Here is a 144,179-nt window from a genome sequence, read left to right as displayed (position 1 = left end):
TCTTTAATTCCGCGCTGTGTCGTCTTCGACCAATATGCTGATAGAAAAGCATTCTGAAACTCTTCTACTGAATAGCATTGTCTCGCGATCGGTCTCATACGAGTTGCCGGTTCCCCTTCCAAAAAACTACAAATAAATTCAAGTTTATGTGTTACGGGCCAAGTCGGTGGAAAGGCAAAGCTAAATTGTTGAATCCAATCCAGTGGGTGAATCTGTGTTCTGTCATTTTTAAACACTTTAAATTTTCTCACTGACAGAAAATGTTTGTAATCAAAATTATCGTCTCTGTATGATGGAACAGGTTCAGGATTGTAAGAGGATCTGTTGAACTGTGGTCGTTCGGAATCTAAGTCGTATACTCTCTGTTGATTACCTAAATTATACGCACTGCGTGAGTCTGACAAATGTTTGCAAAGTGGCGTCTGCTGTGGTGTGTTATTAACTGAAATATTTTTCATCTCTGTTACTTCTTGCTGTAAACTTGACAATTTTCTACGCAATGTGTTATTAGACGAATCGATCTCATTAATTGTCTGCTGTAGATTTTGAAATTCAGGTGTTTGATTAAATGAAACTGGTGAAGTATCGTCTGATTTGCTGTCATTATTACTTTCAATAGCGTCAATACGACTGGCCAATTCATCACATTTTTCAGTCAGTATTTTTACCTGATCATCGCTTTTAATGTCAGAAGTATTAATCTGTTTTTGTCATTTTCGTGTGGTTTCGTTCAATTTTTTAACGTCAGTTTTGATGACATCGCAATCCTGTGTTATTTCTAATTGTTCAAATCTGTCTGTCACTGTCTAAATATCTGCTGTGTGTGTATCTGTTTTTGATTTAAGATCAAAAATTTCATCACGTAATTCCGCGTTCAACTGTTCGATGGTATTAATTTTGTCGGACACTGTAGCAATATTGTTGTCTACATATGTTTTTGCTTTCGCAAACATTTTACGTTTGTCTTCTTGTCTCTGTGCAGTGATTGTTTACATTACTTGACGTTTTACTTTATTTTGGTCCTGAATAAATTTGCGGAAACGCGTATCACTGTTTTGTATGTGGTGATTAAAACGTTCGTCAATCTGAGTGTTCTGTTGGTCGAATTTCGCATCTATCTTTGCATCCATTTTCCGCGAAAGTTCTGCTGTCATTGCTTTAAACTCATCGCGTAATTGTGTAGCTTTTTCAGAGCATTGTTTAGCAGCTCCGCTAATTTCCTCTCTGAGTGTTTCTGTTGCAGCTGTTTGCATTTCCCTTAATTCCTGAGCAACAGACCTAATTTCTTCGCTACTTTTTTTTGAACAAGCCTCGATTTCCTCGCGTAACTGTTCCTTAGTGTCATGACACTGCGCAGCAACGGCTCTAATTTGTTCACTAAGCTGTCTAGAATTGTTGTCTAATTTTTCATTTAACTGTCTGGAATTGTTGTCTAATTTTTCATTTAGCTGTTGTTTGAGATTTTCGTTATTTTCATTAAGCTGTTGTTTGAGATCTTCTTTAAGTTGTTTGGAATTGTTATCTAATTTTTCATTAAATTGTTTAAAAAATCCCATAATTTGATCCAACCCAAAATTAGCATTTCTATTCTCTGTGCTGTTTAATGGTGGATCTGGAATTGTCTCGCTTTCTGTAACCATTTGGTTATTCTGAGATTTACAAAAAGGTTTGCCAGTCGAATGTACACTGTCGGTCACTATTTCGAAACTAAATTAATCCGTCCTACTTTGTGTATCCTGTTCATTTACATTAGACAAATTTGTCTGTTCGTCACGTGAATTTAGTAAACCGGTTGTGTTAAGCTGGGCAGCGCTCATTACAATAGAACGCCCCGCGTCATCAATTGTCGTCATATTAACAGAGGAGACAATTGAGTTCGCTTCTTCATCATTAAGGTGAAAGTCATCCTTAACGGTTGGAACTCACTGATTGTTAGTGAACGCAGGACTGTCATCATTACTCTGCGTGTCACAATTACTATGGGTCACGTTGTTTAAATCGGTAATTTCATTCATAATACTTCGCGATACACTATTCACAGTCTTTCGCGGCATTTTTACTATAGTCACAATTATTCACAAAAGAATTAAGCACAATGCAAAAAGCAACAAACACAAATACAACGGAGCAAAGAATTGCCGATGATCTGAGGAAAGAAATTCACAAAATTAGTAAAAGCGTTGCGCCAAATTCTAATTATATTTAAGCAAATAAGAGCAGATATCTGACTGTTTCTTAGAAGATTCTCAACGAAATACGATCCTGGACCGGATGTAGCCAAGTGTAACCTCCCCAGAGAAATTTGAAAAGAGAATATTTAAATGTTAACGAGAATAGAACCTAGTGTAACCTCCCAGCAAATAAAATAATTTATTGACAGTGACAATTAAATGAGAAATAGCAATCTGAGCCAAATGTAAGCTGCCCACAAAAATGAAAGTCAATTCAATAGAAAATGAAATCTCAGTGACAATGAAAACGCAAATAGACCGAAATGTCGATCTTAGGCCCTGTCAAATAATTAAACTCAAATTCTTACCTCTGTAAAACTGCATCTGCTCTTATTTTCGTCATAGCTTGGAGGAAATGCATCGCAAAAATTCTTTGAACTTAAGTAAATTTTTCTTTAAGGAAATGCATGGGAAATTTTCTTTCAATAAAATGTTTGTTTTGTTAAAATGCTTGGTTTGAAAACAAAATTATTATTGGGGCGATTCTTGAATAAATTAATTACACTTAAGATGCATTACATTATCAGATGAGCGCAATGCTGCTTCATTACCTTATTTAAAAAATATACCTCGTCCTGAATCTTGACCAGAGTCCCATGTCGACGCCCGCCGACTCCTCACACACAACTCCGACTGTCTCTCGCGCGCTACTAGCCCTGACTGAGTGCAACTAGCAACTGCCACTACTGACTCCCTACATGCAACTGAACTCTCGCGCGGTCAAGCGCAGACTAGCAACGATAAATAACTCTCTGGTCAGAGATTCTGTCATGCCTCGCCATCGCTGTACTAAATACATACGCGTTTCAACACTTCGTGACGTTCTTTAAAAGAAAGCTTTAAGATTATGTTGAATGAATGCCAGACTGAGGATTGGCGTGTTGCAAGTGCAAGCGGTGTGCTTACTCTGTGTTATTGTTAGCAAGAACTTTATACGAACTGTTTGGGCAATGCAACTCCCAATGCCAATAAATAAATACAGTCACTGCAAAATACATTCAGCCCCCTAGGAACTGAATCCTCTGGCCCTGTTCAATACTGATAACTTTGGTCCCTGTTCACATAGCAAATAAATGAAATTTCTTACCTCTAAAGCAGCAACGGTGGAAAGACATATATTCTGGTCTCTCAGCGGTGTGCAATGCTGGCCGTAATACATGAAATGCACATGAAATTCTTTTGGATGATAAATGATAACATTTAAGAAGAATCTAACGTCTTTGAAAAACATAAGACCTGAACAGGGAGGCGGTACGGATTGTGGTGAATTACTGACACTGAATTTTTAGTGAAATTATATTCCGAGCTAAGTTTCGCTTTTAAAACATCTGACAATTGCAGTTACAATTACTCAGGAAAATTACATCATATTTACTAACTGATCCACAAACAATGAGATTTATACAGAAAGTATTATCTAACTTCACTAAAAGGGCATTAACACAAATCATCAAATTACATATAGGCCTACCCGTGTTAACAAATCTTAGAAACATTACAGGAGGGAAATATCTAACTATTCTCTTCATCAAACCAGTTACTCAACACTTACAAATTATCAGCCAACTCATCTAGACTAACGTGCTGCAACACGAAAATCATAACTATTTAACATCTTTACTTTGCTTGCGAGAAGACTTTGCATACATGTTCTTGTAATTGCTATATTAATGTAAGACTTGGTGGCTTCACGGAGCACGGCCCAAAAATTGCCTGCTACATCCTCTTTCACTCACAGACGTCTACTCACCGCTGTGCGCCACGCGGTCTCTTACTCCAACACTACAGTCTCAGACCGGAAACAGTATTTTTGGCTCTGCGGTCGTGCACAATCAGCGATCCGCTTTATAAAGCCTATCAGAGATCGTTTATAACATAATAGATTCATTTTAGTTTACATTAATATTATTATCATATTCAGGTGCCACATACAAGCGGTGCCCCAGTAGACTCCTTTCAACTTACCTACAAATTCAGGCACCTACTTTCTTCTTTAACTGCCCTATTATGCTTGCTTCAGCAAAATAGAGCGCTCGAAATGCTTAATAATCGAATTTGAATAGGGAAGTTTGCATCGCGACTATCATTTGTGTTGTTTTTCGAGTGAGACCCGTGTGACGATTGTTAGTTCATGTGTTTGCACCGCTACACTCGTATCTCGCGTTGTCTTCCGCTCCCTGCAGTGTAAACGCTTGTTCTCAGGTGGAGGCAAAATATAGCGAACACTGGCGAATTGTTGGCGAATGCTCGTTCGTCTGTGTTCGCTTGCATTCGCGCTGGTGTAAATGTGGCTGTAGCCGCCGTCCGACTTCCTGAATGCTCCCTGACCCATCGCGAGTAGACTGGCCCGCGGCCCATCCCTGCCGAACGTGTGGCCTAGCGGCAGGAGTTTTCTCCCGCGTCACTTCGACCCTCTGTCGCGTCGGTGTGCGAAGTTTCCGGATGTGGCTTCCCATCCTCATTTTGTTCCTCCAGGCACTCTCGACACCTCTCAAAGTCGGTCAGTATCGTTCTGTTATATCTGCAGTAACCTGACGTGACTCGTGACATACTCTCAGGTCAGAGGTGACACAAGATTTTGGGATCATCCGTTTCGTGATACACGAGCGGCTGTATACACGACTGAAATGGCGACGGGTTCAAGGTGAGATTTTTCTGGTCTCGAGGGGTGGAGACAGTACAGAGAGGCTTGGATGTCAGGGTAAAGGACGTAGATATGGTGATGACAGGGAAATGAGACTCTGGTTTGGCTTACTGGTCTGCTTTTTATTGCTTCTTAACGTTTTACTAATGTAGGTGCAGAACACAGCCGACATTTGTTTATAAGACACAGATGAGGCTTTCCAGATTCTCCAATAACTTATCAGAACAAATAGTCACCCCTACATATAATTTTGTGAAGCCTCGGATATACACAGTAATGTATGGTACTACAGACCACGAACCATGAAAGAGCCGGATTCCATTGTTTTAATGTAGAGAATTTAAACTCCAAAACAAAATCTATACTAAGCAATTTCTTCCAGCTTGTTCAACAAGTTGGATGAAATTGGTTAATGTAGAGAGGCCTTAGAGGGTGGTAATAGGGGCACGAGATGCTCGGCGGAGCCCTGTAAAGTGGGGGACGGAGAGGCATGAGGGGAAGTGAGAAGGCTTTGGTTTTCGGCAGTTTGTGATTGTACATCGTGAAGAACGCCCATTAACTACCACTCCCTCTGCACTTTGCAGTCTTTTAGGATGATGATTTTCCCCCAGTACATGTGCTGCATTACGACATGTTCTTTACGAGAGCTGGTTTTTTCAAGACAATTTCGAAGTTTAATTAGAACTGTGATGTATTTTTTTCCATCAGTTGTGGTAGCGTGTATTGGCTTCGATTACCTGGGCTGCAGGATGGTTTTTGAGCAGGCATCTGTAGCGAACTCTGATGTAAAATAGCGATAGATACTGTACGCTTACAGGTAATACACTTTTTAAATTCCTCTCTGTCCATCACCAGCATCTCGTCAGTTGGTTGTATTTTCCACCAAAAAGAATAAAGTTAGTATCTTATATCCCTGCCTTTTTCCTGCCAGCTTGTAGGTGTAGAGTACATTTTGAGTGTGTCTGTCACTAGTTTCGAGTGGTACTGCGAAATGTTTTCCCAGCAGGATAACACCAGTTGTATGGTATCGTCAGTTTTTGAGCTGTATTGCGCTTTCATGCTGTCCTTGTGTAGCGCTATGCACATTGTGTAATAAGGCCCAATCTTTGTGATTAATTAGACAATTAGAATCGATCTTTGTGTCAGTTTTCCGACCATCTGGACAGTTTCCATGTGTTAGGGGATGCACTTGGGCTTTCCATCCAGTAGAAACAGCGTGCGAGTCCGGACGAGTCCGGGAAAGGGCACAGCCATTTTTAATTTCCCGCCCATTCCAAGCGCCTCTGGGGATTTAATTGTGTTGGTGGTGGTGGTGGGGGGGGGGGGGGTTACACTTGAGCTTTCTGCCCAGAAGGACCAGGGCTGGAGTCCCGGAAAGGGTACTGTCAATTGTAACTTCCCATCAATTCCCAGGCGGGAGGTGGGTTGCGATGCCAGCAGAGCCCTGGGAGAAAGAAATTCCCGCCAATAGGGTAGGTTGGGAGAGGCGTGGTAGTGGAAGCGGTTGGAACACACATGCAGCTAAGAAAACGAGTGACGTCACCTCGGGGTGGGGGTAGGCGTGGTCGGGAACGGGGGTGGGTATGGGTGATTAATTGATCACTTTAATTAATATGCTTATCAATTTGATATAAAAAGTGGAGTGACGACCCGACCTCCCTACTACTCACAGGGCCAATAACACTAACTTGTGGAACACCAGAAATCACTTCTGTTTCACTCGACGCCCTTCTCTCAGTTACTGTGAAATCCCTGACAGGAAATCTGGAATCCAGTAGCGTAACTAAGACAGTATTCCATAGGAACACAGTTTGATTACAAGCTACCTGTGAAATACAGTGTCAAAAGCCTTCCGGAAATCCAGAAATACGTAATCAATCTGAAATCGCTTGTCAATAGCAGTCAACACTTCATGTGAGTAAAGAACTGGTTGTTTTCCACACGAACGACGTTTTCTTAATCCGTGTTGACTGTGTGTGAGTAGAGCGTTCTCTTCGAGGTAATTCATAATGTTCGAACACAATATATGTTCCAAAATCCTGCTGCATATGAACGTTAATGATGTTGTTGTTGTTGTGGTCTTCAGTCCTGAGACTGGTTTGATGCAGCTCTCCATGCTACTCTATCCTGTGCAAGCTTCTTCATCTCCCAGTACCTACTGCAACCTACATCCTTCTGAATCTGCTTAGTGTATTCATCTCTTGGTCTCCCTCTACGATTTTTACCCTCCACGCTGCCCTCCAATACTAAATTGGTGATCCCTTGATGCCTCAGAACATGTCCTACCAACCGATCCCTTCTTCTGGTCAAGTTGCGCCACAAACTTCTCTTCTCCCCAATCCTATTCAATACTTCCTCATTAGTTATGTGATCTACCCATCTAATCTTCAGCATTCTTCTGTAGCACCACATTTCGAAAGCTTCTATTCTCTTCTTGTCCAAACTATTTATCGTCCATGTTTCACTTCCATACATGGCTACACTCCATACGAATACTTTCAGAAATGACTTCCTGACACTTAAATCAATACTGGATGTTAACAAATTTCTCTTCTTCAGAAACGCTTTCCTTGCCATTGCCAGCCTACATTTTATATCCTCTCTACTTCGACCATCATCAGTTATTTTGCTCCCCAAATAGCAAAACTCCTTTACTACTTTAAGTGCTTCATTTCCTAATCTAATTCCCTCAGCACCACCCGACTTAATATGACTACATTCCATTATCTTCGTTTTGCTTTTGTTGATGTTCATCTTATACCCTCCTTTAAAGACACTGTCCATCCCTTTCAACTGCTCTTCCAAGTCCTTTGCTGTCTCTGACAGAATTACAATGTCATCGGCGAACCTCAAAGTTTTTATTTCTTCTCCATGAATTTTAATACCTACTCCGAATTTTTCTTTTGTTTCCTTTACTGCTTGCTCAATACACAGATTGAACAACATCGGGGAGAGGCTACAACCCTGTCTTACTCCCTTCCCAACCACTGCTTCCCTTTCATGTCCCTCGACTCTTATAACTGCCATCTGGTTTCTGTACAAATTGTAAATAGCCTTTCGCTCCCTGTATTTTACCCCTGCCACCTTTAGAATTTGAAAGAGAGTATTCCAGTCAACATTGTCAAAAGCTTTCTCTAAGTCTACAAATGCTAGAAACGTAGGCTTGCCTTTCCTTAATCTTTCTTCTAAGATAAGTCGTAAGGTCAGTATTGCCTCACGTGTTCCAGTGTTTCTGCGGAATCCAAACTGATCTTCCCCGAGGTCGGCTTCTACTAGTTTTTCCATTCGTCTGTAAAGAATTCGTGTTAGTATTTTGCAGCTGTGACTTATTAAGCTGATATTTCGGTAATTTTCACATCTGTCAACACCTGCTTTCTTTGGGATTGGAATTATTATATTCTTCTTGAAGTCTGAGGGTATTTCGCCTGTCTCATACATCTTCCTCACCAGATGGTAGAGTTTTGTCAGGACTGGCTCTCCCACGGCCATCAGTAGTTCCAATGGAATATTGTCTACTCCGGGGGCTTTGTTTCGACTCAGGTCTTTCAGTGCTCTGTCAAACTCTTCACGCAGTATCATATCTCCCATTTCATCTTCATCTACATCCTCTTCCATTTCCACAATATTGTCCCCAAGTACATCGCCCTTGTATAGACCCTCTATATACTCCTTCCACCTTTCTGCTTTCCCTTCTTTGCTTAGAACTGGGTTTCCATCTGAGCTCTTGATATTCATACAAGTCGTTCTCTTATCTCCAAAGGTCTCTTTAATTTTCCTGTAGGCGGTATCTATCTTACCCCTAGTGAGATAGGCCTCTACATCCTTACATTTGTCCTCTAGCCATCCCTCCTTAGCCATTTTGCACTTCCTGTCGATCTCATTTTTGAGACGTTTGTATTCCTTTTTGCCTGTTTCACTTACTGCATTTTTATATTTTCTCCTTTCATCAATTAAATTCAATATTTCTTCTGTTACCCAAGGATTTCTACTAGCCCTCGTCTTTTTACCTACTTGATCCTCTGCTGCCTTCACTACTTCATCCCTCAAAGCTACCCATTCTTCTTCTACTGTATTTATTTCCCCCATTCCTGTCAATTGCTCCCTTATGCTCTCCCTGAATCTCTGTACAACCTCTGGTTCTTTTAGTTTATCCAGGTCCCATCTCCTTAAATTCCCACCTTTTTGCAGTTTCTTCAGTTTTAATCTACAGGTCATAACCAATAGATTGTGGTCAGAGTCCACATCTGCCCATGGAAATGTCTTACAATTTAAAACCTGGTTCCTAAATCTCTGTCTTACCATTATATAATCTATCTGATACCTTTTAGTATCTCCAGGGTTCTTCCATGTATACAACCTTCTTTCATGATTCTTAAACCAAGTGTTAGTTATGATTATGTTGTGCTCTGTGCAAAATTCTACCAGGCGGCTTCCTCTTTCATTTCTGTCCCCCAATCCATATTCACCTACTATGTTTCCTTCTCTCCCTTTTCCTACACTCGAATTCCAGTCACCCATGACTATTAAATTTTCGTCTCCCTTCACAATCTGAATAATTTCTTTTATTTCATCATACATTTCTTCAATTTCTTCGTCATCTGCAGAGTTAGTTGGCATATAAACTTGTACTACTGTAGTAGGTGTGGGCTTCGTATCTATCTTGGCCACAATAATGCGTTCACTATGCTGTTTGTAGTAGCTTACCCGCATTCCTATTTTCCTATTCATTATTAAACCTACTCCTGCATTACCCCTATTTGATTTTGTGTTTATAACCCTGTAGTCACCTGACCAGAAGTCTTGTTCCTCCTGCCACCGAACTTCACCAGTTCCCACTATATCTAACTTCAACCTATCCATTTCCCTTTTTAAATTTTCTAACCTACCTGCCCGATTAAGGGATCTGACATTCCACGCTCCGATCCGTAGAACGCCAGTTTTCTTTCTCCTGATAACGACATCCTCTTGAGTAGTCCCCGCCCGGAGATCCGAATAGGGGACTATTTTACCTCCGGAATATTTTACCCAAGAGGACGCCATCATCATGTAATCATACAGTAAACGTTAATGATATGGGCCTGTAATTTAGTGGATTACTCTTACTGCCTTTCTTGAATACTGGTGTAACCTGTGCAACGGTACGGGGGGTACGGATATTTGGGTACGGATCTTCCGTCGAGCGAGCGGTTGTATGTGATTGTTAAGTACGGGGCTATTGCATCAGCATACTCTGAAAGGAACCTTACTGATATATAGCCTGAACGGGATGACTTGCTTGTGTTAAGTGATTTAAGTTGCTTCACTAATTCGAGGATATCTGCTAAGTTTCTCATGTTAGGAGCTGTTCTTGACTCGAATTCTGGAATATTTATTTCATCTTCTTTGGTGACGGAATTTCGGAAGACTGTGTTTAGTAACTCAACTTTGGCAGCACTGTCTTCGATAGTATTTCCATTGCTGTCGCGCAGAGGAGGCATTGGTGTGTCTTGCCGCTAGCATACTTTACATATGACCAGAATCTCTTTGTATTTTCTGCCAAGTTCCGAGACAAAGTTTCGTTGTGGAAACTATTATAAGCATCTCACATTGAAGTCCGCGCTAAATTTCAAACTTCTGTAAAAGATCGCCATTCTTGGGGATTTTGCGTTCGTTTAAATTCGGCATGCTTTTTTAGTTGATTTACTCTTGTACATGAGGTAAAACATCAGGACTAACTTTAGCGTGCTAAGTTCTGTCGGTGGTTTCTGAGGGAAATGGAATTAGGTCTTTTGAATGCTCAGTTTTTTCATTTCTTCACTCGTGTTCCTGTTCTTAAGATTGGTGTACGGTGCACAGTGCCTTTTCTCCGCGTCGTAAAACGATACCCCCACCGAACTATGAATGCTAAATGATGTGCCCAGAAACTATCTCACAGAACATGAAAGACAGTACAGGTGTTTGCAGAAAGACGGGCGCAGCACACACCACTTTGACAGCCTTGTCACGCTTGCTTGTGCTGTTCGTTGAGGAGAGGACCATCAGCAGAGGTAGTGAAATACCGTGACTTCTTCAATCGCCTGCCTGATCTCTCTATTTTTACGTAAGGATCAAATAGAACGGTCAAGTGTAGTCAAATAACCCTACCACTCTAGGACAGCTACAGCAGAACAACGAAAAGAGCTACTAAGTGCGTCCCCACACTTTGAAAAATCGCCCACAGCGCTGCACTGTTGTCAACGTCGCCCATTTTCATAAACTTCTGTGATGTTCACTAACAAGGATCAGACCCGCGTCAGCGTTATTGTAAATATTTTTCTGCGGAGTTTTACTTTGGCCACGTGTGTGAGATAAACCATCCGTCCTCACAGACGACTCTAAATACTTTGTCACCCACCTTGACTAGTACGTATGCTTCGACATACACATAAGACAGACACTTGAAAAAGTAAGAAAAAGACAGAACCTAATGAGACACTTAAAAGGACATTTACAGCGATCACCCGGAACATTATGATCACCCACCTAATAGCCGGTATGTCCACCTCTGGCACGGATAACAACAGTGACGCGTCGTGACAGGGAATCAGTGAGACCTTGGTAGGTCGCTGGAGGGAGTTGGCACCACATCTGCACATACAAATTACCTAATTCGCATAAATTCCGGGATGAGGGACGAAGAACTCTGACGCCACGTTCAGTTACATCCCAGATGTGTCCGATCAGGTACAGATCTAGCGAGCTGAGGAGCCAGTTCATCGACTGGAATTCGCCACTGTGTTCATCGAACGACTTCATCACATTCCTGGCCTTGTGACATGTCGCATCATCTTGTCAAAAAATGCCGCTGCCGTCGGAAAACGTGATAGCCATAAATGGCGTACGTAGTCTTCAACCAGTGTAGGACACTCCTTGACCATCATGGTGCCTTGCACGAGCTCCACTGGACCCATGGACGCCCGCGTCAATTTTTCCCAGAGCATAATGGAGCCGCCGCCGGCTCGTCTCGGTCCTGCAGTACAGGCGTCAAAGAGCTGTTTCCCTGGAAGAATACGAGTTCGCGTTCTCCCACCGGCGTAATGAAGAAGGTATCAGGATTCATCACGCCATGCAATGGTCTGCCGCTGCACCAACCTCCTGTGCCTATGGTCACGTGCCGATGTCGTGTTATTAACATTGGCACACGCATGGGTCGTCAGATGCGGAGGCCCATTGTTAAGAGTGTTCAGTTTACCGTATGTTCAGGCACATTTGTACTCTACGCAGTATTAAAATCTGCCACAGTTCACCGCCGTCCTGTTTTAGCAGTCTGCCCAGCCTATGATGTCCTACATCTGTAATGAGGGGTAGCCGCCAAACCCCACGGCGTCTGGACGTGGTTTTACCTTGGTTTCGCCACGTGTTGAAGACACTCACCACAGCACTTCTCGAATACCGACAAGTCGTGCAGTTTCCGAAACGCTCGTGCTGAGCCTCTGCGCTATCACAAGCTGCTCTCGGTCAAAGTCAGACAGACCGCGCCTTCCGCGTTCTACACCAGGACAGCGCGCTCACTGATACTATATCGACCGTGCGTGTGTCTGCCTAGCAGTCATTCCTTGCCAGTTGAGGCTGCTATCGCCTGGATTGGTTTGAATCGATAGTAGGTCGGTGGTCGTGATGTTCTAGCAGATCAGTGTATACGGGCACAGTGACGAGCCAGGGATAATTATCTACGAGTCGTTCATCAGACCCCTGCTGGACTAGGCAGCAGCTCCCCTACCAGGTAGGACGGAGGCTATAGCGGAATTACTGTACTGTATAGCAGCATAATCAAACTTCTCTCCATAACATCCGGAGCAGAAGCAGCTCAGGTCACCCCATTTTGGAGAAGATTAGCCAGACTAAGGGCACATTAGGAAGGACGTCTACTAAAAGATGGACCCGACATTAACCAACTTTCGACCACTGCCTCCCAAAGAACGACGAAAGACAAACAGAAATATATTTTTCCATCAAGAACGAAAACACAAAAGATGAAAAAACAGTTCGCCGAAGAAGTCAAGGAAAATGAGCTGACAGGAGAGTTAAGGAACTTAGTGGAAGTAACTCAGGCAACTACTGGCACTTGGCTACAACTACAAGTAGCGTAACTAAACACAACTAGTGGATACTACAAGTAACCACAAGTAGACCAACAATGACAGAGGCAGTACTAAAAAAAGTAAAAACTTGTGAAGTCTAGCTCTACACCGTACTATCCATAAAAATTAACTACCCAAAAGCTGCATACCAAACCAATAGAAATAAATATTAATTAATCCACTATCCAGGTAGCACCAATGTATTGCAGTAACTCTGCTCTCTGTAACTGTGATGGATTCTTGTATACTCAAAAATCATTCTATGAAAATCTGAAACAATGTATTATTTTAAAGAAGTAAATTAGTAAATTTTAATTGTAAAGAGAGAAAATAAATAAAAAACTTTTGTGTGTGGAGTTCAGGTCCGCACCGTAGACTTTTTGTGAAAACATCAGGATCAAATCACAAGAAGTGTTTCGTGTTAATACGTAATTTCACTATCGATCTCTTAATGCGAACGTTGCACAGAGTAATGGTTACAGAATAGATAAATCACAAGTTTGGACTGTCGCTGCTCGATATATACATAATCCCTTCGGGCCATTTTCTCATTTCATTTTTGACGATGCCATGGATCTCGGATTCTCTTGGCGCTGGGCATTTTACGATTTTTGGATTCCTTATGACGTGAGCTTCCCTCTGACTTGCGCTCTCTATAATTACGAGCATATTTACGAGTCATGTGAAACGCATCTTTCATTATTTTTAACGTTCACTTTAATACCGATTTTCAGTTATATTCCGGCGAATATTTACATTATACATATTTATGCCCTAGAGGTGCTCCAGAAGCTCTTCAAAATGACACGACAACTAGTGTCCTACCTAAACGGGTTTTCACGCTATATTAGTTCATAAATTTCCCGAAAACTACGTGGGGTGTTCAGTAAGTAACGCAACATCTTTTTCTGGAAGCATGTTGGTTTTATTCAGCATTCCAATATACCATAGTACTCCCCATTCTTTTGTCTACAAAATCCTATTTTTCGACATAATCTCCGTTCAATGCGACGGCCTTGCGCCACATTGCTAGGAGGGCATGTATGCCCGCATGGTACTACTCTATTGGTCGAAGTCGAAGTCAACGTCTTGCTGCATCAATGAACGATGGAAAGGGAGGAATGTTGGGTTTAACGTCCCGTCGACATCGAGGTCATTAGAGACGGAGCACAAGTTCGGATGGTATCAAGGATGGGGAAGGAAATCAGTTGTATCCTTTCAAAGGAAGCATCCCAGCATCTGCCTGGAGCAATTTAGGGAAATAACGGAAAAACTAGTAGGGATGGCCGGACGCTGATTTAAACCGTCGTCCTCCCGAATGCGAGTCCTGTCTGCTAACAACTGCACCATCTCTCTCGGTGCTGCCCAATCAACAATCTCCCCACCATCCACGTTCTGCTTCCCGCGGAGTGCATCCGACACTGGGCCAAAGAGATGGGAGGTTTGAGATCCGGGCTGTCAGGTGGATGAGGAAAAACAGTTCAGTGAAGTTTTGTTAGCTCGTCTCGGGTACGCAGACTTGTGTAAGCCGTTGCGTTGTCGTGGAGAACCGGAAGTTCTTTTTCATTTGTGTGGCGACCAACACCTTGAATGAAAGTGTCCTCACGTTCCAACATTGAAGGAGTCAGAGCTGTGTGTGGCTGGCCGGCACATGAGTGGTAGAACAGTTTCACGGAACTTACTGCGATGACGACAGACGCCTCGCCCAGCGGCTCACCGTTCTTTTGTTCACTGCCAGGTCTCCGTAGACGTTCTATGGATACATGCGATGCTCTCGTTTGCCGCCAAAAGAAACTCAGTGACGCTTCCCTCCTTGGAAAGCACCTCCGTTGTAGACGTCATTTTGAGGGCTACATATAGCGAAGCCACCTATCGGAACATCATGAAACTATAGGGTCCGAAGAAGGAATGTTCCACGATGTCTCACAACAAATTCTGTACTTTTTGCAACAGATTTGTAGATCACGTAACTAATGAGGAGGTGCTGTATGCAGTTGGCGAGAAGAGGAATTTGTGGCACATTCTGACTTGAAGAAAGGATCGGTTGGTAGCACACATTCTGAGACATCAATGGTTCACCCATTTAGTAGAGGACGGAAGTGTGGAGGGTAAAAATCGTAGAGGCAGACCAAAAGATTAGTACAGTAAGCAGAATCAGAAGAACATAGGCTGCAGTAGCTACTCGAAGATGAAGAGGCTCGCACAGGATAGAGTAGCATGGAGAGCTGCATCAAACCAGTCTCTGCACTGAAGATCACAACGAACAAATTTACGTCACATCTAACGACCTCTATCCCACTCGTATAATTTGTTCGTAGACATATTTTTGTCTTACAGTTAATTTATTGGGAACGTTTTAATCTCTATCTATGTTTACAGTTTTTGTCTCATAGCTCTCCCTAGTTGCATGGAAGATAATTCTCTGACGTCTTAACTAGTCTTCGTCTGGTGATTGTTTTTCACAAGTTCGTTTCCTCGCCGATTCTGTGAAGAACCTCCTTATTTTTTATCTTATTATCAATTTTCAGCATTTTTCTGTCACACTGCATCTCAGAAGCTAAGATTCACTTTTTTCCTGTTTTTACATATCTTATGATTCACATCCACACAATGCCGGGCTGCGGAAGTATATATCAGAGCGCGCCGAAAAGTAATGCGCCTGAATTTTTTATATGTAAGCTATTAAAGCTTATTAAATAAAACGTACGTTATAAGCATTCTACATCTTTATTCTTAATGTTTACATATTCATTTCTCAACATACGCACCCTGGGAAACACATTCCTTCCAACGAGAGACCTGTTGGTTCATACCGTCACCGTAGAATGTTTGACATTGTTGATGGAGCCACAGCCTCACCTGTGCTAGTGCCGCTTCATCACTATCAAAGAGAAGTTCTCGAAGGTGCTCTTTGAGTTCTGGAAACAGATGAAAATCGGATGGCGCCAAGTCGGGAGTATATGGAGGATAATCGATGACAGTGAACTCAATGTGTCTGATTGTTGCAGATGTCGCAGCGCTCGTGTGTGGTCTGGCACTGTTATGCTGAAACGGACGGTACTCCATGTCGGCACGAACTCGATTACAGCAGGCTGTTTCTCAAAGACCGACATAGCTACGTTACAGTCTGCCATGTTACACGCTTCAATTCGGAGCCCTCTAGCGGCAGAGGGCTCCAAATATGTAGACATGATGAACAAAGATGTAAAATGTTAATAACGTTTGTTTATTTAAAAATATTTAAGAGTATTCACATAAAAATTTTGAAGGCGTTACTGTTCAGCACGCCCTCATACACTCTCAGAAATGTCTTCCTCAAATTAAAACTTATGTCTGATTCTAGTGCATTTGTTTTGGCAAGGAATGTAGGCTTTGCTATGCTACTCTGCTCCTTTTCTTTGTTTCGTCCATAATGCGTTATTTTAGTAGCAGAACCCTTTAACTCCATGTATTTTGTGCTTCCCATTTCTGCTGTTAAGTATATCGCTAATCGAATTCCTGGTACACATAACCCCTTCCGTCCCTTTTCAGCTAATCCTCAGTCCATAATCTGACTCCCTTCCACTGAGGGAACCAATATCATCAGCGAATCTTATCACTGCTATCCTTTGACCCTGACATTAATCTCACTCCTTAACCTTCATTTTATTTTCATCGTTGTTTCTTGGATTTACAGGTCGAACAGTATGAGAAAAATATGACACTCATTTAAGTGTTGGTCTTCCTTTTTTTTGTTTTTTTCTTGTTTCCATGCTGTTCTTGTACATATTAACCTCTTTCCGTAGACCTTTACACGTTTTCTTTTTTTAATTTTGCTTTAAATTTTTTGTTTTAAAAAATCTTGCACCTTACTACGTTGCCGAACGCCTTTCCTAAGTTTAAGGATCCTACGAATGTGTCATGATTTTTCTGAAATCTTCCTTCCATTGTCAACCGGAAGGTCAGAAAGGTCAGAACCTCCTCTCTGGTGCCTCCGTCTCTCCTATAACCAACTGATCGTCCTATAACAGATCCACAATTTTCTTTTCCAGTCTTCTCTCTTCCATTCTTGACGGCAACTTCGGTGCATGAGCTCTTAAGCTGACTGAGCGATAATTCTCGGTCCGCAGCTCGTGGTCGTGTGGTAGTGTTCTCGCTTCCCGCGCCCGGGTTCGATTCCCGGCGAGGTCAGGGATTTTCTCTGCCTCGTGATGACTGGGTGTTGTGTGATGTCCTTAGGTTAGTTAGGTTTAAGTAGTTCTAAGTTCTAGGGGACTGATGACCGTAGATGTTAAGTCCCATAGTGCTCAGAGCCATTTGAACCATTTGATAATTCTCGCTTTTATCTGTCTTTGGTAACTTCAGTATTGTATGGATGATATTTTTCCGAGAGTCTGGTGGTATGCCTCTACTCTCATAGATTGTACACACTATCTTGAATAATAGTTTGGTTGCCACTGCCACCACCGATTTTAGGAGAACTCCCAAGGGATGCTATCTATCTCTTCTGCACTATTTGATCACAAGCCTCACTAAGATAGGTAAGAGCACGTGTAAATACGAAGGGACGCATTTCAGTCGCGTGTAAGGAGTACTAACAGTCCGCGGTTAGCACGCTCGTGAGCTGTCGCCTTTGGAATGCAGACACCTGTCTGTTGTGAGTTTGCTAATCAGCAGGCAAACCGTTGCGACAGCTAGTTTTCGCAGTATGAATGGAGCAATTGTACAGCAGCGTGACCCGTCGCTGAGAAAGAGGTATTGAGCGAAGCTCCAGCAAAGGCTGTGCAGAGAAAGTGTGCATCTCTGTTTCCAGAGAAATGTGGCTCTGGAGTACTGGACCAGTCTATGGGACAACTTCGACTATTATGGACTTCGCATAGGAGATGTCGTCCGAGAAAGAATTTAAAAACAGAAGAGATTCGTTCTACAGTTTCCAGTACATACATCTATAAAATTCAACAGAAATCATTCCATCCCAAAGCTATAATAATTAAAAAAGAAAATGTAACAACCATCAGAAGGACAAAACTAACCTAGATCAATGAGCAAAATATTGTCAAAGACTGTCCGATATCGTTTATACCGTAAGACAGTTCTACCCATGTATCTTGTTATTGCGGTTCTCTGTTCCTGCCGCTTCGTAATTAACATCCTCATTTCAACTAATAGCTGCATTCAACTTTTTTTTTTTCGTTCCGTCCCTGATAGGGATGGATGGGCCTCATAGATTGTCTAGCTTTATTGGGTCTGAGGCCAATATATTTTCTTTTCCTTTAGCTGATCACAATTTATCAGTTATAATCAGATTATTATAATATTTCGTAATAACTTTTATTTTCTAACAGTTGTAAACTTATATCAAATGCCTAACGTGATTAGAGCTATTTTTTTGACGTGAATACGTCTATTCGCTCGTCGGTTAGGCTTCTTTGTGTGACAAAATAGAGTCAGAATTTAATCGCTAATAACAACGAGACTAATAGCGCATAAACAATGGTTGAGTCCACAGCTGATAGATCACGTCTATACGTGTTTGTCGCGCAGTTTGACTGTGACGTCTTCGTACCAGCGTATGCGCATGCGTGTGTTTGTTACGAATTACGAGAGGCGTTCGATAAGTGACGCAACACTTTTTCTTTTCTTTTTAGTGCCGGTTTATTTTGCCCAAATACCGAAACTCAATTACTACTTTAAGTGTCTCATTTCCTAATCTAATTCCCTCAGCATCACCAGATTTAATTAGACTGCATTCCATTATCCTCGTTTTGCTTTTCTTGATGTTCATCCTATATCCTCCTTTCAAGACCTTGTCCATTCCGTTCAACTGTTCTTCCATGTCCTTTGCTGCCTCTGACAGAATTACAATGTCGTCGGCAAACCTCAAGGTTTTTATTACTTCTCTCTGGATTCCTACTCCAAATTTTTCTTTTCTTTCCTTTACTGCTTTCTCAGTATACATATTGAGTAACATTGTTGATAGCCTACAACCCTGTCTCACTGCATTCTCAACCACTGATTCCCTTTTCCCTTTCGTGCCTCTCGACTCTAATAACTGTCATCTGCTTTCTGCACAAATTGTAACTAGCCTTTCGCTCCCTGTATTTGACCCCTGCCACCTTCAGAATTTGAAAGAGAGTATTCCAATCAACATTGTCAAAAGCTTTCTCTAAGTCTACAAAAGCTATAAACGTAGGTTTGCCTTTCCTCAACTTACTTTCTAAGATAAGTCATCGTGTCAGTACTTCTTCGCGTGTTCCTACATTTATCCAGAATCCAAACTGATCTTCCCTGAGGTAGGCTTCTACCAGCTTTTTCATTCTTCTGTAAAGGATTCGTGTTAGTATCATATCTTGCAGCCGTGACTTCTTAAACTGATAGTTCGGTAATTTTTACGCCTGCCAGCACCTGTTTTCTTTGGAATTGGGATTATTATGTTCTTCTTGAAATCTGGGAGTATTTCACCTGCATCATACATCTTGCTCAGAAGATAGAAGAGTCTTGTCATGGCTGGCTCTCCCAAGGCTATCAGTAGTTCTAATGGAATGTTGTCTACTCCCGGGTCCTTGTTTCGACTTAGGTCTTTCAGTGCTCTGTCAAACTCTTGACGCAGTATCATATCTCCCATTTCATCTTCATCTACGTCCTCTTCCATTTCCATAATATTGTCCTCAAGAAACTCGCCCTTGTATAGACCCTCTATATACTCCTTCCACCCTTCTGCTTTCCCTTCTTGGCTTAGAACTGGGTTTCCAACCGAGCTCTTAATATTCATGCAAGTGGTTCTCTTTTCTGCAAAGGTCTCTTTAATTTTCCTGTAGGAAGTATCTGTCTTACCCCTAGTGATATATGCCTCTACATCCTTACATTTGTCCTCTAGCCATCCCTACTTATCCATTTTGCACTTCTCGTCGATCTCAATTTTGAGACGTTTGTATTCCCTTTCGCCTGCTTCATTTACTTCATTTTTGTATTTTCTCCTTTCATCAGTTAAATTCAGTATCTTTTCTGTTACCCAATGTTTTCTACTAACCCTCGTCTTTTTACCTGGATGATCTTCTGCTACCTTCACTATTTCGTCTCTCAATGCTACCCATTCCTCTTCTACTGTATTCCTTTCCCTTGTGGTAGGCGTGGGCTTCGTGTTTACATTGGCTACAATAATGCTTTCACTATACTTTTCGTAGTAGCTTATCCACGTTCCTATTTTTTATTCATTGTCAAACCTACTCCTGCATTACCCATATCTGATTTTGTATTTATAACCCTGTATTCACCTGACCGGAAGTCTTCTACCTCCTGCCACCGAATTTCACTAAATCGTACTATATCTAATTTTAACCTATCCTTTTCCCTTTTTAAATTTTCTAACCTACTTGCCCGATTAGGGGATTTGACATTCCAGGTTTTTCTCCCGATAACGACGTCCTCCTGAGAAGTCCCAGCCTGGAGATGCGAATGGGGGAATATTTTACCTCTGGAATATTTCACCCAAGAGGACGCCATCATCATTTAACCATGCAGTAAAGCTGCACGCCCTCGCGAAAAATTACGGCTGTAGTTTTCCCTTGCTTTCAGCCGCTCACAGTACCAGAACAGCAAAGCTGTTTTGGTTGATGTTACAATCCAGTTCTGTCAATCATCCAGACTGTTGCCCCTGCAACTACCGAAAAGGCTGCTGCCTCTCTTCTGGAAACACACGTTTGCCTGGGCTCTCAACAGATACCCCTCCGTTGTGGTTGCACCTACGATACAGCTGTCTGTATCGCTGAGGCACGCAAGTACAAATGGTTCAAATGGCTCTGATCACTACGGGACATAACGTCTGTGGTCATCAGTCCCCTAGAACTTAGAACTACTTAAACCTAACTAACCTAAGGACATCACAAACGTCCATGCCCGAAGCAGGATTCGAACCTGCGACGGTAGCGGTCACGCGGTTCCTAGACTGAAGCGCCTTTAACCGCACGGCCACACCGGCCGGCCAGGCACGCAAGTCTCCCCAGCAACGGCAAGGTCCATGGTTCATGGTGGGGGATATCAATTTACATAAATTTACAGACAGGTAAATGATTCCAATTTCAGATAAATTGGATGATTTATTCAAGAGCAAAAGCTTCACAAATTGATCGAGTCAAAAACGCATTGATGCACCTCTGGCAAGCAATTATTCGACTTCGTGTTGATCGATAGGGATACTGTGCAAAAATCTGACAACTGGCGTGTTAGATCGTCAAAATCCCAAGCTGGTTGGAGTTCGTTGTCCATAAAGCTCGTGTGTGGTCGGGCATTATCTTGCTGAAATGTAAGCCCAGGATGTCTTACCATGAAGGACAATAAAACGGTGCATAGAATATCGTCGACGTACCGCTATGCTGTAAGGGTGCATGACAACCAAGGGTTCCTTCTACGAAAAGAAGCGGCACCTCAGACCATCATTCATGGTTGTCAAGCCGTACGGCGGATGACAGTCTGGTCTATCTCACCACTGTCCAGGGCGTCTCCAGACACGTCTTCACTGGTCATCGGGGCTCAGTTTGAAGCGAGGCTCATCGCTGAAGACAATTGTACTCTAAACAATGGGATTCCAGGCCGAAGACGTGTCTTGAGATGCGCCGGACAGTGATGGGATACGAACCTGTCGGCTGTCGTACGGCCTGACAACCAGGAGTGATGGTCTGCCTGCCATTTCATTTTATATCAGGATCCATCTGGTTGTCATCCATGGCACCCCAAGAGCAGAGCGACACGACGACGATATTCTAATCCCCGTTTTGTTGGCCTTCATGGCAAGCCATCCTGGGCTTACACTGCAGCAAGATAATGCCAGCCCCCACATGGTAAGGATTTCTGGTGGTTGTCTTAGTCCTTGCCAAAACCTGTCTTGGCTAGCAAAATCGTCGGATCTCCCCCAAACGCAAACGTTTGGGACATTGTTGCCAGGGCCGTCCAAACAGCTCGGGACTTTGAAGATGCAGTGCGACAGTTGGGCATAATTTTGCACGATATCCCTCAGGAGGAAATTTAACAACTAACGCCAAGACGAATAAGTGCTTGAAAAAGTACCAGAGGCTGACCAATGCGTTACTCACTGTGTAAGCTCTTTCTCTTGAAGAAAACATCCAATTTTTCTGAAACTGTAGTCATTTGTTTGTCTGTACATTTATATCATATCTGCTGATTACGGTTTCATTCGATAGTTCCTTCATGGTGCGTCATTTCTTTATCTTATAGTGTATTTGAGGACGTTGTCACACTGAGATGAAGAGTTGGCAAAGGACATGGACTCGTGGCCAAGCGGGCTGCATCAAACTACCCGTGAAACCAATTAACTCCATCCGTCCCAAAACATATTCTTCATCTACATGTATGCTCCGCCAGCCAACAGACGAAATGTAACAGAGAGAAAACATGGTACAACGCTATCCTTCCTTTTCTGTCTCATTCCGAATGCTGTGTGACAAGGACGACTGCCAGTAAGTCTCAATTGTAATTTCCCTGATTTTATCGACGTGGCCATTCCGCGAGACGTGTGTGGGAGGAAGTGCCGTCTCTTCTTGAAATGTTCCGTTACGGCACTTTAACAGTAAACCTTTCCATCATGCACAACACCTCTCTCGTAGTGTCTGCCACTGGAGTTGAGCGAGCACCTCCGCGACGATCTAGTGCAGATTAAATGAACCTGTGACGAAACGCGCTGCTCTTCTTTGAATCTCCTCTATTTGGCATGTTACTTTTGCCTGGCAAGGGTCCTACAGTGATAGCGGTACACAAGAATCAATCGAACGATTGTCTCGTAAGCTGCCCCTACCAAAGGCCAATTACAGTTCCTTATGGTTCTCCATATGCATCTCAATCTGGCACCTGCTTTTCATGTAGCGAGTGTTATGTTGTTGTTCCACTTCAGGTTGCTCCGTACAGTTACATCTAATTTTAAAAAAGCAGACGACGTGGTGCATGCAGGGCTGCGTCCCTGCGTGTTCGGCCACCACACACTCGGATATGCTTCGCGGGCCAGTTTGGCTTCTGCTTCACCTTGGAGGTTGTCTCCCAATAGAAGAGCCTGCTGCAGCTTCCACAGCGTTTAGAGCGATGGTTCCCAACCTGGTGCTAATTACCCCCCCGAGGGGAAATTAAATTTATCAAGGGGTAAAAGCTAAACGACTCGATTCTCTTTCACGAAAAATACATTGTCCATTGTAGGTTGTATTATGCTTTATTAAAATCGTCGTGTTAGGTAATTTCGGCAGTGAAGCTTTATCAAGCACATTTGTTACGTCATGTATTACACATCGGGCTCATCACACAATGACATAGCAAATGTGCTTGATAATGACTCACGACCGAAATTAGGTATTGGCACGATATTAATAAAGCACAATGCAGCTTACGACCGACAGTGTATTCTTTTAGCAAACACTCAGAGGCTGTAGATCCCCACGGAAGAAATAGATTCTGTTTCACTCAAGACATTAAATTATTTGCCGAAGATCATTACTATTATCACAATTTTGTAAGACTCTGATATTGAATAGAGACGTTATCTGAAACTACTTTTTCTCAGTTAGTAGTATTAATGCAGTGGAGGTAACAGGCTCCTCGCATACACGACCCATTACACAAATATCGTGCTTTGTCCCGCACGTCGCTGATGATAAAAGTGAGACGTATATGTAAAAATGGTAAATATCTCAAGAAAATGTATTCTCTAAGTGGTAGATAGTAACTGCAGCAGTCCAGAAATTGTTTCATTACTCGTTTCGAGGCAGATAAATGAATACATTGACAACACGACACAGCGGTAACTCCGTAAAGGCTACTATAGTGCAGTGCACAGTATAAACAATATTATTATCACTAATACTACGAGTGGATGTGGTCAGACACAAAGCATTAACACCCTGAAGTCTTCCAATTTCTACCAGTTCAGAAGTAAGGAGTGCATGAATCAAGTGATTTACGAACATTAAGTATAGTGCACACATTTCAACTTGGTTGATTTTAATGGGGTTGCAGTGTGCAGGTCAAACAAGTCGTGCAATGGCGAGGAGTAATAATGCATGGGGAGCATATTTTGTAACATCTATCCTCACTGTGGATAGTTAATTGTGAGTAGCACTTGCGATGCACCATGAATCCCTTCGTCATTCATTCTAAGACACACACACACACACACACAAATTAAATATTATTCATCTCTCATCCTTTTAAAGTAAAAGATAGCTTCAGCAACGAGACCTACTGGTGTTGAGCTTGTGTCTGTTCTGAGACTCCATGACCGACCTCATTTAATCTCTTCTGTTAGGAGAGTTAGTTTGGAGGTGGGATGGCTGCTTGGATCAGATATGGGTCCTCATATCAGTGTGGTTCATATTAACTTTATGAGCAGGTGGGGCTATACTAGGCATGGCCGTCACCTCAACAGGAAAGGGAATGGAAAACTGTCTAGGCTAATAGCAAATAACTTAAGGAGGGGCACTGTCACAAGTGGTAAAGTACCAGCGGTTACAAGTGACAGATCAGCCGTTTTTAGGGGCCAGTGCACAAAATCAGTTATCCTTATTGCATCAGAATATCCGAGGACTAAGGGGTAAGCTTAATGAGTTGCTTATTTGTGTTGAAGAATTAGAGTTGAGCAAGCCAGTTGATATTGTCTGCCTCTCTGAACATAATGTGACCACTGGTATAGATATGTCAAATGTTAGCCGGCCGGACTGGCCAAGCGGTTAAAGGCGCTTCAGTCTGGAACCGCGCGACCGCTACGGTCGCAGGTTAGAATCCTGCCTCGGGCATGGATGTGTGTGATGTCCTTAGGTTAGTTAGGTTTAAGTAGTTCTAAGTTCTAGGGGACTTATGACCTTAGAAGTTAAGTCCCATAGTGCTCAGAGCCATTTGATTTTTTTGTTAAATGTTACAGTATTCAAGTTAGCTTTTTAGTTCTTTAGAGAAAATGTGGAGAAAGGAGGAGTTGCCACATTTGTCAAAAACTGTTTTGATTTCAAGAATATTGATATTAATAAATTTTGTTCAGAGCAGCACTTGTGCAACAGAAGCAGTATTTCATAATAAGTACTTTACAATAGTAGCTACCTACAGACCACGTTCAGGAAATATTAGCCTCTTCATAAATCTCTGTCAGTGAACGATTATTGCAGTCATCAGCACTATCATTCAATTTGGTTACTACTGTGAACTTTGCAACTAGGATATACAAATGCTCTGAGACTGCTGTTGATAATATCTTTGTAGACAAATATAGGTAAAAAGTCATATCACCAAACCAATAGTAAATGGGCTATCTAATCATGACATGCAGCATCTTGTGTTAAATGTTGTAACTTGTCAGGATAATAAATCCATTAAATCTGAGTACAGGAGGATAATAAATCAGTCAAAAATTGAGAAATTCAGGAAACTGATCAAAGACATGAACTGGATAGATGTTTACAGTACTCCTGACTCAAATGGAAAATACAAAGCATTTATTAATAAAGTTACCTGCACTTTTGAAAATTGTTTTCCCCTAAAGGTAATTCAAATCACACAAAAGTCACAAAATAAACCGTGGTTTTCACAGGGAATAAACATATCATACAGCACAAAAAGGAGACCGTATCTTATATCTAGGAACAGCTCTGATTTTAAAATTGTAATGTATTACAAATAATACTGCAAAATATTGAAGCAAGTAATCCAGAAATCGAAGAAGAAAAAGATAATTATCTCAGGCAAGAAAATAAAAACTGTGTGGCATACAGTGAAGACAAAGACAAGTGGGGCCAAAAAAGAAGAGGAACAGATAGCTCTAAAAATAAATGAAACTTCAGTAACAAGTCCATGCAGTGTTGCAAACCTCTTAAACAAGTACTTAATTTCTGTTACAGACAGCTTGTGGTTATCAGGTTTGATGTACAGTGCAATGGAGTACATGAGAACAGTCTGTAAAAATAACTTCAGTAAAATGGAAATGACACTCAGGTCTCCCAGGGAAGTAGCATCCATCATGAAATCCTTAAAATCAAAGTATTTCGTTGGGTATGACAACATATCAACAAAGTTAATCAAAGAATTCTCATGAGAGTTGAGTTCCATCTTAAGTTATTTGTGTAACTAATCTCTTATCAGCGAAACATTTCCAAATTGGCTAAAATATGCTGAAGTTAAGCCTATTTATAAGAAGGGCGATGAAGAGATACCATCAAACTATCGACCAATTTCATTTTTGCTGGCTTTCTCAAAAACATTACAGAAGATTGTGTTCAAGCATCTCCTTAAGTATCTGATTACAATATATATGTTGCCCAAATCACAGTTTGGATTTCTTAAAGGTTCTGATATAGAGAAATCTATTTACACTTACAGTGGGAATGTACTTAATTCATTAAATAATGAATTAGAGGCTACTGGCATTTTCTTGACCTGTCAAAAGCCATTGACTGTGTAAAACACAGCATTCTCTTATGTAAATTAGACTATTATGGTGTCACTGACAATGCTGCAAAATTTTTTGAGTCTTATCTATCTAATAGGGTGTCATTGCAAAATACCTGTGCAGTAAGCAGTCAGTCTTCATCTGATTCGGAATTAATTACATGGTCACATGTGGTGTTCCTCAAGGTTCCACCTTGGGTCCACTGCTGTTTCTTGTGTACATGAAGGCACATGTATACGCTCAATAGTGTTGTGGTTATGATTACAGAAAGAAGATTCCACAAACATTTAGTGTTGACTGACTGGCTCTTTCGAAGAGCAACGAAATGTTGTACTGTTGTATGAATTAAATGGGAAATAAATAACATAATGAGTGTGTTTTGATATGAGCATCTCTATAAACCGCTTGCACGGGTCCTTGCTACTTCCATGCATTACTTGTACCACAGCTGCTGTTCGGTACAAGGCGAGCACACCCGTGGGTGGTCATTACTTTACTGGCCAGGAAACAAAAAAATATTCCACGTTTCACGACACATCTCGACGACTAGGCTGTGGAATTCTATCTCCACTACTTGCATTCCCTTGGCAAATCCGCTCTCTTTCCGTAGAAGCATATACAGAAAGAAACTGTGTCGACAGTAGGATCGATGTATTATACCAAAACTTTTCGAGATGTATCGCTCAGGGAAATTGAACCGTCGACAGAACTTAGCATGATTATAATTTATTGTAACAGTGATAAGTGACCATATATACGAGTGAAACAGACGGATGATAAGGGAGTCGGCAGGATTAAAAAAATCTTCAGTAATACGGGAGATTCCGGGAAATGTGGGAAAGCTGGTCACTCTACTAGGGGCAAGAGCCGTGCCGATGCATGGCGTGTAGGTCGTGGTACACACCACTGCAGTCACAGACGCCTATCTCCAATAGAGTTGTCATATATCTACGTGACACTGAACTACCAGTCTTCTGCGGACGGTACATAGGTCGCCAGTGAGATCCTCGAGACCTGCTTAAGTTCCTTGGTGCAGACCGACCATTTGTCACCACGAGTCTCCATTATGGACCCAGTGCCTGCCGCTGCTGCTGCCCACCCCAAACTGTCATATCACCGTCACCACAAGCCCTGTACGATGCCTCTCCCGAAGGCACCCCTTCGCAGGATCTGCATGTGATGCGACTGCCCATGAGCTTCCAGCGTTGTGGGACTCTGTCGTTACTTAACTACCCTGCTCCTCACCACTATGACGTCCATGGACATCTTCACAGTGAACACCTGTTGGGCATCATCAAGGACTGACGTTTCACTTGTAATCATGTTTGTCTTCAGAAGCAGTTAATAACAAACGGTTATTATTGAAAAGCGTGTATTTCAATACTGTCTTCTACACCACTCGCAAAAAAACGACATAACAGACGATACCAGAGCTTTAGTCCTTACCCAGTATAAACGGTTTCTTTTTACAAACAAGAGTGACTGTCCAAATTATGACTCCAGTTTCATTACACTGTTCTCCTTGTATGATTTTACATTGAATGGAAAATGAGAATATTATGAAATCGTTCAAATACAATACCGACAAAGTGAAGCACACAAAAACGGAGGAGGAAAGGAAACTTTCCTGTTTGAGAGAGTATGTTATGTTGTTTCAGTGATTAAGGAGTCAAATTTACAAAGAACTTAGCAGTATGAGACCACCTCTCAATACAATATTGCATCCTCTCTGGCCTTGATCCACCTACTGATTTGGTTGGGAAGTGTGTCATCATAAATCTATTGGACCCTCTCGTGAGGCAAGCTCGACCCCAGCTGATGCAGCTGGTCTTCAGTGTCCTGCAGGCTGATACTGCGGCAGAATTGACGTGAGAGCTAGTCTCACACTTGTTCTACCGGTGGCAAAAGTAGGGATCTTGCTGGCTATGAGAATACAACGAAATCAGGCAGACAGTTCATAGAGCAACATGACAAGTGTGGACGAGCATTGTCCTATTGAAAGACGGCAACATGTTACTGTCGCATGAGTGTTAACACGTGAATATGCACGACGTCCGTGACATACCGTTGTGTCGTAAGACTTTGTTCAATTATTACCAGCCATGATGTGAAGTCATACTTGTTGGATCCTCACACCAAGCCACCATGAGTAATAGCGCCTTGCCTCTCCAAAAAATTGGAAAAATGAGACCTCAAGTCGCCTCTATAATGGCCTGCGTGGTTATGACTAATTCCTGAACGGCAGTATTAAACACCATTAAACTAAGTTGAATTGAAACTAGCTACAGACAAACAAGAGGCGACAATTATATGCTTTTTGGATTTCGGTAAAGCTTTCAAAACTGTCGACTTTGATATTCTACTTGAAAAACTCGAAAGTTAAAACTTCCTCAAGAACTGTACAATGGTTCCACTCATATCTTACAGCGTGCTGCCAGTGAACAATGGTTGGAACAAAAAGTTCACAATGGAGTAATGTAGTTTCAGGGTTCCCACAAGGCTCAGTATTGGGCCTGTTACTTTTCACATTATGTGTTAGTCCTGTGTAGATAATTATCTCTCACTGAAAATATCAGTTACATGCTGACGACCTTCAGTTATACCTATGCGAAAACTCAAGGCCAACAAACCTGTGCACAACAATCCAGCTTGTAGATGCTCTTTTTATCCTTATCAAAATGGATGGAGACCATAGGTTTGGAATGTAACCCATCCAAAATGCATGCAATCTTAGTCGCTCACAAAAGACTTACTATCCCTCAGTTCAGAGAATCTCTTACACCCTTAATCTTAAACAACATAGAAATAATATTTTCTTCTTCTGCAAAGAACTTGGGGATAATTCTCGATTGAACACAAAACTGCAGTCAATAAGTAGGTATCAGCATCACTTTATTCACTACAGAAATATAAAAAAATATTTCGTCTCATACTTAAAAAGAAACTCAGAGGGACTAACACTCCCCATCCTTGATTACGGTGACCCTATTCTCCAAGGACTTTCGTATGATAGCTCACCCCAGCTGGAAATGGCGATAAAGTCTAGCGTGCAATACATTTGTGATATATATTATTTCAACCATATCACTGTTGCCTATGAACAATAATTATCATGGTTAAATGCTGATGAGCATAGAGGCCCTGTATATGCTCCACAGTTTCCTTTATTGTGGGAGTGCCTCTTATTTATCCCTTACACTACTACTTGAACGGCACAACAGAAATACTAGAAATACCCATGTTCAACAAAATAAAAGCCTATCTGCACCACTAAACAACACTGCCATGTTCCCTACATCATTTTCTGTATCAGGAACTCGACTTTAGCACAATCTTCTTTGAATGTTAGAGAAATCGAAATCCTTTCAAACTTTAAAAGACAGCCAATGACCCACTTTCTATCACAATAGTTATCTCTTTCACATGTTTGCTTGCAGTTCAGTCTCATCAAGCCTCCATTGCCTAACATTTTTCCCTCTGTCTTGTCTGAAGAGTTCTCTGTTAAAATTCTCTTCTTTCCTAACAGCCATTGTCACTTTCATTTCAATGCTCTTTCATTATTCCTTCCACTCCTAATATCAAAGAAGACTTCAAATGTGCTAAACTAATCAATATCATTCATCATGTCTCCATTACTTTATTATTATTATTATTATTAGCCATATTAATATTATTATTATTATTACCTTTGACAATTTTTCTGTTTTATTAATAATGCAAGTTATTATTACTGAGAATGTTATGTACTAACTAATCAACATCATTTTAATGTGTCCCTTATTTTATTGTTATTACTAGTGTTATCGTTATTATTTTTTATTTTCGAATTCACCAATTAGGATCAGATAACAACCTCAGTTTCTTTTCTTTCCTTGCTGCTTTAAATTTTTCCAGTATTCCTTCATCTTCTCCCCATGCTGTCTTTTCCTTTCTTCTGTCCATGTTGTTCCCAAGTTCTTATTTCTTCTGTGTTGAAAACCTTCTAAATTTAATATTTTATTCCTAAAAAGAATTCTGTCCAGCTCTTCCGATTCTTTGATGTTGTTTCTTTCTAGATATTTCCTTATTTCGGTAATCATTGCTGTTGTTGATTTCTTCTTCCAGATACAGGGTTCTCATTCATTTGGTAGAGGTGTCCAAAAAAGATTAATTTTCTTTTAGCCATTACTTCTAATATTTTCTGCTTACTTTTGTAGATCTCTTTTTATACTCTTTGATTTCACTATCATTACGTTTTAAGGAACTGTGCTCATCTTTTATTTGCCAACGAGAGCCTGTTTTTACTAAATATGACGTGCTCTTACAATTATTTACTGATCTGGTACAAGATGATGATTTTACATCTGGTATTTCGTGGGGAGCCAATATCTTTCTTTATATGGCCAACTTTGAGCTTGACAACGTGTTAAATGTCATGCAATATATGTTAAAGACATAAAACCAAATACTGGAAATTGGCATAAAAGGACCAAAACCTGGTTTGTACTTAAATAAACAATAAAACAGTCAAATGGCGGTGTGTTCCTACAAAAAATATTGTATGACTGTTGCTCAACAATATCAAAAACTGTTTTGTAGATCTCTTCATTACTTCTCATTTTCCAGCCATCTGTAGTTTGTATTGCACCTGTTGTTTTTCTAACTACCCTTCTTTCATGTACTTCTATTCCATCCAGCTTATAATTCATTGTTACACATTCACATCCATATAAACATTCTGACTGCACCACTGTGGGATGATATTTTAGTTATGTTTTTCTAGATATTGGTAAGCATTTCTTGTTGTAAATATTCTTTGTCAAACAATACGCTCTCTCCATTTTGTTAACTCTTATACCTACTGCAGATTTTTGTTGTCCATTCTGTTTTATAGTCTCTCCAGGATATTTGAATTTACTTACTCGCTCTATTTTACCTATATGTTCTATGAATTTTGGTGCATTTTAATGTTTGTCACGAATTTTGCATTTCAGATGAAACTTTGAGACTAGTCCTATTTGTTGTTTTTCCAGAAGATTTATTTGAATAACTGTGCCTGTCAGGTTTTTTAAAATCATTGCAAAATCGTCTGCAAAAGCCAGGCAGCTTACCTTTATTCCGTTTGTTTTCCTTCCTAGCATTATTAGTTCAATTTTGTGATTCTTTAACTCCAAATTCTGGAACCTTACAATTTTTTCTACAATGCAGTTAAACAGTAAAGGTGATAAACCATCCCCTTCTCTAACACAAATTTTTATTTCAAATGTCTGTGATACTTCTTCCATAAATTTAACTTTAGATATTGTATTTGTAAAAGTTTAACGAATTATGTTCGCTAAATTTGCTTCAACAGTATATTCTATAATGATTTTATCTGTTTCTCTCTGTCTACCGAATCAAATTATTTCTTGAAATCAATGAATTATACAGTTAAACATTTACTACTTAACATCCTGTGGCGAATTATTAATTTTACGTTAAAAATCTGTTCTGTGCAGTATCTTCCCTTTCAAAAACCTTCCCGATATTCTCCCAATTGTTCTGTCCAGCAGAATTTTTGGTAATGTTTTATATACCACTAATAGAAGTAAGACTCCTCTGTAATTGTTGGCTTTTTTGTCTCCCTTTTATGTAGCAGGTGGATTAACGCTATTTTCCGCTCTTCTGGAATCTTTTCAGTTTTCCAGATTTTCTCAAAAAGCAGTCATAGATCACTTATAATATTTGGTTCTGACCATTTCAGCAATTCTGCTGTAAAGGAGTCTTCCCCAATTTCTTTGTTATTCGTGAGTGATTTGATGGCTTCATGAATTTCTCGCTCTGTTGGCGGGAAATCTTCCTCGAGATTTTGTGACATTGCCGGAAATTTCAATTGTTGTAAGTGGACAGTTTAATAGCTTATCAAAATTTTTTGCTAGTATTTCAACATTTTCTTTGTCATTTAATTCTATTTTGTAATTTTTATCTTTGAAACAAATACTTAGCCTTTGTTACCCTTTAAGTACATGTTTAAAAGTTTGCTAAAAATTTCTCTATTATTTTTGGTAATTATTATTATAGTTATTATTGCCAATTATTATTACTAATAATGCAAATTATTATTATTGTAATTGTTATGTAATATTTTTGTGTGTGTTGTTCCTAGGCAGCTGTGAGGGAGCACGTTAAGGCCCTAATCTGGTCTTTCTAACTAAGCAATAAATAAATAAATAATCACCTCTGCCCCAGAGGGCACAAGGTTGGCCATCTAACTTCGCAGAGCCGACCAGCCAACTCCTCGATGTCATGAGCTCCACCACTCCAAAAACCTATTTAACGTTGAGTCTTTTCAGCGAATCAGCCTCAAAGATGGATTTCAGGAATTCCTGTTGGCCATTACTTTCTGGCACTGACAGGAGTTTCTGTTAACTCCTTCTTCCTACTAGGAGTTTCAGAAGCTTCTTTCCAACAGGTGTCGGAAAACCTCAGCCAACACGGGAAATTACGAGCCCTTAACACAGCCCACTCGCCTCCAGTCACAAACCACTTATAAAAGCTGTGGACATACCAGCCCATCATCTACAGGTCGAACAAAATCCCCCGTCTCCTCAGATATTGGTAATAAGTTCTGTCATCCACAATAGCATTCAAGCTGAGAGTCGAGCACACAAGGATGGACTGTGGATGGCAGAATGTATTATCAATATGTAGGGACGTGGGATTTTGTTCGACCTGTAGACGATGCGCTGGTATGTCCACAACCATCTAAGTGGTTTGTGGATGGAGGTGTGTTACAAACAACACATCGTTTCGTATCATTTGATATAATAATAATAATACTCCCAACTCCAAAGAAGAGCTAAAATGTGGATATCTCCCAACCCACAATTAGGAGAATTTCAGTTAGATCGTCTGGTTACTTCGCAAAAAAGTACAATGGAAATTATGAATGTGAAAGTAGTAAGAAATGATGAATTTGATTCTGATCATTACATCTCTAAATTAAAGTCCAACTCTTCCTTAATAAAGAACAAAAAATCACATAGGTTAATAAAATGTAATACAGACAGACTTACTATAACAAAAGAATCAATTAAAAACTCTCAAGACGAAATTAAAGTGGTTAAACATGGAAATTGGCAAGAAATATCTAAAGTAATTACTTATGCTTCTTATAAAACATTTGGATCAATAAAAAAAGGAAATTTGGTGGAATGAAATATGCAAAGAAGCCATTGCACAGAAGGCTAAAAAATGGGGAAAAATGAAAATGCTCAAAGAAAACAATGAGATATTCACTTTGCAGCGGAGTGTGTGCTGATATGAAACTTCCTGGCAGATTAAAACTGTGTGCAGACCAAGATTCAAACTCGGGATCTTTACCTTTCATGGGCAAGTGCTCAACCGAATGAGCTGCCCAAACACGACTGACGACCTCACTCACAGTTTTACTTCCGCCAGTACCTCGTCTCCTACCTTCCAAACTCCACAGAAGCTCTCCTGCGAAACTTGCAGAACTAGCACTCCTGGGAGAAAGGATATTGTGGAGACATGCCTTTGCCTCAGCCTTGCGGATGTTTCCAGAACGATATTTTCACTCTGCAGCGGAGTGTGCGCTGATATGAAACTTCCTGGCAGATTACAACTGCATGCCACACCGAGACTCGAACTCGGGACGTTCGAATCTCGGTCTAGCACGCAGTTTTAATCTGCGAGGAAGTTTCAACAAAGAAAGGAAACAGCCAGGTTAATCAGAAATGCCAAATGACCATTTGAAAAGGAGAAACTTTTGGGAATAGACAAAAACTTTCTAAAAAAGAATACTCATAACTTTGGTCAAACTTGTAAGAACAAATTAAAGGGATTTCAAACTTCAAATGTCTGGTTCAAAAGTGAAAACAGCAAAATTGGGTTAAGCAATACTGAAAATTGTGAAACGCTAGTAATATATTCATCAGCTTCTGAACTGTTCTGAACCAAGTCATAAATTGTATTTCTCAGATATTAATGAAAATTTGGAAGAAGATGTACCACCAACTATGGAAGAAACTAAAGAAGTAACTAAAACCCTCAGAATCAATGAAGCTAGTGCAGAAGATTGTAGTACAACTGAACTTTTGAAATGGTTCTTGCCAAATTAGCAAATGAGCTAAATTTACTGTCAGAAGAAATCTGGAAAACAAAATAAATCCCAGAGTAATGGAAAGTTGCCTTGATATGTCCACTCCACAAACGGGGTTGTAAACAGGATGTATGAAACTACAGATGAACCTCTTTACTTCCAGTAGTGCATAAAGTGTTTTCCAAGATTTTATTAAGCAGAATGGGAATAACACTGTACAGCAATTTAGGTGAATATCAATGTGGTTTTAGAAAGGGGAGGTCATACTCAGAATAACTATTTAAGCTCAAGTCAGTAATTCGCCACAGATTACTTAATTCGAAGGACGTTGTAGTTATGTTTTTGGATTTTAAAGAAAAACGTTTTTTGATTCTGTTGACCGAGAAACTACATGTAAAATAATTCGTGAATTTGGCGTAAAGCCTAAACTGGCAAACCTAATCCATGAAATTTTTAGAGATACAGCTCGTAAAATAAAATTTATGGGAGAAATTTCACAGCTTCTGAAAATAACAAAAGGCATACGACAAGGTGACGGCCTACCCCAAGTGTTTTTAATAGTGTGTTAGAGATAACAGTGAGAATTTGGAACGAAACACTTACTGAACTAAACATCTCTCCTATAAGGTTAGGAAGAGGAAGCAAAAAGATCGAAATCAACTGTCTTGCATTTGCAGATGTTTTTTCTATACTTTCCAAAAATGTTACATTTGCAACAACACCTTTAAGGAAAAGCCCAGCAGAACTGGCTTAAGAATTTCTGCAGAAAAAACAAAATTTGTAATAAACGTTGGCCATGCTCCAAAATTCCTGAAAAGATTTTGGCCAAACAGAGAGGGTAAAAAAATATAAATATCTAGGTAAGATAACCCAAGAAAATGCTTTGGAAAAATCTGCAATAGAGGAAAGGCTGCATAAAAAGGGAGAGTATATGGTATCGCCAAAGACCTCTACAACAAAAAGTGACTATTCAAAAACCCAAAAATAAGGCATTACAGCACAGTAGTAAAGCCAGAATGCCTGGCATTTACTGTAATTTAGATAAATTGGATGTACTAGAAAGGCGGATTATAAGGAAAATATTAGAATCACAAAACACAGTAGAAGGTTGGAAATTATGAAGTAATGCTGAAATATACCAAAATATAGAAAATATTTCAAACGTAAAGAGAAAAAGTAGACTCAAGTTTTTTTGGACATTTATTTCGAATTCAAGACAGTGGGTTAACTAATAAGATTGTAAGAAGTCCACAGCAAGCTGGGTCAACGAAGTAAAAAAAGATTTAGAAAGAAACAATGTAAAAAGAAAAGATATAAACAACAGAGAAGCCTTTCGGGAAGAAGTATTAAAAATGAAAGGAATCCAAGGCAGGGTAACTAAAACGACAGGTCCAAAATGGTCTGAAGCCAGAAAGAAGAAACATAGCGAAGAGATGAATACTGGAAGAAAAGAGAAGTACAAAGAAAAAAACTGAAAGTGGAACGTGGTACTCAGATAGCCTACTCGTAGTAAGAAAAAATAAGAAAAATAGAATCATAGAAACATGTAATCTATCTGATGTAACTGAAAGAGATGGCGCAGTGTTGGTGCACTGGACTCGCATTGAGGCTGCTGGTAGTTAAAACCTCGTCGGCAATGTAGATTTAGGTTTCGAATAATTTCCCCAAAATTACCAGAATGGTTGCTTTAAAAGTAGAAGCCGATTTCCTTCCTTTTCCATCTCCAGGTCGAGCTTGGGCTCTGTCTTTAATGACCAAGTCATCGACAGGATGTTAGAACCTAATCTTCCTACATTATCCCTTACGAAGAGGCATTAATATCATCGATGAATAGTACATAATGTAGCAGAATGGGAACACATATTACGAACACATAGGTACCGCGTCAACCAGAGAATAAGATACTCCATTGTAATCGTTACTAGCAGACGACGGTCAATGTTATTCACATATATCTCTGTTACAGTGTTATCATTAATGTTTGTAATAAGTCATGTTTACGTAAACTGAAAACGAGTAACATGGTTTTTATAAGAACATAAACATTACTGATATTTAATCATATAATTTTTCCACTGTAAGAAGCATCTGTTCCGTTAAAAGTATGTGATATGAATGCTATGAATTACTGTTAGCATCCTCTTACGAATTAGGCACATTGCTAAAACTACCACAAGTCATTATTAGCAAAAGTAACTTCACATAATTCAACTTGTTATGTATGTACTACTGATAAAATTATTAGCACTAGTAATTATTATCACAGTAATTATTAGTTTATATCTGCTTGATGATCATAAAGTTAAAAATCACTAATTGGAAAGTCATAAAAGTTATGTTTCCAGTAATAAATTTTACGTATTGTATTGTTATGGTATTATTTAAGGAGGTAGCTGAAACCACGAGCGAACGAAATTAATGTTAGAACACTTTTTGTGGTTTCAGCTACATGCATATCTTTTTGACTGTTTCAGTGTTGGAATAAATGTAGTAAAGGTAAACTTTAGTGTATCGACTTCATTATTTATTTAGTATGTAGTATGTCACGAAATACATAGATAAATCTCACACATATTGAATTGAAAAGACATTATTTCACTGAGTTACGCATTCTGTATGCCAAACAGCAGAAATTGAGTACTGAAGTGTGCTCGTAGCAAGCACATGCAATTAGTTTTCAGTAGGATGACAACATAGCTTAATACAGGATTATTCCATTGACACGCTTTGGAAACAACGGATCCAAATAGTGGGCCCTTAAATCATCCTCACACAGGAAGTGTTTCTTATTACTAAGCATTCTAGACGTGGTTTTCATCGGTGTTGGCGCGTGTTTAAGCTATCCTAACGTGGAAAATCTATCTGATCGTAAAGCACGCAAGACGTGCATAACATCGTGGTTAGTGGACACTTAGGAACGAGTTGTTGCATCAGGCGGAACGTGCTCCTCATCCTGATTTGCGATTGCAGCGCGCACAAGCGGCAGTTGTCGGCTGTATCTGGCTCGCAAATTACACAGTTTGTTAGAAATGGAAGGGCATAAAATTCCTACGTTAGCTCTAGTAAAACATACATTTCCTTCGTTGTCCATATGCTGGTCACGACATACTGTCTGTAGTGTTCATCAATAAAATTTCAGTATCCATGAAAATGCTACAAGGCAGAAAAGAAGGTTCCATGTCCAGTCAATAAGGATATTAGCTTATAATTGTTCCATTACAAATAGTGCGACACAACTTTACAATAGTCTTTGACATAAGTTAAAAATTATTTCATCATTTTAATTTTTAGTAAAACCGTAAGGTAATTCTTACTAGATCACTTCTTCTGATCAGCAACAAATGGAAACAAGACAACAAGAAACTGAAAATATCCTACTGGAAGTTGTACTAGCTCTGTTGTAGATAATGTGTGTGTGTGTGTGTGTATGTGTGTGTGTGTGTGTGTGTGTGTGTGTGTGTCCCGAAAGTCTAGAACGTTTACTTGGATGAGTAAATATGAGTGAATAAATACTGCACTGCGATCGAATAAGGCAGTGATGAAGAAAACAATCTTGTATTTCGTTGGTCCATGTTCCTTGGCACATTCACAAAATCGAACAATATATATATATAGAGGACGTGCATCAGCAACAATTTACTAAGTAGCTCCTCACTTCTATCCACTACACTACGTAGAATTTTCATGATAATATCTTCTATGCTATGGTCTCTTTAATCATCGATACGTTATTAACGGCATTTAATTATAATGAATCGTGGCAATAACATCATAAATCTTCAGTGGGCCGTTGCCTTGAAACAGCGTACTTTCATAACACGCAAGTTACGGTACGAATGCAACTAAATTTAGCCAGCAATATTTTATTACAACAAATCGTGCCCATAACGAGGCATTTTCGAAAGATCTCCTGTTTGCTGGAAAACCAAAATTGCATATATTAATAGGATTTTATATTATATTACGCGAAGTCTGTTCAAAAAATTCCGGAACATTAGTAATTTGGCGCCAATGGTTTGTTGGAGCTAAATGCGATTGGTATCCCTCCTCACACCTGTGTTTAATGTGTAACTGCCGTAAGTTTCATTGTTTTACGTCTGTTAATTATTATTCAGTGCTGTACTGAGTAGAGCGTTGTGTCGCACGGTTTGCGAATTCCGAGCTGGCAGATTTAATGGAGCGTCGCGTCTGCATTCAATTTTGCGTGAAATTCAAGAAAACCTTTACAGAGACACTCCAAACGCCGCAGGAAGCCTACGGGGCTTACGCAGCACTCGATGTTACGAATGGTTCACACGGTTTAAAAATGACCGGACGGAAGTTAAAGATGACCCTCGTTCAGGACGCCCTTCGCCGTCTACCGACGACGTTCAGGTCAGGAATGTCAACGAAATTACGCGTGCCAATGGAAGACTGATTGTCGGAGAGATTACAGAAGAATGTAACAGTTCATTTCAATCATGTCGTGAAGTCCTGCGAGAAGGAAACAGCTTGAAATGTGGCGAGACAATTCATGGCTCTTGCATCACGATAACGCAACCGCAAATACATCACTGGTGGTGCCTGATCATTGGACAAAAGACGAAATCACTGTGCTTCCTCATCCTCCGTACTCTCCAGATCTGACCCTGAGGACTTCTTTTTTTACTTCCATATTCGAAAACCCCGTTGAAAGGACGAAGATTTGAAACGATAGTCGAGATAAAAGAAAAATTCGTAAACGGCGCTTCGTGCGATCCTGCAAGAAGTGTACCAAGACTGCTTCCTGAAATGGAAACGGCGTTGGGAGCGGCGTATCAATTGTGGAGGAGAGTATTTTGAACGAAACTATACACAATAAGTAAAAGGTAAGCGCAAAAAGAAAATTGTGATCAAAGCTCCGGAATTTTTTGAACAGACCTCGTATTTATAATATAAACTTTGGCAGTTGTGGGCTTTAAGTGAAAAAGACTATAACCTGAACGAGATTTTCACTCTGCAACGGAGTATGCGCTGATATGAAACTTCCTAGCAGATTAAAACTGTGTGCCGGACGGAGACTCGAACTCGGGACCTTTGCCTTTCGCAGGCAAGTGCTCTACCACCTGGGCTACCCAAGCACGACTCACGCACCGTCCTCACAGCTTTACTTCTGCCAGTATCTCGTCTCCTACCTTCCAAACTTTACAGAAGCTCTCCTGCGAACCTTGCAGCCTGGGGGATGTTTCCAGAATGAGATTTTCACCCTGCAGAGGAGTGTGGGCTGATATGAAACTTTCTGGCAGATTAAAACTGTGTGCCGGACCGAGACTAGAATTCGGGAAGTAAAGCTGTGAGGAGGAGTCGTGAGTCGTTCTTGGGTAGCTCAGATGGTAGAGCACTTGCCCGCGAAAGGCTAAGGTCTCGAGTTCGAGTCTCGCTCCGGCACACAGTTTTAATCTGCTAGGAAATTTCAAGACTAAAACTTATATGCGCCTCCAAGTCCTGGTGATGATGTAGAGTGCGAATTCGCCCCAGTTTCTACTGCAGTTTTACAGCAGCGAGTCTCTCTTTAATGGAGAATTGCGGCGTCAACAGTTTCTCACGACGAAGCAAGAATATGACTTAACAGTTTTTGCCGCTACGAAATGCTATGGACCGCGAAGTCACAAAACTCGAATAGTTCTTCGTACTCGAATGCTTTCCCACGCCATATAAGGAGAGATTTACACAGAGCAGAACAAACGTTGTACAAAGGGAGGAATCTAGCCTTACAGGTGCACGATCTGCTATTAATTATCTGTCGTCAGTCTCTGTGCACTCTCTTCCTGCCCAACAATACGACAGTGTCGTCTTCTCAGAATTTTCGCGACGTTCCTATTAAGGCAATCTAGGTCTCTGTCACGCTGCGGTACTTAGCTTATCTCTGACGGGGATTATACCGCATTCCCAGACGCGCAGCTATTCCGCGCTTCGCCCCAGTTTCTGCTGCAGTTTTACGGCCGAGAGTCTCTCTTTAATGGAGAATTTCGGCGTTAACAGCGGAAGCCGAAGGTGTTTCGTTTAGTGGGCCGAGACCTGCAGCTGTCGCGGTAACGGAATCCGCAGGGCCGCTGATAAGCCTTATCGGGAATTGTGCGAGGCAACCGCAGCAGCCATCCGCCTGTCACGCGAGCCACGTGCCTCTTGGCCCGTTCTGCCATCAATAAAACGTCAAAAACGAAGGGGAGCAAAGGAGTCTTACTGCTGCACAACAACCCTCCACAGCTGAGGTCTAATGTGCATACCTGTGCGGGTGCACTCGACTCGGAATTCAGCAGTTTGAATCCTGGTCGTGGCACAAATTTTCATCGCCAGTGCTGCTTGTTTATTCGTGTAAAAGACGCCTGAATTCAAACTGACGTAAATGGAAAATGTGACGTCATGATGCATCAGGCCGATATTTGTCAACCTCTGTGGAGATGTTTGTCACATAACGGATATTAAATGATAAACGATTCCATACGGAGCTATTTTATTCCATTCCATTGCAGCTGGGTGGCACAGCAATCTCACTTTTGAATTATTTCAGAATAAAAACAGTCTTGGATGCAAAGATGCTTAACATCAATAACGCGTTTCGCTCTTTCGGGGCATCATCAGATGGTGTGATAAAGAAATTTTGAATCTTGAGGGTATTTTTGTTCTGTCGTTGCAACTACAAAACCACGAGCCAGAATGAGACTTTCACTCTCCAGCGGAGTGTGCACCTATATGAAACTTCCTGGCAGATTAAAACTGCGTGCCGGACCTAGACTCGAACACAGAACCTTTGCCTTTCGCAGGCAAGTGCTCTACCATCTGAGTTACCCAAGCACGACACACGACCCGTCCTCACAGCATCAGTTCTGCAAGAAGAATTCTGCCGAAGAGCTTCTGTGAAGTTTGGAAGGTAGGAGACGAGGTATTGGCAGAATTGAAGCTGTGAGGACGGGTCGTCAGTCGTGTCAGATGGTAGAGCACTTGCCCGCGAAAGGCAAAGGTCCCAAGTTCGAGTCGCGGTCCGGCACACCGTTTTAATCTACCAGGAAGTTTTCTTTATCAGACGCGTTTCCCTTACTTGAAAAAATGTGAAATCTTATGGGACTTAATTGCTAAGGTCATCAGTCCCTAGCTTACATACTACTTAACCTAAATTATCCTAAGGACAAACACACACACCCATGCCCGAGGGAGGACTCGAACCTCCGCCGGGACCAGCCGCACAGTCCATGACTGCAGCGCCTCAGACCGCTAGGCTAATCCCGCGCGGCGCTTTATTTGAGGTAAAGCATCATCAGTGGTGGTGATTTTCGCTTGATTTTCCTCTTACATCGGGAAATGCCGTCTGCTAGCATATCGTTGATGTTTTTCTGCCTTGGACATTGGTAATTTTGGTCTAGGTTTTAGTTGTTCTGCAGCACTATGCATTTCTTAATGTTTTTCACACACACTTCTGCGCACACCGATGTGAGACAGAATAGGCAACATACTCTACTGAGGAGAAAACAACAGAACGGCCCAGAATGAGATTTTCACTCTGCAGTGGAGTGTGCGCTGATATGAAACTTCCTGGCAGATTAAAACTGTGTGCCGGACCGAGACTCGAACTCAGGACCTTTGCCTTCGCGGGAAATTGCTCTACCAATTTTTATTTATTTATTTTTTTTTTCGTTGCGGACGTCACATAACATCCGTTCAAGTTCGTTGTTGATCCTTCCACTCAGGGTTTTTTTTATTATTACAGAGGCCAATCAGCCCTCTGGCCGAACACGCTGAGCTACCGTGCCGGCATCATCTGAGCTACCCAGGCACGACTCACGCCCCGTCCTCACAGCTTTACTTCCGCCAGTACCTCGTCTCCTACTTTCCAAACTTCACAGAAGCTCTCCTGCGAACCTTGCAGGAGTTCGAGTCTCGGTCCGGCACACAGTTTTAATCTGCCAGGAAGTTTCGTAACAGAAAGGCCGACTTACCCGAATGTAGGTGGAAACGACAGAAAAATACAGCATTCCCCCAATTTATATGCTTGCACAACCGTAGCCGTCAGACTTGTGTAGAGAGCCCTAGACCTAAGCGCAATACTGATAATTGTGAGTGTACGCTTCGATTTTATACCGTTCTAGCGAGCCCAGCAATGCATCACAATTTTGGTTTTGATTCTTATTGTTTTGAAGGGTTTCTTTAAATTTTTTCCACACAGTAAAACTGCAGAATCCCTGCTAAACATCTTTCGTCTTTTGGATATTGTGTGGCAAGAGTATCAACTGGTCTTCTGAACTACCAGTTCGTGAAAGGGCAACATGCAGCTGACCATACGAAACATTTGTCTAATTGTTTAAATGCCCTGCTGGGATAGTTAAAACCAACTCCGAGAAAGAAAACGAAACAGTTCATTTTAACAGCACATTTATAGCGTATTGGTACATTGCAAGCCGTCGCTTGCTTTAATCATAAATGTATGTCTGAGTGAAGCTATTCATGTGCCTCCACAATAAAAAAACAAAAAAACAGAATCACCCGCATGGCCAGGTTGCTGCATCCAGCATTTATGGCCCCCAATTCACCTCGTTAGTTGTTCTCGGTCACCTCCTGGATACAAGGTTACACATATAGTTACAAGAACTTTCTACCCACAATTACTCCATGTAGGAAAATTCATTAACCAGACAGAGCTAATATAGTACCGGGGAACACTGAGATCATGTCCTAAAATATGATTGTTAATCTGACTGACACTGTTGTTAAAGACAGAGTGTCATGCCACCTCTCACCCCTCCCCGTTACGCAGTAATTTCTGCATGGGAAGTGTCACACTTCCATAAAGATGTCAGTGTGATATTGAGCAAAAGAAATTATTTCTTCAAGAAAGACTTGCCAGACCATGAGAGTTCTGCCAACCAAAAACCAGTCTTGACCCCATTCAACCAGGGATCACACACACACACACACACACACACACACACACACACACACACACACATTCACTGCTGCATGCCTGCAAAAATTATGTGATTTTCTAGGCGTTAGAATTGTTCCTGTGGACCCTTAGGTCTTTGTTGAACATGCTGGACTCTGAGTAGAATGACTGAATGGTTAAAAAGTCGTGCAGACATTTAACTAACCCATTCACACCGAAACTGAGGTCGGAGATAATTGGTTTCCCTAACCACAATACAATATCGTTGAGCATTGAGCATTCTCTGTGTCTGAGATTTTGTTACCCCTGCCCAAGCATTCACAATGATTCAATCTCCTGTAGAGACAAATAACGTGACAAGTTCTAGCCAAACACTCAGAAAATCTAGACAAGTCAACAGTGCTTTCTTATAACTTGTGTCATCTCTTAACCTTATTTCATAGTGAGGTGTCTTTCTGTTCTTTTAGTACAAAGGTGTAAAAGGTGTAACACAAAATAAACAACATTGAAATGACATGCGAAACATGGTGTGACTTTACGCAAATGACAAAGACAAAAGAAAAACATTAGTCAATTTTAGAAGGTGGTTTGAATATTAGTGTATTTGTTGTTTGTGATCCTTAGCCAATCTTAAATTTTAGATGAGAGTGACATTGTACCCCAGTGCGCATCTGAAAATAGTGTTGTCCCTCATGACCAACATATACTACTGGCCATCAAAATTGCTACACCAAGAACAAATGCAGATGATAAACAGGTATTCATTGGACAAATATACTATACTAGAACTGACATGTGATTTCATTTTCGCGCAATTACGGTGCATAGATCCTGAGAAATCAGTACCCAGAACAACCACCTCTGGCCGTAATAACGGCCTTGATACGCCTGGGCATTGAGTCAAACAGAGATTGGATAGTGCGTACAGGTACAGCTGCCTAAGCAGCTTCAACACGATACCACAGCTAATCAAGAGTAGTGACTGGTGTATTGTGACGAGCCAGTTGCTCGGCCGCCACTGACCAGGCATTTCCAGTTGGTGAGAGATCTGGAGAATGTGCTAGCCAGGGCAGCAGCCGAACATTTTCTGTATCCAGAAAGGCCCGTACAGGACCTGCAACATGTGGTCGTGCATTATCCTGCTGAAATGTAGGGTTTCGCAGGGATCGAATGAAGGGTAAAGCCACGGGTCGTAACACATCTGAAATGTAACATCCACTGTTCAAAGTGCCGTCAATGCGAACAAGAGGTGACAGAGACGTGTAACCAATGGCACCCCATACCATCACGCCGGGTGATACGCCAGTATGGTGATGACGAATACGCTTCCAATGTGCGTTCACCGCGATGTCGCCAAACACAAATGCGACCATCATGAAGCTGTAAACAAAACTTGGATTCATCCGAAAACATGACGTTTTGCCATTCGTGCACCCAGGTTCGTCGTTGAGTACACCATCACAGGCACTCCTGTCTGTAATGCAGCGTCAAGGGTAATCGCAGCCATGGTCTCCGAGCTGATAGTCCATGCTGCTGCAAACGTCGTCGAACTGTTCGTGCAGATGGTTGTTGTCTTGCAAACGTTCCCATCTGTTGACTCAGGGATGGAGACGTGGCTGCACGATCCGTTACAGCCATGCGGCTAAGATGCCTGTCATCTCGACTGCTAGGGATGCGATGCCGTTGGGATCCAGCACGGCGTTCCGTATTACCCTCCTGAACCCACCGATTCCGTATTCTGGTAACAGTCATTGGATCTCGACCAACGCGAGCAGCAATGTCGCGATAAGATAAACCGAAATCGCGATAGGCTACAATCCGACCTTTATCAAAGTCGGAAACGTGATGGTACGCATTTCTCCTCCTTACACGAGGCATCACAACAATGTTTCACCAGGCAACGTCGGTCAACTGCTGTTTGTGTATGAGAAATCGATTGGAAACTTTTCTCATGTCAGCACTTTGTAGGTGTCGCCACTGGCGCCCACCTTGTGTGAGTGCTCTGAAAAGCTAATCATTTGCATATCACAGCATCTTCTTCCTGTCGGTTAAATTTCGCGTCTGTAGCACGTCATCTTCGTGGTGTGGCAATTTTAATGGCCAGTAGTGTAGCAGAAAAGAAAAGTGAAAAATTACGTGTAACCTAATAAAATGAACACAGCAAGGCACACAATAATGAGAATTAAAAAAACACAGACATATAAGTCTCCTACTGCTCCCTTCTGAAGCAAGTTTAGGGAGTCCAAAAATTAACTTTACATTAGTCACACAAATAAACACAGCACCAGACTCATGAGGTGTGTAACAGGTTGGACATGGCAGTTGTAGGGCAAGACTTGGTCCTAAGAGAAGAGTTATCCCTTTGCTTAATATCGTCAGTGATGGCAGTGGTGTGTGTGGCAGGTCCTATAGCCTGTCTATGGCAGCAACAGGTAGGCATCTGGGCTACTGACAGTCAAGGGATGGGGCAATAGTTGACAAACTGTAGCCATTGTTGAAGACAGTCCTCCAGCAGCAGTTCTGGTCAGTGTTCAGAGATGAGTGGGACGCTGTGCACACCTCTATCGCCTGTGGTCGTGCACTGTAGTCGCATAGCCGGCTGCCAGTTCTGCTGCTTTGGGGGAGGGAGACGGGGGATGGGTCACCGGTAGCTGACAGCAATTGGTGTGCCCACTAGGCGATCTCATATCAGCTGGTCGATCACTCCACTTCAAATGCATTGTCCACTGCACAATCGTTAGCACATATTTTAGTGCAGTGTTTTTGCAATGAATGTTTACAAAATACATCCGTAGAAAATGGCTCTGCGCACTATGGGACTTAACATCTGAGGTCATCAGTCCCCTAGAACTTAGACCTACTTAAACCTAACTAACCTAAGGACATCACACACATCCATGTCCGAGGCAGGATTCGAACCTGCGGCCGTAGCAGTCGCGGGGTTCCGGACTGAAGCGCCTAGAACCGCACGGCCACCGCGGCACGCTACATCCGTAGAAAATCATAACAAAATATTAATTGCTTGTAGTTGAAACTTCACAAAATGATTAGCGCAAAAAAACTGAAACGTGCCTTACTGCTTTCTTTTATTTAAATAATGGTACTGCTGTGGTTCTCTTCAAAAAAATGTAATACCTTACAGATCTTTTTTGTTTGAATAAACATCGATAATTAATCTCTTATCTAAAAGACATAACTTAATCATTTTCTAGTGGCGAAGTCGTGTTGCTGTAGTGTGTGTCAGTATTCTGCACCACTCATGTACCCTAACGGGCTAAGCTGGCACAGCCTACACATTCATACTTCGAGCACCCTCACTCCTTCTAGTTATGTCCTACCCATTACCAACTCCAGCTACCTCTAACCACTTCTGCTTTATGCTATTCTGAATTTTGGTACATCTCATCATGCGAAATTATTGGATGGTGATGCTGGTGTGGCAACCTGGCACAGAATCTGAGTCGAATACCGCTCACCACCATCTGTACACTCCTTACTGGGCTGTCAGGGTAGATCAGACTTCGCCACGAATTCACCTTTCCCTCTGAAACTGACCTACAACTCTCAAAAATCGATGTACAGATATCATCAAATAACAGCTGCTGTAGAGACATAATATACCAATTTTTATAATTTGTAGTACGTAAAGATTTGTGATTATCTTTCGTTTTTATCTGGCCCCATTCGCCATATCTTTCCTATTCATCTAAAAATACACTACCGTGACCCGCACTCCACATGGTCACGCCACGTAAAGGAAAATTTCGCCGATGGCGCGCTTCTGGCGCTGGCCATCCACAATCGAAATACAAGGAAAACATCATCGCACTATTGGCAATAATCCATAAGTGACAACCACAGTCAAAAAAGCATCACCAGATAAAAAATATCGCACCATAGACGATTATCCACAAGCGTAACCACATTCGAAAACCACCAACAGAGTACATCATTCCACTGGCGAGAACCCTAATCGAACCACAGCGAAAAGAGGAGAAAGAACCATACTTGAACGGCAACATGCCTCTGGCGTGTACAACATATGTCCATCTCGCAACATATCCCCATCGGTATCGGTGGCGTGATCAAAACCGCGCCGAGATCCACTATCGGTTCGCAAATCAACTTCTGTGGCGCTAATATCATCTCCTCGCTACGAATTGTTGAACAAATTGTGCATTCACCCCACTGGCAATGCACACAATATCAATGGAACAAACCAATCCATTACTTCATTCCAATACGAATTCTGAGAAGAATTGTGTCTCCAAACCAAAAATGCAATTTTCACGCTGTTACAACGCACATCTTTGCTGTGGCGTGACAAGCTACTGACGTAGCATTTCTCAAGCGTTAAACCAACGAGTTTTATCATAAACCAAGAGGTTTTCGCTAAGAAATTAGCACAGTCTTATCCACGAAATAATTTTCTATCTGTGAAACATCAGAGAACACCAGTACGTCTTGAATTTGGGTAAATTGTCAAAGTGCAAATTCTGTACAGAAAACTACAAACGACTCACTCATTGATCAGATGTCACAGGAGAAGATCTTATCGGCTAATTGTCGTAATAAAAAAAAGTGCGTGTCCAGCAAATGAAGAACAATACACTAAATGGCTACATAAATGAATTGGAAATAAATGATTCTTAACATTAACTTAATTATATAACTGTACAAGTTTGCCCATACCGATATTACGTGCGGGTTTGGTTTGGGCTGAGACCGAGGCGGCCGATTGTCAATTCCTACGTGGACTTCTGCTGCGGTTTTTGTTGGAGGGGTTAGGTGGTCTGATTTCCACTACGTCATTCTGCTAGTCATGTTGCGGATTTCACGAACCAAACCCTCCATTGTTCCCTGTTTGCCCTGTGTTCCACACTGGCTACATGAAATGGTTAGACTTGTATTTCCCTCCCGTTGCTACCCTTGAAAGTTATCACCACACATCCCCCGTCTGCTTCTACACTCCTGGAAAAGGAAAAAAGAACACATTGACACCGGTGTGTCAGACCCACCATACTTGCTCCGGACACTGCGAGAGGGCTGTACAAGCAATCATCACACGCACGGCACAGCGGACACACCAGGAACCGCGGTGTTGGCCGTCGAATGGCGCTAGCTGCGCAGCATTTGTGCACCGCCGCCGTCAGTGTCAGCCAATTTGCCGTGGCATACGGAGCTCCATCGCAGTCTTTAACACTGGTAGCATGCCGCGACAGCGTGGACGTGAACCGTATGTGCAGTTGACGGACTTTGAGCGAGGGCGTATAGTGGGCATGCGGGAGGCCGGGTGGACGTACCGCCGAATTGCTCAACACGTGGGCCGTGAGGTCTCCACAGTACATCGATGTTGTCGCCAGTGGTCGGCGGAAGGTGCACGTGCCCGTCGACCTGGGACCGGACCGCAGCGACGCACGGATGCACGCCAAGACCGTAGGATCCTACGCAGTGCCGTAGGGGACCGCACCGCCACTTCCCAGCAAATTAGGGACACTGTTGCTCCTGGGGTATCGGCGAGGACCATTCGCAACCGTCTCCATGAAGCTGGGCTACGGTCCCGCACACCGTTAGGCCGTCTTCCGCTCACGCCCCAACATCGTGCAGCCCGCCTCCAGTGGTGTCGCGACAGGCGTGAATGGAGGGACGAATGGAGACGTGTCGTCTTCAGCGATGAGAGTCGCTTCTGCCTTGGTGCCAATGATGGTCGTATGCGTGTTTGGCGCCGTGCAGGTGAGCGCCACAATCAGGACTGCATACGACCGAGGCACACAGGGCCAATACCCAGCATCATGGTGTGGGGAGCGATCTCCTACACTGGCCGTACACCACTGGTGATCGTCGAGGGGACACTGAATAGTGCACGGTACATCCAAACCGTCATCGAACCCATCGTTCTACCATTCCTAGACCGGCAAGGGAACTTGCTTTTCCAACAGGACAATGCACGTCCGCATGTATCCCGTGCCACCCAACGTGCTCTAGAAGGTGTAAGTCAACTACCCTGGCCAGCAAGATCTCCGGATCTGTCCCCCATTGAGCATGTTTGGGACTGGATGAAGCGTCGTCTCACGCGGTCTGCACGTCCAGCACGAACGCTGGTCCAACTGAGGCGCCAGGTGGAAATGGCATGGCAAGCCGTTCCACAGGACTACATCCAGCATCTCTACGATCGTCTCCATGGGAGAATAGCAGCCTGCATTGCTGCGAAAGGTGGATATACACTGTACTAGTGCCGACATCGTGCATGCTCTGTTGCCTGTGTCTATGTGCCTGTGGGTCTGTCAGTGTGATCATGTGATGTATCTGACCCCAGGAATGTGTCAATAAAGTTTCCCCTTCCTGGGACAATGAATTCACGGTGTTCTTGTTTCAATTTCCAGGAGTGTATTATTCACTGAGGCTCATTATTAAATCTTTGACCTTGATAATGGTTTCTTGTCGTCCTGTTTCTATTTGTGTTTCACCCATCATTATTTCCACCAGCTGCACCTTTCGAATTTCGTTCATTATCTCTCTTTCGGTCCCTCCCATTTTCTGCTTCCTTGACAAAGTCTAAATCTCGTAGAGCGCTTTTGAATGACTCGGCTGTGTCAATGAGCAGTTCCTGGTTCCTTAAGGAAAGTTTCATGTGGCAGAGTCGCATTATCTCCTTCTCACAATATTGTTGGTCCAGGTAACGGTTGTTGTTGACAAGCGTCTCGAAAAACTTTAGCAGATTAAGGCACCCCGATGCTTCATAACCCTTCCCTAACATAATCTCCTGTTTAATCCTTTCTTGGGTGTCCTGTGACCGGTAGGTTTTTAGGAAAGCTATTGCACCCTCGTCTCGTGTGATCAGAGTCATGTAGTAAGGTTTCCGTACGTGTGAATCGGGCACGCTTGTGGTCCGGCTCGGTACTTTACTACGCGCTACTGAATCCACGCATTAGGCCGAGCGCCATACCCCGTTAAGCGGGCGCTCCTGCCGCATATCGTCCTGTGCGGGGGAAATGGCTACAGTTTGAGTTGCAAAATTTTGTCTTTCACATTTTTGGTGACCAACGAGCTTACGGCGACCTGCTGTTGCTTCTGGCTGAATTTCTACACGAGCGACCCGTTCGCACATTTGTCTCGTCTCCCTGCCAGCTCATTCTGCAGGGTAGTGAGACGTGTTTGCTCGTCTTTGTTTTCTAACATTCTTGTGCGTGTACTTCAGTTGCCCTCTGTCCCTGTTTCTTGAGAGCAGAAATAGCCTTCTTGGTTGCGCTCACTTCGACCTTTGCCAGCGCTGCCTGATATTGCGCAGCTTGAGCGTTTTTTCGCGAATCTCCTGCTACCAATCTTGCTGTCCTGGCCTCACGTTTGGACTCTACCGCTACTTCTCGTGTCTCATATTACTTCTTCCTTATGTCTTCAACATCTGTTTTTCCAACCTTAATTTCATTCCTGATCTGGTTTATGTTTTCGATAAAGTCCGCAGCCCTACTTTAATTTTCCTTAATTATCTCATGACTTCGTTCTGAATTTCCCTAATGTCCTTAATGAGGATCTTCTGTCTTTGATCTTCTTCTTGTCGCCTCTTTTCTTCCCCTTGCCGGCCGTTGTGGCCGAGCGGTTCTAGGCGCTTCAGTCTGAAACCGCGCGACCGCTACGGTCGCAGTTTCGAATCCTGCCTCTGGCATGGATGTGTGTGATGTCCTTAGGTTAGTTAGGTTTAAGTAGTTCTCAGTTCTAGGGGACTGATGACCTCAGATGTTAAGTCCCATAGTGCTCAGAGCCATTTGAACCATTCTTTCCGTTTGTTCTTCTGTTTTTCTTCTTCCTGTCTCTCTTCTATGCCTCTTGCATAAATTGAATGATCGATTCTAATTACGCACTTCCAGTAAAGTACCCTGGGCTGGAGGCACGCGACTCAGCCGCTCTATGGCGCCTTTCCCGCGAAATCAGACTTACTTTCTCTGACTGACCTCTTCTGCTATTTACAGAGCCTACATGACTTGACGCCTCGGCGTCGTTTAACTTTCATTTCCTGACTGAACGGAACCTTCATCATCGGAGAATTCTGCATTTAACATTTGCGCCCTGCTTGCAGAGTGATTTAAATGAACTTCTTCCGCCGCCCTGTCTTGTTCAACATTAGTGGCTGGCTCGTGTTCCTTTTTGGACGACAATAGTGCGCAGCCTTTCTCACTACACTCACGAACATCGCTTCTCGTAAGAATTCTGATCAACAGCTTCTTCCGCAAGCTTCCGACTCTAATGCATCACACGCCACAACTTTACTCTGACCTTTTTCCAAACAATGCACACATGTATGCCTAAGCCCATGAAACAAAACCCACTCTAAAATGTCGTACACATGTCCATAAACAAATTTGCTCGAAAAAAGCTTGAGCAACGCTCTTAGCAACGACGTAACATAAGACGAGAAGTGTCGCAGAAGTCACTGACAAGATACAATGAGAAACGAAACAAAAGAGACACAAACAATACATACACTGAAATAAAATAGCGTACTACAAATTGCAGAGATACAACGCATACCGCCAAACCAGAATCCAAATGTTCTCAGCACACTTTAGTCTCATTTTGAAAAAGAATGTGACAAACGGTCCTATTCCGCAAGATAACGCGCTGCCTCACAAAATTGCCGTGCTTCGAGATCCTGGCCAAGGGACGATAATTCCAGCCGTCGCTCACTTTAAGCTACTCATGTATCTCCACAATATATAAAAACAGTGAATAGTCGAGGGAGTATGAATGAGAAGAGTAGCGTATTTAAGTTTACAAAATAATGACAAGTTTTTTTAATTACTACAGCTAGCTGAAAAATCTCACAAAAAATGACAAACATGAATAAGTTAAGGAATGGTGTTTGATAGGCAAAGCACACATTGAGGTGGAAGCTATACAAATTCTCCCCTGAATTAATCCCGTTTACAATGCAACTTCCTTCACAAGGATCCACTGTGAAGCCTAACTCTATTCAAATGCAATCAGCTACGACCATGTACACCATAAAATATGGTTCACTTGAGAACAGGGAGCTGCGACTACCATTTAACAACCCTAAGCCGGTGCAGCAGTACTTCAACCTTTCACCGTGATTCAGGCGGCAGCAAAAAATGGAGCGCTTTGAGGGAGGAGCGGTGCACTGCAGCAGCTGTGAAGTCCTGACGCGTCCAACAAAATTTGCAAACTACGCGGTCAGGCGTTCTCATTAGAAGAACGTGGGACACTTCCCTATCAGAGCCACAAAATCCCGGCAGATTTCTGAGGTGGCCCCATTCACTGGTCTGGCCAAACAAGTTTGACTCACAGGCACGACGGTGCGTGCTGGAACTGTCAAACGTCAGACGGCCGACTCAGGAGGAATAAGTTCACTCTCGTGACACGCGATATGTCCGAGATGGTATGCAGTTCGACTGTCAGTACACTTGGAAACTGCCACAAGCTCTTAGGTACAGACCACAAGTCTCACCCACTAGGGTAGGACCTGAAGTTCTCCACCAGTGAAGGACCAGAAAACGAAGACCTCAAAGAATCACCGCCACTTTTCACCAACCCTCGATGTGGGAGCCGAATTAGTAAAACGAAACCGTCCCCACATTACACGAAACAAGCGAACTATTCTCTACTCATTGAAACTCCCCTGTTGACTGCAGCCAATCCAGACACATATCTGGGGTTCCCACGCTGGGGGAGCAAGCCTCTGCTTTGTATGTACTGAGGGGAGCCAATCAGAGACTCAAAATCTCTTTTGTCCGGAAAAGGAAGATGTTAGACTAGGGATGCGTCGTTCTCACTGTAAGCATAGCCATGTTTCAACAAAAAATGTCTACCTGGACGGGACTACAGTCCCTCATTTACGAAGAGATGTAATTGTTCCAGTCCGACCATTTCCAATTTCTGAAAGAAGGCTGTTAAGCTTCCCCGACAGTCATGCCTGCGAAATATATGTTTTTTTTTTTTTTCACTCGCTCAAGTAATAACCTAATAACCTGGCGACTTCCTGGCATCATGGGGGGGGGGGGGGGGGGGGGCTACAGTCCTACCTCCACTAGACATGTACGCCAGCTGCTCTGTCCATATTGTCCCAGCTTGCAACATGAGAATACACGGAGTTTTATGACCTTCCCACCATTTACACAAAAGCTCAGTTTACAGCAGTCTCTCTTAGATGACTTCCTTCTCCCACTTTCAGCCATCCGGCTGTCTTCCATGATGGACTGGTGCCTGACCCAGGTAAAATGTTTTGTGAACAGGCGCCCTTCTATCTAAGCAGGTAATAACCACCAAACACTGTTTCCCAGAATCACTCACACAGTCAGGTCGCTGCACTTAGCATTTATGGCACCCATTTCATCTCGTTCCCTGTCCGCGTCGCCTCCACTACAGACTTCCGGGTACAAGCTCGCTGCGGGTTACACTTGCAGTTACAAGAACATTCTGCCCACAATTTCCTCATGTAAAAAAGTAATTAATCACACATAGCAAATATAGTACTTGGGAACACTGAGATCATGTCCTAAGATATGACTGGTAATCTGTAAACTTTTACACAGAAGGATTCTTGAACATCTTAGTAAATACAATATTCTCAATAAAAGTCAATTCGGTTTCCAGAAAAACATCTCAACAGAAGACGCAATATATTCTTTCACCAATGCAATTCTTGAATCAATCAATAATAAATTATCTCCAACTGGAGTTTTGTGTGACCTTTCTAAGGCGTTCGATTGCGTAAACCATGATATTTTTCTGAGAAAGGCAGAATTTTATGGGTTAACTGGAGAAGCAGGGATGTGGCTTGCCTCCTATTTAAAGGACCAGAAACAGAAAGTCATGGTAAACGACACTAATGGGGAACCAGTGTCCTCTTCTTGGGGCACAATGAACTGTGGAGTCCTAAGGGCTCTATTCTGGGTCCTCTACTTTTCCTTATTTTCATAAATGACCTTCCAAGGTGTACAAGGGCTAAGATAAAATTTACTTTGTTTGCCGATGACACGACGATTCTGGTAGACAATTCAACAAACACTAATCTTGAAATTACTGTAAATGCAATTTTTCAGGAGACCTTTAACTGGTTTACCTCTAATAGATTATCACTAAATTTTGAAAAAACTCAATTGATTCAATTCCAAACAAGCCAAACTATCGAAGGTGAGATTAATGTTAAACACAATGATGGGAATTTAGCAGGAGTGGAGTCAACAAAGTTCCTGGGTCTACTTGTTAATATCAATCTAAACTGGTCCTTACACATTCCTTACCCATCCAAAAACTAAGCTCAGCAATTTACGCTATTCGTGCGATTGCTTCCTTCAGTGACTTAAATACTTTGAAAGCTGCCTATTTTGGTTATTTTCATGCCCTGATGGCCTATGAAAATATATTCTGGGGAAACCAGCCAAAGGCAAGCAAAATCCTCATAACCCAGAAAAGAGTCATTAGGATTCTGTGGTTCTCATGTGCTTCTTGTGTAAAAACCATTCCCTTTTTGAAATGAACAGCATGTATCATAACTATGACACTAGGGTAAAAAATTATCTACATCTTGAGGAAAAGAATCTAAGTATGATGCAAAAAGGAGTACACTACTCTTGCATAAAAATATTTAATGCTCTCCCTCAGGCAATAAAAATGTCAGTTACTGATCCACCTACTTTTAAAGATCAACTTAAACAGTATCTTACCGAGCGAGGTGGCGCAGTGGTTAGCACACTGGAATCGCATTCGGGAGGACGACGGTTCAATCCCGTCTCCAGCCATCCTGATTTAGGTTTTCCGTGATTTCCCTAAATCGTTTCAGGCAAATGCCGGGATGGTTCCTTTGAAAGGGCACGGCCGATTTCCTTCCCAATCCTTCCCTAACCCGAGCTTGCGCTCCGTCTCTAATGACCTCGTTGTCGACGGGACGTTAAATTCTAACCACCACCACCACCAGTATCTTCTAAGTAAAACCATTTACTCACTGGACGAATTTATGTATGAGAATATGTGAATCGATTCCGATCTATTGTAAGACTGTTCTATGTAATTTGTAATTTTTTACAAAAAACAATTCTTGGAAACATTTTTTCTATGTAATATATTATTCATTGTACAACCTATTATTATAAACAAATATCTCAAATCTATGTAAATGACACGTTCTACACCCAAGCGATTTATCGCTAATGGGTCTACAGAACACAAATGAAATAAATAAATAAATAAATAAATAAAATAAATGACTGAAAATGTCGTTAAAGTGAGAGCGTGGCATACCACACCTCAATGTAAACATTGTTGCTATTTTATTCATGACTGTAATTTTCAGGTGCTGTAGTATTATTTTTTCAGTCATCAGTTGCAAACAAATTTTATCGTACTTTAACGGTTCTGAAGAATTAATTTGCCATCTTCATAAGCCTACAAAATAAGGGTAATTTCAAATCTGTAGACCTTGGCTACACATTTATATACAGTATAAAAAGTGTGTTGCAGACAATTACTTAGTATTGAATTAGCAGACGTCAATATCTTCTTCGTAGAAGATAATGCGATGGTATGTCCAGAAATGTAGATATTTATGTGATTATTCTAAACACTGATTGACAGTTTACAGTGACTGAATCAGATCTATGCATCTATTGTGCTAGCAGCAAGGAAAACATATAAAAGCGTATATAAAAAATATAACCGAGGTATATACACAAGTTACTGCCCTATAAAATGTGTAAATTAGCCTATTATTTTTATATATTAGAACTATTGTCACTTTTTCAATTTTTTTTCTATCGTTTCGACCTGCTATGGACCACGAAGATTTCTATCTCTTGCCTGATTGTGTTTTCCTCTTTTACCAGTAGATTTTCAGTTTGGTTGGCTGTGCTTCTTTTCTCTGTTTTGACCATTTGCAGGCAGGACGTGGAACTGGCATAATAATAAGCGAAATAAAGTTTTTAGTAATTTTGACTTTTTCTCTGAAAACTTCTCGATCCTGAATGTCATCAAATCAAATTTCAGCTTCCAGTAAATCCTTTTTAACTTGGCTTGCCCATTTTGAATACGATTTTGTTTTTGAAATTGATGAATGTATGTGATGAGTAAGTCTTTGCCGGTTCATTCTTTCCAGATGACCAAAATACATCATTCTCCGCTCCCTTATGCTGGTATGTATGTTCCTACAGTTCACAGTTGTGTCTTCGGCGGAATTTTCCGATTTCTTTGATAGGGCCAAGGATTTTTCTCAAAATTTTCCGGTCTTTTATTTCAAGTTTTCGTATTGTTCCTTTCTTCGTCATGTTTAAACATTCTGATGAATACAAAGCATTTTTCAAATGTATTATATATACCTTCTTTATATACCTTGGCTATATTTTTATGCACGATTTTATATATGTTCCGTGCTGCTAGGCACAACAAATACATAGATGTGATTCATTTACTGTAAACTGTCAATCAGTGTTTAAAATAAGCACTTACCATGGCATTGTGCTTCTATGAAGAAGATACTGACATCTGCTAAATCAGTACTAACTAACATTCTGTAATATACTTTTTGAACTTAATATAAATGTATATAGCCTAGGTCTAAGGATTTGTAATATTCCCAATTTTGTGGGCTTCTGTAGATAAAAAATTAATTTGTCAAAACTGGTAAAGCATAATAAAATTTATTTGTAGCTGATAACTGAATTTTATCCTGAAGAAACATTGTTGTTTATACAACTTGTTGTTTTTAAAAAACAGCCTATGTCCTAATAGTAAAGAATATCTCTTTCATTTTCAAGATATTGTGTGGTAAGAGTTAGTGAAATACACATACATTAATCGACCATGGTAAAAGCACTGTGATCATAAATCAGTTTCAACCTTTTCAAATGTCCGACCTTGAGCCTTCTTTATCGTTACAGGAAACGAAACTTTTATTCACTTAAACTGAATGGGTGACTATGTTAAATCATTGGTGTACAGGCAAGGACGTAGCCAAAGGCCGTGTCCGGGGGGTGGGTGGGGGGGAGGGGAGGGAGGGGGGGGAAGTGGGTTCGGACTCCCTCCCTCCCCCCCCCCCCCAATCGCCTAACTGAAATTACACACGACCTAGTTCCTGTGTAGGTGTAACTGTAAGTTATTTTGATTTTCAGTCATACCACGAAAAAGGGATACGCACTATCGATAGTCAACAAGGCCAGCGACAGACGATAGCACTATCTGCTATCGCCGATCCCTACTTAAGCTAAGACTACTACAGTACATTGTTGGCCTTGCTTGAGCTCATTTATTGTGCTGTTAATCAGTTCAGTTCTTCCTTGCAGTTTAATTTAATGTAACTGCTGCCGTTTACTGTTTTTATGGTGTGAGCTGTAATGATGGTTTCTAATTATAGATAAGTCTGTAACAAGAAAGTAGAGGAAAACCAATTCTGACTCATCCACTTAGATAAGTTAAAAATATGTTCTTTCTACTATAATTGCCTAATTATTTACCTACCGCTGTTTAATGTTAGCACTAGAGTTGTTACATGGAAACTGGTAGAGCTCTGGGGTTACAATAATTCAGAATTTCACAAAGCAGCGGAGCGGTAAAGGACATTATGATGTCAGTTCATAAAAACGCTTGGATTCGCCCGTGTCTCCCAAATATCGCGTTGATCAATAAAAATATCGCCCAAACATCGATGGTTTCATTTCTTTAAAAAAATTGCACAAAATTTTATCATTATACCCAAATGTACAAATTTAACAAAATCTGGCTACACGGGCGGTCCTCAGTTATGAAAACCAGTTCCGACACGGAACGACGGGGAGGTGTTTGTGGAGAGCGGAAGGGGTATGTGATGGTGACAGCACATTCTATTGGTCGTTCGTTTCTAAAAGATATGTTCAGCAGGCTGCTTGAATTCGCTCTGCAGCCCCCCCCCCCCCCCACCCTCTTTCGTCCCATTCGTCCAAAATCTGTATTCACAACTAAATCTTAAAATATGCATACGATCGTGCACTATGAAATGACCGCACATGCACAACTAAAGTAGAAACATTTAATATCAGAATTCCTTTCTTTGTTGTGATGCATTTTATTTTGCATGTAACGTGAAGGACAATCCTGAGTCACAGTCAAAATCACCAATAGCTGTTTATTGTGTTTCCACTGTATGACGATCGGTTTCATAACCCAGTGGTAGGTCTTCAGGTCATAAAAAACTAATACTTCATGTGCCACGACTTCCAAGGTGCAAGTGCGCGTAAAAACATCTCATTCCTCGGTAAATATTGGATGAAACGGCAGATGGGCATCTGATCCGAACCGTGCGTGATCAGGAAAACATCTCCAAAACTCTGTTAAAAGACGAGCCCGGACAGCACATGACAATACACGTATGATAGGATGAAACCATCGTCATAATCCGCCGGGGAAACAAAGAATTAAAAGACTCACAATCGTTGGGTGTCATCAACATACTAAAATACATTAGCAGGCGTGAAATAGAACGGCATGTTACAGCGCTAGCCATACGCTGAATACCGTGAAGCCAAACACGCACAACCGCATCTCAGGTTGAAGATCGCAACCCCTGGATTAAGGAGGCGAAGTGATTCGAACCCGTATGCCGTCAACCCTGAAAATGGGTTTCCGTGCTTTCCTATTTTCAGTTTAGGTGAATGCCTGTTTTGGCCTCTTACTATAGCCACAGCCATATCTTTCCGGATTCCTTTCTTTCCTGATAGATCCCATTTCTCTTAAAGATGCAGGCTCATTGGTGAAAAGAGCTGTCGATGGCGAACAGAATAATATCTTTTCGGAGACTCCCAACACAAAAATCCACACGATAAATAGGTACGCAGGCGATAGCATGCCCTACCTAGCACCTTCCAAAACTCTCCGCATAACACCGTGACTCTTTCGTAGCTCATTCCTCGGGTTCTATTGGTGATGGAATGGTAGGCTCAAATGTTTTAGATAGCCCTTGGGCAAGAGACCATTTGCATACCCAACGGAAGGATCTTACATTACAAGTTCAAAATATGAATATTACTTCCTTACCATTCCTGAGGGAAACGGAGCACATCGGTTGGTTCCTTTTGTATATGATGTGGTTTACGGTGACCCGTAAGGGGCTTATGGAGGCACCATTAGTTCGTGAGTGGTTCCTCGGAAAAAAACCCAAAAAACGGGATTTTTTCCTTTTTTCGTACCAAAACCGAGCCGCGGATTCGAAGTCGGCAACACGCAGCAAATGGTTGAATTTTTTACAATATATTCCTAAGATACCGATATCGAACAACCTTCAAAATTTTGTTGATATCTTTATCCGTTCCCCAGATAAGTAGGTTCAAAGTTACCGTACCTGTAGAAGTAAAATACGCACGTAAAATCCGGTGTGAGGGGAAAACGTATTTTATAAAGTGACGTAGCAGGAAGAAATGTACTGTAAAGTGTCTCCTTTACCATCAGTCTGTATCTGGAAACCCCATGCTGTAGTACTGAAGCACATGCCAAATCTTTGTGCACGAAAAATCCGGTCTAAGGTGTAAAATAAATTTCGCATTATTTCAATTTCACGTAAGTAATATTACTGACCAATACAGCTCTTTTCATATGAGTAACTTGCTCTGCTGTAGCAGGAAAATGAAGGAAATCAGACAAAATAGGCCCTTATCGGAGCACAGAGGCGAATATACTCATGTTTAAAAGGCTCTGACTAAAAAATGGGGCACCAGCTGCCTCATTCTACCTTCCTCAGGACCTTTAAAAAAGTTCGCGAAAATATTGGCATGCTAACGTATTCTCGCTTTTTTATGCTGAGAGAGAAGGAGATAGTGACAGTGGGAAAGAGACGGAAAAGTAATAAGTGCCGAAAGATAGTAGAGAGTGCTTGTGGTCTAGAAAAAGCGAAGGAGATAATGGTAATTTCAGAGAAAGAGAAGGACACAGTTGCAGTGAAGCATAGCTGACAGTGCCAGAACAGTGCTAGGAAGAAGAGTGAAGGAGGCGCTGCCAGTGGGTGAGGAATAGAGAGACGGAGAAAGTGGAATTGGGTGGGAGATGGTGGTAATGAGAGACAAAGTCTGTGACAATGACAACGAGGAAGAGAGAGATTATGGCACTGAGAAGGGACAGAAGTAGTGGGAACGAACAAAAGAGGTAGTAGCAGTAAGAGGGAGCAAGAGGAAGACAGTGACAGAAAGAGGAGACAGTAGTGGTAGGACAGAACGATGGCTATGGGACAGGAGAATGACAGAGGAGACGCAGAGAGATAATGAGTTGGGCTGAATGAGTGAGTGGGAATTCAAAGTCTGAGTGGACAGGTATGAACTACCGTTGAGCGATGTACTAGTGGGTGTGAGCGAATTACAGTTAGGGGAGCTTATGGGAATGAGAGATGAGTTGGATTTTAAGAAGAGTGCTAATACGTTCGCATGCCAAAATGTTTGCGAAATCTTTTAAAGTTCGAGAGAAAGGTGGAATGAGGCAGATGGTACCCAACTTTTCAGTCAGAGTCTTTTAAACAGAGCCGACAGTGACCGAGCGGTTCTAGGCGCTTCAGTCAGGAACCACGCTGCTGATACGGTCGCAGGTTCGAGTCCTGCTTCGGGCATGGATGTGTGTGATTTCCTTGGGTTAGTTAGGCTTAAGTAGTTCTAAGTCTAGGGGATTGATGACCTCAGATGTTAAGTCCCATAGTGCTTGGAGCCATTCTATTTTAAACAGAAGCGTGTTCGCCTTTTTTTTGGTCTGATAAAAACATTTTTACGCTGGTAAGTAATAAACCAAATTCTCCTTATTTAAGCTGATGCGTCTATCTGCAGAAAATGATATTTCTCCATTGCAAGAAGTGACAGATGAATACTTAAATGAGAAAATTTGGGAAAGTGTAAGGTTGAATAGTTCCAGATCCTTCGCATTTTCGCCATCAAATATTGTCCTAGCAACTCTGTCGAACACAACAATACCATATCTGTTTATTGCAACAGACCTCCCGGTAATAATCGTCGTGTCCCAAAAAAACTACGTTCATTGATTCCTGATCACTTCCTCGACTCAGACTGTGGTTGAAAGAATAGTGTAAAATTGCGAGGTGCCGGGTGGAGAAGGGTTTGTACCTCTTTAATTCAGACGAATTTTGCATGAGAACGAGACAAGCACTCGACCCTCTTCTTATCTACCAGCTAATTACTTATGCACACAACGGTAACGGAAGAAAATTGTGGTGATCCCTGCTAGTTGGTAAAATAAGGAGTGCACACTCACAATAATTTCATAAAAATCGTAATCTACTCAGAAAATAAGAGAACTTTATCATAATAAACAACAGCATATGGGATTCTGCATATATCTACGAAATGATATACGGATTAAATATTACAATGGGATTTATTGTACATCAGAACATAAATATACATGATTATCTATACAAACAGTAGGTTGAAGCATAGGGTATACTGAAATATTATGAGAATAAGAGGTGGCTCGAGTACAAGGGGCTCCTACTCTCTGTGATGCAACAGATTGACGATAATGACTGAAGGTCCTAATGAATCAAATATTAATCTCCCAACTATATAGCAGTATCGCAATTAGTAGTGAGAGCTCAAATGGGATCGCATGGATAAACAAGCAAGGTGGACCTGTAGCAAAGCGAGCACGCATGCTGCTGAGTTATACAGTATAAAATTTATAATGTCCTACAATGCCGGAGCCGCAAAATACTGTACCAATACTGAAATCTGCAGCAAGTCGTCAGTAGGCAGCGTCCCATGATGCAGGCGCCGACTTCTGTTGTGCAGCAACTCTGTGTCAACCCCTGGCCGCGAAGGCTGTCCGAAAATTCTAAGTTCTTCCGAAAACAAGCGACCAAGTCGCAAGACCGTCTGACTCCGAGGAAGATCAGGTCCCAAATTCTACTGCCCACGCAACGCAAGAGCGAAGCCAACATAGCTCTACTCTCTACTATCCTCGAAAACCGCGAATCAGCATTCAGTTCTGATTCCAAAATTCCCCCACACTGTCTCAGAACATCATTCGCGCCAATAGCAACCGTTACCTCCAATTTCGAGCAGGGCTCTATGACGTCAATTGGCCTCAGTTTAAGTTAATTGTCATGCCTCTGCTATTCAGCTGAGGGCACTGAACCTGCCGTTTGACCGGCTATGAAAACAACCTGCCTAGACCACCGGCCATCCGGCGCCAGGCAGTCGCACCCAGCAGGGCGCGGTCCACAAGTATGATCAGAATCAAGAGGACAAAAATGGTTCAAATGGCTCTGAGCACTAGGGGGCTTAAGATCTGAGGTCATCAGTCCTCTAGAACTACTTAAACCTAACTAACCTAAGGACATCACACACATCCATGCCCGAGGCAGGATTCGAACCTGCGACCGTTGCGGTCGCACGGTTCCACACTGAAGCGCCCAGAAAAGCTCAGCCACTCCGGCCGGCAATCAAGAGGACAATGCAGTCAGTTGGTGCCAGGAATCTTCGTTACGGACACGCGGAACTGTGAACACATAAACTGCGGCGACACTCAGATGTCTCGCAGGTCGTTTCGCCCTGTATAGAATCAATAGTCGAAACTCGACCGACGTCAGTCGTTCCACCAGGTGCTTAAGCCTATTGTACAAACCCCTCAGAATTCAGGGAAGTGCAGCACTCAACCGGTAATGCCGTGTGACGCGTCCTCCGATGCTTGCCTCGCACAGGCCACCCAGGGAACTAACCCAACATTTATAGGAACCAAGTGAAAAATATTTTTTAAACTCTCAGTACAAATACTCTCATTACAATAACCTTATTCGGTCTTTTACTACCGTGCAATGGCATAGAACATTAATAAAACTGATAAAAATGAGAGGCGACATGCAAAAGAGTGCATGGAACCTCTCATTACCCCCAGTCACTTTAGATTATTTTTGCTAGTGCTTGACTCACTTGATAAAGGTAATGTGTCAAGTACAGAATTGGTCTAAACAGTTTCCAAAATGTTACAACAAATTGGCAAATTAAATTGGAAATTGATGATAAAATGAAAGGTGGAATTTTTCTTATGACTTTGCCAATGTCTTACTCACATTGACGAATAAGTCACACACAACACAGATTCATCCCGAGGAAGCCCACTGTCTTACATGGAAATACTCGCACAGTCAAACAAATGTTGAACGCATGCCAGAAGGCCAAGTTCGAAGCTGCAGTAAAATGTTGACCTAATGGACCTGCAAGCTTTTCATTAAGGTAACATTTGAGAATTAGGTACTGGTGCCCAAGTCAAACACACACGTACTTGATGCCAAAAAGACAAACAATATTTCTCTGCTTCATGGTTGAAACATTTAACCACACTCACGCCGTTTCCTGAACAGAAAGGATGATAATTTTTCACAGTGATTGATTGACTGTTGGTCCATTCACCATTAACCAGAATTGTAATCGCAGATATCCCACTCACATACATAAACAAAACCACTTTCGTGTAACTGTAGCATATTATTCTGTACAACATTTTGTAACTATTGACACATACACAAGAAATTTGTACAGGTAGTGTCAATTGATAAGCATCAACATAAGTGAGATAGAGAGATATAGTGTACACAAAAAGACAGAAATTTTGTAAATGTACCTTTTCTTAAGAGGTAGAATTGTCTAATGACCGTTTTACTCCTGTCCTTCCACTTTTGTTTTACGTTTACGAGGTCTGGATCTTTGTCCTGTTCCCTCTGTATGTCTTTCATACTGCATGTCATGAAATTTTCAAATGCCACCTTCTGCATGTAGTACAAACTGTAGTGGCTTCTTTCAACTTCCTCGTTTGTACTACTTTCTAGTTCTATCGGCGAACGTGACAAAGCGTGTGCAATAAGATTTTGACTACCTGGAATATATGCTATAGTGAAATTATATTGCTGCAAATATGTCGCCCATCTTATCAATCTTTTGGGCTGAGTTTGGCAGTAAGTAGAAACTCCAGTGCTTTGTGGACCGTGTACACCCTGGTTCTCCTGCCGTACAAGAAGAATTTAAATTTCTCAAACGCCCACACTATTCCCAATGCCTCCAACTCTGTTACCGAATAGGTCTTCTCACTTTTGGAAAGAACTCTGCTTCCAACGCGATAGTTTTCCAGATCCGGTTCCCTGCTTCCACATAATCCTGGAAAATCATTACACCCATACCCGAGTACGAACTGTCGGTCACCATGCATAAGTCTTGGGCTGTGTTTGGGTGCGACAGGATCGGCACCTATATAAGTGCCGCCTTCAGTGACAGAAACTCGCTCTCCGCGGTTTCGTCCCAGTCCCAGGCAACCTTCTTTCCTGTTAATTGATTCATCCGGGGACAGCTCTGTGTTTTCACGTGAATGAAGCGATTGTAGAAATTTATAATTCCGAGGAATCCTCTCAGCTGTCTTTTGCTCCCTGGTGTCGGGAATTTCGCAATGGCTTCTATTTTTTCGGGGTTTGGCGCGATGCCGTCATCTGTAATAATGTGTCCCAGAAATTTCACTGAAGACGTTCCAAAGTTCGATTTCTCAATATTCACCGTAACCCCAAACTCCTTGAAGGTTTGCAGTAGTTCTTTGAGGACTGCATTGTGCTGTCCCCAAGATATTTCTGCTATTAATAGGTCATCTACGTAACTGGTGACGTATCTTTTTAGATTTTCACTGAGAATCCCATGTAGCCCCCTAATAAATGCAGCAGATGAAATGTTTAGGCCGAATGGCAGTCGACGAAATTGGTAGCACTTACCAAATGCCAAAAATGCAGTGTATTTCCTACAGTTGGGATGTAATTTAATTTGCCAAAAGCTGGATCTCAGATCATCAGAGGTGAATACTGATACCTCATCAAAGGTTTGTAGTAGTTCCTCTAGTCTTTCAGGACGGTCCGTCTCAGGATCAAGGATCGTGTTTATTTGTCGAGAGTCTAGCACAAGACGAATTCCCCCATCTGCCTTGTCAATAGTTCTCAAAGGATTGTTATATGACGAACTCGCTGTCTGTATTATTCCCTCTCTTAACATGCGGTTAATTTCTTTTCGTACTCTCTCCCTGTAGATCACTGGTATGGCATAAGGTGGCACAAAGAACTTATTGTGCGGACGTACCTTGAACTCATACAGAAAATTCTTTATGGTTCCAGTCTTTAGTAGGAATACTTCGGTATTTTTTAATAAGATATCGCGTAGTTCCTCGCACTCGGTCGGGTCTATACTCTTTATCTCTTCGAGTTTTTTCTCGATGACTGCTTTAATTTCTTGTGTCACCGCTTCAGCCTTGTCTTCTTCCTCCTCACCCTCGTCTGCTTGTTGACCTCAGTGCAGTTTTCTGCTAGCACTCTCTTGATCTTCGTCTTTTTCATGGACAAGGTGGGCCAGCTTTCCTTCTGCGAGCATCTTTGAAGTGCTGCAACAGAGATGGCAGTTATATGACTGCCACTGTCCAGAATTCCGTGTAGTCGTACGCCCCCTACTGTCACAGTAATCATAGGATAGAGATCCTTTCTGGTGGGAGTCTCTTGCTCCCTGAGCAGCAACTCTGATATGTCCTCATATTTCAGCATATGTACACTGCTCTGTCCGAGTATTTGTGCGGATTTTCCGCGAGCCGAAACCGCACGGCCCTGGCGTCAATCTCGCCCTCCGTTTCTGTTTCGGTAATCGGAACTCGGGTTAGGACAACGTATTTCGATTGACTCATCCCGCTGTTCATCTGAATCTCTGCGCCTCCAGTTCGTGTTGTAATGGCGGGTATCATTTTGCCTCTGCCAGTTACTCTGCCGTCCTGAATTTTGTCTCATATAGTCCTGTCTCCCTGCTGTTCCATTGCGCTTATTGATGTTGTTACTGCGCGGTGCTGCACAAAAGTCTCCATTGTAATAGTTATTTTGCCCTTTCCTTCGATCATGTGCTGCTTCTTTTTCAAAAATTAACTAAAACTCGCACGAAGGCTTTTGAATGTTTCGATATTTGCTCCGTACTTTCCTACAAGCGCTTGCTGGTAGTTGCTTGGCAGTTTCGCGAAACAAAACTTAATTATTTCACCATCACTACGTGACACATCAAGAAACTGATTCTAATTGAAGCCTCAAAGAGCTTCGTGGAGCTCTTGCATCCTGACGCCTCCAGATCTGGACACAAAATGATTTCTTGTTTTATTCGGTCTTGCATTTCGCGCTACCAATACGTCCCAAGAAACGCGTCGGTGAATTCCTGGTACGTTCGGCATGTACCCGCAGCACCGCGCATTTTCTCAGCTGCCGTGTCCTCGATGTGCCCGCAGATAAATTCTAATTTTGCTGACAATGGCCAAGATATTGGTAGCGTGTTAGAAAACTGTGACAGCCAAATTTTTGAGTGAAGTGAGCCTCCATTTTCCCGAAAAGTTTGGAATTTGAGGACCGATAAAAAGTGTTTGTAATCAAACTCTGGTCCCTCTTGCACATTTCTATTGGTTCTAGTATTAAACGCTCCCGTCTGTTCGACGCGAGCTGACATCTCCTGGTGCGTGCTGTGACCACATAGTTCTGCCCCATAATGATACTGGAGCTGAGCGTTAGTTGTTGCGGTCGGGCTGTAATTTTGCACCCGTGCGCTCCCTGGGCTGCAGTGCACGCTTGTTAGTCCACTACTTTGTGCCGAGCCGGCGCACAGTAGGTCGCCGTCCGGCGCCACACTTCCATGTCCGCCAGTCGTCGCCTCTGGACGCGATGTACCAATTTGTACTTGGCGTTCCAGGCGTGCTACAAGTTTTTCTACGCTTTCGCAACTTTGGGTGGTAACCGCAACGCGTTGTTCAACGCTTTCCATTCTTTGCAAGTGCTTCCTTCCCCTGGGCTTTTATTGCAGCAATTCCTACCGCATTGACTTGTCCAGTTCGCCTAGCGATTCTTGCAGGGTTATTTGCGATTTTTGCCAATTTTTTGGCGCCAGCTGTCTCTAACCTTGTTAACTCTGCATCCCTCTTGGCTTCGGTCGCCCTTTTCTTGGCTTCGACACTCATCTTACTGACCACCGTTATTTCAGTCTTGACTTCATTCACAATCGCAAGTAGCTTATTCTCTACTTCATCCATTTTCTTTTCTAAGTTCTCCTTTGTGTCCTTTACCACGCCCAAAATCTCTAATAATAAACCCTTCGGCTGACTAGGCCCATCTTCACCAGTTGGTGATGTTGCTCTAGATACTTGAGCACTGTAATACTGTCGTGGCCGAATTTTCATGCATGTGTTCTCATCTGTGGTCTTATCTATATAAACATGAGCTTCCGCATTCTTATTCACTTCTACCTCCACTTATTTCTCACTGATTTCACCGCTCATATCCTCCTGCTCTCGGTCTACCTCCGATTCATCTCTATTGTGTGTGTTCCACATCTCCCGTCCCGTAGGAAAACTCCCTCAACCCTGTTACTACCCTGACCTTGCTCCATCGTGTGCAGTCTATTTATTTGAGATGCGTTCGACAACAGTCACGCCCTGCTACGAGTGAACATTCATTCACAGAACATCAACAACAACATAAAATAGAACAGAGAAAACCCCATATAACACTTGACACAATAATTGTACTACTCGACTCCTACTACAAAAAAAAAGTGCAAATGACGATAAAACAACCCCTCAAAACTAATTTCCACACTGAAGCAACGCAGTCAGTTTCAACGGAATGTGATGTGGTACAGAACCCACACACATCAACCAACACACACAAAATAAAAAACATGAAATTACTAAATAAATGAACAAAATCAATGGCTATTACATGTGCGCCGCAAAATATTTCTACTGCGAAACCTAATTACAGCAAAGAAATTAATTGTGGTGTTTTTCTTTAATCAGGAAATGATATCGATCAAGTCCTGACAGCATCTCAGCAGTCACAGGAAAGAACCGGGGCAAGGGTTGCCATATTATACGAGGTCCTGGGGTGGAGAAGAGTTTGTACCTCTTTAATTCAGACGAATTTTGCATGAGAACGAGACATGCACTCGACCCTCTCCTTATCTACCACCTAATTACTTATGCACACAACGGTAACGGAAGAAAATGATGGTGGCCCCTGCTAGTTGATAAAATAAGGACTGCACATTCATAATAATTTCATAAAAATCGTAAGCTACACAGAAAAAAAGAAAACTTTATCATAATAAACAACAGGAAATGAGATTCTGCATGTATCTACGAAATGATATGCGGATTAAATATTACAATGGGATTTATTATACATCAGCACATAAATGCACGTGATTATCGACACAAACAGTAGGTTGAAGCATAGGGTATACTGAAATATTATGAGAATAAGAGTTGGCTCGAGTACAAGGGGCTCCTACTCTCTGTGATGCAATAGATTGACGATAATGACTGGAGGTCCTAATGTATCAAATATTAATCTCCCAACTATATACACTCCTGGAAATTGAAATAAGAACACCGTGAATTCATTGTCCCAGGAAGGGGAAACTTTATTGACACATTCCTGGGGTCAGATACATCACATGATCACACTGACAGACCCACAGGCACATAGACACAGGCAACAGAGCATGCACAATGTCGGCACTAGTACAGTGTATATCCACCTTTCGCAGCAATGCAGGCTGCTATTCTCCCATGGAGACGATCGTAGAGATGCTGGATGTAGTCCTGTGGAACGGCTTGCCATGCCATTTCCACCTGGCGCCTCAGTTGGACCAGCGTTCGTGCTGGACGTGCAGACCGCGTGAGACGACGCTTCATCCAGTCCCAAACATGCTCAATGGGGGACAGATCCGGAGATCTTGCTGGCCAGGGTAATTGACTTACATCTTCTAGAGCACGTTGGGTGACACGGGATACATGCGGACGTGCATTGTCCTGTTGGAACAGTTCCCTTGCCGGTCTAGGAATGGTAGAACGATGGGTTCGATGACGGTTTGGATGTACCGTTCACTATTCAGTGTCCCCTCGACGATCACCAGTGGTGTACGGCCAATGTAGGAGATCGCTCCCCACACCATGATGCCGGGTGTTGGCCCTGTGTGCCTCTGTCGTATGCATTCCTGATTGTGGCGCTCACCTGCACGGCGCCAAACACGCATACGACCATCATTGGCACCAAGGCAGAAGCGACTCTCATCGCTGAAGACGACACGTCTCCATTCGTCCCTCCATTCACGCCTGTCGCGACACCACTGGAGGCGGGCTGCACGATGTTGGGGCGTGAGCGGAAGACGGCCTAACGGTGTGCGGGACCGTAGCCCAGCTTCATGGAGACGGTTGCGAATGGTCCTCGCCGATACCCCAGGAGCAACAGTGTCCCTAATTTGCTGGGAAGTGGCGGTGCGGTCCCCTACGACACTGCGTAGGATCCTACGGTCTTGCCGTGCATCCGTGCGACGCTGCGGTCCGGTCCCAGGTCGACGGGCACGTGCACCTTCCGCCGACCACTGGCGACAACATCGATGTACTGTGGAGACCTCACGCCCCACGTGTTGAGCAATTCGGCAGTACGTCCACCCGGTCTCCCGCATGCCCACTATACGCCCTCGCTCAAAGTCCGTCAACTGCACATACGGTTCACGTCCACGCTGTCGCGGCATGCTACCAGTGTTAAAGACTGCGATGGAGCTCCGTATGCCACGGCAAACTGGCTGACACTGACGGCGGCGGTGCACAAATGCTGCGCAGCTAGCGCCATTCGACGGCCAACACCGCGGTTCCTGGTGTGTCCGCTGTGCCGTGCGTGTGATCATTGCTTGTACAGCCCTCTCGCAGTGTCCGGAGCAAGTATGGTGGGTCTGACACACCGGTGTCAATGTGTTCTTTTTTCCATTTCCAGGAGTGTAGCAGTATTGCAATTATTATGCTCAAATGGGATCACATGGAGAAACAGGCAAGGTGGACTTGTAACAAAGCGAGCACGCATGCTGCTGAGTTATACAGTAGAAAATTTATAAGGTCCTACAATGCCGGAGCCGCAAAATACTGTACCAGTACTGAAATCTGCAGCAAGTCGTCAGTAGGCAGCGTCCCATGATGTAGGCGCCGACTTCTGCTGTGCAGCAACTCTGTGTCAACCGCTGGCCGTGAAGGCTGTCCGAAAATTCAAAGTTCTTCCGAAAACGAGCGACCAAGTCGCAAGACCGTCCGACTTCGAGAAAGATCAGGTCCCGAATTCTGCTGCCCACGCAACGCAAGAGTGAAGCCAACATTGCTCTACTCTCTACTCTTCTCGAAAACCGCGAATCAGCATCCAGTTCTGATTCCAGAATTCCCCCACACTGTCTGAGAACATCATTTGTGCCAATAGCAACCGTTACCTCCAATTTTGAGCAAGACTCTGTGATGTCAACAAGCCTCAGTTTAAATTGACGAGTCATGCCTCTGGTGTTCAGCTGAGGGCACTGAACCTGCCGATTGACGGGCTACGAAAACAAGCTGCGTAGTCCCCCGGACATCCGGCGCCAGGCAGTCGCACCCAGCAGGGCGCGGTCCACAAGTATTCTCAGAATCAAGAGGACAATGCAGTCAGTCGGTGCCAGGAATCTTCGTTCCGGACGCACCGGAACGGTAAACATATAAACTGCGGCGACACTCAGACGGCTCGCAAGTCATTTCGCCCTGCATACAATAGGCGAAACTCGACCGACGTCAGTCATTCCACCAGGTGCTTAAGCCTATTGTACAAACCCCTCAGAATTCAGGGAAGTGCAGCCCCCAACCGGAAATGCCGTGTGACGCATCCTCCAATGCTTGCCTCGCACAGGCCACCCAGGGAACTAACCCAACATTTATAGGAACCAAGTGAAAATTATTTTTTGAGCTCTCAGTACAAATACTCTCATTACAAGAACCTTATTCGTTCTGTTACTACCGTGCAATGACATAGGACATTAATAAAATTGATAAAAATAAGAGAGCGACATGTAAAATAGGGCATGGAACCTCCCAAAATAGCCTTGGAGGGTGAAAGTAGATTCGAGCATGACTACTTCTAAGTGCTCTGTCAAAATACAACACTCCAGAGTAACGAGATTATGTCTCTGCTTGGTGCAAACTCTGAGATCATTGTTGAAAAATATTATTTATCATTCTTTATGGAAATTTCATATATTATGGTGCAAAATTGAGAAAATCACTATTGTGCCCAATAACGTAATATTATGCACTAAAGTCAGGTAAAGGCGATTAATACACAGGATTAAAGCGTAAAATATGTCATTAAGTATAAAAAATGAAAACATGTAGTATGCATAAAGTTACTTCCTGTACGCTCAAAACATGCAAACATCCACGAGAAAAGTCCAAGGCAACTTGCAATGACATCGCATGAGTGGTGTTGATCTGTTTAAAATGACTGAAATTTTATCTGACCCGCATGCAAAGACACACCCATTACCCTTTAGTACGCCGCTTTCGGGAATCGGAGAAGCGATGTGTACTTTGTATTAAAGGTCGAGCTGTGTTTCAATAGCAAAGAGGAAATACATTATATCAGAATTATAATTCGTTTGGCAATAGAGTAAAGCTATCACAGTGCCAAGTAAAGAAATATTTAACTATGAATTTGGGTATTCTTACATGCTGTCGAGACTATATGTTATATTTGTTTAGCAATGTTTAATTTCATAGACGGAATACTATTTGTAAAGGCCTCCCGAAAGCAAATTAGGAACTTAAAACAAAAAAAGTTAATAACTGTGTTTTCAGAATAAATTAAAAACAAGAGGCCTTTCAAGGTCCTCTTTAACAAATTGGATCCCCCTCTTATAAAACCTTGGTTACATCCTTGGTACAGCATGATAAGATCCTGTCGCAACGTAAAACGCCTTTGTTTTAATGATTACCACTCCAATTCACGTATCATGCCTGTGGCACTATCTCCCCTATTTCGCGATTATACAAAACGAGCCGCCCTTCTTTGAACTTTGTCGATGTCATCCATCAGTTCGATCTGATGCGGATCCCACACCGCACAGCTGTACACCAGAACAGGGCGGACAAGCGTGGTGTTAGCAGTCTCTTTAGTAGACCTGTTGCACCTTGTAAGTGTTCTGCCAATGAAGCACAGTCTTTGGTTTGCTCTGCCCACAACATTATCTATGTGATCTTCCAATTTAGGTTATTTGTAATTGTAATACCTAAGTATTTAATTGAATTTAAGGCCTTCAGATTTGTGTGACTTATCACGTAATCGAAATTTAGTGGATTTCTTATAGTACTCTTGTGAATAACTTCACACTTTTCTTTATTCAGGTCAATTGCCACTTTTCGCACCATACAGATATCTTATCTAAATCATTTTGATATTCGTTTTGTTCATCTGATGATTTTACAAGACGGTAAATGACAGCATCATGTACAAACAATCTAATACGGCTACTCAGATTGCCTCCTATGTCGTTAAGATTAGATTAGATTAGATTAGATTTACTTTCATTCCAATTGATCCGTAGTGAGGAGGTCCTCCAGGATTAATATAGATCAAGAACAATAGAGGGCCTATAACAATTCCTTGGGGAACGCCGGATGTTACTTCTGTTTTACTCGATGACTTTCCATCTATTACCATGAACAGTGACCTTTCTGACAGGAAATCACGAATCCAGTCGCACAACTGAGGCGATATTCCATAGGCACAGCGTTTTGCTATAAGAAGCTTGTGAAGAACGGTGTCGAAAGCCTTACGGAAATCTAAAAATATGGAGTCATTTTGACATCCCCTGTCAATAGCACTCATTACTTCATGAGTATAAAGAGTTAGTTGTGTTTCACAAGAACGATGTTTTATGAATCCTTGCTATGTATCAATAAACCGTTTTCTTCGAGGTGCTTCATAATGTTCGAACACAGTTTGTGTTCCAAAACCCTACTGCAAATCGACATTAGTGATATGGGCCTATAATTCAGTGGATTACTCCTATTTCCCGTTTTGGGTATTGGTGTGACTTGAGCAATTCTCCAATCGTTAGGTACGGAACTTACTGCGAGCGAGTGGTTGTATATAATTACCAAATATGGAGTTATTGCATCGGTATACTCTGAAAGGTACCTGACTGGTATACAATCTGGACCAGAGTCCTTACCTTTTATAAGCGATTTAAGCTGCTTTGCTACACCGAGGATATCTACTTCTATGTTTCTCATCTTGGCAGTTGTTCGTGATTGAAATTCAGGAATACTTACTTCGTCTTCTTTGGTGAAGGAGTTTCGGAATACCGTGTTTAATAACTCTGCCTTAGTGGCACTATCAATAGTGACTTCACCGTTGTTATCGCGCAGTCAAGGTATTGGCCTAGCAGCAACTGCCTTGTGGTCGCTAATCCTTGCATTCGTCACGATGCTCCCTATTTGTCCAGGATTATTGTTGCAATCCAGCATCCGGATCTGTCAGCATAGTAGCTGCAATGACATTACTTTTCATAGTTTCTATCTGTGAACAGGTAGCAATACAAAGTTGGACGATTCAGATTGCTTAGTAGTATTTTAATTATAGGCTGACACGCCATAAGTACGACTTTCCTATTTTCTGTTAAAACCGACTGCGAGGAAGAAAGCAATACAGTACATTGTTGTGTATGCAATTTCTGTTTAAAATGATAAGTGTGGAGGAAGAATACGTCTGGCAGAAACAATTTGTCTAATGATTTAAATGTCATCACAGCGTAGTTAAAACTGACTTTGAGAAAGCACAGCATAGCATTTTTTTTTTCTCGCAGTCAATTCTAACAGAAAACTTGTACATTGTTGTTTAATATTAAGTCTACAATATTGCTTCCGCCATTTTGTCTAGAAATTCGAGGCTTTATTGTGTAAAACTTATACAAAATTTGCGATTCAAAGTATTGGCCATCTCCCGTCTTTGGGGCAGCATACGAATCCCACGGCGGAAGAACTTGGCGTCTTTTGAGAAGATTCCTGAATCGATCCAATTTTGCGCTTATTCATACGACCGGAGGTGCTGGTCAGTCAGGCTGTGTGCCACTGATCGAAAGAGGTGGTAGTCAGAGGAAGTAATGTCTGGAGAACGCGGCGGGTGGGCAATGAATTCCCATTTCAAAGTTTCCAAGTACCTGCCGAGAGGTTTTGTGACATGGGGTCGAGCGTTGTCACGCTTCAAAATCACTTTTTCGTGTCTATCGCTGTATTGTGGCCGTTTGTATTTCAGTGCTCGGCTCAAACGCATCAATTGCTTTCGATAATGATGTTCTGTGATTGTTTCCGTCGGTTTCAGTGGCTTCGAAAACCTCCTCTCTTCTACCAACAGCCGGTCTCCGACGTCAAAATCATCGTTCGTGAAGCGTCGAAACCATTCTCTGCACATTCTTTCACTATTATGTGCCTCACCACAGGTCTTACTCTCCAAGAGCCTCAGCTGCAGATTTCTTCATGTCAAAGCACAAAATTAAAACTTTCCGCAAATGACGAGAACTGGACTCGGAGTTTACATAATGCATGGGGGCTTAATTAAATGTAATAATTTTAGTAGCTGTGTGACCGGTTACGAAGTCTCGTAACCGGTGGGCCCTGACTACTATTAACACGCAATCTGACTGCATAAAGTATAAAAATAAAGAATGACAAGGAATTTTCGTTAACACAATTGATTAATTAAGTCCCCTGCAACTATAAAAGCTACGAAACAACAAAGCACAAGTGTAACTGTTCTGTGTGTGGTAGTGTGACTCAACGTACATGTATCTGGCTCGGTTCTTTCTCAAAAGGACAAAATATCTTAAACACAATTTACAATGAACTAATTGAAAAACCAGAAATATTATAATTGCACATAGAAACCAGAATTACAAGTCTAATACATGAACACGAGCCAGATGCTTTGTTGATTGTACCTGTGACCAAGAGGCACTGTCATTAAAGAAATCTGTAATACCTTTTTACCTCATTATATATTGAAAATTTTCCATTACACCAGCATCATAAATCAAAGCCCATCTCCTTTCTCAAATACACTGTGATAATTGCAACATCTTCCATCTATACATTACACCAACCAAACAGCATCTACTCTCTCGCCCAACAGAACAACAACTGCACTCGACATCATCTGAACTACTACTGCACCAGTGTAGGCGGCGGAATAATAATCTTTGGCGCAATCTCTGGCGCTGTGACTCAGTGTAGCCACCTTTCATATGCCCCTCCTCCATGGGCTATAATTTGGTGGTATTTTTGCCAGCACTGGTGGTGAAAATACCACCAAATTCGTCCAAAAAACACAGACAAAAATAAAAGATGATATTAATAAGTAAATATCACATAACTAAATAAATTTTGGCTTTGCACTGACCCTTCAATAACTTAATATATAAAAATATAGTAAGGAATACAAATGCTTGCATACATGTGATTTTACATAATTGTTTATGCAAGTATCATTTCTCAGAGTAGTTAAACAGTTCAATCAATGGCACCAACAATGACGAATAGGTGCAGGTATGAGTCTCATAACATTTCAAAAACGGTATATACACAATAAATCAGTTTACGCATATATTCACATAAAATCTTCTCAGTAGTTCAATAAACAAGTAGCACTCCTCAGAGTAGTTGACAGTTCCAACAGTAGCACCCAGCAATGGTCAACAGGTGCAAATAGCAGTCCCATAACATTTCATAAACACTAAATACACAATAAATCAGTTGACACATATAAAATCTTTTCAATAGTTCAATAAACAAGTAGCACTCCTCAGAGTAGTTGACAGTTCCAACAGTGGCACCCAGCAAAGGTCAACAGGTGCAAATAGCAACAAGTGACATCATTTCAGTAGCAGCAGTTCCAACAGTGGCACCCAGCAATGTTGAACAGGTACAGGCAGGAATGAGTGTCATCATTACAGTGGCAGCAGTTCCAACAGTGGCAACCAGCAATGACGAGCAGGTGCAGACACCAACAAGTGATGTCTCATCAGTGGTTGAGCAGTTCCAGCAGTGGCGCCCAGCAATGTTGAACAGGCGCAGACAGCAACAAGCGACATCATTTCAGTAGCAGCAGTTCCAACAGTGGCACCCAGCAATGGCGAGCAGGTGCAGACACCAACAAGTGACATCTCATCAGTGGTTGAGCAATTCCGGCAGTGGCACCCAGCAATGCTGAACAGGTGCAGACAGCAACAAGTGACATCATTTCAGTAGCAGCAGTTCCAACAGTGGCACCCAGTAATGTTGAACAGGTCCAGACAGCAACAAGTGACATCATTTCAGTAACAGCAGTTCCAGCAGTGCCACCCAGCAATGGCGAGCAGGTGCAGACACCAACAAGTGACATCTCATCAGTAGTTGAGCAATTCCAGCAGTGGCACCCAGCAATGTTGAACAGGTGCAGACAGCAACAAGCGACATCATTTCAGTAGCAGCAGTTCCAACAGTGGCACCCAGTAATGGCGAGCAGGCGCACGCAGGAATGAGTGTCATCACATCAATAATATCAGTTCCAACACTGACACACAACAATGGTGAGCAGGTGCAGACACCAACAAGTGACATTTCATTAGCGGTTGAGCAGTTCCAACAGTGGCACCCAGCAATGCTGAACAGGTTCAGACAGCAACAAGTGACATCATTTCAGTAGCAGCAGTTCCAGCAGTGGCACCCAGCAATGGCGAGCAGGTGCAGACACCAACAAGTGACATCTCATCAGTGGTTGAGCAGTTCCGGCAGTGGCATCCAGCAATGTTGAAGAGGTGCAGACAGCAACAAGCGACATCATTTCAGTAGCAGCAGTTCCAACAGCGGCACCCGGTAATGTTGAACAAGTGCAGGTAACAGTCCATGATATTCACCAGTAATAATTAAACAGTTCATCAGAGTTCATCAGCAGAAATTAAACATTTGCAAGTGCCACCCATCAATGATAATAGGTGTAAGCACCAACAACAGTTTTAATGCACACACAATTGCTTTTACAAAATTATTATCAATGCTCTTACACTAATCATACAAGTTATAATAAACACGTAAAATGATATCAGATAATTGTCATATTAACTATTACAAATACACAAACATAAGTAAACCTATAATATTTATGGGTGTCAGTGGAAGCCACAACAAACAAGTAAAATAATATTTAGTATGTAGGTCGGTACCAATTATTTGGGATTAGGAAAGGAAAACACACAAAACACACTCACTCATCTTTCATCCACATATTAAGTACTATTGTGTAATTGAATAGTGTTAACTGTGTAAATGCACTTCTGTCAAAATTTGATGTTCAACATGTGTATCAAATAGTAGTGGCAGCAGCGTATAATAGTCAATAATAGTTAGTCAACGTCATAGTCATCATATCAAGATCAATGTTTGCCAAGCCAAATCAAAATGCATGGTTGCTGAACAACTGTCAGTGTGCCAAGATATGCACAAACACTTTCTCTCTCCAAAAAAAAAGTATATACTGCTTATTGATTTAACAAAGTGTGTGTGTAGACTATCTTCCTTCCACTGGAGTGTTCTAGTCTGCCATCTTCATCCTTCTTGTTCCATATAAACCAACAACAAAAAAAAAATGCTCCTCACTTACTTTACCTCTTATCCACCAAAACTCCAATAATCATCAGCATCACATAATCTCAATACTTCAATAATACCTCTTCAATACGTCAATACATATAAACCTTTGTAAGTAGGCTGTTTAGATTTTTATGTTGGTAACGCCACGTAGCGCTCTATATGAAAATCACTGATTGTGCTGTGTCAAGGCTGTGGTTGGTTTGCATTGTTGGAGTATTTGCTATTGTAGTGTTGGGCAGTTGGCTGTTAACAGCGCGTAGCGTTGCGCAGTTGGAGGTGAGCTGCCAGCAGTGGTGGATGTGGGGAGAGAGATGGCGGAGTTTTGAGAGCGGATGATCTGTACGTGTGTCCATCAGAGACAGTAAATTTGTAAGACTGGATGTCATGAACTGATATATATATATATATATATATATATATATATATATATATATATATATATATATATATAAAATGACTTTTGAACGCTATTAAGGTAAATACATTGTTTGTTCTTTATCAACATCTTTCATTTGCTAACTATGCCTATCAGTAGTTAGTCCCTTCAGTAGTTAGAATATTTTATTTAGCTGGCAGTATTGGCGCTCGCTGTATTGCAGTAGTTGGAGTAATGAAGATTTTTGTGAGGTAAGTGATTCATGAAAGGTATAGGTTATTGTTAGTCAGGGCCATAATTATTGTAGCTATTGTTTAATGCCAGAGCGTAATTATAGAGAGAATTTCCTTTGTATTTGTAGTTTTTCATTGTTGTACAGTAAAACATTTGTGGCATGCATGTAGATTTGCACCAAGTATTTAACTAGATATTATTTTCAGTGCTATGTCAATGTGTTTTCTTATTTTGCTCTTCAAATTGTGCTTTTCTGTGTTATCGTGTGAAATATTGTGACAATAATGGCGTGTGAAAAACGTAACACTAGGCTCCAAAGTAAACTGAGAAATAATAGTGACGACGAGCGTAGCTTATCCATACCACTGTGTAATGAATTAACAGACATTCAAAGAAGTAATTTGGTAATTGTGCATAGGGAAATGGAGCAGGCGGCAAATAATGGCGTAAACAGTGAAACAAATAGTGAACAGGGAAGCATTATCGATCGATCGGTCGGCAAATAAAATCTGAAAAAAATTATTCCGGTACTGAATTAGAAGCTTTAGCTATCGTTTGGGCATTTAACAAATTCCGTTTCTCTCTTTCTGGTAAGCACGTAAAAGTATACAGTGATCATCGTGCATTACAATTTCTTACGTCTTCAAAATTAAATCATGACAGGTTAAAACTTTGGGCATTGTTTCTGCAAGAATTCCACTTCACAATAGTTTGCATTCCCGGCAAGGAGAACATTGTTGCGGACGCACTGTCACGCGCACCGGATGGGCTTGAGAAAAGTAACACAGAAGGCAACCTCGCGAAAAATTTCAGTCTTCTTTACATTCAAAAAGTCGCCTTCGAAAACTTCATCACCACATCTTTAAAGGACATTGCTCATGAACAAGATAAAGATCGGATTTGGAAAGACATCAAAAGTAAATGGCATGAAAAGACATACACTCAGATTCGGCATTATTATCTGGTTAGAAACAACATACTCTTCAAACGCTGCACTGTTGATGACAAGCTATGGGTACTCTGCATTCCTGACGATTTTGTTAATAAGCTCATTTGGTACATTCATTTCAGCTACGCACATTTTGGTCCACGAAAATGTTATCATATTCTTCGAACGACTTGTTATTTTAACAATATGGAAAAGCGAATTCGAAGAGTCTTGTCTATTTGTAAACTTTGCCAAAAGGGTAAACCATCTACTATCTCACATCGTGCTCCGTTGTTTCCTATCATTCCTTCTAAATTAGAAGAATTTGCTGCTGTTGATCTCTTGGGACCCCTTGTCGGAACATCGAATGGATTTTCGTACGTTCTAGTGGCTGTTGAACTTACTTAAAAATTTGTTTCTTTCACTCCTTTACGTAAAGCCCCTGGACGGTCGGTATCCAACGCCTTTGTTAAAAATTTCTTACTTGAAGTTGGCCACGTTGCTAAAGTCATTTCAGATAACGGACCGCAATTCAGATCTGCTGTTTGGTCACGCATCCTTCGGAATCATAAAATCAAAACGGTTTTTATTTCATTGTACTCACCACATTGTAACTCGTCAGAACGGATTATGAAAGTAATCAATAAGCTTTGCAGACTTTATTGTCACAGAAAGCATCGACATTGGGACAGATATTTACACTCATTTCAAAACGTGCTGAATGTATTGCCTCATGACTCCACCGCTTTACCACCTATTCTTGTACTGAAGAATGAAGAAGCACCAAACAGAATCAGAGAGCTTGTACGTATCCGAATACATGTAAACTTCGAAGCAAAGACATAATTAATTCAGCTATTAAAAATATAAATTCTGCTGCAGACAAAAGGAGAAAACTACACGGTAAAGCAAATGCAAAGAAACTATATATTGGTCAGAAAGTTCTCGTTAAAGCTCATTCATTGTGACATAAGAAGAAACACTTGAGTCACAAATTCTTCCTGGTTTACAATGGACCTTACAGAATCCGACGTATGCCACATGATAATTGCGTTGAAGTTGAAACTCTGCGTACTAGGAAGAGTAAAGGTTAACACCACATTTCACATGTAAAACCGTTTATTGAAAGATAATCTGCTTTTTAACTTTGTCTTTGCCATAAAACTTTTCACTTCACGTTACTAGTATGCTTTGTCAGACTTAGAAACTGTTAACATGCAACAATGTTTGAAGTTAAATATCCAGTCAAGAACGAAGAGAACTTATTTAAACAAGTAATGAGAAATGCATTGTTATAGTGAACAGACGACACAGTGTTATTGTGTGTGTACATTCTTGCTTGTTAGTTGCACGATTACATAACGACTATAAGGCTTACATACTTAGAACATATACCGGCACTGTAATGAGATTTTAATGCAACATTTTGATTTACTTGAAAAGATATTCTTTATTTGAAGTACATTCTGTGAGATTAAAGATGACTTAGCATTTGGTTTCTTTGATAGCTACACGATTATATCACGACGCTACTAATACGTGGCAAAATTTACATTGTTGCTTTTGTGGTGTATCTGTTTTATATCTGCACAGTTTTTCTGTATTATTATGGAAAGTAAAACATGTTTTAGTAGTAACTTTGTGGTATAGCTACAATGAGACAGCCTTTTTCGTAGCACAACAATACGTTACAGTGTAGTACTTTCTTGATCACGATGCTGTACATAATAAGTACAACATCTATACGCATAGCAATTCACTTTGTTTATTACGAGGTAAGTACATTGACTTCTACAGAACTTTGCTTATGCACGACGATAATTACGACACTTGGCACATTTTTTACCCTTAAGTAATGACAGAGATTATCTTACAACAAGACGCACAATTTAGCGCTACAGTACACGTATTTGAGTGATTAATTTTGTACTTCAAACATTTATTTTTAAAGATTTTTGAATTACAAAGGTTTTCCGTGATACATTTCATTCCATTGCTGTAATTTGTAACACTTGATGGTATAATTACATTAATCTTCAGGGGGGGTACATGCTTACTTTGTGTGCCATATGTTTGACAAGCACAAGGTGCCCTAGCTAATATGGTATTTGCTTATACAACTTTACACATCGATACCATATTTCTCTAACACATAATTACAGAGCTATCTGATTACTTAACTGAGAGAGACAAACATTTTCTTTTACTGCGTCAGTGATAGATGTTTATGTAATTACACAGTTGGATAACTTCACACTTATTTGTACGAGTATACACGTTGTGAACTGTTCATATATTTTTCGGAACCATTGTGATACTATGAGAGCTTTGAATGATATGTTTGGTATGGGATCATGATTTTTAAAGTACGTTTGAGGTAGATGACACTATTGAAATGAGCAGTGATTTTTTTTTTTTTTTAGGTTTTGAAATTATTGGAGATTTGGCTGAGGTTTTATGATGTTATTATTACGATGACAATGTGTATTATGCTGTTGAGGTATGATTATGCTCAATAAGCTGATGCTATATGAGGAATTTGATTATACTATGTATTTATTATGATGAAATATTGAAGAAGTGTGGACAAATATGTATATGTGTAATAAGGTAAGGAGTAATGAATAGTGGTTAGGGGCTATGATATGTGAAAAAGTATGTTGGAAACCAAGAATCGTACTTTAAGAGTTATGAAATTTGTGTACACACGTGAATGTATCACAATGCCACCGAAAAATTTTTGGACACTGTTATATTTATAGGATTTTGTTTCTACACATTTGCAACGCAAATTCTCGACCTGTGAAATTTATATATGAGACTCTCACTGCTGTCGTAAATATTTCGGTAAGAAAGTTAAGTGACCTTCACGTAATGCGTCATGAGCGCCCAGCTGTGCCACCTGCCTGGAGAAAAAGCCATTAGGTGGAGAAAAAAAGGAGACCATTAACCTCGCTATTGACATTCCTTTCTAGAAAGCATCGCAAATACGACACGCTCGAACTTGGAAACATATGATTACACTGTGGAGCTCTTAATTTATGATATTTACTAAAGTGCCTAATGAAATGATGAGAAACATTTTACATCTATTGTCTTTGTAGTTGAGAGATTGCTCATTTTGTTTAATATATAGTTTCTATCTGCACTGCAGAATTGGTTAAAATAAAATTTAATAGATGTACTAATATAGATATTTTATGCCTACAAATCCAGTAAATAATAACTTTATGATCTACTTCAAAAAAACGAAGGAGCACAAAAAGGCATTTCCCTTCACAGGAATTGCATACATAATTTTCTTTTCAAGTACTTGGTAATTTCTTTTGTAGAATAAGTTGTGGTGCACCACTTTAATGACATAGACACTAAGATGTGAATAGACGTTTCCCTTATCTGCATTGTTGTCTTTACTGTACTATTTTTTCCGCTTGTGGGTTTGTCATGTTTAGATATAAGTTATTGCATTTGCTGCTACTGTTTGCCAGGCATAGTGCTACTGAATTTCACTTTGTATTACTCTGTTAAGCCAGTTTTACTATTGATTTATCTTTCTTGTTGCTGCACATTGGCTCATATTAGTTGTAATGTTGCATTTGCTTTGCTAATTTATACTGTCACTTGCTTTGCCAGTTTGCATTTTTTTTCATTGCTGTTTGTGTTAATTGTTTTGTGCTGCTGCATTGCCTCATCCCTTAGTTTAGCATCTGAGCTTAGTAGATTTACGTTAGCTTAAGAGGGGGTAGGCTATATAAGAGAATGAGTTGAGATGAATTGGAAGTAATGCATTGACAAGGTATAAAAAAAAGTGAAATAAGAGGAAACATCTATGAAATGAAGTTTTGGGTTGGACTGCAGTACCAAATGTCACACTGAAAACAAACCCTGTCCTTTCCTCCTGTGTTATTCTGCTATGTGTTTGTGTACTCTTGTGTATTTGTGTTTTTCCTGTCTTTATGTGTTTAGCTAATAAGATTTATGTTGTAGAATTTTTCTAGTACTAAGCTACATTCACTATGATGAGGCATACTGTTGTCTGCAAATATAGTTTGCATTAATAATACGTTATTTACTTTGTAAAGATGTTTAGACATTATTTATTGTGTTTTGTTTTAATGCTCCCGTGTGAAGTTGATGTTTCGAAAGTTATTCTGACCTTTTTATGTATTTACTTATGTCATAATTCCTGTAATACTGATGTATATGTTATTTCGATTCTTTTGTAAAGCCGGTATTACCACAAATGTTATCTGTATTGTTATGTTCTTTAATGATGTATTTTGTACCTTTGTAATTGTATTCTCATGTTATAAAATTGTAATTGACACCAGTTCATCAAATTAAGTAACTTGTAAGCATTCATTTTACTGCACATATTTCTGTTGGTCATAGTATATGCACAATATGTGAGAAAAAAGAGGACTGTTAGTGTTTGGACGTGTGTTAATAATTCAGCAAGGGACTGGTTAACAGCATTGCTGGTTCTAAGGACAACTCCAAAAACTTTGTGAGTGCACAAGTGGTGGTTCATGGACTTACTATATTGTCCGCAAGACTCTTCAATGGTGATTGTGCACCTGCACAGTCGCAACAGATGGCTGCTGGGTCTGTGGGTCTGCATCTTTGATAGCCCACCAATACCATTATTTCTACAAGGACTGCAGTGAGTCTGCACCTCTGGTGGCCCACCAATACTGTAATCTCTACCAGGACTACAGTGGGTCTGCTCTGTGACGACCTACCTACCAATATTCTTCAAAACTTCGACTTACTCTGCTGTGGGTTTGCTCTGTTGTGGCCCATTACCTGTCTGCATGTAAAGAGTCAGCACTGGCTTTCCTTTGGAAGGACAACACTAGTTCTTCAAGACAGCATGGAAATCCACTACTTCCATGTGCATTTCCTTTTAGTGCTCAGACTGTGCATAAAATTGTAATTAATACTGTGATAAATGATCAGGATTGCCTTTATGGACTGTGAAAAAATCTTTGCTTTTGTCCAACAGTGTATGAATAAGTGTGTGCTTTTGATTTCTTTGTTATTGTAATTATGAAAATTTTTTTCAAATCTGTATTGGCCACTGCCCAAAACAATTTGTGCCCAAAACAGTTTGTAAAATTTTTTGTGGGGAGCATGGGGGCTATGTAAGTAGGCTGTTTAGGTTTTTATGTTGGTAATGCCACATAGCGCTCTATATGAAAATCACTGACTGTGCTGTGTGAAGGCTGCAGTTGATTTGCATTGTTGGAATATATGCTATTGTAGTGTTGGGCAGTTGGCTGTTAACAGCGCATAGCATTGCGCAGTTGGAGGTGAGCCACCAGCAGTGGTGGATGTGGGGAGAGAGATGGCGGAGTTTTGAGAGCAGATGATCTGGACGTGTGTCCATCAGAGACAGTAAATTTATAAGACTGGATATATATATTATGACTTTTGAACGCTATTAAGGTAAATACATTGTTTGATCTTTATCAACATCATTCATTTGCTAACTATGCTTATCAGTAGTTAGTCCCTTCAGTAGTTAGAATATTTTATTTAGCTGGCGGTATTGGCGCTCGCTGTATTGCAGTAGTTGGAGTAATGAAGATTTTTGTGAGGTAAGTGATTCATGAAAGGTATAGGTTATTGTTAGTCAGGGCCATTCTTTTGTAGGGATTATTAAAAGTCAGATTGAGTTGCGCTAAAAATATTGTGTGTCAGTTTAAGCACAGTTATTTATAATTTTTCTAAGGGGACGTTTCACCTTATCACCAATATCATTTCACTTCCATAACAACACTTTCCTCTAGTCAGTCTCCTCGAACAAGTACAGATAAAATCCTAGTGCAAACTTCAATTCATCATCCCATACAATCCGAAGACACAGTGTCCACACACAACCTCTGTGTAATCCACCTGAGTCAAATCTTCTACTCATTATGAATTAAATTAAAATACATTTTTGTTACTTTGTCCATCATAAAATAAAATAAATGCATACATGTCCTCTAACAGCCTTCAGTTTGAATAACTTTCAGTAAGTAGGTGCGAGTACACAGTATTAATGATCACATAAGAATTTGAATGAATAAACCGTAATATTTCACAGTGTGTACACCACTTCAAGAATCATGGCAAAACAGAAGCAAACATGTGGAGTATTTTTTGTGTCAAGTGTCACTTGCTATTTCAATTGCTCACGAAGAATGCAGCGTAATAACTGTCAATGGTCTAAAGCTAGTGTTGGTATTTCATGTCGTCAGCTTCCTTTCTATTATAATGAATTAATACAGCTTCCATAGAACCTCCAGTTCATGTGACTTCAATGAAGTTTCTTCTACCCATGTCGTTCGTAGAATTATAGCAGTTCATTTTCTTATCTTAAAATGCAAAGCACTGAGCGTAAGCAAAACATTCAATACCGAGTAAATATACCAGTAGAGAACAGAATGTCAACAAGTGGATGCAGCACAATCCCTACAACGAGGATCTGCCAAGCGAACAATCTATAATTAATACCATAGTGTAACCTAAACTCTATGTTCGTACATAGTATATAAGTATTTCTCTATACTAAATTAAAGAGTAGTTGTAACAACAAAACAGAAATGTGTAAATATGCAATCCATAGGCAAAGCACCGAGCGAGGTGGCGCAGTGGTAACACACTGGACTCGCATTCGGGAGGACGACGGTTCAGTCCCGCGTCCAGCCATCCTGATTTAGGTTTTCTGTAATTTCCGTAAATCGCTACAGGCAAATGCTGAGATGGTTCCTTTGAAAGGGCACAGCCGACTTCCTTCCTCATCCTTCCCTAATCCGATGAGACTGATGACCTTGCTGTTTGGTCTCTTCCCACAAACAATCAACCAACCAACCATACGCAAAGCAGCAAGTATATATCTTACATAATAAATATGTCTTAGCATCATATCAGCATAAGCAAATAAATGTTCATATGTAATCTCAATAAGTAAATATGAAGGCGCAAGCAGATAAATCACAAAGTATAACTTACATACATAACCATATCAGCACAACTAATCAGGTGACAATTATAATTTAAAGAAATAGGCACATCAGGCACATAATAAAAAATATGACATCAGTTAAAAAGCATAGCAGCTAAGAGATGCATAATATACACAAGTAACAACCCTGTTCATTAATAAAACATTGTCAAAATCTGCTGATTTTGACAATGTTTTATTAATGAACAGGGTTGTACGCAAGCATGTCGCTTCACAAGTACATTCATAGAGCATAAAATTTAACACAAAGTATAAATCACGTAATCACGAGCAGCAAACTACGTATAAAGTACATACCTAAGTAGAAATATGTTACCTGAAAAATAAACTCAATTAATAGTTACCTTTTTAGTTTAGTACTTTCTTCCTCGAAATTACATTCTTCCTGAAATTTTCTCGATATCAAGTCTTCTTAATGTCGGACACGCACAGATTAGATTAGATTAGATTAGATTAATACTAGTTCCATGGATCATGAATATGATATTTCGTAATGATGTGGAATGAGTCGAATTTTCCAATACATGACATAATTAGGTTAATTTAACAACATACTTAAGTTAATATAACAACTTTATTTTTTGTGTTTTTTTGTTTTTCTTTATTATTTTTTTAATTTATTTTTTATTTGTTTTAATATTTTTGGTTTTTTTCTTTTCTTTTCTTAATTTATATCTAAAAATTCCTCTATGGAGTAGAAGGAGTTGTCATTCAGAAATTCTTTTAATTTCTTCTTAAATACTTGTTGGTTATCTGTCAGAGTTTTGATACTATTTGGTAAGTGACCAAAGACTTTAGTGCCAGTATAATTCACCCCTTTCTGTGCCAAAGTTAGATTTAATCTTGAATAGTGAAGATCGTCCTTTCTCCTAGTATTGTAGTTATGCACACTGCTATTACTTTTGAATTGGGTTTGGTTGTTAATAACAAATTTCATAAGAGAGTATATATACTGAGAAGCTACTGTGAATATCGCTAGATCCTTAAATAAATGTCTGCAGGATGATCTTGGGTGGACTCCAGCTATTATTCTGATTACACGCTTTTGTGTAATAAATACTTTATTCCTCAGTGATGAATTACACCAAAATATGATGCCATATGAAAGCAATGAGTGAAAATAGGTGTAGTAAGCTAATTTACTAAGATGTTTATCACCAAAATTTGCAATGATCCTTATTGCATAAGTAGCTGAACTCAAACGTTTCAGCAGATCATCAATGTGTTTCTTCCAATTTAATCTCTCATCAATGGACATACCTAAAAATTTGGAATATTCTACCTTAGCTATATGCTTCTGATTAAGGTCTATATTTATTAATGGCGTCATACCATTCACTATACGGAACTGTATGTACTGTGTCTTATCAAAATTCAGTGAGAGTCCGTTTACAAGGAACCCCTTAGTAATTTTCTGAAAGACAGTATTGACAATTTCCTCAGTTAATTCTTGTTTCTCAGGTGTGATTACTATACTTGTATTATCAGCAAAGAGAACTAACTTTGCCTCTTCATGAATATAGAATGGCAAGTCATTAATATATAATAAGAACAACAAAGGACCCAAGACTGACCCTTGTGGAACCCCATTCTTGATAGATCCCCAGTTTGAGGAATGTGCTGATCTTTGCATGTTACGAGAACTACTTATTTCAACTTTCTGCACTCTTCCAGTTAGGTACGAATTAAACCATTTGTGCACTGTCCCACTCATGCCACAATACTTGAGCTTGTCTAGCAGAATTTCATGATTTACACAATCAAAAGCCTTTGAGAGATCACAAAAAATCCCAATGGGTGGTGTTCGGTTATTCAGATCATTCAAAATTTGACTGGTGAAAGCATATATGGCATTTTCTGTTGAAAAACCTTTCTGGAAACCAAACTGACATTTTGTTAGTACTTCATTTCTACAGATATGTGAAGCTACTCTTGAATACATTACTTTCTCAAGAATTTTGGATAAAGCTGTTAGAAGGGAGATTGGACGGTAATTGTTGACATCAGATCTATCCCCCTTTTTATGCAAAGGTATAACAATAGCAATTTCAGTCTATCAGGGAAAATGCCCTGTTCCAGAGAGCTATTACACAGGTGGCTGAGAATCTTACTTATCTGTTGAGAAGAAGCTTTTAGTATTTTGCTGGAAATGCCATCAATTCCATGTGAGTTTTTGCTTTTAAGCAAGTTTATTATTTTCCTAATTTCAGAGGGAGAAGTGGGTGAGATTTCAATTGTATCAAATTGCATAGGTATGGCCTCTTCCATTAACAGCCTAGCATCTTCTAATGAACACCTGGATCCTACTATATCCACAACATTTAGAAAATGATTATTAAAAATATTTTCAACTTCTGACTTTTTGTTCGTAAAGTTTTCATTCAATTTGATGGTAATACTGTCTTCCTCTGCTCTTGGTTGACCTGTTTCTCTTTTAATAATATTCCAAATAGTTTTAATTTTATTATCAGAGTTGCTGATTTCAGACATGATACACATACTCCTGGATTTTTTAATAACTTTTCTTAATATAACACAGTAGTTTTTATAATTTTTGATAGTTTCTGGGTCACTACTCTTTCTTGCTGTCAGATACAGTTCCCTTTTCCGGTTACAAGATATTTTTATACCCTTAGTAAGCCATGGTTTGTTACAAGGTTTCTTACGAGTATATTTAACTATTTTCTTGGGGAAGCAGTTTTCAAATGCATTTACAAAAATGTCATGAAATAAATTATATTTTAAATTGGCATCAGGTTCACGGTACACCTCATCCCAGTCTAACTGCTGTAGGCTTTCCCTGAAATTTGCAATTGTTAAATCATTGACTGAACGTACTACTTTGGAGGACTGTTTAGTATTGCTGAATGGAGCTATGTCATATATTGTGACTAGCTGTGCACCATGATCAGAAAGACCATTCTCAACAGGCTGAGCATTTATCTGTTTAAACTTATCTTGGTCTATAAAGAAGTTATCTATCAGTGAGCTGCTATCCTTTACCACCCGAGTAGGAAAATCAATAACGGGTGTCAAATTGAAAGAACCGAGTAATACTTCAAGGTCATTTTTCCTATTACCCTCTTTCAGAGAATCTACATTGAAGTCCCCACAAATAATAATTTGCTTCCCCCTGTCTGACAGATAGCACAACAAGGAGTCCAAATTTTTCAGAAATAGATGAAAATTTCCTGATGGGGACCTATATACAGTTACAATTATAAATGTGCCTTTATTTAATTTAAGCTCACAGGCACACGCTTCTATATGTTTCTCTACACAAAACTTTTTTGTTGCTATACTTTTTGCACAATGATAACTTTTGACATATATGGCAACTCCTCCTTTCTCCATATTTACCTGAAGTTGACATATATGGCAACTCCTCCTTTCTCCATATTTACCTGAAGTTCTGAAATATTTTATACAACTGTATCCTGGAAAAACTGAACGTTAATAACATAATTTATCAAGTCACTATAGCTTTATACTTAATTTAATCGGAGAAATTACACTGTGTATTTGTCTACGGCTGTCAGTGCATTTGCTCTGAGCGCTCGATCAGCTGTAGGTACGCGTGACGTAGGAAGTAATTGTTTGCGGTCAACGGCAACCTTGGGCGGCGCGCGGACTGACTGTCGCTTTGTGTATGTGCTGCCGCTAGAACACGGCGCGGTATCCCTGTATTTTCTGCGTATTTACGTGTAACTGTTAATTACTCAAAGTAATGTCATTCCACAAAAATTTTAACGTTCGATATATGATGTATTCCCTTAGAGCGCCGTGATTTAAGAGTTTCTACTTCAACAGTGTTATCATGAATAATTTTGCGAACTCTATATGGACCGTCATAAAGTAGAACAAAATTTGCGACACAAGCCTTTTCCTTTGTGAGACAAACGATGAGACTTAATTAACACCTTATGACCAACTGACAAAGTTTTTAAACGACCAGGACGTTTAGCTGATTTCTCTCTTCTAGAAGTCGCAGATGCAATATTTTGTAGCTCCAGGTTGACAACTTCAGAATGGAACAATTTCAGAAATTATTAATATCAATACAGGCGGTAAAAAAGTTGAATCATTAGGGAGTTCATTCAGAATGTTTTGAAAAATATGAAGATACTGATCCCACGTTTTGTGATTATGATGACAATAAAGAGGACACAATTTATTGATTTTCTTCATCCATCTCTCTGAAGCGTTAGATTGAGGGTGAAAAAGTAAAATGAAAATTGGTTTAATCTTACGACGCTGTAGAGTACGAAGCCAAATTTTAGAGCAAAACTGTGATCCATTAACTGATGTAACTTTATCAACATGACCCACTTCTTTAAGAAAAAGTTTGGTGAAAGCATTAGACACTGAACGAGCTGTTGCTTTGCGTAAAGGTGTAAAACACACATATTTTGATGTCAATTCCACTACTACCAAAATGTACGCAAAACCGTTAGTAGAACGAACCACTGGACCGAACAAATCGACTGCAGCCATCTCCTTTAATTTCGCTCGAATGATAGGAAACAACTGTGATCTGTGAGAAATAATTGGCGGATTAGCCTTTTGATATAATTTGCATTTGGCAAGAACAAATCGAATACGTTTTCCCATATTACTGAAGTAGCAATTTTCTCGTAATTTATGAAAGCATTTTCTGGGACCAAAGTGTGCATAACTGAAATGTGTATACCAAATCAATTTATTAACCCACTCATCAGGAATGTAAACTAACCAAACAGAGTTGTCAACCGATTTTCGTTTAAAAATAATATCATTGCGAACTATATAATACTGTCTAATCGCTACGCTTTCCTTTGTCATAAGGCTGGTATCTATTGTCCTGTCTGTTTCGTCTGTCATTTCCATAATTACCGTTATAACGTCCGTTCCGATAATTATCCCTTTTCTCAGAAAATCTATTGTGATTACCGTTACTGAAAAAATTACAAGAAGTTCCGTCGTCGTTGTCATACTCAAGTTCTTGTAGCAAAGTCTTAAAAGTTTCAATGTCGTCTTTACATCTTCCAGCTAAAGCAATGTGTCTTATCGATTGTGGCAGCTTAGTTAAACAAATGCGAATTAATTCAGTCGGGCTAAAAGGGTTGGAAAGGAATTGATTCTTTCGAATCATATCTTCAAAGTATTCTGCCGGCGTGCGGAACTCAGACTGTTTATAATTACGCTGCATAATAAGACTATGTTTGACTCTGTCTTGCGTGTTTTCGGACCAATATGCCGATAGAAATGCATGATAAAAATCATTTAAATTATTACAATCTCTAATAAGTGTGCGCATGCGCGTCACCGGTTCGTTTTTCATCAATATCCTGAAAACTGTCACTTTTGGGTAAAATAGTCATATCCGGTTATTCTTTAATGACTCCTTTCCTAGATAGATTGACAGTTGAAGAGTTGTTTTGATAGATACAAAGAATAGTAAAAGATTAGGCAACAGTGCAGAACACTAAAAGGGAAATAGCACCACTACAGCTTGGGGCCCTGTGCACGCTACGGCACATATTCACTTAGTGTAGTGAATGCCCTGAGGACCTAAATAGCCACACATAAATTCCAGTTTGTGACTTAGTGGCCAATTTGGCGGAAGTGCATACATAAATTGATCTAACCATGAACATGGATGTATGTCACTATTAGAATTGCGAAAGATCTTAAATTTCCAAACAGTTAAAAAGTGTTTATAGTCAAAGTTTTCGCCTCGCGGCGACAAAGACCTACCGCGTCTGTCCCAGTCCGAATGTCGATTATTGTCAAGTTCGCGCGTCTGGCGCTCTCTTGCTGCATCTCGTAAATGAAATAAATTATTTTCTTCAAAACCCAGTGCTATCAATGATTCTAAATTTCTTCTACTGTCTTTTCCTACGATTTCGCTTTCAATTTGTTTAACTTGCTTTCGTAATGCCTCAAATTCCCTTTTAACGCGTTCATTAAATTTTCCCTGATTTTCAACATGTTTATTTATATTCTGGTACTCTTCTGTTTCTGCAAATGGCAATGGAGCTCTATCATCTGAATTTCTGTCCCCATCTAAACTAAGACTTGTCAAATTACCTGAAATCTCCTCAACTCTTTCCGATAAGTCACCTATTTGTTCTTTCTGTTTATTTATGTCTTCCGTAAGTGTTGCGACTCAGGTTTCAGTATTGACACATTTAGTAGTTAACTGTTCATATTGTTGTGTTAGGTTATTTGTTCTGTCATTTGGTACGGATTCCTCAATTGTTTCAAATATTTCTTCCTTATCGTGTGCACGTTGAAAATTTAACTCTGAAAATTTTTGTACCATCACGCGATCTCTTTCTTCCTGTTCTCTATCCTGTTCCTTTTGTCTAATTTCTATTGAAGTTAATCTATTATTGCGAGCATTCAAAATCGGTTGTACTTCTTCTCTAATTTCTTTCTTTAATTCATCTTTCATGTTTTTAAAACATGTCCCTATTTGTGAGTCTAACTGTGTTTCCATTGTTCCCATATCAGTTTTAATTGTTCCTATTTGTGATCCCAAATTTAATATTGCACTCATCAACTGCTCCATATTAACTGGTTCGAAATTCTTTTCGCTCCTAACATTTCCCATAAAACTAACTTCCTTCGTCATAGCTGTAAAGCTATCTGTGTTCGATACTATTCCAGGATCTTCTGTAGTTACTCTAGTATTCTGAAAATTTTTTGATTCTGAAAAATTTTGAACTGGTTCCGGACTATTTTCCCGGCTTATTAAATTGTTTTCTACTTCATTATTCATCTTACTGTTCTCCTGTGTTGGCGAGTTCGCCATGTTAACAATTTCGTTATTCTGACTATCCATCATTTTTACCTTTTTCATCAATCACGTAATCATTTACAAAACATACAACACTCGTCACTATACGAAAATTACACACAATATGACACTTTATCACCAACAATACTACCCACACGAAATGCTTCCCGACAAACACGATTAACGAACAATTAAAACCTTCACAACTGCACAAAATTATCAAACCTGTATACGACTCATCAAAAATTAAATTCTACAAAAATACCATCAGAAGAATGACAAGACAACTACAAATGTTCAGTTACAAAATCTATACGTGCAATATAGACTACAATTACTAAACTACAAATTACTACAACAATACTACTGTCTGCTATTTTTACTATCAAAAGAATTCCAAGGGACGATCCGAAGCAGCGGTCGCCACGTGCATGGAGGCTTAATTAAAAAGAAAAGGCCTAACACAATTGATTAATTAAGCCCTGGCAACTATAAAAGCTACGAAACAACAAAGCACAAGTGTAACTGTTCTGTGTGTGGTAGTGTGAGTCAACGTACATGTATCTGGCTCGGTTCTTTCTCAAAACATTTGCGGCCCCTTAAAAGCGAAGGTGGCGGCAACTTGTGTTTATAGAGGGACAGCGACAATCAAACTGGGACCCTGCCCTCCAGAAACGATCCCTGGCGCCGACCCACAGCAGACATAATACTGCTTCTCTTCAGCTTTCCTGCGACGCAGCATAATTCCTACAGATACGTAAGGCTCACCGGAGAACAGTTAGCGGGCAAATACGTTGCAGCTTAACTTCGCCTATGCCCCTTCTCGGCATGTGCACTCGGGTAAGAATTCCAGGTTCCGTAGGCTCGTAAACGTTTATTACTCCTGGAAGGACGTGGGGTCTATTGCGCATCGCCAGAAGCGTGTTTCCCGCAAACAGACGACCCGACCGTCACTTGTGTCATAAAAGCCCGCGCTTCAGGCGATCTTTCGTACTCGACGTGTCTCTCGTTCAACAAGCTCCTATTAATGATGCCACATGACAAGTAGTGCTCGCACTCGACTGTCATCCGTAAGGAGCGCCGCATGTCACTCCAGAATATTGTTAGTGCTATGTAGATCGACAAATGTCAATCAAGATTGCGTCTGCTTTTCTAGCCGTACTGGGTCTGCACCAAAACAGAGACCACACATTCTGCAGAAATCTGGAAACTGGGTGCCCCAGTTGGCATTCGTTGTACATACCATGCAGCCTGCATCACGTCACATTACTAGTACATCTGATGATTACAGCAGATTCATTTTAGCATATAGTAGCTGTTTAGGGAGATCATAACACGTTATCGTAACGGACAAGAAATTCATTTTTTCACATTGTTAAATGAAAAGAGGTAAAGAGCAGTACATTTATAATAAATCCAAGTAATCAACGTTGATTTCTGCAATAACTGGTTCTTCTGAAGAACTGTCTCCCTCCTCTTCCCTCTGAACATTTCCTTCGGAATTTTCTTCTCTTCTTTGTCTTTTCTTACCTCTTTCCTGAAATCTAGCAGTGTATTACAAAAAACATTTCTACTTCATGAGTACTAATTTTCTTTTCCTTTACTACACTGCTTTTACCATTTTAACTTCGTCCCTTGTTTTATCCTGTGGAAGGTACACAGGTTCCTTTCTACGCATTCTGAGAAATATACGACCGCTATTGCCCTCCGGCATCAGTGGATGCTATTTGCTTTGCAGATTTAAAAAACTGGGTGTAGAACAAATGCGTGAAGGACGTCTCACATGAGGAATATTTTGAAGTGCATTTTACGTGTCATTGCGATTTGTTTGGAGCACGAGTGCTGTTTATAGAGCAGCAGCTTGTACAGTGTGCTGGAAGGGCAGAGTGACCATGGTAAGGCGAAGCGCCGCCAATGGAACGTACTGCTGGAGCTGACGACACGTTGCTGTTGAAGTCGTTTCTGGTTACTGGGAATGTTAGCCATCTGAAGGACATGATTGCCCGAAACCAGTTGTGGCTCCGAAATAAAAGAATTTAAAAGTATTTTTGGGTTCTTGCGTTGTTCATCAACAGTCATTATTGGCCGTGGAGTTGATAAGATCTGGCATGGACAAAATGATCATGCCCTAATGTTTAACTAGTAGTCGGAGTTTGGATCAACGCGTATTTTCACATTTGGGATTATGTACAGGATAAAAACGAAGCCTAACCAGTAAGTCTGAATAGACCTAGGATATACAGTACAGTACACAGATCTCTATTAAAGCTGCGGCATGTTGATATAGAGGGTATTCATTTAACTAAAGACATTGAGATATCGCGAAAACTACACATCGGATCAAAAAAAGTTATGATTCCAATTTGTTTGTCCCAGAGAGTGACAGCCAATGGTACCGCAATCGAGCCCCCACCCCACCCCATGCATGGGATGCGAGGGGCAACTTTGAAATCTTCAATTTTTTGTTGCAGATTTCGATTGTACGCTAAAATCTACATACGTTTTGTCTGAAGCATTTTCTTCCTTTCGCCACAGATTGTGCTGAAATCGGAGGAATAGAAATGGGCACACAATCGTAATTTACAACAAGCTGCTCAATGGCCCTTGAATATCAAATGGTTCAAAAGGCTCTCAGCACTCTAACATCTGAGGTCATCAGTCCCCTAGAACTTTGAACTACTTAAACCTAACTAAACTAAGGACATCACACACATCCATGCCCGAGGCAGAATTCGAACCTGCGACCGTAGTGGTCGCGCTTTTCCAGACTGAATCGCCTAGAACCGCTCGGCCACATCGGCCGACCCTTGAATATCCAACGGAAACCACCTCTATGCTACGAGGGTAGGAGAGCCCAGTATTTCATAACTTGTAATTGGAAACCCCATTCGCACCGTTGTATCCCTCCGACATATTGAACAGAGGACTACGCGATGCGCCACTGCGGCCGTGGCTTGAAGTAAAAGCTACTCTACTTTTCCAATTAGTGTAAGTGTTCAAAGGTAATATCGCCAGTTTGAATACTTTTAGTGGTCTGCTTTTCAAATCACCGTGCACAAGACAGAAGCATGTCTGGAGGAATGCGGTCTTCAGGCCTGTTGGCACTAGCTGGTACACTTTATCTTTTAAATATCAGCACAGGAGAAACCGGCGACCTAGCGGGCCAATTAAAGGGACCACCTCTGCATATCCATCGACAAGTGTAAACATAGTCTAATACCTTCAGTGCTTCAATTGCATAAAGCACTAGGCAACCGCCATACTGAAACCACATATGTTGTCGAACGTCCTGAGAAACATCCTGCAGCAGAGCCGATAGTTACTGTTCTAAAATCGTTCGATATTTGCACCCATTCAACGTGCCGCCGACAAAATACGGACCAATGAGTTTGTTCCCATGATGCCACACCTTACGTTAACCGACCAAGGACGTTAATGGCCAACTTGTCATAACTAGTGGGGATTGTCTACACTCCAGTAATGCATGTTATGCCAGTTAACGCTGCCATCGTTTGTGAATGTAGACTCACCGGAAAATAGTACCTCAGCAGGATGCAGCGATACATGGTAAGGACGATACTCATGACGATGCAGTATTGTGACGATACTACCTACAGACATACCGGAATCGCTCTGTAACTGCGGGATACTTATGTGTGACTTGTGGTGTGCCACAACGCGTTTGCTTCGTCCCCTTTTGCCGGTCTGTACGCTGCCACCAGACATAAAGGCGCTCACAACCTTGTAAAAGAACTCACGACAGTTAACTTTCTCTGGAAAACGCTCCGCCTACAAGGTAACAGCAGCCACAAAATTTCCCCTAGATTCTCGGTAAATCAGGATCATTTAAATTTTTTCTTCCGTGGTTGCACCCTTCATCGCCCACTAGCATGTCTGTTGTCCAAAAGATGAGTAGGTCTGCAAGCAATGAACACTGCTCAAGTACTGTAATGTTTAGAACTGCTATCTGTTCTACGTCTGCACGAGACGTGAGCTCCGGTAGCAGTGCACTACCTGTTTGATACGTCGTAGTTCCGTACAAGGCCACAGTGGAGCGTCAGTATTCCCCCGTTCGGTATGTCGGAGGAATATAACGCTGCGAATGGGGTTTCCAATTAGAAGTTATAAAATATTGGCCTGTCCTGCCCTCGCAGCATGGAAGTGGCGTCCCACGTGCCATTGGATATTTAACGGTTATTGAGTAGCATGTAAATTACGATTATGTACCAATTTCTATTCCTCCGATTACAGCGCCATCTGTGGCGAAACGAAGAAAATGCCTCTGACAAAAGTATGTAGATTTTGCTGTAGAAACGTAATCTGCAATAAAAAAAAAACGGGGGTTCCCATTGAAGATATCAAAGTTGCCTCCCACCACCCACACATGATGGTATCGTTGGATGTCCCACTCCGAGACAAACAAATTTGAATTCTTTTTTTGATCTGATGTGTCATTTTCGAGTTATTTCAATGTCTTCAGTTAAAATGAAACCTTGTATAGCATATTAGGAAGAACAGATGACTAAATCTTTAGATGATTTTAGGGCGTACAGAATGCGAAATTTAGTTCAAAGAGCTGCCGCATCTGACAGTAACAACGAGTGTCATTTCATGCTCCTTCAATTCCATGCACAGAGACCAACAGTCGTAGTGGTTAACGAGTGATGACGTACCAGGCTCTTGGCGAGCCATGATCACATATTTTTAACTAATGAGAGATCTGGAGAATACGCTGACCATGGCAACAGTCGAACACCTTCTGTATCGAGGTAGGCAGGTCAGCACGGAAGCATGCTGTCTTGTGTTATCTTGTGTAAAGACAACGTCACAGACACAGAGACCTCGAAGATGTGGCACAGAGAGGGACCTTTTTTTTCTTATTCTTTTTTTGAGTCATCAGTCTTCTGACATGTTTGATACGGGCCGCCATGAATTCCTCTCCTGTGCCAAGATCTTCATCTCTGAGTAGCACTTGCAACCCACGTCCTCAATTATTTGCTCCATGTATTCCAGTCTCTGTCTTCCTCTACAGTTTTTACCCTCTATAGTTCCCTCTAACGTCATGAAACAACGACCTTAGCACTTCATAAATGTAACGCCTGCTGTCCAAATTTCTGGCTATGCGAAGCAGATGTCATTGTGTTATCCAACGACACTCCATACCATCAGGCCAGGTGTTGGACCCGTATAACAATGACGAAGGCAATTTTGCTATGTTCGTTGTTCTCAGAGGCTCCGAACATCGATATGTCCATCATGATGCTGCAACCAGAACCTGAACTCGACTGAAATGATGACACCCCCCTACTCTTGGGGTGGGAAACAGTCCGTAAAAGGCGGAAGACTCGTCAGTGATCAACGGCATGATGATTTAGGCGGCAGTGCAAACCAGTATGTTAAAGGCAAAACGTGTCTGTCCACAGAACTAGTCCCTTGTAATTTAAAAAGTTTCATGATGATCTCTCCGTTGGCAAAAGATTCCGGGTTAGTTCCGCTTTCTGATCTCCAGGGGGAAAGAATTGAAAAACCAACGAAAGGGTAACACACAACGAGTCAGAACGTGGAATGTAAGAAGTATGAATGTCTAGCGAAGCTACGAAATCCGGAAAGGGAAATGCAGAATGAGTGAGTGAAGTAAAATGGAAGGAAGTTAGGAATTTATGGTCAGACAAATATGGGCTAATATCAATAGCAGTATGAAATTGTATACAGGCTTAAGATTCATTATGAATAGGAAAGTAGGGCAGAGAGTGAATTACTGTGAACAGTTCAGTGATGCGGCTGTTCTCGTCCGAATCGACAACACTCCAACGACAACAACAATAGTTCAAGTATACATCCCGTAAGTTGCAAGCATAAGATGAGCACATAGACAATGTATATGAGGGCAATGGACGGGTAATTCAGTATGTGAAGTGAGTTGATAATGTAATAATCAGGGACTGGAAGAAAGAGTTACGGGAAAATATAGGCTTAGTAACAGGTATGACAGACGAGAAGGACTAAGTAAGACTTGCAATAACTTTCAACTAGTAACAGGGTAAACGCTGTGCAAAAATCGCTAGAGGACGAGGCATACTTGGAAAGTACTGGAGACTGTAACGTTACGAGTATATGGGAGAGTTATTCGCCCACCTAGGACTAGTACTGAGGAGAGACGAATTACACTACTGGCCATTAAAATTGCTACACTAAGAAGAAATGCAGATGATAAATGGGTATTCATTGGACAAATATATTTTACTAGAACTGACATGTGATTACATTTTCACGCAATTTGGGTGCATGCATCCTGAGAAATCAGTACCCAGAACAACCACCTCTGGCCGTAATAACGACCTTGATACGCCTGGGCATTGAATCAAACAGAGCTTGGATGGCGTGTACAGGTACAGCTGCCAAAGCAGCTTCAACACGATACCACAGTTCATCAAGAGTAGTGACTGGCGTATTGTGACGAGCCAGTTGCTCGGCCACCATTGACCAGACGTTTTCAATTGGAAAGAGATCTGGAGAATGTGCTGGCCAGGGCAGCACTCGAACATCTTTTGTATCCAGAACGGCCCGTACAGGGCCTGCAACATGCGGTCGTGCATTATCCAGCTGAAATGTAGGGTTTCGCAGGGATCGAATGAAAGTTAGAGCCACGTGTAGTAACACATCTGAAATGTAACATCCATTGTTCAAAGGCACTTCGAACAATGCGAACAAGAGGTGACCGATACGTGTAACCAATGGCACCCCTTTTCCGCAGCTCGTGGTCGTGCGGTAGCGTTCTCGCTCTGGTTCCCGGGTTCGATTCCAGGCGGGGTCAGGGATTTTCTCTGCCTCGTGATGACTAGGTGTTGTGTGATGTTGTAAGAGGTCCGAGCAGATGTAATTTCGATATATTGCTCATGCGCTGCCTGCGATATGCAAGGTATAAGAGAATCGCTGACCAGAGAGCAGTGTTGACTCAGTAGGAACTGTGTAGCTGTAGCAGTAAGTTGTCACTAGTCTGCGCTAGTCTGGTGTGGAGTCTGCTATGGTCTGGTATGGTGTATCGTTTTGGCTGGCCGGTCGCGGTGCAGCGATGCCGGAGCCTGAGTATTATTGTATAAGGTAAAAAGCAGCCTCGCGCATATCTAGTAATGTTACGTGAACTCCGATGTAAATGTTTTAAAAATATCCTAATAATAATCTTTGTGATATAAAGTAATTTTTTTTACAAGCATTCATTTCAATTTAAAGAATTTACTAATTTCTCCAATCCATGATCATTCCGATTGTTGCAAAAGAAAAATCAGTTGCTTCCTTTCATAAATGACAAATGTATCGGCCAGCATTGCACAGAGCTGTGCCGGAAAAAGGTTATTGTAAGAGCAGATAGTTGGCGATTTTATTGAGGTAAGAATTTTTGCTTTTTCATTCAGAATGATCTTACAGGGCCATGACGCAGCACTGCTGTCGTCCTAAATTTACCAGGTTACTGAATTTATTTTTTATTACGAGGTTTAGGAATTTTTCTGTTTCGAGCTTACATTAAATGGGAAACAAATTTTGTGTGGAGGTCAAATGTGAATGAATTTCTGTAGGGAGGTTATAAATGGGAACAAATTTTGTTCTGAGGTTACACAAAAAATAGAATCATATTCTTATTATTTATTTTATTTAATTTTGTGGGGAGGTTACACTTGGCGACAACCGGCCAGGATCGTATTTCTTTGTGAATCTCTGAGAAGTAGTCATATATCTGCTCTTATTTACTTAAATGTAGTTTGCAACTGGCGCAATGCATTTATAATTTGTCACGCTTTCCTTCACAGATCATCGGCAATTTATTGCTCTTTGTTGTAATTGTGTTTGTTCCATTTTTGCTTTGTCTTTGTTTCATTTTGTGCTTAATTTTGATTTGTGAAAAATGCCGCGAAAAACTGTTAACAGTACATCCCGATGTGCAATGAGTGAAATAGCCGACTCGAATAGTTTGACCGATAATATTTGCGACACTCAGTGTAATAGTGATAATCCCCTAATTACAGATAATCAGTGCCTACCGACCACTAGTAATGATTTTATTCCAGATGATGAGCAAACAAATTCATTTATGCCCACACTTAATTTAACGGCAATTGATGACGTGGCACGTTCCGTTACAATGAACGCTGTCCAGTTTGACACGCCTAATTTGGAAAATATACGTAGCGAACAGATAATTGTTTCTAACGAAGGTGAACAATGTACTCAAACTACGTCAGATTTATTTGATTCCGAGGTAGTGACTAACAATGCACATCCAATTGGCGAACCTGTTCAAGAATCAGATAATGACCAAATGGTTACACAAAACGCGACAAATGCACATACACCATTACACAGCATAGAAAATAGAGTCGCTAATTTTGGCTTGGATCAATTTATGGCATTATTGCTACAGTCTAAGAAAGAACAAGAGAACAATTTCAAACAGTTGAATGAAAAACACGACAACCTAAATGAACAGAACAAACAACTGAGTGAACAGATTACAGTCGTTGCCGCGCAATGTCATGATACTAAAGAACAATTACGTGAGGAAATTAAGGCTAGGAGTAGTAGTGAAGAAATTAGATCTGTGGCTCAAGAATTAAGTAATACACATGCAGCCACAGCTAAATTACTTAGAGATGAAATTAGTGCAGTCGCTAAACAATGCTCTGAAAACGCACCACAGTTACGCGATGAGTTTAATTTAATGTCAGCAGAAGTTTCACGCACTCTGGATACGGAAGTCGATAAGAAATTTGAACAACAGATCAGCCAAACTGACGAACGTTTTAAAGTGACAGAAATTAAAAATGTTCCAGTCACTAACACGTCACAGCATACGCCACGTTCCGAACATTTGCCACACCCACACAGCCACTATAACTTAAGTAATTTACAGAGACCACGCAGCTTAGAATCCGAAGAGACACAGACAAACAGATTCTCATTCAATCCTGAACCTGTTCACACATACAGAGACGACAATTGTGATTATAAGCAATTTTTATCCGTAAAAAAATCTAAGGTATTTAAAAATGACAGAACACAGAGTCACGCTTTGGACTGGATACGACAATTTGCTTTTGTATTTTCTCCAGCTTGGCCTGTAATGCAGAAACTAGAATTGGATTGGATACAACAACTTGCTTTTGAATTTTCACCGGCATTGCCTGTAACACAGAAACCAAAATTTAATTGCAGTGCGTAAATGACCTCAGGGGATTCATTACACTTCGATGAATATGTGCCGTAGCGTGCACAGGGCCCGGAACCGTAGTAGTGCTGTTTCATCTTTAGTTTTCTGCACTGCTGCCTTCTCTTCTACTATCCTTTATATCTATCAAAACAGCTCTTCAACTATCGATCTATCTAGGATTAAGAATGAGTAAAGAAAACCTGATATGACAAGTTTTACCGAAAGTGACAATTTTCATTAGACACTCAAGAACTACCAGCGTAATTTTAATAACAGACAAAATTGTAATCATCAGTATGTACAAAATTTTCAGCAGTCGCAACCACATTTTGGTAACAATAGAGGCTTTTCCCTACAACAGCAACAAAGCCAGTCAGTTAGCATACCTAACCAACAATGTAATGTGCAAGGTCAACCAAGCTTTAATGTCTCGCCGCCTACACGTATAGCGTCGGCTCCGCCAAACAGTAACGCACAGCAACAAGGAAATCAGTACGCACAGAAAACACACCATTTTAACTCATATCGCAATGCACCGTATAGCAATGACTATCATGACAGACGTAAAAGTAATGAGCACAATTTTCAGCGTACGTTTAATAACAGTCGGTCTTACCAGCGGCAGAATCATTCGCAACAACAAATGATCATGCCGAACGTAATACGTCAGGAAGAAATAACAGAACAGTACAAATAGTTGAAATGCCACAGCATCCTCCCGCAAATAATAGCACGTCAAATAGAATTTGACTAGATACAGTATAGGTTGCATCTTACAGCAACGTAAGCCATACTTTTGACACACAGAATCTTGTTCACGAAAATGTTATTAGTTTTTACGACATCCGATACACACTTTTGCATAAAAGACAGAATCATTACGTATGTAGACGACATTCTTATTGCAGAAGCTAACTGGTCTGAACACAATCTGATCTTGAATAATTGTTACGAACCTTTCGTGCACAAGGACTCACAGTTAATCTCAGTAAATCGCACTTTGGCAAGACTTCTATAAAATTTCTTGCACATGTAATTTCAGCAGAAGGCATTGCGCCTGACCCGGAAAAACTTCAAGCTTTACGTGACATTACTGTTCCTACGACGAAGAAACAACTACGCAGCTTTTTGGGTTTAATTAACTTTTTTCGTAAATTTATTCATTACTCTGCTTTAGACACCCCTAGATTATGTCAATTGACGGGTAAAAACGCTATTTGGTCCTGGGATAGCCAAGCACATTCTGAATTTGTGAATCTGAAAGGAGCTTTGTTGAATGCACCACTTTTACCACATCCAGATCTTACTAGAAATTTTTCCATTGCCACCGACAGTTCTAACACCGCTTTAGGCGTACACATTTTTCAGGAAATTGAAGAAGATGGTTGTACAGTAATTAAAAACATCGCCTTTGCGAGTCGCATTCTGTCACCTGCTGAACGCAATTATTCTGTCATAGAACTTGAAACATTATGTGTTGTATGGGCATTTACGAGATTTCGGCATTTTCTTTATGGAAGACATACGACCGTTTACACAGATCATAGAGCTATACAGTTTTTACTTTCCGCAAAATTTACACACGACAGATTAAGCAGATGGAAACTTTATTTACAGGAATTTAATTTTGCAATTGTTCACATTCCCTGTACACAAAATATTGTAGCAGACGCACTATCCCGTTCTCTCAGCAACAATCAGCAAGACATCGAAACCAACTTCTGCAAAGCAAATTTCAGCATCATCGCAACCAACTTCTGCAAAGCAAATTTCAGCGTCATGTATATTCAACAAGTTGCATTTGAAAATTTCATTTCGTCGTCATTACGAGACATAGTACAAGAGCAGAGTAAAGACAACGTATGGAAAGAAATTAAACACCTTTGGCAAGATGGGAATAATGTTACCATTAGAACCCATTACACTGTACGCAATAATATTCTGTTTCGTCGCTCTCACCCTGACAGCAACAATTGGTTATTATGTATTCCTGACGAGCTTGTTAACAAATTAATTTGGTATACTCATTTAAGTTACGCACATTATGGAGCCAGAAAATGTTTTCTTATACTGAGACAGAACTGTTATTTTGCCAACATGGAGAAACGTATTCGACGAGTTTTAGCGTCATGTAAAATCTGCCAGAAAGCTAAGTCAGACACGACTTCACATATTCCTCCGTTACATCCCATTGTACCTGTTAAATTGAGACACATGGCCGCTGTAGACATTTTTGGTCCGATTCCCAGAACTAATAGAGGTTTTTGCTACATCTTTGTCGCTGTTGAACTCACTTCGAAATTTGTTACCTTCACTCCGTTACGCAAAGCTATTGCTAAATCTGTTTCGAATGCATTTGTAAAACATTTTTTATTCCATGTAGGGCATGTATTGAAAGAAATTTCCGACAATGGGTCACAGTTTCGAACTGCTGTATGGACACGTATGTTACGAGCTAGAAACATTTCTCCGATCTATATACCCAGGTACCATGCTTCTTCGAACCTTTGTGAACGACTAATGAAAGAAATTGGTAAACTATGTAGAATATACTGCCATAAAAAGCATATTATTTGGGACACACACATACTCTCATTCCAGGATGTAATTAATTCCATACCAAATGAATCTACTATGCTATCTCCGACTGTTATACTGAAAAATGTTGAACCACCTAACAAAATTAAAGAATTAGTATCCTTTCCTACATCTCGTCGACTACGACACCATGAAATAATTGACATTGCGCTGAACAACATCAAATGAGCCGCAGAGCGCCGGAGAAGACAGCAAAAACAGGTTTGTACACGCCATGACTTTCACATTGGACAGAAGATATTAGTACGCATACATTATTTATCCAACAGAGGAAAGAGTAGATGTAGTAAATTTGACCTCTATACGCAGGTCCATATCGAATTCGCAGTATTCCTCACCCCAATGTAGTACACGTCGAAACTTTGAGAACCAGAAAAAGCAAAGGCAATCACCATGTCTCCAATATTAAACCCTTTATTGAATGAACATACTTTATGATTTATCACACTGTAATGCCATTTCCTGATTTTTATATGACCACTTATGCAATTATATTTATATGAATACTTACTGATGATTACCGTATTTTTTTCTTGGCAAGTGCCCGGCAAGGTAAGGTTAGCAGGTCGCTTTTCTTGTCGTTACACATCAGACCGTGCACATTTTTCCAGATAAACTTACATATTATATGACCAATTATGCAATTCTATCTAGTGACATATTAATTTTATCAAATTCTTTCTCCATTAAAGTCTTCAACTCTCGCCTCTATCAACTACACAACATACAAGCTGAACACAAAGAAAGTCATTTCTTGTCGTTATATATCAGACCGTGCACATTTTCCATTTTTCATGTATGTATGATTGTTTTCCTGTTTTGTTTGTATGCACTACGAAATCTTTAAGATATAACAAACACCAGTTGACTTTGACATTTTGCCTTATGATATCTCAACATCGTGACTATTTTACTGTTTTTTTTGCTGCTACATTATGATACTCTGTGTACATTTTTGCACCTGAACACTGTATGTTTTTGACATAATACGTTTTCTGTCATGCTATGCTGTATGCTTAATTATATCACTAGAAACCAGTTTTTATTTAATGGGTATATGATTTAAATGCAAGATATTAATCCTTATTCATAATTTTCGGAAATAAATAAATTAAACAAACCACAGTGGATTACTATTAAATGGGAATTTCACCTTCGGAATGAACAAAAGAAGATGCAATACCTCGTCAAGAAGAGTAAATGGATCAAAATTAACAAACACTAACAAAGAATATACTATACACATCGTGTGATAGCAGTCTTAACTAATTTTTTCTTTCAGAATACGAGGCGATTGATGCAGGCTGTCAGACAGAACTACACATCTTAATCATAGTGATGAAATATGTTAGGAATAAGAAACTCTATACTATGAATAGTTGTATGAAGTAAATGGTAATATGAATAATGAATAATGAAGCTTTTTTTTTTTTGCAGATGATAATGAATGATGATGAATAGTTATATGAATAATATGCTAATATGAATAATGAAGTTTTTCTTTGCAGGTGATGATAGTAATGAAGTTATGGTAATATGAATAATGAAGTTTTTCTTTGCAGGTGAGAATAATGATGAAGTTTATATATTTACTGTTAGTTAAGAAATGTTATGTAGTTATTTAAGTATTTGTTGCCGTTCGTTTTGACAGTATATCTTATGTCGCATGGTATAATGACTGAATGTTTTGGAAAGGATAGCTAGAGTACATACATATTGAGTACACGTTTCATTACCTGTTCATTCAAAGTTCACTACTTTTCAGCATAATATGCGTTTCTTCTTTCAGCTTAAAAATCCATTTTGTATTTTTTCTAGGAGAAGCTATTCATGAAATTAATGTGCTATAAGCAGTTAGTCATTAAACCTGTTCTAGTACTTGCATTTTTTTACCCATTTGTGTGTGTCATTCATGAATGTGATCACATATACTCTACTTGTTTCATAACCTTGCTACACCTGGCTCATGACAAATGACGTTACCTATCCTCATTTGCAGCAATAAGTCAAAGCAAATATTGTTATGCCCCAGCAATTAACTATCGATCCCAACGCAATGGATTGCTAGCACCAAAAAAATGTATTACCAGTCCCAAATAATGCCACCAGTTTAAGAGAGTTCTGAATAATACTGAACGATGTTTTCTAACCACCGACCTTGAGTAATAGTTACAGTGTGTTACATTTTAAATATGTCCTATGTCACTTGAATGATGAGTTCTGAGTAATACTGAATGATGTTTTGTAACAATGTATAAATGCTATGCCAATAATTTCTGTAAATAATATTTTTGTTATACTCTATAAATGCTATGCCAATAATTAACTCTCATTTTGAATGATGACTTCTGAATAATACTGAATAATGTTTTATAAAACTATGTGAATACTTTGTAATTGGCCAGTGAATGACACTGTTTCTTATATTTTAAAATTGTATTATGTCACTTACATGCTATTATATATCAATACCAGTAGCTTGATGCACTCATTAGCTCCTGTTTTGAATGATGACTTCTGATGGTTTGTAACTGGCCGATGAGTGCCAATGATTACTATAACTAGATGAATTATGTTAATGATATGCCATTAATTAACTCCTGTTTTGAATGATGACTTCTGATGGTTAGTAACTGGGCAATGAGTGCCAATGATTACTATAACTAGATGAATTATGTTAATGCTGTGCCATTAATTAACTCCTGTTTTGAATGATGACTTCTGATGGTTAGTAACTGGGCAATGAGTGCCAATGATTACTATAACTAGATGAATTATGTTAATGCTATGCCATTAATTAACTCCTGTTTTGAATGATGACTTCTGATGGTTAATAACTGGGCAATGAGTGCCAATGATTACTATAACTAGATGAATTATGTAAATGGTATGCCATTAATTAACTCTTGCTTTGAATGATCACTTTTGAATAATGCATGGTTTGTAACTGGCCAATGAGTGCCAATGTTCACTATAATCAGATAACTTATGAATAATATTCTGTAATACTTCATGCATAGTACAGAAATGTTTAGTAACTAGGCAATGAGTGCCAACAATTAGGTAAATCCGTTGATAGTTTAGTGTAATTCTCAATCATGACCAGCATAAGACTTAATGTCCTTCACCTTCTGACCTAATTACCAGTAATTACTGCAATATCCGTTTGTCCTGTCCATCCTTAAGATCATGGAGCACTATATTTGATTTTTGCACAAATTCTACGTTGGTGAAAGAGTGTGGTGTTGACACATCATGCTGTCCACCACCTTGAACGATGGAGATGTTATTATGGTCCCACTGTTTGGTGTACCTAATGTACTACCAAAATGATAACATTCAATATTAATAGACATTTCAGTGTCTTGGCTACACTGATTAATACTTCAGGGAAGAGAACTTCAGATTGTCTCACTTGGTGTTGTGCTTCTGTAGACAGATATGGACTTTCAGTGCAGCTACGTGCAACCTACTGTGCTACAACCGTGATGCAATCCTTCCCTTTCCTATCCTAGTTCTTGTAAAATGGTTAAAAAATACTACAGTGCGTATGCACTTTATGTCATTTGTTAATATGTTTTGTACTCATTGCGTATACATTTTGTCATTGCTAGATATGTTCTGTACTACAGTGCGTATGCACTTTATGTCATTTGTTAATATGTTTTGTACTCATTGCATATACATTTTGTCATTGCTAGATATGTTCTGAATTACAGTGTGTATGCACTTTATGTCATTTGTTAATATGTTTTGTACACATTGCGTATACATTTTGTAATTTCTTGATATGTTCTGTACTCAGTGCATGTGCACTCTATTTCATTTCATGTTCTGCACTTATATATATGTATATACTCTGTGACTGTAAACTTAGTTAATTAAGAAAAATTTGTTGCTCATGGCAAGTCCAATTGCCTCACCATCGCTGCCAAATTTTTGCCCCCCCCAGTGGAGGGTTATGTAAGAGGTCCGAGCAGATGTAATTTCGATGTATTGCTCATGCGCTGCCTGCGATATGCAAGGTATAAGAGAATCGCTGATCAGAGAGCAGTGTTGACTCAGTAGGAACTGTGTAGCTGTAGCAGTAAGTTGTCACTAGTCTGCGCTAGTCTGGTGTGGAGTCTGCTATGGTCTGGTATGGTGTATCATTTTGGCTGGCCGGTCGCGGTGCAGCGATGCCGGAGCCTGAGTATTATTATATAAGGTAAAAAGCAGCCTCGCGCATATCTAGTAATGTTATGTGAACTCCGATGTAAATGTTTTAAAAATATCCTAATAATAATCTTTGTGATATAAAGTAATTTTTTTTTACAAGCGTTCATTTCGATTTAAAGATTTTACTAATTTCTCCAATCCATGATCATTCCGAATGTTGCAAAAGAAAAATCAGTTGCTTCCTTTCATAAATGACAAATGTATCGGCCAGCATTGCACAGAGCTGTGCCAGAAAAAGGTTATTGTAAGAGCAGATAGTTGGCGACTTTATTGAGGTAAGAATTTTTGCTTTTTTATTCAGAATGATCTTACAGGGCCATGACGCAGCACTACTGTCGTCCAAAATTTACCAGGTTACTGAATTTATTTTTTATTACGAGGTTTAGGAATTTTTCTGTTTCGAGCTTACATTAAATGGGAAACAAATTTTGTGTGGAGGTTAAATGTGAATGAATTTCTGTAGGGAGGTAATAAATGGGAACCAATTTTGTTCTGAGGTTACACAAAAAATAGACTCATATTCTTATTATTTATTTAATTTAATTTTGTGGGGAGGTTACAATGTCCTTAGGTTAGTTAGGTTTAAGTAGTTCTAAGTTCTAGGGGACTGATGATATTAGATGTTTAGTCCCATAGTGCTCAGAGCCATTTGAGCCAATGGCACCCCATACCATCACGTCGGGTGATATGCCAGTATGGCGATGACGAATACACGCTTCCAATGTGCGTTCACCACGATGTCGCCAAACATGGATGCGACCATCATGATGCTGTAAACAGAACCTGGATTCATCCAAAAAAATGACGTTTTGCCATTCGTGCACCCAAGTTCGTCGTTGAGTACACCATCGCATGCGCTCCTGTCTGTGATGCAGCGTCAAGGGTAACCGCAGCCATGGTCTCCGAGCTGATAGTCCATGCTGCTGCAAACGTCGTCGAACTGTTCGTGCAGATGGTTATTGTCTTGCAAACGTCCCCATCTGTTGACTCAGGGATCGAGACGTGGCTGCACGATCCGTTACAGCCATGTGGATAAGACGCCTGTCATCTCGACTGCTAGTAATACGAGGCCGTTGGGATCCAGCACGGCGTTCCATATTACCCTCCTGAACCCACCGATTCCATATTCTGCTAACAGTCATTGGATCTCGACCAACGCGAGCAGCAATGTCGCGATACGATAAACCGCAATCGTGACAGGCTACAATCCGACCTTTATCAAAGTCGGAAACGTGATGGTACGGATTTTTCCTCTTTACATGAGGCATCACCAGGCAACGCCGGTCAACTGCTGTTTGTGTATGAGAAATCGGTTGGAAACATTCCTCATGTCAGCACATTGTAGGTGTCGCCACCGGCGCCAGCCTTGTGTGAATGCTCTGAAAGGCTAATCATTTGCATATCACAGCATCTTCCTGTCGGTTAAATTTCGCGTGTGTGGCACGTCATCATCGTGATGTAGCAATTTTAATGGCCGGTATTGTAGGTCACTGGGCTGAGTGCGGATCAATGGGACGAGGACATCTGCGGCCACCATAGGCGAGCTCAATTGCAGAGACAAAGAGTGTGTTTCCGGGTATGGGTAAATCCCAAAGCTGGAAATTTGGACGACCGTAGCTCGCACGGCCTTTGTGCAGGAGATGCACCAAAAATGGCAGATTGTCATACAAGATGAAAGATATCTTCTTACAGCTTTTTGAGAGTCTATAATAATGTATAGTTAAATAGTAAAGCAAATCTGAATACATCTGCAATCTCAGAGGTGTATCTGCAACGACACAACAGTATCTTCAATATCTTTGTAACTGCAGAAGTTAATATTTCATAGCGAACAGACATTTTTATAATGATTCTCTGAATTAACAACTTTTAAATGCTTCATCTGATTTCAACAAACAATATCTCAGATGACAGAATAGAACTATTGCTATCATTCCTGATAGTCGCATCCGTGTTTGGCGACATCGCAGTGAACGCACATTGGAAGCGTGTATTCGTCATCGCCATACTGGCGTATCACCCGGCGTGATGGTATGGGGTGCCATTGGTTACACGTCTCTGTCACCTCTTGTTCGCATTGACGGCACTTTGAACAGTGGACGTTACATTTCAGATGTGTTACGACCCGTGGCTCTACCCTTCATTCGATCCCTGAGAAAACCTACCTTTCAGCAGGATAATGCACGACCGCATGTTGCAGGTCCTGCACCGGCCTTTCTGGATACAAAAAGTGTTCCACTGCTGCGCTGGCCAGAACATTCTCCAGATCTCTCACCAATTGAAAATGTCTGGTCAATGGTGGCCGAGCAACTGGCTCGTCACAATACGCCAGTCACTAGTCTTGATGAACTGTGGTATCGTGTTGAAGCTGCATGGGCAGCTGTACCTGTACACGCCATCCAAGCTCTGTTTTACTCAATACCTGGGGGTATCAAGACCATTACTATGGCCAGAGGTGGTTGTTCTGGGTACTGATTTCTGAGGATCTGTGCATCCAAACTGCGTGAAAATTTAATCTCATCTCAGTTCTAGTATAATATATTTGTCCAATGAATACCCATTTATCATCTGCAATTATTTTTGGTGTAGCAATTTAAATGGCGAGTAGTGTAAAAGAGTGTCAAAAGACGCTTCTGATAAACAGGCTTAAATAACTATTTAAACAATATTTAACGACAATCTGTTCTCATTTATCTTGAGAGCACTTCCGCAAGAGTACTGGCTTATTTACTCTAGAGGAAGACAGAGACTGGAATACATAGATCGAATAATTGTGGACGCAGGTCGCAAGTTCTACTCAGAGATGAAGATCTTGGCATAAAAGAGGAATTCGTGGCGGGTCGCATCAAACTGGTCAGAAGAGTGATGACTCAAAAAAAAAAAAAAAAGAAGAGGAAAAAAAAGGTCCCTGTCTGTGCCACATATTCGAGGTCTCTGTGTCTGTGACATTAATCTTCACACACGATCACACAAGATAACACAAGACCGCATGCTGCCCTTGCTGACCTGCGTAGGTCGATACAGAAGGTGTTCAACAGTCGCCTTGGTCAGCGTATTCTCCAGATTTCTCATTCGTTAAAAATGTGTGATCATGGCTTGCCAAGAGCCTGGTACAACATCGCTCGTTAATCACTATGACTGTTGGTCTCTGCGCATACAATTGACGGAGCATGAAATGACACTCTGTCCTTATTTAATGTGAATGGTCGGAATGCGACCGAATTTTTATAACATTTCCTTATTTAAATATCGTTTTAATATATTATTTTGATCTGTGAAGTGGTCAAGTTGAATTCAATCACGTCTGTGGAGCTTACGAGCGATGTAGTTTTGGTAGGAATGGCCCTCAACCAATGGAAAAGCAGGCAGCAGTGGAAAATTATGGGATTCAAGTGGAGACTGGGACTTTTCGAGTGAAGAGCTCAAGGGAGAGATTCTGGAAACTTTTTTTGCTGGAAGAAGACAGACCTGCCTGTGGTAAAGTTCATGATTCTGAAATATGGGTGATAGGTTCTAGGCAGCGAACTGCCGCTATGAGTTTCAACTTTTGGGGACACTTTTCAGTTAAATCTTGAAGGGGACACTTGGATGTTCGATCTGGAAGAAGGCAGATCTGCCTATGGTATCGGGTGGTTTTTAATGGAGTGGGTGATTCTGGTCGATCGCCACCATTCTTTAATTTCTCAAGGGACTTTACACACACATCACAAAAAGTTTTGCATCACCTTAGTTCCGAGAGTTCCGGAACCTGCACATAAAATTGGAATAGAGATCAACAAAAACATCATTTCCGCCCTTTTTATTGCTCATGAAAACCACACATTGCATGTTGTGCCACCATACAGCGAGACCTTGAGAGGTGATCGTCCAGATTGCTGTACACACCGGTACCTCTAATACCCAGTAGCACGTCCTCTTGCATTGAAGCAGGCCTGTATTTGCCGTGACATACTATCCACAAGTTCAACAAGCCACTGTTGGTCCAGATTGTGCCACTTCTCACCGGCGATTCAGCGTAGATCCCTCAGAGTGATTGGTCGGTCACGTCGTCCTTAAACAGCCCTCTTCAATCCACCTCAGGCATGTTTGATAGGGATCATGTCTGGAGAACATGCTGGCCACTCTAGTCGAACGATGTCGTTATCCTGAAGGAAGTTTTTCACAAGATGTGCACACTGGGGGCGCGAATTGTCGTCCATGAAGATGATTGCCCGCCAATATGCTGCCGATATGACTGCAATATCGGTCGGAAGATAGCATTCACGTATCGTCCAGCCATTACGGCGCCTTCCATGACCGCCAGCGGCGTACGCCGGCCTAACATAATGCCACCCCAAAACAGCAGGGAAGGTCTGCCTTGCTGCACTCGCTGGACAGTGTGTCTAAGGCGTTCAGTCTGACCAGGTTGCCTCCAAACAAACCTCCGACGATTGTCTGGTTGAAGGCATATGCGACACTCATCGGTGAAGAGAACGTGATGCCAATCCTGAGCGGTCTATTCGGCTATTCGGCATGTTGTTGGGGAAAAAAAGAAAAAAAAAGCTCCAAGAACAATGGGACTTAGCACCTGAGGTCATCAGTCCCCTAGACTTAGAACTGCTTAAACCTAATTAACCTAAGGATACAACACACATCCATGCCCGAGGCAGGATTCGAACCTGCGACCATAGCAGCAGCGCGGTTCCGGACTGAAGCTCCTAGAACCTCTCGGTCACAGCGGCCGGCTTGTTAGGCCCATATGTATCGAGCTGCATGGTGTCGGGAGTGAAGTTACGCATCATGCAGCCTATTGCACACAGTTTGAGTCGTAACACGACGTCCTGTGGCTGCACGAAAAGCATTAGTCAACATGGTGGCTTTGCTGTCAGGGTTCCTCCGAGCCATAATCCGTAGGTAGCGGCCATTCACTGCAGTAGTAGCCCTTGGGCGGCCTGAGCGAGGCATCTCACCGACAGTTCCTGTCTCTCTGTATCTCCACCATGTCCGAACAAAATCGCTTTGGTTCACTCCGAGACGTCTGGACACTTCCCTTGTTGAGAGTCCTTCCTGGCACAAAGTAACACTGCGGACGCGATCGAACCTCGGTACTGACCGTCTAGGTATGGCTGAACTGCAGACAACACGAGCCGTGTACCTCCTTCCTGGTGGAATCACTGGAACTGATCGGCTGTCGGACCCCCTCCGTTTAATAGGTGCTACTCATGCATGGTTGTTTACATCTCTGGGCGGATTTAGTGACATCTCTGAACAGTCAAAGGAACTGTGTCTGTGACACAATACCCACAGTCAACGTCTGTCTTCAGAAGTTCTGGGAACCGGGATGGGTGTATTTCGAGAGGTCTGAATGTGCTCCAGAGTAGGACTCTACCTTTTTCCGCTTGTATTACAGAACTATGGATAGATAGAATATGAGTTACTATTCTTTGTGTCGCATATGTTAATTTGTAAATCATCATTTTGAACTCTGGATTATTTTGAGCTGATGGATATTTCGAGTATTGTGATAACGAAATGTACTTTGTTTTCGTGTATTTTTGATGACTATTTAGTTTGGGAATGTTGCTACCATTCTCGTAACGCTCTCCATGTAACTTCACTGCATTTGAGGAGGATATTTTCTGTCTGTGTCTATCGTAAGGCCAATTCCCGTTTATTTGAGATGTCCTTTCTTGAATAAACATTATTCAGCATAATCTCTATCGTCTACATCAATAACATATGTTATTGTTATTAAAGTATTCATTTAACGTTTATTTTGTATTTGTATATCTTATTAGTTCGCAAATCTAGCTAATGCATGGACTGTTTGACTGCAGAATCAGAGTTACAGATCATTATTTGCAGCGAGTTAGTTGTGGGGCATAAAAGCATACGTGCACAGCTCGATCCTATGATTACAATGAGCTATTCTTTTTAAACAGTGCCGTGGGTAGCCTAGGTACCTGAAGTAAGACTAACCACACGCAAAGATGCAATTCGTGTGCTCGTATAGGATGCCATTAAGAAGAACACCTGCACCAGCAGTAACCGTTAGATACCGTCTCAAGAGACGGTAAGATTCCATCTAGATTACATCATCGTCAGAAAGAGATTGTGAAATCAGGTACTGTTTTGTAAGACGTACCCTGCCGCGGAAATAGAGTGAGGATACCCTGTAGTAATAATAAAGAGTAGACTGAAGTTTAAGAGAATCGTCCGGAAAAAATCGTTGTCGAAAGAAATGAGACACAGGGGTACTCGGGAATGATGAATTGTGTTTGAAGTTTTCTAAGGCTGTAGATACTTCACTTGAAGAGGAATTGCACCGCCGTTCTCGCCACAGACGGCGACCGACCACCATGTCATCCTCACACAGTGGCATCTTCTGGAGGCGGCATGGAGGGCCGGGGGCATAGCGCATCGCCTTCCCGGCCTTATTGGTTTTGCAGACCTTGCAGCCGCACTCCTCGCCCAAGTAACTCTTTAACTAGCATCATAGGGCTGAGTACACTGCGTACCAGTCCTCCCATCAAGAAAAAATCCGTGGCAGTACTGGGAATCGACCACAGGTCCTCAGCATGGCAGTCATGTATGTTGACCACATAGCTAGGAAGACGGACTAGAAGAGGAGTAGTCATCTCTAAAATAGGCAATCACAGAATCTGGACAGACGAATAAAAGTAAAGAAAGGGAACTGCGAAGAAACCTTGGATAACAGAAGAAATACTTCAGCTGATCGAGGAAGGAAATAAATACAAAAATTGTGACCATCGTACGTTGGCTGAGTCCTGGTAGCACACACAGGGTTGAGATAAGTAATATTATTGACTTGGTACATATGTACCGTGTATTTGAAAAAAAAAAAATTATGGGGCCTTGCCGCTGTAGGTGTTGATTTTAGTCTTTGACTGTGCCTATTTAGGCAAGCTGTTTTATATTTGTTCTGAAGATGGCGTGGTTACCCACGCTGAAACCTAGGTAAACACCAGGTAGTTTATGCAATCGAGGCGGATTTTTCATAATTATTTCGATACTTACGATTGCTGATGCGCTGCAATGCTGAAAGTTCTTAAACAGGTGTTTGTCACGGAAAGTATGCGTTTCCGGATCTATGTTTATTGGACTTATATATCAGTTGCCTTGAGAACGGCTCAAACGATTTGGCTGATTTTGTTTCTGTATGTTCGGAAGTGCCAGGACAACGTTTGTATGAAAGAAAATTTTTCGAAAATCCACCGGAAAAGTCGGAAATCTGGACGGCATTTTGTATGAAAATTTCAGTGATAGTGATGCAACGGTCAGGTTTACATTTCTGCCGCCACACGTTTTAATAACATTAAAAAATTACGACGTTCAGCTTCACAGTTTCGTTGTCGCGTGTTTTTATAACAGCAGCAAATCCCGCATTCAATATTGACATTTTGCGAAAAATAATACAATTGAAAGTGATATTTCAATGTCTTATCGGTGATGATCAAACTGTATCTTTGGTGTGTGACCGAACTGATGTCAATTCGTGGTAGTTTGGTGCGTTGCAAACATTCAACTGATTTCACTTCGTGTTTTTTTAATGCCATCAGTGACGCGTCGATATGTCGGTCGGCGTACGTGCAATGCAGCCAGGTACATGATAGTCGAATCAATGAGACTGAGGAAGTGCGTCGAATCAAATCGAATACGAATTTTTCAAGCGCGATTCACTCTGACACCGGTAAAATGATACAGTCGAGTCCGATTCGTTCAGTTGGAGCTTACACACAAAGAAATTTGGAACGTCTATAAAACAGAAGGATAAACGTGATGATTCGAACTGAACGTTTGGCGTTTGGCGAAGCCAACAGTCGATTACACCGCGGATGTGTTGGTCGACTTCGGAACAATGAACAATTTTTTTCAGCACTGCAGTGCTTTGAGGTCAACACCGCAATGCAGAGAGGGAGGATGGAGAAGCAGATGGAGAGGGAAGGCGGACGAAATGGACGTAAAGAAGAGGAAGCAGGATATGGGCAGAAAGACGAGGGCGGAGGAGATCGATGTAGGATGTGTGTGGGACAGCAGATGTACAGGGAGTGGGGGGAAGGTGATGGATGGAGACAGGGGGAAGAGGAAGGAGATGGAAAAAGGGAGGGGTGAGGAGGACGGGGCTAGAAGGGGGGGGGGGGGGGAGGAGAAGGAGATTATGACTTACATCCAATTCCCATTAAAATGGAACAGTATACTTTTTATAACTGCGTTCAATAGCTCTATAAAAGGTAATTACAGTGATAGAGCATTTCTTAATTTTGACGTTGAAATTAGTCGCAAAAAATCGGGAAATGTACTAGAATGTGAGAGAACAGTGGCTGGAAATGGCATTTCCGGTGTAAACACTGCCAAGCAGGCGTCTCAGGCCAGGCTGCGTAGTTGTATACTGTTAAGGGGTAGGCCTGCGCTACGAGAATATAAATAGCTTTATTCCCCCTTGAACCAACATAAGATCTGGACGCAGGTTCACCTACATATTCTGTACATGGAAATACGACACACGCTAGAATCTAGCATATCACTAAGGGCTTAGGAAAACTATTGCACTTTTGTGTACCCTCCCAGGTTTGCGTGAACCGAATCAGAGAAATAAACTGTTCATTCTTCACAAATAAAAGGTTCTTCTATGCTGCAAAAAGCAACAGCTGTATTAAATATCTAAATGTTAGTAGAAAGATTTGACCTGTCTTTTCCTGTACGTGGCTGTACGCTTCTTAGAAGTAAAATACATGTTGTAGGACAACTGTGTCTACCTACACTGCTCTGAATTATATCATATGGTGTAATATCTCTTTATATTCGATGAATTATTCAGATACAATTTTACCCTTGAATGACGTTTACCAATTTTCTATCTTCATACTCGCAGAATCCATGCGAAAAGTAGTTCATACAATAGCTGGTGGTTGTTAGAAAAAAGGAAAGGGAGCTTCCGAGATTGTCTTCGTGCCGATTAGCCTGAGCTTGGTTTGGAAGAACTGTAATCTGATTATTGAGATTTATCACAGAAGATAACTGATACGAACTGTACGATTAAAAGGAAATATATATAGACTGCTCCTTCAAAAAAAAAAATGTATTTTAAATTTGAGAATTAATGATATTTATCGATATATTGCGTAGTTGTTAATCAGAAGGAAACTTCCGAAAGACTGGATACGAACCTGCATTTAATAATCCAAGAGCTTCATTACTTCTTCGGAAGGTTAAACTTCATCAAAGCCAAATATCCGCTTGATATGAGATTTACCGACTGATTATACAACGCTCCCAAAATTACGAAGCATTTTATTTGTACAGATTAGCAGACTGCCGCAAAGCACGAGCCTGCAGAGAAGAAGAATCATCGCCTGATTTCATTCTAACAAGTAAAATTTCGGAATCATTTTGAGTGACTGAGCTATGACTGTGTTTCCTATCATGAATGATTGATTGCTCGAACGAATTGAGAGCTACAGAATTACGTAGATAGAAAAGATAGGAGGAAAAATTACAGTGGCGCCAGTGTGACAGGACTCTCTTGGATTGTTATATAATATATGTATTTTTTGTTTCATGAAAACCAACGAGAACGAGAGGTAACTAATCTGAAGAGAGATTCGGTGCCCATAGTAAAAGGTTGCTGATACCAAGAAACGATGTCAACTATTGGACAACACCGAGACTACAGAACAAGGCCAGAGAAATCTAATTTTTTTATCCTGTAGTTAAAATAGTTTGAAATCAATTTAGAAAGAACTTTTTTCCAGATAGTAGTTAGAGTGTAGAACTGTATATTGTGTGATTTTCGTATCTGAGCAGTGAACTTTATACCATCTGTGAAGTAATTTGAAAGTTAAGTGTGTCTACGACAGTAAATTTGAAACTGTATTTAGTGACTGGAACCTGATATTGACAGTTATTTAATGGTATTGACTAGAGCGGCATTTAAAATGTCATTGAATCAGCAACGAGACGTGCAACAGCCTTCAGCTGTTTGCACAGAAGCAGAGGCCACGGATAGCAATTCTGAGACTGTTGTGGCTAGCGGTAGCAATATAAATAATCCCGCTGGTTCAGAAAACATTCATACAACAGCTGATCAGACTGTTGTTGACACATTAGTTGTTATTATGCAACAGTTGTCTCTATTAGCCGAAGGCCAAGCGGAGGTTAAACGAGACTTATCCGTTATACAAAATGAATTCAAAAATCAACTAGCCGAAAATCAAACAGAATTACAAAATCAGTTAAGAGCAACCTTTACCGAATTAGATCAGAGATTAAATACCCAGACACAGGAAATAAAGGAACAGACAGAAAGGACCGAACAGAATCTTATTGTTCGAATTGAACAGGTCCGCCAACAATGCCAAGAAAACAATAGTAAATTAAAAGCGGAACTAACCGAATATGTATCCGTCAAAATTGACACGATACAAAAACAAGTAGAACTGTTTCCTCAAGTAATGCAAGCTCAAAAGGACATACAGTGTACCGTAGCTATGATACCAGAAATAACAGAATCCCAAGATAATCTAAAGAAGCAATTTGACGAAGTGAAGGAAAAACAAGAGACAGTGGAACATAGAATGAATGTACTTGCGGGAATGTTTTCAGAAATGACATTAGAGCGGCAAAATTCTCCTTCGGAAACGATAGAAGAAACTGTGAAAGTAGCTTTACAGTCAATTTCAGAGAGTTCCGAGGATAATTTTTTTAACAAAGGGTTAAAGGAAGTTCGAGAACAACTTGGCGAAGATTTCTCGCGTTGGAAAGAAAATATCGAAAGATCACTAAATCTCTCGCAGGAGGATTTAGAAACACCGAGAAGTAGGAAACAAAACTCTCAATCTGTGCGTGACATTCCGTCCACGTCAAGATCCGATGTAGACAGAACTGGAACGTCACAAGTTAGATTCGATATAACGGATAGCCACAGCGAAAAGTACGAACAGGATGATTTTTGGAATCGTAGTACCGTTGAGGAGAAGATGATTAAACAGAGACAATTTCAAATCTTTAACCCTGACAAAAAGAATGTTCATCCTGTAGTCTTTATTCGAAGTTTCAGTGGTCTATTTCCACGATCTTGGACAGAATGGCAAAAGATTAGTTTTGTATCTGGATATATACAAGGAACAGGAGCATTGTGGGCATCCGAGCAAACATCTTCTTGTAAATGTTACAAAGAATTTGAGCAGGCTTTTCTAGCAAAATATTGGTCTGCTGGAGTACAAGAAAGACTTAGGCAGGAAGTATTATATCCTGAGCCTTTCTCGTTTTCTAGAGGATCTCTAAAGAGAGATTTTGAGAAATACATTAATAAATCTTTGTATTGGGATGTACCGATTCCTTTGCCGGATATACTTAGAATACTCAAGTCCAGACTACCCACGAGTATAAGGAATCAGCTGTTATATATAAATGATAAGGATATAGACTCATTTATGACTACGCTTGATCATATTGATATAATTGAGGAGGACAATAAAAGGGCAAGAGAAATGTCATATCAAAGAGGAGTAACAGAAGCGAATCCGAGCTGCAACTCGAATGGGAATGGCAGTAATGGTAGCAGTAACAATAATCATAACCAACTACACTCTCCGAGGAGACTTAGAAATGGACAAAATGCAAACAATAATTATTACCATAATGGAAACTTTAGTAATGGTGCAGTGAGGGGCTATTTTAGGAACAGTAGGAATTTTAATCGATATGATCCGATGTATGGCAACACAGGACAGTTCTACCAACACCAGCAGAACAACAACAATAATTACACAAATCAAGCAAGACAATATAGACCGAATTCACCACAACAACCGATAATCACTGAAGTAGCTGAAGAGATAAATACCAATCGGACCAATAATCAGTCAAACTAAATATGACCGCATCGTGCCCCGGAGGAGCGGTCAGGGGATCTGTTAGGGGCGAAACAGTAAAATTACAATTGTTAAGATATAATGATGGTGAGCTGTTGACTGAAGAGTTAACAAAGGATTTAATAACTTGTCATAATGACAGATCGAGTGTTCCGGTATCGGAAGTATTTGTTGAAATAGAGGAAGTTCCAACGAATGTGATATTAGACACCGCCGCTTCCGCCAATGTCATCTCAGGCGCTCTTTTTCGGAGAATTATTAGGAAGAAGAAGGTACCAATTTTGCCAGTACAGAACTGCAAAATCATCGGAGCTGTTGGAGCACGCTCTCCCAATGTCAAAATACAAACACAATTAGAGATGAAAATTGGAAATGTAGCAATAAAATGCACGTTCCTTGTAGTGGAGAAGTTATTAGTGGATTGTATTCTTGGTATTGGGAGTATGCAGGAGTACGATTGTCAGATAGATTTTTTGGAAGGAATAGTTAAATTTAGATTAAATGGAGAAGAGATAGCACTGGATTTAAATAGAAAGGAAACGGTGCATGAGAAATATTGTCGCGGTGCCATAATTCAATTAATTGACACTACAAACGGTCGTTGGAAGGAGCTTTCAAAGGATTTGATACAACAGGAGGACTTTAACCAAACAACAATGATGAAAGCTAGTGAATCAAATCAGCTTACCGGAGAACAAAGGCAACAGCTTCATTATTTGTTAGAGGCATATGAAGAGATTTTTGATGAGAAACCAGGAATTATTAAAGGGTATATTTGTCACCTACAAGTGAAGCCACATCAGACTTACTGTTACACGCACTACCCGATCCCCTGGCGTTTAAAACAATCTGTTCAAAGGGAGATAAATAGAATGTTAGAATGGAACTTGACTGAGCCATCAACTAGTCCATATTGTTCTCCGCTCTTAGTCGTCCCAAAACCTGGAGGTAACGTTAGATTAGTTCTGGATGCGAGAGAGATTAATAAAACAATAGTACCTGTAAGAACTCATCCGGAAAATATAGATGAATTAATTCAAAATTTCCAGGATGTTTCGTACTTAACTAGTGTTGATTTGAGAAGTTCGTACTGGCAGGTCCAAATGGATGAAGAATCTAGGAAATATACCGCATTTAACTATGCTGGGAGAAGTTACCAATTTAGAGTTGTCCCGTTCGGACTTAATATTAGTGCCGGAATATTTATTTCAGCGTTGGATTATGTTCTTGGACCAGAATTGCGTAGTCGTATAACTGTGTTTGTTGACGACTTATTAATAGCCACGAAAACATGGGAAGAGCATTTGCATATTTTGGAAAGGATTTTTGCTGTTTTCAAGAAAACCGGAATTACAGTAAACTTACAAAAGTCTCAATTTGCTTTACCACAAATCAAGTTCTTAGGACATATGATAGATGCGAAAGGTATCCTGCCGACCGAGAAGAAGATAAGTGCAATTCGCAATTTTCCATCACCACGGAATAAAAGACAGCTGAAGGGATTTATAGGTATGGCATCGTTCTTCCGTCGTTTCATAAAGACTCAAGCCATGAATTCTGAGGCATTAAACCGGCTTCTACGGAAGAATGTGCCATGGCAATGGACTGGAGAATGTGAACTAGCTTTTCGAGACATTAAAGACCAACTCGTTAACGCATCCTTATTATATCACCCTGATATGAATTGTGAGTTCTGTCTGTCCACGGATTCATCGGACGTTGGATTAGGTGCTTGTCTCTTCCAAATAAGGAAAATAAAAGGGGTACCAACATTCTGTCCGATAGCATTTGCTAGTCAAGTGTTATCGCCCTGTGAAAGAGCCTATACGACCACAGAACTTGAAGCACTTGCGGTTATCTGGGCATTCAAGAAGTTTAACTATTATTTATATGGTTCGAAAATGATTGTGTATTGTGACCATCAATCACTAACCTTTTTGCAAACATGTAAATTATTACATCCTAGACTGTCACGTTGGACAATGACACTACAACAGTACCAATTTAAAATTATTCATGTGTCTGGCAAAGAAAATATTATTGCGGATGCACTGTCAAGATCCCCAGAAGGTTTAACGCCGGAAATAGAATCAGAAAATACTTCGGATTTTCCAGTATTACTGTTGCAGGACAATATCTACAAGACTTATTATGTACATCTTTGTAGAGATATGGGAAATTTACAACGAAAAGACCCTCGATGGAAGAAGATAATTCAGCTAAAGGAACAACAAAATTCAAGGGCTAGTTTAGATCATTATAAATTAGTAAATGTAGTATTATTCTTCAGATGTGGGAAGGACAACAATCCACGGTGGTGTGTATGTATCCCGAAGGAATATGAGGAAAAATTAATTTGGTTTACCCACTTATCATGGGAACATTTTGGTGTAATTAAATGTGGCAATAAAATAGGAGCATACTGTTATTTTCCGAATATTCGGAGAAAAGTGCACCAAACAATACAAAACTGTTTACTCTGTCAAAAGGCAAAACCGGATAATAGAGGTAGTAAGCTTGTTCTGCATTCAGTTATTCCACGAGAGCTAAGGGCGTTAATTTCGTGTGATATCTGCGGCCCTCTCCCACGATCAAGAGGAGGAGTCAAATTCATTGTTGGATTCTTTGACGTGTTTACAAAATATGTAAAACTATATCCATTAAAGTGTGCTACTGCCAGAGCTGTTGTAGTGAGATTGGTGCGTGACTGTCTTCCGCATGTAGGTTTACCGAAATCCATAATTACAGATAATGCCAGAATTTTTACTGGATTTAAATGGAAGCAAACATTAACATAACTTGGTATTCGGCAAATTTTGACATCATGTTACCATCCACAAGGTAGCCCAATAGAACGAGTTTTCCGAGAATTATACCGATTTATGCGTACATACTGTCACAGTAAACAAACATCATGGGCGGATTATTTGTCAGAATTTGAACAAATATTTAATAATCTGACACATACCTCAACTAACTTTACTCCAACAGAGCTTATGTTTAGTCATATTGAAAAGAACTTCTGGATAAACCATCTGCCAAAGTATGAAGACCAGAATTTAAAATGGGAGGAAAAGATTCGACTCGCACTTGTCAATTTAACTAAAAAGGCAATAAACGGAAATTGACATATCATAAACGGATTCACCGGATTCAGACGTTTCATCTTGGAGAAAAGGTCTTATTGAGGCGACACATCCATTCCTCGAAACTGATGAAGAACATAAAGAAATGGAATCTTATTTATACCGGACCATACGTTATTGTAAATATACCAAATCCTGGATCATACTTGTTGGCATATCCCGAATCGAAAAGAATAAAGGGATTATTCCCGCATAATGATATTAAGAAATTTTTTGAAGGATCGTAGATCTGTGATACCAAATATGGAGAAGAATTTAGAGTGGAATTTGACTATGAGTCGAATGTGTATATAAATATCAAGAAGTTTATGTTGTCTAGAGGTTAAGAGACAGTGAGATTACTCCTGTGATAGTTTAGCACAAAAATTTTAAGATAGGTAGAAGAATTTGTTAATTACTAGTGTTCGTAAGTGTGGACTATGAGCAGAAGCCACAGTGATATACAATGAAAGTGCATCTACATTTACTCAAGACACGGCACTTATGTGAGAATTGCATGTGAAACTTGAACAGTGTGAGATATGTAGGTAAATACGCTGTGAGTATGATGTGCGCTGTTCGCGCAAGAAAACAAATGAACTGTGAAATGAAGCAACAGTCGATAATGTCACTGTTGCAAACAATTGATGAAACTCTCTGGTTGCGCGAGAGAAAATTATTATAATTTTTAGATTTTTCATTATGCCTTCTTTACCAGGAGAATTAATTTAAGAATTTTAACTAACTTTTTAAGAATAGCAGTTTGTGTGTTTCATATTATGGACATAACTGTTGAAATATATTTCCATAAATGTTCATGAGAGGATGAAGAAGATTCTGCGATTGGATGATTTGTTAAATGAACATACGTCATCATCAATGATATTTATTTGCAAGTGGATCTACAAAACAATTAATTATAAGAATAATGAAAATTTTTCAAATTATTCTTTTTGTGGAGTCAGTGTCATATGCCTATGTTTAAAATTTTTCATCAGGTGTAAACTTAAATTTTATCCATAATTTCGTAATTGAAAGCAAACCTCGGACAGATTCAATGCTCTACTTCCACCTGCACTATAACAAAACGAAGATTTGATTAAAATCTTTTTTGAGAGGAATACATTCGATATGAGCTACAACTAAATTTAAATGCCCACAGTCTATTTGGCAATGTTTTGGACAATCAGCAGTTGTAATGCAAAACAACTTTGGTATTGAGGACTACAAAAAAATTCGCGATGGTCAGGACTGATGGATGTTCCAGTCTAGTACAGATGGAAGAATATAAGAATCCACTCCGATTTTGAGTTCAACGATGAAATATGGACTTCGTTGCCTTAATCCACTCTCTTCCAGGGATTTATTCAGTCAGAACCTTTTCTTATTCCACTTTAAACCTGTTTCATGTTCACGTACCTGATCATCTGTTCCTGAGATCATCTTCCTGTTTCTACGGCACGTTACCAGCTTCTATCCTGTACCATAAGCCATCGCCTGTCCTCCGTGCCGCGTCCACCAAACGCTGTACGTCGCCTACCCGGTGTCCGTACCCAGTGTTCCTGTTCCATCGACTTCACAACGAGATCGCCGGCTACATCGTCGAAAGAAGAATTTTGAAAATTTTTTTTTGAGCAATATTGTAAAATTTTTTTTGGCTATGAGGCACTTTTCCTTCGATCTAATCTATAGAGCTTCTATATATTTCAAAATTACTGGATTTAGGCTTTCCTATCTTCTTTAATACCTGAGCTGGGGTCTATTCTTCCGGGTTTTCCAGGGTTTCCCTGTGAAGGCCAGTTCCCAAATGGGTAGACCTTTTTCGTAATTACACCAATCTACATCTTCCCTGGTTATGTACTCGGGATGCGGGTATACGCCAGGACATGTAAAAGCTACAGCTTAGGTATTATTGTCTTAACATGTTACCCATACTCTCTATAGTAAAATTCTACTAATTCAAAATAAACAACCCAACAAATTTTTTCTGTTAGCTCGCAAAGTGTATTATCATTAACTTTGCTCGCTGCGAGGGGCAGTAGGACAACTGTGTCTACCTGTACTGCTCTGAATTATATCATATGGGATTCATTAGGTGCCGGCCGGAGTGGCCGAGCGGTTAAAGGCGCTACAGTCTGGAACCACACGACCACTACGGTCGCGGGTTCGAATCCCGCCTCGGGCATGGATGTGTGTGATGTCCTTAGGTTAGTTAGGTTTAAGTAGTTCTAAGTTCTAGGGGACTTATGACCACGGCAGTTGAGTCCCATAGTGCTCAGAGCCATTTGAACCATTTTGATTCATTAGGTGAACTAACATTTTACTAAAAATACTTTGGTACCTACACTGCTCTAAATTATATCATATGGGATTCATTAGCTGAACTAACATTTTACTAAAAATACTTTGGTGACCACCTGTACACGGCAAAATAAATATTCTTCTTACCGAAAAATCGTTTCATGCTGTATGTGAGCGTGTAATGAGAGTGTTACCAGCTACGTGCAATATACGCTGTCGACTTATTTGTCATGGCAATGCAGTTTCGTACACACGTAAATGAAATAAATAGTTTACTTAAAATGACTTAATAACCATTCATATCACGTAACATAAATTTTGTCTTAAAAAAATAACTTTAACCTTTATTTAAGCATGTGTTTAAACTGTTGACGCCAGCCGCTTTGGCCGAGCGGTTCTAGGAGCTACAGTCCGGAACCGCGCGCCTGCTATGGTTGCAGTTTCGAATCCTGCCTCGGGCATGGATGTGTATGATGTCCTTAGGTTAGATAGGTTTAAGTAGTTCTAAGTTCTAGGGGACTGATGGCCTGAGATGTTAAGTCGCATGGTGCTCAGAGCCATTTGAACCTTCAAACTGTTGACCATGGAGTGCAAGGCACATTTGCAATCTTCGTTCGAAAGAACGATGAACAGAAGTAACTACAGTGGATGCTATGGTAGAGCATGCCCTGGCGATTCGACGTTACATATCGTCTGGCGTAAATGGGGCTTCGTCATAGACTGCATCTTTGAGTGCTCCCCAAAGAAACAAATCAAGAAGGATCAAATCGGCGGTTCTCGCAGGACATTTGACAACAGAATTTCGTCCTATCCTATCCAGCATCCAGGGGACTTATCATTCAGTATTTGCGTTGCAACATGGGACAAGTGAGTTGGACAACCGTCTGTTGCAGCCACATACACTGTGGAATATCCAGTGGTACCTTTTCCAGAAGAATCGGCAGAATGTTCGTCAGAATGTCTATTTAGAACGCCTGAAATGAAGTAAGGTCCCACAATGTAATTTCCTGCGATGCTGCATCTTACGTTTACGCTTCAAGGTCGTTGATGTTGCACGTGACGGAGCCAGTGCGGATTTTCGGCTGCCCAGTGGTGCATGTTGTACAAATTTATATCAGCGTGGTTAGTAAAGTTGCTTCATCGGTAAAGAGCATACGCTGGAAAAACGCAGAAACGACTCTCGGTTGCTGAAGGGCAAACCGTCAAAATTCTGTACGACGTCCGAAATCACGGTCGTCGAGTGCCGAATGTAGTGACAGATGACAGGGATGGAAATTCTGTCGATACAGAATGCGAATGACACTCGTGTGGCTGATTCCACATACCTTGGCAATATGTCACCTAACACTATGCGGATTCATTAGCGTCGTAGCTGGAACATCTTCTTCGAATTCTCTGCCAGTTTCAGTCTTCTTTCCTGCCCTCTTTTTGACGTTCAAGCAACCTGTCCCCACTAGTGTATTAATAATTCGTGCAATTGCTTGGTGTGTCGGACACTGGCGATACGGACAGATAGCCCTGTGCCACTATAGTGTTTTTACGGCATTTTTTTTACATTCACCATAAAAAAGTAGTTTATCCACCAGCTCCTCACTGGTGCTCCAGCCTGCATATAACGAATGTTGAAGCAGAAACGAGCGGTGTGCAGTGTTGACAACTAAACACGCAAACGTGGCAACATTCTGACAGCGTAGCACGAGGGCTATGCTTGGCAGTGTTTGCAACGCTAATACCGATTCCGGCCAACAATCGCTATATTACTGTAACTGACTTCTCAAGAGTTATCGAAGCGGTTATAAAAAGTGTATGCTTCCATTTAAGAAAGTATTTGCTTCAATATCTCCGTTGATACCAGCGCTAGAAACGTGAACTAAACAAAAAATACGTGTCCCTCGACGTCATAACATTTGCTGAAAACCACGTTTCGATGTGTGTAACCGTTCACGAAATAAAAGAGATGTTACGTCTTACGTGACTCACCGTGTAGACACACGGTGTTTCCGTAAGAGCGTGCAAAAATTTAACAGAACATGGAGGATATTCCACTGAGCAATTTGAGATAGGGAACCTGGTGTCGGAGAAGCCAGCTTAAGAAGGAAATAACAGGAATAAAGTCACATTCCTGTATACTTTTTTATTTAATTTGCTACAGTTAACTGCAAATACCATCACTGAGGAAATGAAAGTACCTTTTGTACTTTATCTTACAAAATGTGCTGAAAATCAAGCTTATCAACCTCAATCTAACCATGAAACCAGCGAAAAAGATTCTGGAAGACCCTGACAAATATCCCTGGCATGTTTCGAATGACATCACAGGCAGCTGCAATTCTGCCAACTAACTCCATCTCCGTATCCACTGGGGTCTCATTCACTTGTGACTTTAGAGGGTTGGGTTGGGTAGGTTGGGGGAAGAGACCAAAGAGCGAGGTCATCGGTCTTATCGGATTAGGGAAGGACGGGGAAGGAAGTCGGCCGTGCCTTTCAAAGGAACCATCCCGGCATTTGCCTGGAGCGATTTAGGAAAATCACGGAAATCCTAAATCAGGATGCACGGACGCGGAATTGAACCGTCGTCCTGCCGAATGCGAGTCCAGTGTGACTTTAGATAGCCCCAGAGGAAATAATCAAGGAGATTCAGGTCAGGTCACCTTGCAGGCCATGGAACAGGATCTGCTCTTCCAATCTAGCGACCAGGAAATACAGCATTGAGATGACTGCGGACATCCACACTGCAGTGAGACCGTGCACCGTCATGTAGTATCCACATCCTCTCAGGAACAGCCAGGACTAAGATCTCCAACAACTCAGCTCTTTGCACGAACCTCATGTACAGGTGGCCATTCAGACTACTAGGTAGAAGATATGGCTCGTCAACCTTGTTTCCTTGGAGGAAATTAAGAATGTACATGTAAATAAACAGCACAGTACATGTAAACTTGCACGCATGTTAGTTGTAAACAAGCTGGAAAACAGTAATGCTAGACAAAGCGGCAGACAAGTTTACTTGCATATCTTCTTAAGCTGACTTCTCCGAGCCCGGTTTCCCTACCTCAAATTGTTCAGTTGAGCAACTATACGTATATCCATTTTTCTTGGTAAACTTTTTCGTCTTGGTGACCATCGTCGCTATAACAGCAAAATAGTCGCTAATCCATGTTTCTTTGGTGGAACTCTTGAAGGGAACTGGTAGCCAGGTGGTCTACAATAGTGGACGAAGTGCTCGCTGCAATTGTACGAGGGGTGTCGAGAAAGTACCGATCGGTCGCGAAATGGAAACGACTATGAAATTCCGATAAAACTTTGCACAGATGTGTTGGGCAGTGTCTCTAATATGACCCTAGATAGCATCACGTCGCTCTTCTCATTTCTGAGCTCACAGGGAGCACTTAAAGATGTCTAGAAAATAGTGTCTCCCGCCAAGTACGAGGGCCTGGTGAGAAATTTCCCCTGAAGCTAAGTAGCCATCGTTATATAACTGTCGTGCGGTTTCTTCTTCAGGACAGTTCTCAGCTGCACCCTGCAGGGGCAATGACGATGCTCCTGCATCGTTTTCAATTGGAGATGTTTGATTACCCACAATGCAGCCCGTAATTGTCTCCCTCTGAGTTTCATCTCTGCTCACATGAACAGCTGGCTATGAAGACAACATTTTTTGAACAGACAACGAGCTGTAGGCCAGCGTAGAGAATTGGCGGAAAGCACTGGCGGCTGCCTTCTATGATGAGGGTATTAGAAAGATGGCACAACGCTACGACAAATGTCTAAGTCAGAACGGCCTCTACGTAGTGAAGTAGCTGGAAGGTGTAGCTAACTGTAACAAATAAAACATTTCTGATATTCTCTGTGGTTTCCATTTCGCGATCAATCGGAACTTCTTTTCTGGACAGCCCTCGTATGATAACGTGCTCAGCAGAACTTGTCAAGAGTGTTTGCTTTTTCATCGACAACGCTTGAGTAGCTTTCCTAGTCGATTCTATTCGGCAACTGCTATTGTTTCGTCGGTGTCTTTACTCTTCATCTAGTTTCAGCTGTCCTTGAAGGACTCTGTAGCCGTATTTAATCGACAGTGCTCTGCAAACGTCTTTCAAGGCTGCCCTTTGCAGATTTTACGTGCGGTTAAAATGAGACACTCGCTGGAATTACGAAATACCTGCGTCACGAAATTACGAAATCCCAGGAAACGGGCGTCACGCACAGCGAGATCCCGAGAACAATGCGGACGTGGGAAAAGCCAGAGCCGCACTTCCTTCAGACGGACGGGAGCCGTACGAGCTGAAGCGTGCTCTTCAGCAGAGAAATCTTTCAGTAAACAACTACGAATGTTTCTGAGGAACACGTTTTTAGATTTAGGAAAACGTTCTGGCGAGGTCTTACGGCATTGTTACGTCGGCGTGAATGCTGTGAAGCCACAAGCATCATCTCTGCTGTTTCTGTAGCCATCCACAGCACTTCTCTGATTCAGTCTGTTTATGGTTTTTCATCGCCACTACAGAATATGTTGTAATAACGAACTGTAACTGGACTTCGTGTTGTTGCACAAAGTTAGGCACACCTCTTACTGTAGAAAACTACCGCCAATATATGAAAACAGATTTTCATTTCTTAATAATTTTTTCATAATCGGGAGCACTGCATGCGTTGAATCGACGGCGTATTCGTCATAACTGGCCGCTCCTACATGTAAAGCACAAGAAGGCAGGTTTACCTGGATAGAATTTCAGCTTTATTGCAAAAATCACAAACTGTGACTTACAAACGACAGATAAGATATGCTCTGCGTAAGTGACCGAAATGAGTACGTGGATCTGCTAGGAAAGGTGTGACACACAAAGGGCATCTTCTTATACGTGACTAAGCCAACCACATACCCAGACTTAATGGGAGGGAAAGGAATGGCGATAAAAACACAATCTCATAGACCCCATCAATTTTATAAAGCGCAATCTGTTCCTCCCAGGAGATCGTGGTTTGTAGAATGGACGTGCTGCAGACCACATCTAACGCCATTGACAAGGAATCACGGAAAATATTCCAGTCATCTATTTAGGATAAGTGTTAAGCCCCCCCCCCCCCCCGAATGTGTTAGTACGTGTCAACGTCAGTAGGTGAATCAGACCACATAGTCTTTTCGTGTGAGTATTACGGCGATCAGCACATAGCTAAAGACACTGAAACACAGATTTCCCACGAACGTCACCACTATTCTGACATTAGAAAACGTAAAAAGAACTGCAAGATAATGCGATCTTTATAAAGAGATTGTTACCAGCTACTATGTACTCTGCATGTACTAAGTAACATAAATGCTGTAGAGAGTAGAACATCCACAGGTTGTGTATTTCTTTGATAAATATAAAGTTGTTCATAATCATTAGATGAAGAACTAATGGAATACAGTATGGGCCTCAAATATCAAATAAAAAATCAAAATAAAAACTTTAAAGGGATATTAGACCCAAAAATACTCAGACAATGCAAAAGTAAAAAGAGGCACACTCTGAAGGAAACCCAAAGCAGTCCCCCCGAACATTCGCACACGCTACCCAAGTGTGGGAAGGAGCGAATACAAAAGGCCTCCTGAAACGTGACGACGCCACTCGAGTTTTACGCACACGTCAGTGTTCTCTCAAGTCCATTCTTTCTTACGGGATGGAATCGAAAGCTTTGCGAAGTAGATGTGGAAAGAATGTTTCTCTTTTCTTACGGCTTTCAAGCGTCATTCATTCAGCCGCCCTCTCACACATGGAGTCAGAAAAGGAATTATTAACTACATTTTGATGTAAGTCATACATGTACTCACATGTACAGGCTCTATGCACTTACAGGCACACGTACGCACACAAAAACCCACACTCGTAAACAAATACACACCACACCAAAACATGTTCTTGGAATCTGCTTAGTCCTCAGAATTCCAAGCGGTTAGTAGAAGTGTGACTTGCATATTCAGTTTTTATATATATATATATATATATATATATATATATATATATATATATACTGAACAAAGAAACTAGTAGAGGTATGCCTATTCAAATACGGAGGTGTGTAAACAGGCAGAATACGACGCTGCGGTCGGCAACACCTATACAAGACAAGTGTGTGACGCAGTGGTTAGATCGGTTACTACTGCTACAATGGCAGGCTATCAAGATGTAAGAGAGTTTGAATGTGGTGTTATAGTCGGCGCACGGGCGATGGGACACAGCATCTCCGAGGTAGCGATGAAACGGGGATTTTCCCGTACGACCATTTCAAGAGTGTACCGTAAATATCAGGAATCCGGTAAAGTATCAAATCCGCGACATCGATGCGGCCGGGAAAAATGCCGCAAGAATGGGACCAACGACGACTGAAGAGAATCGTTCAACGCGCAACCCTTCCGCAAATTACTGCAGATTTCAATGCTGACCATCAACAAGTGCCAGCATGCAAGCCATTCGTCGATATGTGCTTTCGGAACCGAAGGCCCACTCAGGTACCTTTGATGATTGCGTGACACAAAGCTTTTCGCCTCGCCTGGGCCAGTCAACACCGACATTGGACTGTTGATGACTGGAAACATGTTGCCTGATCAGACGAGTCTCTTTTCAGATTGTATCGAGAGGATGGTCGTGTACGGGTATGGAGACAGCCTCATGAATCCATGTGGGGGACTGCTCAAGCCGGTGGATGCTCTGTAATGGTCTGGTGCATATGCAGTTGGAGTGATATGGGACCCCTGGTACGTGTAGATACGAGTGACAAGTGACAGGTAAGCATTCTATCTTATCACCTGCATCCATTTGAAACGTCCCCTTTGAACAATTATACATGACTGTGCTTATACTGACACACAATATTTTTAGCGCAACGCAATCTGACTTTCAATAATCCCTACAAAAGAATGGCCCTGACTAACATTAAACTATACCTTTCACAAATCACTTACCTCACAAAAATCTTCATTACTCAAGCTACTGCAATACAGCGAGCGCCACTACTGCCAGCTAAATAAAAGATTCAAACTACTGAAGGCACTAACTACTGATAGGCATAGTTAGCAAATGAAAGATTTTGATAGAGAAAAAACAATGTATTTACCTTAATATTGTTCAAAAGTCATAATATATATAGCAGTTAATGACATCCAGTCTTACAAATTTCAAAACTCCGCCATTTCTCTCCCCACATCCACCACTGCTGGCGGCTCACCTCCAACTGCGCAACGCTACGCGCTGTTCACATCCAGCTGCCCAACACTATAATGGCAGACAATAATGCAAACTAGCCACAGACTGCACACAGCACAGTCAGTGATTTTCATACAGAGCGCTACGTGGCGTTACCAATATAAAAACCTGAACAGCCTACTTACATAGCCCCCATGCTCCCCACAAAAAATTTTACAAATTGTTTTGGGCAATGGCCAATACAGATTTGATAAAATTTTTCATAATTACAATAACAAAGATATCAAATGCACACACTTATTGATAAAATGATGGTCAAAAGCTAAAATTTTCTCACAGTCCATAAAGACAGTCCTGATTGTTCATCACAGTAAAATTGCAGTGTTTTTCTCAAAGTCTGAGCAGTAAAAGAAAATGCACACGGAAGTAGTGGATTTCCACGCATTCTTGAAGACGTAGTGTTGTCCTTCCAACGAAAAGACAGTGCTGACTCTTGACATGCAGACAGGTAATGGGCCACAACAGAGCAAACCCACAACAGAGTCATTCGAAGTTTTGAAGACTATTGGTAGGTAGGACATCACAGAGCAGACCCACTATAGTCCTGGTAGAGATTATGGTATTGGTGGGCCACCAGAGGTGCAGACCCACTGCAGTCCTTGTAGAAATAATGGTACTGGTGGGTCATCAAAGATGCAGACCCACTGTAGGCCTCGTAGAGATGGCCAGCAGCCATCTGTTGTGACTGTGCAGGTGCACAATCACTATTGAAAAGTCTTGCGGATAATATAGCAAGTCCATCAACCACCACTTGTGCACTCACAAAATTTTTTTTGAAATGTCCTTTGAACCAGCAATGCTGTTATTCAGTCCCTTGCTGAATTATTAACACACGTGCAAACACTATCAGTCCCTACTTCTCACATATTGTCCATATACTATGACCAACAGAAACTTGTGCAGTGAAATGTAACTTACAAGTTATTAATATGATGAACTGGTGTCGATTACAATTTTATAACATAAGAATACAATTACAAATGAACAAAATACATCATTAAAGAACATAACAATACAGATAACATTTGTAGTACAGGCTTTACAAAATAACCGAACTAACATATACATCAGTGTTACAGGAATTATGACATGAGTACACGCATAAAAGATCAGAATAACTTTTGAAACATCAACTTTACACATGAGCATTAAAACAAAACAGAATAGATAAATAATGTCTAAACATGTTTACAAAGTAAATAAAGTAGTATTAGAAAAATTCTACAACATAACTCTCATCAGCTAAACACATAAAGACAGGAAGAACACAAATATACATAGTGTAATAACACAAAAATACGGGACAGGGTTTGTTTTCAGTGTGACGTTTGGTACTGCAGTCCAACCCAAAACTTCATTCTGTAGATCTTTCCTCTTATTTCAACATTTGTTTCCACCAAAAAAATCCTATCCAAGCATGCTTTCTGTATTCTGTTCACATCCTCTTTCAAAATACTTTTTTTTTCCCAAACCATTTTCTTATAGCTCCTCAATGCATTTCTTCCAATTCATCACAACTCGTTCTCTTATATAGCCTACCTTATATAGCTAACTTAAATCAACTGAGCTCAGATGCTAAACTAAAGGACGAGGCAATGCAGCAGCATAAAACAATTAATACAAACAGCAATGAAAAAAAAATGGAAATTGTCAATGCAAGCTACAGTAAATCTAAATTACCAAGAAATGCAACATTACAACTAATATGAGCCAATGTGCAGCAACAAGAAAAATAAATCAGTAGTAAAACTAGCTTCACAGAGTACTACAAAGTGAAATTTAGTAGCAATATGCCTGGCAAACAGCAGCAGCAAATGTAATAACTTATATCTAAATATGACAAAGCTCAAGCAGAAAAAATATTACACTAAAGATGGCCCTGTCTAATACCTATGTCACATCTTAATACTAGAGTGATGCATCATGATAAGTTACTGTAGCAGACAAGTTACCAAATCGTTTAAAAAATTATTTATGCAATCCCTGTGAAGGGAAATGTCTATTTATGCGCCCTCGTTTTCTTGGAAGTAGATCATAAATTTATAATTGACTGGATCTGTAGGCATAAAATAACTATATTAGTACATCTATTAAATTTTATTTTAACCAATGCTGCAGTGCAGCTAGAAACTAGATATTAAACAAAATAGGCAAAGCAAGGCGTGAAATGTCATTCACTAGCCATATGGCATTTCATAATGCAGTAAACAATCTTTCAACTAGCAAGACAATAGACATGAAATGTTTCTCACCATTTCATTTCAGTAAATATCATAAATTAAGAACTCTACAGTGTAATCATGTTTTCAAGTTTGAGGGTGTCGTATTTACGATGCTTTCTACAAAGGAATGTCAATAGCGAGGATAATGGCCTCCCTTTGTTTTTTTTCCTGTGCCTCTGAAAAGGCACACACTAATGGCTTTTTCTCCAGACATCTGCCACAGCTGGCCGCTCAAGACGCATTACGTCAAGGTCACTTGGCTTTCTTACCAAAATATTTACGACACCAGTTTGCACTACTGTGGCAGTCCCATATAAAAATTTCACAGTTCAAGAATTTGCGTTGCAAATCTGTAGAAACAAAATCCTATAAATATAACAGTGTGCAAAAAATATTCGTCGGCATTGTGATACATTCACGCATTAGACACATTTCATAACTCTTAAAGTATGATTCTTGGTTTCCAACATACTTTTTCACAAGTCAGAGTCCCTAACCACTACTCATTATTCCTTACCTTACTGCACATATTCGTCGACACTTCATCAATATTTCATCATAATAAATATGTAGCATAATCAAATTCCTCATATAGCATCAGCTTATTGATCATAAACATACCGCAACAGTGTAATACACATCGTCATCATAACATCATAAAACCTCAGCCAAATCTCAAAAAAGGCGTAGCTTTCTGCAATAATGTCAAAAAATAAAAAAATTCTCTGCTCATTTCGATAGTGTCATCTACCTCCAACGTACTTGAAAAATCATGAACCCATACCAAATACATCATTCAAACCTCTCGCAGTATCACAATGGTTCCGAAAAAATATGAACAGTTCACAAAGTACAGACAAAATACAATTTCGTAAGTGTGACGTTATCCGACGGTGTAATTACGTAAACATCTGTCACTGATGTAGTAAAATAAATGTTTGTCTCTCTCAGTTAAATGATCAGGTAGCTGTGTATTTTGTGTTGGAGAAATATGGTACCGATGTGTAAAGTTGTATAAACAAATACCATATTAGCTAGGGCTCCTTGTGCTTGCCACACACATGGTACACAAAGTAAGCGTGTACCCCCCTGGGGATTAATGTAATTATACCCTCAGGTGTTACAGATTACAGCAATGGAATGAAATGTATCACGGAAAACTTTCTTTGTAATTCAAAAATCTTTAAAAATAAAGTTTTAAGTACAAAATTAATCACTGAAATGTGTGTCCTGTAGTGCTAAATGTGCGTCTTGCTGTAAGATAATTCTGTTGAAGTGTCGTAGTTATCGTCCTCTGTAAGCAAAGTTCTGCTGAAGTCAATGTACTCACCTCATCATAAACAAAAGTGAGATGCTTTGCGTATAGATATTGTAGTTATTATGCTTATTGCTGTGATGAAGAAAGTACTATAATGTAACATATTGTTGTGCTACGAAAAAGGCTGTCTCATTGTAGCTATACCACAAAAGTTACTACTAAAACATGTTTTACTTTCCAGAAGAATTCAGAAAACCTGTGCAGATATAAAACAGATACATCGCAAAAACAACATTGTAAATTGTCACTCATTAGTAGCGTCGTGATATAAACGTGTAGCTGTCAAAGAAACCAAATACTAAGTCATCTTTAATCTCACAAAAAGTACTTTAAATCCAGAATGTATTTTCAAGTAAACCAAAATGTTGCATTAAAATCTCATTAGCAGTACTGGTAAATGTTCTAAGTATGTGAGCCTTATAGTCGTTACGTAATCGTGCAACTAACAAGCAAGAATGTACACACACAATAACATTGTGTCGTCTGTTCACAATAACAATGCATTCGTAATTTCTGTTTAAATAAGTTCTCTTGGTTCTTGACTGGATATTTAACTTCAAACATTGTTGCATATTAACAGATTCTAAGTCTGACAGAGCATACTAGTAATGTAAAGTGAAAAGTTATATGGCAAAGACAAAGTTAAAAAGCAGATTATATTTCAATAATCGGTTTTACATGTGAAATGTGGTGCAATCCTTTACTCTTCCCAGTACGCAGAGCTCCAGCTTCAACGAAATTATCATGTGGTATATGGTACATCGGTAAAGAATGCTCAAATTTTTCTCAAGGTTAGCGGCTATGTTATTTTTCTCTGAGCCAGCCGGCGCACGTGGCTGCCTGCGGTGCGAGTGATTGTCTGCTATCTCTTTGTTGGCGTGCGTCGTTATTGGGATTAGGAGACCTAACTTCTACAAATTCACCTTGACGAGAAGGCCCTGCCCTGTTTGAAGCTCGCCAGTTCTGATGGAATTCAGGTCTGTCGTTTTATCGGTAGTTTACATAGTTTCTTGTTTGTCGGTCATGTGGTGGAGAATTTCTCCCGGAATCGTAACTGCATGGTGGACCGTTGCATCTGAAGTTATTCTGTCTCCCTTGATAATAATTATTTTGGTTCCCATATTGTCTGTTTCTATGGTTGTCTCTGTCAAATTCATTACTACGAAAATGCGATCTTTCTCTGTAACTACTACTCTGCCAGTGGTTGTCATAGGTCACGATTTACGTTGTAAGAATAGCCTTGTCGTGTCCAGTTATTATATCTGTCATCGCGGAATTGTGACGGATGTGACCTGTAATTGTTTTGCTCCTGTTTTCGCGTTCCGCGATTGTCAGTGTCAATTTCCAGTTCTTGTAAGAGCCCCTGAAAAGCTTCAATGTCGTCTTTGAAATGTCCTGCTAAAATAATATGTCGTAAATGTTCAGTCAATTTGATTAAGCAAATGCGGATGAGTTCTGAGGGGCTGCATGGGTTTGAAAGATACTGATTCTTATGCAACATGTCTTCAAAACATTTCACAAGACTGGAAAATTCAGATTGTTTGAAACGTTTCATCATTATGATGCTATGTTTTACTCGGTCTACATCTACATCTACATCTACATTTATACTCCGCAAGCCACCCAACGGTGTGTGGAGGAGGGCACTTTACGTGCCACTGTCATTACCTCCCTTTCCTGTTCCAGTCGCGTATGGTTCGCGGGAAGAACGACTGTCTGAAAGCCTCCGTGCGCGCTCTAATCTCTCTAATTTTACATTCGTGATCTCCTCAGGAGGTATAAGTAGGGGGAAGCAATATATTCGATACCTCATCCAGAAACGCACCCTCTCGAAACCTGGCGAGCAAGCTACACCGCGATGCAGAGCGCCTCTCTTGCAGAGTCTGCCACTTGAGTTTATTAAACATCTCCGTAACGCTATCACGGTTACCAAATAACCCTGTGACGAAACGCGCCGCTCTTCTTTGGATCTTCTCTATCTCCTCCGTCAAACCGATCTGGTACGGATCCCACAATGATGAGCAATACTCAAGTATAGGTTGAACGAGTGTTTTGTAAGCCACCTCCTTTGTTGATGGACTACATTTTCTAAGCACTCTCCCAATGAATCTCAACCTGGTACCCGCCTTACCAACAATTAATTTTATATGATCATTCCACTTCAAATCGTTCCGCACGCATACTCCCAGATATTTTACAGAAGTAACTGCTACCAGTGTTTGTTCCGCTATCATATAATCATACAATAAAGGATCCTTCTTTCTATGTATTCGCAATTCATTACATTTGTCTATGTTAAGGGACAGTTGCCACTCCCTGCACCAAGTGCCTATCCGCTGCAGATCTTCCTGCATTTCGCTACAATTTTCTAATGCTGCAACTTCTCTGTATACTACAGCATCATCCGCGAAAAGCCGCATGGAACTTCCGACACTATCTACTAGGTCATTTATATATATTGTGAAAAGCAATGGTCCCATAATACTCCCCTGTGGCACGCCAGAGGTTACTTTAACGTCTGTAGACGTCTCTCCATTGATAACAACATGCTGTGTTCTGTTTGCTAAAAACTCTTCAATTCAGCCACACAGCTGGTCTGATATTCCGTAGCCTCTTACTTTGTTTATCAGGCGACAGTGCGGAACTGTATCGAACGCCTTCCGGAAGTCAAGAAAAATAGCACCTACCTGGGAGCCTGTATCTAATATTTTCTGGGTCTCATGAACAAATAAGGCGAGTTGGGTCTCACACGATCGCTGTTTCTGGAATCCATGTTGATTCCTACATAGTAGATTCTGGGTTTCCAAAAACGACATGATACTCGAGCAAAAAACATGTTCTAAAGTTCTACAACAGATCGACGTCAGAGATATAGGTCTATAGTTTTGCGCATCTGCTCGACGACCCTTCTTGAAGACTGGGACTACCTGTGCTCTTTTCCAATCATTTGGAACCCTCCGTTCCTCTAGAGACTTGCGGTACACGGCTGTTAGAAGGGGGGCAAGTTCTTTCGCGTACTCTGTGTAGAATCGAATTGGTATCCCGTCAGGTCCAGTGGACTTTCCTCTATTCAGTGATTCCAGTTGCTTTTCTATTCTTTGGACACTTATTTCGATGTCAGCCATTTTTTCGTTTGTGCGAGGATTTAGAGAAGGAACTGCAGTGCGGTCTTCCTCTGTGAAACAGCTTTTGCAAAAAGGTGTTTAGTATTTCAGCTTTACGCGTGTCATCCTCTGTTTCAATGCCATTATCATCCTGGAGTGTCTGGATATGCTGTTTCGAGCCACTTACTGATTTAACGTAAGACCAGAACTTCCTAGGATTTTCTGTCAAGTCGGTACATAGAATTTTACTTTCGAATTCACTGAACGCTTCACGCATAGCCCTCCTTACGCTAACTTTGACATCGTTTAGCTTCTGTTTGTCTCAGAGGTTTTGGCTGCGTTTAAACTTGGAGTGAAGCTCTCTTTGCTTTCGCAGTAGTTTCCTAACTTTGTTGTTGTACCACGGTGGGATTTTCCCGTCCCTCACAGTTTTACTGGGCACGTACCTGTCTAAAACGCATTTTACGATTGCCTTGAACTTTTTCCATAAACACTCAACATTGTCAGTGTCGGAACAGAAATTTTCGTTTTGATCTGTTAGGTAGTCTGAAATCTGCCTTCTATTACTCTTGCTAAACAGATAAACCTTCCTCCCTTTTCTTATATTCCTATTACCTTCCATATTCAGGGATGCTGCAACAGCCTTATGATCACTGATTCCCTGTTCTGCACTTAAAGAGTCGAAAAGTTCGGGTCTGTTTGTTATCAGTAGGTCCAAGATGTTATCTCGACGAGTCGGTTCTCTGTTTAATTGCTCGAGGTAATTTTCGGATAGTGCACTCAGTATAATGTCACTCGATGCTCTGTCCCTACCACCCGTCCTAAACATCTGAGTGTCCCAGTCTATATCTGGTAAATTGAAATCTCCACCTAAGACTATAACATGCTGAGAAAATTTATGTGAAATGTATTCCAAATTTTCTCTCAGTTGTTCTGCCACTAATGCTGCTGAGTCGGGAGGTCGGTAAAAGGAGCCAATTATTAACCTAGCTCGGTTGTTGAGTGTAACCTCCGCCCATAATAATTCACAGGAACTATCCACTTCTACTTCACTACAGGATAAACTACTACTAACAGCGACGAACACTCCACCACCGGTTGCATGCAATCTATCCTTTCTAAACACCATCTGTACCTTTGTAAAAATTTCGGCAGAATTTATCTCTGGCTTAAGCCAGCTTTCTGTACCTATAACGATTTCAGCTTCGGTGCTTTCTATCAGCGCTTGAAGTTCTGGTACTTTACCAACGCAGCTTCGACAGTTGACAATTACAATACCGATTGCTGCTTGGTCCCCGCATGTCCTGTGTTTGCCCCGCACCCGTTGAGGCTGTTGCCCTTTCTGTACTTGCCCAAGGCCATCTAACCTAAAAAACCGCCCAGCCCACGCCACACAACCCCTGCTACCTGTGTAGCCGCTTGTTGCGTGTAGTGGACTCCTGACCTATCCAGCAGAACCCGAAACCCCACCACCCTATGGCGCAAGTCGAGGAATCTGCAGCCCACACGGTCGCAGAACCGTCTCAGCCTCTGATTCAGACCCTCCACTCGGCTCTGTACCAAAGGTCCGCAGTCAGTCCTGTCGACGATGCTGCAGATGGTGAGCTCTGCTTTCATCCCGCTAGCGAGACTGGCAGTCTTCACCAAATCAGATAGCCGCCGGAAGCCAGAGAGGATTTCCTCTGATCCATAGCGACACACATCATTGGTGCCGACATGAGCGACCACCTGCAGATGGGGGCACCCTGTACCCTTTATTGCATCCGGTTGGTTGGTTGGTTTGGGGAAGGAGACCAGACAGCGTGGTCATCGGTCTCACCGGATTAGGGAAGGATGGGGAAGGAAGTCGGCCATGCCCTTTCAGAGGAACCATCCCGGAATTTGCCTGGAGTGATTTAGGGAAATCACGGAAAACCTAAATCAGGATGGCCGGACGCGGGATTGAACCGTCGTCCTTCCGAATGCGAGGCCAGTGTCTAACCACTGCGCCACCTCGCTCGGTATTGCATCCGGAAGGACCCTTTCCACATCTGAAATGACTCCCCCCGGTATGCACACGGAGTGCACATTGGTTTTCTTCCCCTCTCTTGCTGCCATTTCCCTAAGGGGCCCCATTACGCGCCTGACGTTGGAGCTCCCAACTACCAGTAAGCCCACCCTCTGTGACCGCCCAGATCTTGCAGACTGAGGGGCAACCTCTGGAACAGGACAAGCAGCCATGTCAGGCCGAAGATCAGTATCAGCCTGAGACAGAGCCTGAAACTGGTTCGTCAGACAAACCGGAGAGGCCTTCCGTTCAGCCCTCTGGAATGTCTTTCGCCCCCTGCCACACCTTGAGACGACCTCCCACTCTACCACAGGTGAGGGATCAGCCTCAATGCGGGCAGTATCCGGGGCAACCACAGTCGTAGTCCGATCGGGGTATGCGTGGGACCGGACCCCCACAGTGATGCCCATTGGCAACAGCCTCAAGCTGTGTGACCGAAGCCAACACTGCCTGAAGCTGGGAGCGAAGGGATGCCAACTCAGCCTGCATCCGAACACAGCAGTTGCAGTCCCTATCCATGCTAAAAACTGTTTTGCAAAGAACGTCTGAACTAATCTACAGAGAGCGCAAACAAATCGACAAAATTTAAACGGTTATTAAAATACAAGATTGCCTAGTAAATGCAGTAATGCTGCTACTTGCGCACTGCTGACACTGCTCGGCGGCGGAAGGAGACTACGCGAATTTACACTATTCAGGTAGTAGCTTGAGACCAATACGCTGAGAGGAAGGCATGATAAAATTCTCCTTCACTGTGACAATCGTGAATGACCGATCGCATTCTTACAGCTGGTTCATTCTCTAAGTAGCCACATATAAATTCTAATCTGTGCTGCAATGACCAGTTGGGAGGAAAACAATGAGAGAACTGATGAAGCCATGCTCGTGGATGAATGTCGTTGCCAGAATTCTTAAATGTTTTGAATTTACGTGTAGTAATGAACAGCTTATAGTCAAAATCATCGTGTCGGCGAGTCGCATATCGGTCATTGTTACGTCGTGTCGGCGGTTCCATCTCAAAATTCAATGCGCCTTGCCAATTTCTTTCATAATTTCCGAAGTGTCCTGTGTTATTATTTTGTGGTTGCTCCGTATTTTTATGTCCCTCTTCCCGTACTGGAGCGCGAGTGTCCTCTGAAATGTGTAATTCTTGTATTACTTGTGCCAACTGATCTTGTACTTCCCGGATTTCTCTTTTGTACTGTGTATTGATTTGATTTTGATTTTGTTTGAATTTTCTAATTTGTTCATACTCTTCAGTGTCCGCGAAGGCTACAGGTCTTGTGTCATTCAGATCATCATCTACCTTTGTAGATAAGTTAGTGAACCGATCTGAAAGTTCGGCTACTTTACCCGTTAGTGAAATTATTTCCTCTGTGTGTTTATCTCAACCAAGTTTCAGAGTGTCCATTTGTATTGAAATCGTATCTACTGTGTCCTTTAAGTTTTCCTGAGTTTTTGCAAGTTGCATAACCGAATCGGTAGATGCAACTGAGTCAATTTTAGCCTGCAAGGTGTCGTGATATTCATGAACAATAGTTTGCAGTTCTTTTATGGCTGCTTCGTGATTCTGTAATGCATTTTCATGACGTGAAAAAATAAGTTGGAAATGCTCACAAATTTGTGTTTTTACGTCATTACAGACTTTTTGACATTTCGATTCAATGTTATGTAACTCAGTAGTTAAATCTTCACGTCTTTGTTCAAGTGTGGTGTCTAACTTCCGAAGATTTTATTCCATTGTGTCTAATTGTTGCTGTGT

This window comes from Schistocerca serialis, chromosome 2, assembly GCF_023864345.2.
Source record: "Schistocerca serialis cubense isolate TAMUIC-IGC-003099 chromosome 2, iqSchSeri2.2, whole genome shotgun sequence".
Classification (NCBI taxonomy): domain Eukaryota; kingdom Metazoa; phylum Arthropoda; class Insecta; order Orthoptera; family Acrididae; genus Schistocerca; species Schistocerca serialis.
The sequence above is the reverse complement of the archived record's forward strand: the minus strand, read 5'-3'. Positions refer to the sequence as shown.